The following is a 144,179-nucleotide window of genomic DNA, read 5'->3' on the forward strand; positions in this document are numbered from 1 at the left end:
AGGGGCAAAGCATCGCCCCCTGGTGGGCAGAGCAGTTGCCCCTGGTGGGTGAGCCGGGTGGATCCCGGTCGGGCGCATGCGGGAGTCTGTCTGACTGTCTCTCCCTGTTTCCAGCTTCAGAAAAATACAAAAAAAAAAAAAAATTCTGAGGAAACGCTAATAGAGCTCTGTGACAACATGAAGAGAAACAATATCTGCATAATAAAGGTTCCTGAAGGAAAAGAGAAAGAATAAGGGATAGAGAACCTGTTTGAAGAAATTATAGCTGAAAATTTCTCTAAATTGATGCAGGAGTCACACAGGTTCAAGAAGCAGAGAGAACCCTATTAAAAAAGAACCCAAAGACAATTGATGCAGGAGTCACACAGGTTCAAGAAGCAGAGAGAACCCTATTAAAAAAGAACCAAGACACATTATAAACAAAATACCAAAGCTAAGAGATAAAGAAAGAATACTAAAAGCTGCAAGAGAAAAGCAGTCAAGCACCTACCTACAAAGGAACCTTCATAAGGATGACATCTGAATTTCAACAGAAACACTTGAGGCAAGAAAAAAATGGCAAGAAATATTCAAAGTAATGCAGAACGAGAACCTACAATCAAGACTACTTTACTCAGAAAGGCTATCATTTAAGATTGAAAGAGAAATGAAAAGCTTTCCAGACAAAAAAAAAAAACCTCAAGGAATTCATCACAACATAACCAATGCTGTAGAAATGTTAAGGGACCTGCTGTAAAGAGAAAAGGGGGAATTAATCCATTGAGAGACATGTAGATTTAAAGAAAAAATGGCAATAAACAACTACATATCAATAATAACCTTAAATGTAAATGGACTAAATGCTCCAAACAAAAGACATAGGGTAGATGATATGCTGTCTACAAGAAACCCACCTCAAAACAAAATATACATATAAACTGAAATGAAAAAGAAGGAAAAAAAAGCCGAGGTAGCAATACTTATATCTGACAAAAAACACTTTAAAACAAAGGCTATTCTGAGGGATAAAGAAGGTAATTACATAATGATAGAAAGAACAATACAACAGGAAGAGATAACCATTATAAATATCTATGCACCTAATATCGGAGCACCTAAATATATAAAGCAAACTTTGATGGACATAAAGGGAGAAATCAATGGTAATACTGTAGTAGTAGGAGGAGATTTTAATACCCCAATAACATCACTGGATAGATCCTCAAGAAAAAAATTAGCGAAAGAACAGCAGAATTAAGGGACACACTAGATCAACTGGACTTAATAGATATTTTCAGAACCTTTTACCTTAAAGCAGCAGAATATAAATTCTTTTCAAGTGCTCATGGTATGTCCTCTAGGATAGACCACATATTAGGGCATAATATGAGTCTCAACAAATTTAAGAAGACTGAAATCATATCAAGCATCTTCTCTGAACACAATGGCATGGAACTAGAAATAAACTATAATAGAAAAACTGAAAAACACTCAAACACTTGGAAACTAAATAGCATGTTATTAAATGACGAATGGGTGAATAATGAGATCAAGGAAGAAATAAAAATTTTCTTGAAATAAATGAAAATGAGCATACAACAACTCAAAATCTATGTCACACAGCAAAAGTAGTCCTGAGAGAGAAGTTCATAGCATTACAGGCGTACCTTAAGAAGTTATTAAAAGTTCAAATAAACAATTTAATTCTACATCTAAGAGCACTAAAAAAGAACAGCAAGTAAAGCCCACAGGAAGTATAAGGAAGGAAATAATAAACATCAAAGTGGAAATAAATGACATAGAGGCTAAAAAATTAAAAAAAAAAACAACAGAAACGATCAATGAAACCAACAGCTGGTTCCTTGAAAAGTTAAACAAGATTGATTTAACCAGCCTCACTAATAAAAACAGTGAGAGGACTCAAATAAATAAAATTAGAAATGAGAGTGGAGAAGTAACAACTGACACAACAGAAATACAAAGGATTGTAAGAAAATACTACGAGGAATTGTATACCAAAAAATTAGACAACCTAGTTGAAATGGACAAATTCCTTGAAACATATAATCTTTCAAAAATTGACCTGGAAGAATCAGAAAGCCTAAATAGACTATATACAACAAATGAGATCAAAACAGTTATCAAAAAACTCCCAACAAACAAAAGCCCTGGCCCAGATGGCTTCACAGGCGAATTCTAACAGTCAAAGAACTAACTCCTATCCTTCTAAAGTTATTTCAAAAAATTTAAGAGGAGGGAAAACTTCCAAATTCCTTTTATGAGGCAAGCATAGTTTTGATTACAAAACCAGGCAAAGACAAAACAAAGAAAGAAAACTATAGGACAATATCCCTGATAAATTAAATGTTAAAATTCTCAACAAACATTAGCAAACAGGATACAGCAGTACATGAAAAAAATCATACATCATGATAAATTGGGATTTATTCTGGGGAGGCAAGCCTGGTACAACATTCACAAATTAATCAATGTGATTCATCACATAAACAAAAGAAAGGAGAAAAACCACATGATAATATCAATAGATGCAGAAAAAGAATTTGAAAAAATCCATCACCCATTTATGATCAAAACGCTCAGCAAAGTGAAAATACAGGGAACATACCTCAACATGATAAAGGTCATCTATGACAGAACCACAGCCAACATCATACTCAATGGACAAAAATTAAGAGCAATCCCCTTCAGATCAGGAACAAGGCAGGGGTGCCCCCTTTCAACACTCTTATTTAACATAACTCTGGAAGTCCTAGCTACAGCAATCAGGCAAGAAGGAGTAAATAAAGCTTTGAAATGAGAAAAGAAGTAATAAAACTATCATTATTTACTGATGATGTGATACTGTACATAGAAAATCCTAAAGTCACAGTCAAAAACCTACTGGACATGATAAGTGAATTCAGCACGGTGGCAGGATATAAAAGTAATACTCAGAAATCAGAGGCATTTTTACACAAGAATATGTGTCTGAAAAAAATTAATTAAACAATCCCCTTCACTACTGCAAAAATAAATAAATAAATAAATAAATAAATAAATAAATAAATAAATAAATAAATAAATAAAGTACCTAGGCATAAATTTAACCAAGGAGGTTAAAGACTTGTACTCAAAAAATTATAAAACATTAATAACAGAAATCAAGGAAGATACAAACAAGTGAAACCATATACCGTGTTCATGGTTAGAAAGAATAAAGATCATTAAAATGTCCATATTATTAAATTGTTTAAAGCAATTAGTAAATTCAATGCAATTCCTATTAAAATACCAATGACATACTTCAAAGATATAGAACACATATTCCAAAAATGTATATGGAACAAGAAAAGAACACGAATAGCCTCAGAAATCTTGAAAAAGAAGAATAAAGTGGGTGGTATCACACTTCCTGATATCATTATATTACAAGGCCATTGTACTCAAAACAGCTTGGTACTGGCAAAAGAATAGGCATATAGATCAATGAAACAGAACAGAGAACCCAGAAATAAACCCGTATCTTTATAGACAATTGATATTTGACAAAGGTGGTAAAAGCATACAATGGAGAAAAGATAGTCTCTTTAACAAATGGTGCTGGGAATATTGGACAGCACCTGAAAAAAAATGAAACTAGACCACCAACTTACACCATTCACAAAAATAAATTCAAAATGAATAAAAGACTGAAATGTAAGTCGTGAAAACATAAACATCTTAGAAGAAAACATAGGCAATAAGCTCTCCGACATTACTCACAGCAATATATTTGCTGATTTATCTCCACAGGCAAGTGAAATAAAAGACAGGATAAACAAGTGAGACTATATCAAACTAAAAAGCTTCTGCACAGCTAAAGACAATAAGAACAGAATAAAAAGACAAACTACACAATGGGAGAACATATTTGACAATACGTCTGATAAAAGGTTAATAACCAAAATTTATAAAGAACTTGTAAAACTCAACCCCAGGAAGATACATAATCCAATCAAGAATTGGGTAAAAAAAATGAATAGACACTTCTCCAAAGAGGACATACAGATGGCCAATAGGCAGATAAAAAAAAAAAAAAGTTCAACATCACTAATCATTAGAGAAATGCAAATTAAAACTACAATGAGATATCACCTCACACCAGTCAGAATGGTGCTTATTAACAAAACAACACATAATAAGTTCTGGAGAGAATGTGGAGAAAAGGGAACCCTCTTGCATAACTGGTGGCAATGCAGACTGGTGCAGCCACTGTGGAAAACAGTATGAAGATTCCTCAAAAAATTAAAAATAGAACAGCCTTTTGACCCAGCCATCCCACTTTTAGAAATAAATCCCAGGAATATCACATCAATGATTCAAAAAAAGAAATGCATCCCCATGTTTATGGCAGAATTGTTTACAATAGCCAAGATCTGGAAACAGCCCAAGTGTCCATCAGTGGATGAGTGGATTAACAGCTGTGGTACATATACACAATGGAATACTATGGGGCCATGAAAAAGAAGAAAATCTTACTTTTTGCAACAACATGTATGGAACAGGAAACTATTATGTTAAGTGAAATAAGCCAGGCAGAGAAAGAAAAATACCGTATGACTTCACTCATTTGAGGAATCCAATGAACAATATGAACTGAGGAATGGAAGAGATGGGATCAAAGGGTTCAGAGGGAAAGTGGACGGAGGAAAAGAGGAAGGTCGGATGGGATGAGAGCAGTAAAGCAAAAATAAGAAGGAGGACAGTGTGGGAAGGAGGGCTAGGGGGATATGGTGGGGAAGAAAGGAAAGGGGGGAGAACTTTGGGAAGACACTAGAATTCATGTACACCCAATAAATTAAAATAAAATAAAATAAAATTCTTGGAGCATAAAGTGGTATCTGAAAATAGTCTAGGGTAAAACACAAATACAGAGTCCTATAGAATATAACTGGATACAATGAAGCTTCTGTCTATGATCAGATTTTGCACTGTAATAGATACATTAATAAGAACAAGATTTATTTTGGGAATTCATACTTTAAAATATTTCTGTAATTAGAGTTGCAGGAAAGGGTACTTCAAGACCAAAAGAACCTCAGTGTCACCAGGAACAGCATAAGCACACATTAAAGAAGGAAAATTATACTTTATTTTCCTCAAGTTCAGATGCTAAGCTTTTCTCCCAAGTCCTTCCTGCAGCATCTCCACTGTTGACCCCTGCAACCGATGCTCCAGATCTGAGATGAGATCTCTCACCAACTGGCTCTGCTGGACCAGCTCACTCTCATCCTCTTCCAGGTCACAGAGAATCTCTTCCTCAACCTCCTCCAGCTTTTGTCAGTCAATTAGCTCTTTATTGGCCAGGATACCTCTCAATTTTATAGAACACTTCTGAACATGCTGGCTTTCACATTGTATATGACTCTTTAGAATTGAGAAAAAGAAAAATGGACTCATGCTATCAGGCAGAGATAAAGCCAATAAAAAAATTTTGGGAAGGGGGATAAAGCAGAGGAGTGATTCTTGTGGAGGCTGACATTTCCTATTATTTCTCTTTATCACATTCCAAAAACCATGGACTCAAGTTTAAATTATTAAGGCTAACCCTGAACCAAACTGAGATACCTGGGTGTAGCATAACTATCACACAGCTGCCCAGGACAGTCATGCCACTTTGCATTACTCCTTACCCTCTCACCACTCTCGTTCTAACACTAAACACCAGGGACAGCGCCGTGACCTCTGGAAGCATTAAAGACTCAAAATATTGATATAAATTAATAAAGAATTCACTATCCATCCTCACCAGATTCTCTATGAGAATAACAAACCTACAAATATTTGTGTTAATTTGTGAGATGTTTGTTTTTAGCCCACTCCTATCAGAGAAAAGATAAAGAATGCCTAATCAATGACTCTAAACATATCAGCTCAGGGAACAAAGAGGAAGGGAGCTCTTTGTGATTAACAACCAAGGTTCTACCCAGGTTCCTGTCTACTTCAGGAAGTGTCTCCTCCTACCTTCCAGGAAGTTTTCTCCTCTCTGATGTCAGCTCCGAACTTCTCAGCATTCTGCTGCTCTGTCCTCAGCTAGTCCAGAGCTGCCTGGTCCTTCCTCTGGGAGAGAGAAATCACACACCCAAGTCAAGATATGGCTTTTCTCGCATCAGTGTAGAAGATACATTGGGAAGAAATGAGTCTGATCCCTAAAGAGATTAGAGTTGACAACAACTGTGTGAATCTGTGACTTGAACGAAAGCTACATTAGTGAATGAATTCTTTAAGATAAGTGATAGAGGTCAACATCCCCATGTCAAGAGGGGTTTTAATAAGTTGTACACTTAAACCCTGTGGGTTTTGTGAAACAATGTCAACCACATAAGTTCAACTAATAAAAAATTAATTAAACATATTACTATTACTCCATATTAAAAAAAAGATATACAGAGAAGTCTGATTCTCTTTGTCTTAAAAGAAGAAGCATGAGCCTGTAATAAGGAGGAACTTTAGTTCCCACCAACCCAGCTGTGCAGTTACTCTCCTGTTTAAAGGGGAAATAACAACTTTGTTTGGGCACTGTTGGTCAAATACATTTGTATATATGATATATATCTTTGCTCTCTTATAGTTTGTATTGGGTGTGGGGGAAAGGCTATAAGCAAGCTGGGTCGTTATAGCCTAAGGTTTAGTTTTAATACTAAGCTTTTCCCCACACCTTTGACTGATTGCATGATGTGGGGTGGTGCATGCTCATGAGGAATCCCATTATGCCTCAGATATGTGACTTTGTATCACAGACTTCTTTGTTTGTATAGTGGATTAAAGATTTTGATTTTTATACTATAAAGTGGGGCAGACTGGGAGCTTGCTCTCTCGGTTCCTGCTATCACCATTGCAGGGGCCTTCCTGATCCCTTGTCCTTCATAGGAAAAGCAAGTTTTCTGCTTTTCCCTTGTCTTCTTTAGTGGTTTGCCTGTCTTGGTGAGACACCAATAAACAGAATGGCCCATCATACTCTGATTCCACCATTTATTTACCATCTGCCTGAATTCAATGGGAACCTGCATTTTAATGGCCATGGTGGTGGCTCCTGGCCATACAACTGGCATAGTTTTTAGCAGGAAATTTATATGGGACCACCACCCTGAGGGGTGCAATAAAGAACTGGTTACTGTTTTGGCTCCCTATTGCTTTTCTTTTAGGGGCCACGGGCTGCGTGTTTTTTACTCAAGAGGAATCCAGGGATTCTGTATGAGAAGCTGCCCAGCAAAGAGGCTAGAGTTGGAGCGAGCACTGGAAAAGGAATTACAGGTTCGCGAGTTGTAGTTTGCCCTGTTAGCTGAATGTTTGCACTGGCATTTATTGGAGAAACAACTGTGGATTCAAGAACTCAAATCTCAGCTTCTGGCCAAAGCCAGAAGCCACAGGAGCCTAAATGGTCACCAAAGGAGCAGCAGCATCCATGCTGGTGAATTGGCTTTGAGTCCGTGGAAGCAAACGCTTCCAACTCTTCTTCTGAAGATGAGAAGTCTCAGGCTGAAGCTACCATATGCACATGGAGAGCCGGACCAGTGGTCACCAAGAAGGTATAAATGCAGCAGTGAAAAGTCCCTCAGGGGCAGCCACAGCCTTCTGTCCAGGTAATGGAACACTCTGTGATTCAGCCCTATACCCAGGCAGAGATGATGGAGTTGGGGGCACAATTTAGGCAGAAACCTACTGAATTTCTGGTAGCCTGGTTACTACTATTATGTGACATAGGGATGAATGGCATCATGCTCTCCAGAATAGAGATGGAAAATTGGCTGCCATTACCACACAGAGATGGAGAATTGGCTGCCATTACCTCCTCCTTGAGGCAGCATCCTCAGAACTGCCATGGCAACACAGGAGACCATACTCTATCACAGGGGTTGGGAACCTATGGCTTGTGAGCCAGATGTGGCTTTTTTGATGGCTGCATCTTGCTCGCAGACAAATCTTTAATAAAAATATAATAATGTTAAAAATATAAAACATTCTCATGTATTACAATCCATTCATTTCCTACTGTTCATGTTCATGGTTGCAGATGGCTGGAGCCAATCACAGCTGTCCTTTGGGACAACACCAAATTTTTATTGGATAATGCATAATGTACATGGGTCATTGTATAACTCTCATGGAATTACATTTTAAAATATGTGGCATTCATGGCTCTCTCAGCCAGAAAGGTTCCTGACACCTGCCGTATTAGAATGGGTGATGGCTGCCATTTGTATGGTCTGGCAGAATGCTGGAGAATTTCCAGGGGCAATGAGATAATGGCAGTGCTATAGTGAGTTAGTAAAGGTCCTTTGGGAACTAGGTATGAAGAATGCTGTTTTTGTAGGCAGAAGCACAGACTCCCAACTCACACCACTGAACTGGATTACAAACTAATTTATGAACAATCAGTGTGAAAAATGAACTCTGGACAACAAGAACAGCTCTCGAAAACCAAGGAGTAAAGAAGGAGCCACAACAAACCTGGTAGAGAGCACCTGAATCTCCCCTGCTTACAGGAACAGAGGGGGGCTTCTAAAAAAAAGGGGGAGAGAGACAGACAGATGGTGAAGGGCAGAGGAAGATAGGGGATGACCTGAAAAGCTGACTTATGCAGTGCTGGAGGTGGCCAAAGCTGGGAGAGGGGCTGATCCTTACACAAAACAAAAGTCTGAAATGCTTCTGGTTCACAGATCTCCAGACATCTCTCCAGCTCCAATCAGCACAATAAGACACAGCTGAAAACAAGAAATGGAGAAGAGGAGCAGCAACTCAGGTCTCCATGAAGATCTAAGATACACTTCCTCCTACTGAAGCTGAGAAAACACCCTGCCCCCAGAGAGAGCAACTAGCAGAAGACGACTTCAGAGTCTCAGGTAACAGTCACCGCATTCCTGGATACAGTTTCAAATAAGACCCCAGCTGAGATCAGTAAACAAGACTATCACTTGTTAAGAAAACAAACAAATCAAGACTTCAAAGCAGCCCAAATTTGAAAGTAGATTACAAATAATAGCTGATACCAACCCAAGAAGACCTAGAAATAACACAATTGAAAACTGGAGGCAGATAACACCAAGCTTAGACTCAACCAGCTCTACAAACAAAAAACCAAAACACAGAGACATAATGAGAAGACACAGAAGTGCAATCCAAATGAAACCACATGAGAAATATACAAAAAATGAACTGAATAATATGGAAATAACCAAATTTCTAGATGCGGAGTTCAAAATAATAATTGTAAGGATACTTAGGGATCTTAGAACAACAATGGATGGTCATTACAAACACCTAAATAAAGAAATAGCAAGTAAAAAAAAAGAATATGGAAATATTAAAAAACAATCAGCTAACAAATACAATATCAGAAATGAAGACCACAATGGAAGAAATTAAAAACAGGATGGATGGAGCTGATAATAAAATCAGCAAGTAGGAGGACAACTGGAATGCAGGCATGAAAGCAGAGAAGAAAAAAGAAAAGAGACTCAAAAAGTCTGAGGAAACTCTTAAAGAGCTCTGTGACAACATGAAGAGAAATAATGTCCACATCATAGGTGTTCCTGAAGAGGAAGAGAAAGAACAAGGGATAGAGACTTTGTTCAATTATATCATAGCTGAAAACTTTCATAAATGAACGCAGGAGAACTCTCATAAGTTCAAGAAGCACAGAGAACTCCATTAAAGAGAAACCCAAAGAAACCTACACCAGACACATCATAATTAAAATACCAAGCTAAGTGATAAAGAGAAAATATTAAAAGCTGCTAGAAAAAAAAAGGCTATCACCTACAAAGCAGCCCCCATAAGGATGACATCAGACTTCTCAAGAAACACTTGAGGCAAGAAGGGAATGGCAAAAAATATTCAAAGTAATGCAGAACAAAATCCTACAACCAAGACTACTTTATCCAGCAAGGCTATCATTTAAAATTGAAGGAGAAATAAAAAGCTTTACAGACCAAAAAAAAACTCAAGGAATTCATTCCAACCATACCAATTCTGCAGGAAATGTTAAGGGGCTTGTTGTAAACTGATCAAAGTGAAAAAAATATATAGCAAAAGAGGAATACAGCTTTAAAGAATAAAATGGCAATATACAACTACATATCAATAATAACCTTAAATGTAAATGGATTAAATAATTCAATCAAAGACCTAGGGTAGCTGCATGGATAAGAAAACAGGACCCATACATATGCTATCTAAAAGAGACACACCTTAAAACAAAAGATGCATATAGACTGAAAGTAAAAGGATGAAAAAAAATTTTATGCTAATATTAAAAAAGAATCAGTCGGAGCTGATGAAAAAAAAAGCTGGGGTAGCAATACAAATAACAGACAAAATGGACTTTAAAACAAAGGCAATAGTAAGAGATAAAGCAGGCCACTACATAATGATAAAGGGAGCAATCCAACAGGAAGATATAACTATTATAAATATCTACACACCTAATATAGGAGCACCTAAATATATAAAGCAGACTTTGATGGATATAAGGGGTGAAATCAACAGCAATACTATAATAGTAGAGGATTTCAATACCCTACTAACATTACTAGATAAATCCTCAAGAAAAAAAATTAACAACAACAAAAAAAACAGACTTAAAGGACACACTAGATCAACTAGATTTAATAGATATCTTCAGAACTTTTCAAACTAAAGCAGCAGAATATACATTCTATTCAAGTGCTAATGGTACATTCTCTAAGATAGACCACATGTTAGGGCACAAAAGTGGTCTAAACAAATTTAAGAAGATTGAAATCATATCAAACACTTTCTCTGATCACAATGGCATGAAACTAGAAATCAACCACAACAGAAGAACTGAAAAAATACTCAAACACTTGAAAACTAAATAGCAGGTTGTTAAATAACAAATGGATTAAGAATGAGATCAAAGAAGAAATAAAATATTCCTAGAAACAAATGATAATGAGCATACATCAACTCAAAATTTATGGGACACAGCGAAAGCAGTCCTGAGAGGGAAGTTTATAGCACCACAGGCACATTTTAAGAAGCTAGAAAAAGCTTAAATAAACAACTTAACTCTCCATCTAAAAGAACTAGAAAAAGAACAGCAAGTAAAGCCCAAATATAGTAGAAGGAAGGAAATAATAAAGATCAGAACAGGAATAAATAACATAAAGGCTAAAGAAACAATACAGAGAATCATTGCAACTAGGAGCTGGTTCTTTGAAAAGGTAAACAAGATAGAAAAACCTTTAACTAGTGTCACCAAGAAAAAAAGAGAGAGGACTCAAATAAATAAAATTAGAAATGAGAGTGGAGAAATAACAACTGACACAAGAGAAATACAAAATATTGTAAGAAAACACTATGCCAACCTGTATGCCAAAAAATTAGACAACCTGGATGAAATGGACAAATTTCTTGAAACATACAATCTTCCAAAAATCAATCTGGAAGAATCAGAAAACCTAAACAGACCAATTACACCAAATGAGATTGAAGCAGTTATCAAAATACTTTCAACAAAGAGAAGTCCTGGGCCTGATGGCTTCACAAGTGAATTCTACCAAGTATTCAAAGAAAAAAATGACTCCTATTCTTCTCAAAGTATTTCAAAAAATTCAAAAGAAAGGAAGGCTTCCAAATTGTCTTTATGAGGTGAGCATAATTCTAATTCCAAAACCAGGCAAAGACAACACAAAGAAAGAAAACTGTAGGCCAATATTTCTGATGAATATAGATGCTAAAATCCTCAACACAATATTAGCAAACTGGATCTAACAATGCATAAAAAAAATCATACACCATGATCAAGTGGGATTTATTCTGGGGAGGCAAGGCTGGTACAATATTAGCAAATCAATCAATGTGATTCATCACATAAACAAAAGAAAGGAGAAAAACCACATGATAATTTCAATAGATGCAGAAAAAGCATTTGATAAAATCCAGCACTCATTCATGATCAAAACTCTCAGCAAAGTGGGAATATAGGCAACATACATCAACATGATAAAAACCATCTATGACAAACCCACAGCCAACATCAACTCAATGGGAAAAAATTAAAAGCAATCCTTTATGATCAGGAAAAAGGCAGGGGTACCCTCTTTTACTACTCTTATTCAACATAGACCTGGAAGTCCTAGCCACAGTAATCAGACAAGAAGAAGAAATAAAAGGCATTCAAGTTGAAAAAGAAGAAATAAAACTATCATTATTTGCAGATGATATGATACTGTATATAGAAAACTCTAAAGTCTCAGTCAAAAAACTACTGGACCTGATAAATGAATTCAGGAAGGAGGCAGAATATAAAATTAATACTCAGAAATCAGAGAAATTTTTATACACCAACAATAAAAAGTCAGAAAAAGAAATTAAGGAAACAATCCCCTTCACTAGTACAACCAAAAAAATTAAGTACCCAGAAGTAAATTTAACCAAGGTGACTATAGACTTGTACTTGCAAAATTATAAAAAATTGATAAAAAGAATTCAAGGAAGATACAAACAAGTAGAAGCATATACTGTGCTCATGGTTAAGAAGAATAAACATCATTAAAATGTCTATATTACCCAAAGCAATTTATAAATTCAATGCAATACTAATTAAAATACCAATGACATACTTTAAAGATATAGATCACATATTCCAAATATTTATATGGAACCAAAAAACAACATGAATAGTCTCAGCAATCTTAAAAAAGAAGAATAAAGTGGGAGGTATTACACTTTCTGATATCAAATTATACTACAAGGCCATTGTACTCAAAACAGCCTGGTACTGGCATAAGAACAGTCATATAGCCCTGGCCAGTTGGCTAGGCGGTAGAGCGTCGGCCTGGCGTGTGGGGGACCCAGGTTCGATTCCTAGCCAGGGCACACAGGAGAAGTGCCCATTTGCTTCTCCACCCCCCTCCTTCCTCTCTGTCTCTCTCTTCCCCTCCTGCAGTGAGGCTCCATTGGAGCAAAGATGGCCCGGGCGCTGGGGATGGTTCCTTGGCCTCTGCCCCAGGCGCTAGAGTGGCTCTGGTCACAAAAGAGCAACACCCCAGAGGGGCAGAGCATCGCCCCTGGTGGGCGTGCCGGGTGGATCCCGGTCGGGCGCATGCGGGAGTCTGTCTGACTATCTCTCCCCATTTCCAGCTTCAGAAAAATACAAAAAAAAAAAAAAAAGGAACAGTCATATAGATCAATGGAACAGAACAGAGAACCCAGAAATAAACCCACAGCTCTATGGACAACTGATATTTGACAAAGGAGGTAAGGGCATACAATGGAGTAAAGACATCTTAGAAAAAAACATAGGCAGTAAACTCTCCAACATCTCTCACAGCAATATATTTGCTGATTTATCTCCATGTGCAAGTGAAATAAAAGACAGAATAAACAAATGGGATTATATCAAACTAAAAAGATTTTGCACAGCTAAAGATAACAAGAACAGAATAAAAAGACAAATTACACAATGGGAGAACATATTTGACAATACGTCTGATAAGGGGTTAATAACCAAAATTTATAAAGAACTTGTAAATCTCAACACCAGGAATGCAAACAATCCAATCAAAAATGGGGAAAAGAAATGAATAGACACTTCTACAAACAGGACATACAGATGGCCAATAGGCATATGAAAAAATGCTCAACATCACTAATCATTAGAGAAATGCAAATTAAAACCACAATGAGATATCACCTCACACTAGTCAGAATGGCGCTTATCAACAAATAACACAGAATAAGTGCTGGCGAGGATGTGGAGAAAAGGGAACCCTCCTGCACTGCTGGTGGAAATGCAGACTGGTGCAGCCTCTGTGGAAAACAGTATGGAGATTCCTCAAAATATTAAAAACCAAACTGCCTTTTGACCCAGCTATACCACTTTTAGGAATATACCCTAAGATCACCATAGAACTGTTCCAAAAGGAGAAATGCACCCCCATGTTTATGGCAGCATTTTTCACAATAGCAAAGATGTAGAAACAGCCCAAGTGTCCATCAGTGGACGAGTGGATTACAAAGCTTTGGTACATATATATTATGGAATACTACTCAGCCATAAGAAATGATGACATCAGATCATTTACAATAACATGGATGGACCTTGATAACATTATACATAGTGAAATAAGTAAATTAGAAAAAACTAAGAACTATATGAATCCATACATAGATGGGACATAAAAATGAGACTCAGAGACATGGACAAGAATGTGATGGTAATGGGGAAATGGGGAGTTAGGGGGTTGTGAGGGAGTGAGAAAGGAGAGAGAAGGAGTGGGGGGAGCGGAGGGGCACAAAGAAAACCAGATAGAAGGTGACATAAGACAATTTGACTTTGGGTGAGGGGTATGCAACATAATCAAATGTCAAAATAATGTGGAGATGTTTTCTCTGAACATATGTACCCTGATTTATCAATGTCACTGCATTAAAATTAATAAAAATTAAAAAATTAAAAAAAAGAATGCTCTTTTCAATCCTGCATCCTGTGGGCCAGACAAGGAAGTGTTTACGTCAAAAATGAGGGAATTTATCCTTGCTAGCGCCCTGTCAGCCCTTTTTGGGTCACTTGTGGCTATCTTGGGCCCCTATTTGTGGCAGCCCATCAATGCAGTTACACAGTTGGTAGCAGAGTTGGGAGAGCTGGAGGCCCCTCAGGATCATAAAGCAGTGAGGGCTGCTGCCTATGTTGCCCCCCCCCAATTAACAAGGGAAAGGGGCCTATAAAGGGTACCCAAACACAGATATGGGTATATTTGATTGTGGCTGGAGAAGATAAGGGGTAATTGGATGGCCAGTCTAATAAAATTTTTTGGAGCTTTAGTAACAGCTTAAACCAGAACAGAAGTTCCAGCCACTGAGACAAAAGCCTCCAGCAGCTACCAATAAAAAGTTTGGTGCGCAGGCAGCTCAGTTATAAGATTATATGATAAAGAAGCTGAGGAACAGGAGAACTCCCAAGACCCATTGTACCAGTTTGAATAGGAAAAGGGACGAGGGACCCATCCAACTTTTCACACAGGGGACCAATTCACAGTCCCTCAGACTGTTGGAGGGCCGGACTATAATAAAAACTATAAACAAATCCCTATGCACACTGCACATATCTTATTTTAAAGTAAAAAAACAAAACGGGAACAAATACAATATTTAAAATAAAGAACAAGTAAATTTAAATCAACAAACTGACCAGTATTTCAATGGAAACTATGGGCCTGCTTTTGGCTAATGAGATAATCCATGTGCTCTTCTTACTGACCACCAATGAAAGAGGTGCCCCTTCCGGAAGTGTGGTGTGGGCCGGATAAATGGCCTCAGGGGGCCGCATGCGGCCCACAGGCCATAGTTTGGGGACCTCTGATATAGTATTTGAGAGAGCCTGAGGGTATACTGAGGCAAAAGTTCTGGTATGTCCCGAAAGCTCCTCCTTGGGGGGCTTGCCAGCTTCTTGGAATTCCTCTGTCTCAGGGGCAATAGTCCAGTAAGGGTGAGGTTTGACAGATAAGAGGAATATCAAGAGGACAGTTTGGAATTCACATATCTATCATTTCTCAACTCTGGTTACATATAAAAGAAAGACAGTTATTAATTTTATAATATATGGTGAGGGGTGATGAGGAGAAAGAGGAGAAAAAATTGAAAAATTATTGCTTCTTCTGAAGAGAACTCAAGAAAAGAACCTTGCCAAGCCAAGTCCCTCATCCAGTTAAGGAGGTCATCAATTTTCGTGCTGTGAGGTGTGATCCAGGTGATGTCCTCAAAATCCTGAGTGAGGAAGTAAAAAAATTTTGTGAGGTAATAATTGTGAATTGCTTGATGTGAGTGCTGAGTGGACAGAGTGACATGGTGATACATGGTCTCCTGGATGAGCCTCATTAGACATGCTGGTCTGGTTCCTCTCAAATGGGAGGACATGTGGAGATTTTTAGAGACAGGGAACCTGTTGGTGTAAGTTTTTAGAAGGACTGAATATGTGTGGTTTAAAAGAAAGGGGGTTTAGAAAACATTTAGGAGGAAATTTCTTGGGCTGAGGGGCAGCTTCTTCCTGCTGTCATCCCTACCTGTTTGATATTTCCCTTGTGAAGTTCTCCTTGGGGTATTGGAGAATAGGAGTGTAGCAGCATTTGATTGCAGGTAATCTTAGAGATTTCCCTCATCTGGACTTGTAGGAACTTGATAAAGAAGGGGGGCAAGTATTTTGAGATTAGGAATGCAGAGATAAGGAGGGTTGTATAGCGGGAGTGAAAGTATTTTCATGGTAAAGTTAGAGATATTCTTTCTTAGCAGCCCTGGAGAGAGCAATTAGCTTGAGCTAAAAGAAATGTTTTATGTCTATTTGTAGGCTCTTCTTCAGCCAAGAAGACCCAGCAATCTTGTCCCCTTATTATGTGAAGGGTAAAAAGACTGACAAATGTTAAGAGGTAAATGTTATTCATTCTCCTGGTTTTTCAGGGATATGGGAGAGCTTTAGGGTTAGGGGACCTGTGGTGGTTGAAAGATAGGATTTAGGAGGTTTGCTGATATAGGGTTTCAGATTTTTCTGTTTGACGAGGGCAGGTTTCAGGGTTGGTGTGTAAGGTTAGGTAGATTTTTCCAATTTTCTGATTGGTGAAGGTCTGCATGTGGTTCTGTAAGAAACTAGTGAACAAGTGTAAGAGGCAAGGTCTAAAAGTTAGAAAAATAAAGAGGAGAGTGAGTGGATTAATGAAAGGCAATGGTCAAGACACCCAGTTTGTGTGAAACCACTGATTCCATGTTTACGAATTCACTGGGCTTCAGAGAGAGAGAGAGAGAGAAGGAACAAGACAGGGAAGTGGCTAGTCCCCCTGCCCCTAGATCTATTTTTATAAAAATTCTTAAAGCAACAAGGAGAGGAATTACCTGTATAGCTCGTATGGTCCTTAGATTGACAGGTAGTGTACTAGGAACTGGAAGAGGCTCATGAGGTGGGATTAGGTTGATATTTGGGGTGAGATAGATTAGGGTACAGGTTTTTATCTAATTAGTAGAGAGACACAGATAGGTGTTGGTCCCACACGAGTAGTAAGTCCCTGATTGGATGAGGAAGGTTGAGAGGTGCAGTAGGAGTTGTCAGGATTATGGTGTGTGGACCTGTCCATGTGAAAGTTAGTCCTTGGGTGATATAATGCTGGAAGCAAGTCTTTGACAGTCTTTGAACAGTTTGCTGAGTAACCTATAAATCCTGCAAGTACTTAGGGAAAGGGTGGTTACATTTTTACACTTTGCAGTTAGAGTTTAAGTCCTAGTGATCACGGCTTCAAGCTGTAATTAGCAGCAGGTCCCAACCTACAATAGGCATGGGGCATTGAGATGAGGAATAAAGGAGATACTGTGCATTAAATAAGGTAACAAAATCAAACTGTCAATACCCAGAGTAGAGATCTTTGAGGGATAAATAAAACTCAAATATTCTGGCAAGGCATAGTAGATGGCCCTTGTGTTTATGAGAAATGAGATCAGTTTATCTGCTACTTTGAAGAAATACCTTTAGCTCACGAACGATATCCTTCAGCCTTCACTGGCAATTCCCAGCATGCTGGGCAAGGTCAGGTCACAGGTAGCTGGAGCAGGGCTGGAAGAGACTCAACCCTCCTTCCATGGAGCAAGGGGGCAGCTTACTTTCTTGTGTCCTTCTTTCCACAGCAATGATGTGTCCCTTAATGGGGCCAGAAAGCCTGGAAGGCTTCAGTTCAATGACCTTTCTTTCCACTCTGGAGCAGGGCCCTGATGGAATCCTATGAAGCCCTTTAGGGCGCTGGAGCCTTTAAGAGCATATGCCAAAAGTCGTATTTCCTGACCTCTTTGGGGCCTTATTTGCCTTTTCTGTTACTTCCTTGGCTATTACAGACCTTAAAAGCCATGCTCAGAAGATCTCACTGAGGGGCTTGACTAAGAGAGCAAAATTGAGAATCCAGGGTCTCAAGAAGCCTATTAGACCAAGGAAAGAAAGGATTTGATTTGCGGTGGTAGGTGGTTGAAGACTGCGGAGGGTCTGAGTTTAATTTAGGGTGAGACCTCAGGTGGTGGGGGTTAAGGCGATGCCTAGATAGACTACGGACTGAGAATGAAGTTGAGCCTTTGCAGAGAAGACACAATATTCCTTCACAGCAAAGAAGTTAAGAAGGGTGGTGGTGTGTCCCCTTGAGGCAGGCAGGGGCTGCAGAGGAGTAGGTTATCTACATATTGTAAGAGAGTACTAGTTTTGAGATTGCATGCCGCTAAATTCTGAGTTAGTGCCTGCCCAAACAGGGGTGGGCTGTTTTTGATCCCCCAGGGTAAGACAGTCCATGTAAAGGTAAACAGAAAGTAAGAGTCAGGGTGTAGAGGAATGGTAAAGAAGTTATTCTTGAGGTCTAGGACCTGTAGAGATTAGGGACTACTGGATGGAGGGGAATTACCACCTCATTGATTAGATGTAAGGCTTGTATGAGGCAATAAGCCCCTGAAGGTTTTCAAACAGCAAGGCTGGTGGTATTGCAGGGAGAGACTATGGGGATGAGTAAGCCTTGATTTAAAAGGTGGGTAATTAGCCTGACCAGGTGGTGGCACAGTGGATAGAGCATTGGACTGGGATGCAGAGGACCCAGGTTTGAGACCCCCAGGTCGCCAGCTTGAGCATGGGCTCATCTGGTTTGAGCAAAATTTCACCAGCTTGAGCCCAAGGTTGCTGGCTCCAGCAAGGGGCTACTTGGTCTGCTGAAGGCCTGCGGTCAAGGCACATATGAGAAAGCAATCAATGAACAACTAAGGTGTCGCAACAAAAAAACTAATGATTGATGCTTCTCATCTCTCTCTGTTCCTGTCTGTCTGTCCCTATCTATCCCTCTCTCTGACTCTCTCTCTGTCACTGTAAAAAAAAAAGGAAAAAAAATAAAAGGTGGGTAATTATTGGTTTGAAGCAGGGGTCCCCAAACTTTTTACACAGGGGGCCAGTTCTCTGTCCCTCAGACCATTGGAGGGCCACTACATATAGTGCTCCTCTCACTGACCACAAATGAAAGAGGTGCCCCTTCCGGAAGTGCAGTGGGGGGCCAGATAAATGGACTCGGGGGGCCACATTCGGCCCAAGGGCTGTAGTTTGAGGACGCCTGGTTTAAGGCCTTAGAAACAGACACAGTTACACATTAAACAAAGACTTCACATGTTATGAATTAAGAAATTTAAATGAGCGCACTTTACTTGTTTCAATTAAAATTATACTAGAGATATTTTCTGACAAAGAAGACAGATTACTTACATAGCTTAATATACAATTCTGCTTTTTTAAAGTTTTTCAAGATGACAGGGAGTTGCCGGCATAAAGGGGAGGAAGAGAGAAAGCAGACAGATGGACATTGTGAGCAGCTGGATGGAAAGAAGGAGGGTCAGAATCTGCAAGAGGAGGAGGAGGAGATTAAAGCACCACGTGGTCAGAGGAGTCAAAAAAGATTTAGAGCTCTGAGGAGAGGGGAGAGGGCAAGGAGGAAAGAGGCACAGTCACAGTTTGTAAGGAGGGAGGAGGAGTCAGAAGAAGAGACAGACAGAACTGCAGTTTGTAAGGAGGGAGGAGGAGTCAGAGAAGAGACAGGCACCACAGCCAGAGCCACAGCTTCTAAGGAGGGGGGAGGAGACAAAGAACACAGTGGAGAAGAGAGGGGGTTCTCGGAGGGAAGAGACTCGAGTGGAAAAGATTTGCAGAGGGACCAGAGAGGGGTCCCGAGAGGGGTGCCCTCGGGGGTCAGTCAGGTGGGAAAGAGTTGGGAGTCCACAGAGAAGGAAAAATTAGGAGCGGAGGTTTTAGGTGAGGTTTCTCTGGCCAAAAACGACCTGCATGTAGAACAGAAGGCACAGAAATTAAGGACAGGAGAGAAGGGAGAAGAAAAGCCTGCACGTAAGGAATTTCTGATGCCCTCCCCATCTGGTTGCAGAAATTGTAAAGATCTCTTAAGATATTGTAATCAAGGGTTCCATTCTCTGACCAGTGAAAGTCGTCATCTAATTTATATTGAGGCCAGGCTGTATTACAGAGGAAGATGAGTTTTTTTGGTTTGAGGTCAGACAAACCAAGTTTGGCGAGATTTTTGAGGACACAGCTGAGGGGAGTCTGTCCGTATGGTTTGGACTGAGAGGAGCCCATATAGAGGAGACTGGTGAGAGAAGGAGGCATCCCCACCTTCAGTCACAGTTCCAAGAGGAGAAAATCTTCGTAGAAAGAGAGTCTTAGACAAGAGGTTGTCACTCCAAGGCTGAGATCCCGGGACATAGGAGAGGTGCCTGGCTAGGTGCACCTAGACTTTCATAGAAGTCCAGTAGAGGAGTAGAGGCAGATCACCCGTAGATATGGGGTCCAAAGTCAAAACAGTCTGACCAGGAAGGGGCGTTTTGGAGAGAAATTTGGAGACCAAATAGGGAAAAGGGAGGGAGAAACTCCTTATCTTCTGGTCCAGCAGGGGTTCAGGACAGGGTTAGACAGCTGGCCAATCAACCTACAGTTGTACATCCAAACAGAATCAGGGAGTAAGCCCAGGATGAGCTGCCGCTGCCCATTGCTTCCCTGCTTGTAAGTTTGAATGGCAAAGAGGATCGTCCAGGCAGTTAGTACCCTGTCCCAGGTTTCGGCACCAAATGTTGGAATCCATGGGAGTCCAAAAGAGACCAGAGTAACAGGCATTATTGAAAGGAAGAAAGGAACCCTGCTGGGCACTTCTCTGGGGGAGAAGAGCACCCCTTACAGACTAGGGGCAAATTATATAGTGTTTGGGAGAGCCTGAGCGGATACTGAGGCAAAATTCTGGTATGTCCAGAATGCTCCCCCTTGGGGGACTTGCCAGCTTCTTGGAATTCCTCTGTCTCAGGGGCAATGGTCCAGTAAGAGTGAGGTCTGACAGTTAAGCGGAACATCAAGAGGGCAGTTTGGAATTCACGTATCAATCATTTATTGAGTATAGAGTGCATCCTGTCTGACGATGTTCCCTGGTCTCAGGGACACAGAGGCCAGGAAAGTCTCATGGAGTGACTCACATGAGAGCTATTTAAAGGGTCCCGTCTAGGGTGGTCAAGCTAATATGACGTGGTGAAATCTCACTGGCTGACGGATGGTCGCTTTTTTCCAAAGGACTCCTGGGAAGTTTCTTTTGGCACACTTGGCTGTGGACGGTCCTAGCCAAAGTTCCCGGGTCTGGGTTCCCCACGTGGCCATCCCCCATTGCCCACCTCCCTACAATGATGGGTCGGCTAAGCCATGAGTTAGGGACATATCACTTTGTGGCAGACTTGGCTAATGCTTTTTTCTCTATTGATATAGCTGCAGGGAGTCAAGACCAATTTGCCTTCAGTTGGGAAGGAAGACAATGGACCTTTACAGTATGACCCCACGGCTATTTACATAGCCCTGCCTTGTGCCATGGCCTTGTAGCTGCTGACCTGGCTAAATAGAAACAGCCAGAGGCAGTTCCCATGTACCATTATATTGATAATATTATGCTAACTAGTGATTCTCTTTCAGAATTGGAGCAATCAGTCCCTACCCTGCTATCCCTTTTGAAAGCATGTGGCTGGGCAGTCAATAGAACAAATTACAAGGACCTGGGTTATCTGTTAAAATCTCGAGAGTTGTCTGGTTGGGTAAGATGAAAGTTATCCCTGATGTAGTTATAGATGAGATCCAAGCATACCCCATGCCCACTATAGTAAAACTGTTGCCTGAGTGCTGCATATGGGCGAATGCTGGTCCTTGAAAGTGACAATGTACCCACTTCACTGGTTCAATGGTGAGGCAATGGGCTCAAGAGCTGGGGGTGGACTGGAAATACCATGTTCCCTACTGTTGGGCAGATTAAATATATTATGCTGACTTTGTTAAAGATGGTGCTGCCCACGTGGAGGCCATCACCCAGGTGATATTAATGTGTGTTGGGGGTGGGCTTGGTTTTAGGACTAAACCTCTCCCACCCTTTTTGATGTGGAGTGGTACAATCCCATCATACCCCAGATAAGTGACTTTGTATTAGAGACTTCCTTATTTTGTATATTGGATTAAAGGTTTTGATTTCTACACTATAAAATGAGGGCAGAACAGGAGCTTGCACTTAGTTCCTGAAATTAGCATTAGAGGAGACAGCAGAGAGCAGAGAGAAGCCACGTGGAGGAGGCCAGGAGAAGCAGCCAAGATGGTGGAGTGTTGAGTGAGAAACCAGTTTGTGCAGAGTTTGTGCAGGGAGAAGGAAGGAGATGGGGAACAGAGGTGAATAAGTCTGGTGAGCTAGAAACCTTTGATTCTAGGAAACTCGGATAAGTCAGTAGCTTTGTGAGCACTGAATGTGAGTGGGTTTTGGAGCCCAGTGTGTTTTTTACTTGCACGCCGGGCGCAAGCTAGAATTAAAGATGATGACCCACCAGTTTTTGGCTCCGTTGTTTCTTTACCGACTGTCCGAATCCAGTGCAAACCTGCATGGGCCAGGCTTCTGTGATGGTGGCCTTGGATCCTGGCTTTACACCTATCACCCCCCCACTGCTGGTATCATTGAGCTGTATAATGGATTCTTAAAGCTGGGACTGAGACAGCTCCCTTACTGGATGGACACGCCGCTTATAGATAGTACTCCAGATTTTGAATAAGAGACCTTGACGGGGGAGCCCAGCTCCAGTAGTGGCCCTCCTGCATCAGGCAGCTGTCCCCATTCAGTTGCAGATATGCACCAAGCACATTTTACTCAAGCCAGGTTTTGGACAGCAGGGCAATGCACTCTTGCCTGCCCCAACAGCCCTTCTTAAAGGCCAACAGCCTCAATGGACTTGGCCCTGAACCGTACAGGCCCCCCACTTGAGATGAGTGGCCTTGTTGGCACCATGGGGAAAGGGGTTAGAGGTGGACCTCCAGTTAACTCCATGGGCAACCAGCACCTGGCCACCTAAGGTAGAAGTGTATTATCCCTTGAGTGTTTAGGAAAACAGCATTATGAAGGGCACCTTTGTAATTTATTTATGGCCAATAATAAATTCTCCGATTTTACTACACATAGAACCAGCAGATGCTGGTCTATTGGCCAATAAGGTTTGGTATGCCCACTCAGGGAGGCCTCTGGTACCAGCTACGGTGCTGTCTGCAGGCAAAACTCTGGCCTGTATTCTGCCAGAGGGAAAAGATTTGCCTCTCTTGGTGCCACTGACAGCTCTCTCATTTTGCCCATAGCTTTTGATTTGTTAATCCTATTGCTGTAGTTGGTACTGTTTCTGTTTATGCAACGTATCCCACTCCTTGCACAGTGACCATTATGGAAGGTACCTGTGATTTAGATTGTGAAGCAAGCAAAAGCGGTGAGATATTGGTCAAATAAGTTTGCAAATATGATATATTGATATATGTTTGCCCATTTATACTTTGTATTGGGTGTGGGGGACAGGCTGTAAGCAGGCCTGGTCATTATAGCCTAAGGCTTAGTTTTAAGACTAAACTTTTACCCACACCCTTGACTGATTGCATGATGTGGGGTGGTGTATGCTCATGAGGAATCCCATTATGCCTCAGATAAGTGACTTTGTATCAGAGAACTCTTTGTTTGTATATTGGATTAAAGGTTTTGATTTCTATACTATAAAGTGGGACAGACCTACCTGGAGCTTGCTCTCTCAGTTTCTGCTATCACCATTGCAGGGGCCTCCCTGAGCCCTTGTCCCTGAGCAGGTTTTCTTTTCCTTTGTCTTCTCTTGTGGTTTGCCTGTCTTGGTGAGATACCAATAAACAGAATGACCTACCATCCTCCAACTCTGCCATTTCTTTACTGTCTGCCCAAATTCAATGGGAACCTGCATGTAAGTGGCCACAATGGCATCTCCTGGCCATATTGGCACCCAAAATCCACCTATCAATACAAAATATAAAAATATCTGCTTCTGGTTTAAAGTCTGCTCATCATGTCGTAATTAGGTGGAACACACAGAAATGTCCTTCAGGTATTGAAAGGTGAGCATAGAAAGAAAAGTGATCAGGCTCTGGGCTCTGGTGGCAAGGTCCTTAGAGTGAAATGCAAAGTACAGATTGCCAACAAATACCATTTTTTGCCCTGTCTTTCCCCCATCCTGGTCTGTTACCTTGTACTCCTGGGTAAACTCCTCCATGAGGAATGTGTGGTGATCACAGTGTTCTTAAGGCAGCTCACAAAGCCAACAAATGAACTTTCCATCCTCCTTACAGAAGAGCAAGAGTTTCTCTCCATGGTGCACACAGAGATCTCTCGTTTGCTCCTCTTCTGGGCTCAGCTTGACCTCCCTGAGCATCTCCACTATGTTGGCCATATGCCGATTAGGCCGCAGGCTCCCAGGGTGGTAACTGAATTGGCACACAGGGCAGCTGCTCCCTTCTTCCTGTCCATTCACGGAGTTCTTGTTTTTTACTGTGCACCCTAGGCCCCAACTTCTGAAATTTCCCACAAAACCCCAACTTTACACTTATTTCAAATGACACCAAGTTTAAGGGGCCCAATATCTTTTTCTGTGCCCAAAGCCTCACCTGACCTTAATCTGCCTCTGGATCCCACCATGTCCTGAATGAATATCTATTGCATAAAATACGCCCCTCCTATCTCATTGGAAGGAGAAGAATGGAATTTTCTTTATCCTCTTCAGAACTTTCAACTCGCTATAAATGCAGGGCTGACCTGGGCAAGAAAATGCTTACCTACACTGTTGTTAAGAAATCCCACAATTGGCCCTGGCTGGTTGGTTCAGTGGTAGAGTGTCGGCCTGGTGTGCAGGAGTGCCGGGTTCGATTCCCAGACAGGGCACACAGAAGAAGCACCCATCTGCTTCTCCACCCCTCCCCGTCTTTTTCCTCTCTGTCTTCTCCTCCTGCAGCCAAGGCTCCATTGGAACAAAGTTGATCTGGGTGCTGAGGATGGCTCCATGGCCTCTGCCTCAGGCACTAGAATGGCTCTGGTTGCAACAGAGCATTGCCCCCTGGTGGACATGCCGGGTGGATCCTGGTCAGGCGCATGCAGCAGTCTGTCTGACTGCCTCCCTGTTTCCAGCTTCAGAAAAATACAAGGAAAAAAAAAAAGAAATCCCACAATTATACTTCTGAGTCTTATTGTATCACTGTGAATAAATTTTCATAACTGAACAAACAGAGGTAATATTTAAATTCAGTTTCCATGACATAGAATTACTCCAAAAAATGGGGGGAGGACTATACAGCTAGAAATACCTATTTTACAATTAGCTAAAGTATAAAAAAAGTTGTGATTCTTTCATAAAGTTTTTTTATTTTTTAAAACAAAGGGTTATATTTTTGAAAGTAAATTAATATGCATTCTTAAAATTATTTTATTTAGTTACAATGAGAGGCAAAATAAAAATTAATACACAACAAACTTGATAATGCCTTATATGCTAGAAATTACAGAAGTTACTGAAAACATTGTTGTTCAATTTTCATAACACACATTAGGTAAATTTTATTATTGTTTCTTTTACAAAGGAGAAATTGAATGTCATAAAATATAGGTTATTTGATTAAGGCCAATATGTAGCCAACCAGAATTATGATAAATTTCCCACTGTCACAAACACACACACAGGCTGATCTATCACTGGCAGGGTGGTCCTGACAGCAGCACAGAAGTATCTGGGATTTGAATCATGAGACTCCAGTAAAACCACCCTACTGTTCCTAAAGGCACCAACCCATTTCATGAGACACAAGCACAGCTTATATTTTTCAGTAATTAGTAGAGAAAAAGTTTATTAAACTGAGACACATGTTTTATACTTGATGACACTTTCCTTCTCACAATGATTCTAACTATGCTGTGCCTTTTTATACCTGGTCTATTTTAAGTAAATTGCATTCAATTGTATTATTCAAGGTTACACTGCATGTATAGGGAGAGACTGCACTTGAATTCAGACACTATGCACAAAGAATTTCCACTCTTAGTACACATTATTGATTACTTTTCTTGTTCACTCTTTGAGGCATAACCAACATCATGGGGAAACTGATACACTCGTGAGGACTCATTCTATAGTGAATAACTCCTATACCAAGTTTTGAATAATATACAAAATTGTTAAAAACCTTTTTGTATTCTTCTCAGTGGCAGAGGAAATGAGATTATAAAATTTTGGCAGAGATGTCACTTGCACACTGGTGTTTCTTATGAGGCATTAATCATCATCCTTTAGATTATGTATAATGGTGAATTAAGATTCTCAATGAATATGATATAAACAACGTTTTGGGAAACATATAACAAAAGGTAAATTTTATGCTCTATTGATGAGTGACCGAAGATGAATTGGAAAAAAAAGGGATACAGCAAGGAAAGATTGTTGAGAATGCTGTAGGTGAGCTCAGTGCTTTTTGTGGAATATTTTTTTTATTTGAAGATCCAAGAAAGCCCGGAAGCTCTTCAAAGAAAGTGTATTTGGATAACACAGTGTCATAGGACCAGCACATGTCATAAGATTGAAAAATGGATATAGTCTCTGAGAAAATGAACATGAGGAGAATTTATAGATGAGATTCCCCTGGTTTGTGACATTCAAAAATGATACAGTGCCTGCCTCGCAGTCTACGAAAACGCCAACACAATAGGGATGAACAGGCAAGGAAAGGGTTCTTTTCCAGGGACAATTGTTGGATTCATTTTCAAAAGCATTATACTGACATTGATTCTCTAATCCTATAACCCAATAGCCATATTTAGGTTGATATCTAGAGTAAATATGTGGACGATTACCACTTGATATAACAACACTCTCTTTAGGGTATAATTTAGGCATTTCTTCACAATATACTCCCAAGACCCAGGCACTTTTCCGTGACACATCTACCTCCCAATAATGCTTTCCAGATGCGACAAATGGTGAACCAAGTACAGCATAATCATTATAATCATTTGTCTGATAAGTATAATTTGTATTCATTGTTGACACATGTCTCGCTTCTCTCTGATCCTCAGAAATGGTTACAGTTTGATGATTTATTGGACGACACAGGGTCATGTGAACTGTAGAAAAAATTACAAGATTGGTTAAGAAATATGAGGTACCTTCATTAGTGACATTTAAAGAGAATCTTGAGAATAATGTGAATGGGAACAGGGAAGAACTTAGTTCAATTCTGGGGAGAGGTAGAACACTACAGAAACATAAGGTGTATGTGTTTGTGTCTGGATAGAAAACATGGGGCTTAAAACAGGAGACCCAGTAGAAAATGTAAAATTCTGCAAGAAGATGAAGACAGAGTGGTATCATGATATTGTGATATTTGCTTACCCCAGTAGCGACGCACATCAGTTAGCCCTGAAATGATAAAAATCCATAATATTAAATATAAGCAGAGGATTCAGCATTAAAATCTATTTTCTTTCCAGATTAGAGGAAACAGTGGGGTCCATATGAGGTAGTGCATGGAAAAAGGAGAGAACACGACAACAGGATGCCCCTCTCCTTTGTCTCCTCTGTCCACACTTAGAGACTGAGCCCTCCTCCCTCTTTATCCCACCAGCACAAGAATCCCACAGACACACACTTGCCCTAGCATTCCTCACCATTCAACTCTTCCAGCACCACTCTCAGGTCAGGAACTTGGAACACTATCCTTTCTTTCTTCTTAAAAGGTTTTGGCTTCTTCAGAGTGAAGGTGTTACTCCTAGAAAAGAGAAAAATTGACCTCCACACCTCTGACACTTTATCCATCCTAAACCACTGACTTCTATCTATTGACCCCATTGAAGCACTTAAGCTAACATCCATGGGGAACCTGAGAATGGAGAGACTCTTGACTGTAGATCCAGAAGAACCATGCTCGTATCCCACTTTATATGTAAACATTTTGTGACCTTAGGAAGGCTTAACCTCTCAGAAGCACAAATTATTCCTTCAAAGATAACAATTAACTGGCCCTGGCCGGTTGGCTCAGCAGTAGAGTGTCGCCCTGGCGTGCGGGGGACCCGGGTTCGATTCCCGGCCAGGGCACATAGGAGAAGCGCCCATTTGCTTCTCCACCCCCCCTCCTTCCTCTCTGTCTCTCTCTTCCCCTCCCGCAGCCAAGGCTCCATTGGAGCAAAGATGGCCCCAGCGCTGGGGATGGCTCCTTGGCCTCTGCCCCAGGTGCTAGAGTGGCTCTGGTCACGGCACAGCGACGCCCTGGAGGGGCAGAGCATCGCCCCCTGGTGGGCAGAGCGTCACCCCTGGTGGACGTGCCGGGTGGATCCCCGTCGGGTGCATGCGGGAGTCTGTCTGACTGTCTCTCCCCGTTTCCAGCTTCAGAAAAATACAAAAAAAAAAAATAACAATTAACCTTTATGTTTACCTCCTGAAATCATATAATTTATAAGATTATTTTTTTTAAAGAAAAACTTTAGTTTCTTACATTAATGTGAGAAAAAATTACTGCATGAATGGGGAAGAATAATACATAAAAGTGAGGTGGCAGAACTGGTTCCTGGTTGTCTGAGATATTTCAAGTGTGGGAATTCTGTCCGGAGAGGACCAAGACCTTTATATTCTACTCCCCACTAGCGAGGCCTTCACAATAACATCTGAGATTTCAGGTTCTTAGGGAAAAACTGAAAAACTGGAAAAGAAGATACTGTGAACACCATACTAATAATAGTGGTCTGAGTTTCAAGTTGAAAGAGCTTAATGCAACCAAGTCAGTGTACAAATGTAGAAATAAGGGTGCTGCCCTTTCATTCTGGCTTCAAAAGTACATACTCACAGTGTATCAGTTTACACAAGGGACAAAACATTATTTGCAATTCAAGAGTGCTATTGGAAAATAAAGATAACTGTATAGAAGGACCTAGTCTCTTCTTTATAACTTAATTTAAATTATAAATATATAAATATTAAAATATAAATATATATAATTATATATAAACAAATAAAATTATTAAAAATTTAATATAATTTAAATATAAAAACGTTATCTTCAATTCTTGATACTTGGCAGGTAAAAAAGATACAATTATCCATAACAGATCGAGTAGCTATAAAATAGAGGAACCTGAGTTAAATACACGCATGCTGGGTAAATAAAATTTATGGAAGTGTTGTGGTCTGGTGATGTAACACTTTATCTCTAATTCTGCTACTGACCCAAACTCTGCAACTTCCATCACCCAAATTTCTTATCATAGAAAATGGCTCATTCTTAATAGTTATAGAACACTCAAATCATGATTTCTGAATAGAAATTTATAATAAATCTACATTTAAATTTTCCAACCCTGAGCAATATTTTATTCTAATTAGTCTCCAGTTAGCTTAAGTGGCTTTATACCTCTTTTCACAACACAAATGGACCATCTCTGGTCCCACACATACCTTTCCAGGATGCCATTTACATCCTACAGAGAAAAAAGAAAATATGAGTCAAGAAGTGTTTAGACCTCCTAACTTAGAATGCTTCAACACATCGTCTCTACCCCCTGGTTTGGTGGGAATAAAGATGTTCCCAATGTGAGAGCCAACAAGTAAAAACCCAGGTCATTGATTCCAGAAGATTCATGTGAGTTTTCAAGTTTCCCAAAAGGTAGAAACATTTTGACTCTGTGGGATATCAACTTGAGACTTATAGTACCTGGTGGTGAGACATATTTATGAAGAAAGAATGTTGTCCATAATTTTTATCCCCAAAAGTTCGTAAAGATCCTCTTGAGATGTTTTAAGGGATCCATTGTTTGATCATTCTTTCAACAAAAGTATAACATAAAGAACTATTACTGGAAATGCATTATGCTAGCTTAGGAGAATAAAAGATAAGTGAATAATCATATTCCTCAAGTTTACCTGGCTCTGCTGAGGGTCCAAGGAAACAAATGTACTAATGTAGGCTTCTTCAAGTCTCTCCTCACTCTATACACCATCTATAAATGACCTCATTCACTCTCAATTTAACACACACCTGTGCAATTTCCAAGTGTTTATTACTATTCAATTTTATCTCTTAAATGCAGGTTATTGTTTTCCTTAGTATAGATCCCACAAAACCTGATGATGAGCTTATGGGTCCCACTCCTCACCATGCCTTTCTCTCTCTGGATCCTCTTTCTACAATCAATAAATAAAATCTGCCTGACCTGTGGTGGCGCAGTGGATAAAGCATTGACCTGGAAATGCTGAGGTTGCCAGTTCGAAACCCTGGGCTTGCCTGGTCAAGGCACATATGGGAGTTGATGCTTCCAGCTCCTCCCTCCCTTCTCTCTCTCTCTGTCTCTCCTCTCTCTCTCTCTCTCTCTGTCTGTCTCTCCCTCTCCTCTCTAAAATGAATAAATAAAAAAAAAGTCTTAAAAACTGGAAGAAGGCCACAGAGTAGTTGGACGTTCCAACTGCCACCTCCCAGGAACAAATTGGATTACAAATTTATTTAAGAACAATCATCTTGAAAGACCAACATTGGACTAAAAGAAGAGGAGTCTATAACCAAGAATAACAGAACAAGACTCTCCGAAACTGGTAGGAAGGGCAGAGACACAGAAAGTGCTGCCCTGTTCCCAGGAATGAGCAATGGCTGAGGGTCTGGAGGAACACTCACTGAGAGTAGGCTCACCCTGAGAGGAAAGAGAACAAAGCCCCAGGGCCAGAGCCCCAGAGCCTAGAAGAGGCACCCACACAGCATTTGACAGTAAAAAGAGCCACGGTTTCTGTCTGTAAGAAAGAGACAGGAGCTCTTGGGGACACAGGATCCATCTTAAAGTGCCAGCACAGAAAATTTCATTCGCATCCACTTACCCTGTACTCCAGAGGGGGATGGCTGAGAGGACTCAAGTTGAGTGAGAAGAGTGTGAAGTTGGAGGCTGATGGGCAAATAAGTTGGTAAAATGTGTGTTTTAGGTTTGCTCACTTATATTTTGCATTTGCCTGTGCAGCACCATGTGTCTATAGTCTGTGGAATGCTGCAGTATTTACCCTCAGGGTGACAGATTGCAAATTACAGAAAGTACCATGTGTAGTGTTTGCTCAACCACTGGTATGAGACTTTAATAAATGGAATGACCACACTGTCTCTTAACTGTCATCCTGAATCCAGTCAGAACCTGCATGGCCACAATGGCAGTGGCCACTGGCCTTACATCTTGTGCAGCCAGCAGCATTCAGATGAGATTGGTATGGGGCTGCTACCACCCTTGAAGGGTGGTATAGAGGACTGGTTGGTATGGCTCCCCATGGCTTCCTGTTAGGGACTGTGGGCTGGCTGGAGGTTTCCGTTGAGAAGAAATCAAGAGCTGGCAGCTGCAAGAGCCTAATATGGAGCCGTCCCTGCAGAGTGGCTCTGAGTTGGATGGAGCAGACATTTCCAGCTCTTTTTCTGGGGATGAGGAGGCTCAGAGTGAAGCTGACATCCACAGACTCCAGAAGGTAAAAATCAAGCAGCAAAGAGTACCTACTAAGCCCTTGTAGGTTTGCTGTGATTGTGGGACATAGGGGTGGAAGACATCATGATCTCTGGAGCAAAGGTGGAAATGTTTGCCACCATTGACAGGTGCTCCTCCTTGGGGTAGCATCTTTAGAGCTGCCATGATGGCAGGAATGAGAGCAGAGACCCGAGGCCCCATGTGAACCTAGTTGCCTGTTATGAACCTTTAACTTGGTGATTTGTACAGATAGCAGGACTGTCTATTTTAGACTAACTCTTGGACTGCAACCAGAGGAGGGCACTGGCTCCTTAGTTGGGTGGACAATATGAGGGACCCTGGTAAGGAGGGGCAACTCTGGTGGAGGCCCTCCTGCACTGAAATGCACCAAGGACACTTGTAAGGTTTCCATGGACACAGCCCTGAGGCCCTCTCACCTACTGTTGAGTAGGGGGTTAGAGATGGGCCTCTAGTTTGTGCCTTGGGCAGAGTGCTCAGGGAAACATGGTGAAGGGCACCTTTGTTATTGTTGCAAATGTATAACTTGTGCCATTACTATAGGTTGTTTTGTTTGTGTTGTGTATCTCATTCCTTGTACAGGGATACCTGTGGTGTAAATTATGAAGCAAGAAATCCTAAAGGGGTGGAATAGTGAGCAAATAAGTCAGTAAAATGTGATTTTTAGGTTTACTTATTTATATTTTGCATTTTCCTGTGCAGAGCCATGTATTTGTAGTCTGTGGAAGTTTGCAGTGCTTGCTCTCAAGGCAAATGGCAAATTACAGATTACCTTCCTGCTTAGGAGCGGCCATTGTTTTGCTAATGTTTGCTGCAAATGGATTTTTATTTTCCCCAGCCTATTTTGCAAGGAGGGCAGAAGGAGTGAAAGTATGGAACCAGAGCTGAGGGGTTTTGCAAGCTCAGGTGAGGCTGGTGGGGTCCTTTTATTCCAGGAGAAACCAGAGAAGATTTTTCAGGTTATGGGACCAGAGAATGCATCATGGCTTTGAGAGCTCTAAATAACAGGTAAGTGGTCTTCCCTGCCTGTTTGCTCATCTGACAGTACAAGACTTTAACAAACTAAATGACCCACCATTTTCTGGCTCTATTGTTTTTTTTACCATATGCCCACATCCAATGAGAACCTGTACAGCCATGAAGGAAGCAGCCACTAGCCTTACAGAGGCCCAGGGAAAGACACTGTGTGGGACGGCCACCGAAACCCCTGTGCTGTGTCATTTTGAGTCATTCTCCAATACTGTAGTTGCCATCTTTCTTGGGTGGAGCAATCCCCTCAGAGCTGCATCAGCTTGGAGGAAAGCAACTGCCCTGCCCTGGCAATCCCCGTTGCCCTCCTCATGGACACCTGGTCATTCTGAGAACTCAGCCAGGAAGCAGGGTGTGCATCAGTAACTCACTTTTTCTGTATTGAGGCCAGAGCTTTCCCCAGCACCCTACTGGGACTAATTGGTACTTCTGCCCCATGGGAGACTTGGTAGAAACTGTCCGACTGTGGGAACATGACACCTCTGGTTCTCAGAGGCCACATCCACCAGATTCCTGAAGCCAAATCCACTGAGGTTTGTAAAAAATGTCTGAACAGACAGAAACTGGCTGACAAGCAGAGCCACACCCACCACCCTTCATAATCCCTGAATTGTCATGGGCTATAAACCCTACCAGAGGTTTCTTCAGTACTGAGTCCAACAAGCAACCAGCAGACAGAGGCTAGAGGCTGGACTCAGGAAACTATGGTGTATAGCCAGTAGCTTTGGCCACCACCACAGCCGCCTGGCCCATGAAGGTTTGCATTTGATTCTATCAGACGGCAATGGAACAATGGAGCCAAGAACTGGTGGGCCATTATTTTTAATCCTAGCTCGCACTCGGCAGATGATAAATACACACAGTGGGAAAGCACTTCCCTTTCCATTCAGGGCTCCCAAAGCCACTGACTCATCTGAGTATTCCTAGAATCAAAGGTTTCTACTTCACCAGCCTTATTCACCTCTGTTCTCCATCTCCTTCTCTCTGCACAAACTCTGGACAAACTGGCTTCTCCTTCTACAATGCTAATTTCAGGAACCAAGTGAGATAGCCCTTGGTCTCCCTTATTTTATAATGTAGAAATTAAAGCCTTTAAGCCAGTATACAAATAAGGAAGTCTCTGATACAAAGCCACTTATCTAAGGCATAAATGGGATTCCTCATAAGAGTGCACCACTCCACATCATGCAACAGTCAAGAGTGTGGGGAAAAGCTTAGTGTTGAGAAGATCTTAGTAATAAAAGGGTGGGAAAGACTTAGTCTTAAAACTAAGCCTTAGCCATAGGGACCATGCCTGCTTACAGCCTGTCTCCCATACCCAATGCAAACTATAAGCAAGCAAACATATACATCATATTTGCAAACTTGTTTGACCCACATAGAGGCAGCCACAAATTCTGGATTGCTTGTAGCTCCAAGAAGGATGCTGACGGCCAGTCACAGGCAGTTTCTCCCACTGATCTGTGCTGGTTTCCCTCCAAGGAGTCCCAGGGCTGGCACATCCAGTTGCTAGCTGTAGAGAACATCGGTTCAGGCCTTAACAACCCTTACTAGAGTAGTATCCTAAGGAATGACTCCTCACACTTGGCCAGGCTAAGGTGACTTCCACTCTCTGTGATCAGCACCAGCACAGTGGCTCATGTGCATTAGATAGGGTGGAGTTTCACAGTCAGCTGGCCTGGGTGCTGGATATCCTGCCCTGCTGGGCTAGATTCCACAAGAGGAAGGGAGAGAGGCTTGGAGTATGGACGATTAAAGTGCGGGTCCCTGTGAACCTATTGTTGAGTCTAGTCGAGGGGCTTAGCCACTTTCTGAGGGAGGGAGGGCACAGTTAGCCCCAGGAGAGGACTCTTTCAGTCTTCCTCCCTGAGACCAGGATCTCACCAGCTGGAAGAACTTCTGCAAAGGGGACAGTAAGCCCCACTCAATGTGATCCTGCTGCTCACCTAGCTGGAGAGAAATAAAATTTGAGTGTCCAGCAGTGGTTGAAGGATCAAGCTCTGGAGAAGTGGCCACATTCCCCGTACTGAGCTCCTGACCAAGAGAAACCTGAAGTACAAGGTCTCACTAACACTGTATTCCCAATCTCTGCTGTCCTAACCCACCAAGCTTGCAACCTCTAGAGGGGTTAGTTGGGTGAGGTCAGTATGAGCCTCCACTACAGGCTTACTACAGAAGACTGGGAAGACCAGGCAGCTACAAGAGGAGGTAAAGAAGATGAAAAGTGGAGGCTGATCTTTTGGAGCATGGAGCTTTTTATGGAGCTGCTGTCACCTCTAAGCAGGAGAATGCTGATCTTTATACACAGGTTTGCCCCTCCCACACCACCTAGGCACAGGAAATACAGACACAAACAGCAAACAGAGCAGTAGCTCCAGAGAAGTAGCCCACAGTAGGTTACAAACAACAGCTGATACCAACCCAAGAAGATCTAGAGAAAACACAACCAGCAGTGGGTGGCAGACAGCACCAAACCAAGACTCACCTAACTACACAAGCAGCACACACAAAGGAAGAGTCCAGCTGGCACCAGACACTGTGGAGGATAAATATGTCTAATAGGACAGACACTGCAGAGTGTCTAATACACAAGATCAAGCAAAGACAGATTAAGGTCAGTTGAGGCCCCGGGTCCAGAAGAAAGTATTAGGTCCCTTTTATTAAAAAAGTGTAAAGAAGGAGTCATGTGGGGCCTTTCATAAGTCAGGGCTGAGGGCACATGTCTGGTGCACCCACCTTTAAAATCTGTCCTTGTGATCAAGGTTGACCCTTAGACCCAGCCAGCCTGAAGAAATAACCGCACCCATGAATAGACCAACTGCACTCAATACTTACATACAACAGGAGGGAAAATAGTACCCTCAAGACGCATTCTATAAGCAAGAAAATCAGGTGGCCTGGAGGTCAGTACCACCAAACCCATCTTCCTCATAAAGATACCACAACAAATTTCAAAATCAGACAGTACTACCCAATATACAGACAAAATGGACAGACAGAGAAATAAAACCCAAATGAATCAAAAGAGAAATCCCCCCAAAAAGAACCAAATAAAATTGAAGTAACCAAAGTACCAGATGCAGAGTTTAAATAATATGCTGTATTCATCTCCTCCACACTCACGTGAAAATCATAACTAAATTACACAGTTACCTCTCTTGAGAACCACATTAAGATAGCTGAACAGAACTTCTAAAACTAATAATATAAAGAAGAAGTCACTTGGAAGACAGGTAAGAAGGGCAGAGAGAAAATTGGCTGGTCTCACACTCATGAATGGAGGTTAAGAAATGGAAAGAATATCTTCGCTACAGAAGTTTCACCTAAGGAATGTTGAGTCTTAGCCCCACAAGGAGCTCCTCTGCCAAAAGTACCAGTGTCTGAAAGAATGAAGAGCAACAAGAACTCAGTCTATGTGAGATGGAGGAGCACTGTAGCCCCAGGCATTCTGTTAAAGGACCCTACCACGGAATCACTCACTCACAGACACTTGAGCTAAGTTCCAAAAAATAGAAAAAGCTTGCAAAGAACCAGGAATATATTTGAAGAAACTGAATTGTCTGGCTTCAGATCAAGGGCTGAAGTAGTGAATTTTCCAGGGACTAATGTGCAAGCAGTTGCCATTGTTCTCTTGTTGATCACTAGCCCTATATAGTTTACAGGTGCAGGACAACACCAAATCTGAGTCTCCATTAACCAGGCTATCACCATTCTTACCCCACTCTGATGATTATCTATGACTGCACCAAATTAATGAATTTGTCCCAATCTCTTTTAGAGAGGTTAAGCCACACAAACAGCTCACTTACTAGCTTGCATTGATGGTTTTCCTCAAATCTCTCAAATATCCACAAACTACATACAAATAGTGGCTCACCTCAGGGTGCTCATTACCTGTTGCAAAGGAGCCCCCTCTTGAAGTAGTGGCAATGGATCTTGGTCACAACATAGCCTCAGCAATGCACCTACAAGCCCAACATAGACAACTAGCAACCTTAGGTCACTTTGTAACTCCTACCAGGTGGTGCTTGGCCTGACACAGTCACTGGCTGATCTTAGCCCAAACCAAAGCCCCTCCCAGGCCCAGAACCAACAAACCTGGAGGCCAGCTTCAAACCACTCCAGAGAAACTCCCAATTTGCACCATAATTGACACACACGAGGGTGAACCAAACAAGCACTAGAGCCCTGTTAAAATGAATCATTTTCCTTAAAGATAGCTCTCTGTTGGGCAGATAAAATGTATTATGCTCACTTTGTTAAAGAGGCCGTTGCCCAGGTGATATTAATGTGTGTTGAGAATTGTAGCCTGGGGCTTGGTTTTGGGATTAAGCCTTTCCCACCCTTTTTTGATGTAGGGTGGTACAATCCAATCATGCCTCAGAAAGTGACTTTGTATTAGAGACTTCCCTATTTTGTATATTGGATTAAGGGTTTTGAATCTACACTATAAAATAGGGGTAGAATGGGAGCTTGGGCTCTTGGTTCCTGAGATTAGCATGAGAGAGCAGAGAAAGTAGAGCCAGCAGCAGAAGGAGGCCACGTGGAGTAGGCCAGGAGAAGCAGCCAAGATAGTGGAGTGCTGAGTGAGATGCCAGTTTGTGTAGAGTTTGTATCTGGGATAAGGAAGGAGATGGGGAACAGAGGTGAATAAGTCTGGTGAGCTAGAAACCTTTGATTCTAGGAAACTCGGATAAGTCAGTAGCTTTGTGAGCACTGAATGTGACTGGGTTTTGGAGCCCAGTGTGTATTTTTACTTGCCGGGTGCAAAGCTAGAATTAAAGACTATGGCCCACCAGTTTTTGGCTCCGCTGTTTCTTTGCCGACTGTCCGAATCCAATGCGAACCTGCATGGGCCAGGCTGCTGTGATAGTGGCCCTGGCCGTGGCTTCTGGCTTTACACTCTCATACAATAGTTTGCTTACTGTAGTTAATGCCATTCTACAAAGCTACTCAGCTGGAGGATCCACCCCATCCACCAACATGTCAACAGCAATCAAGGCTCAACTACAACAGAAGAGTACACAATTCACACATGAACATTTCTGAAGTGCCAGGCTTGGTGAACAGGAAAACTGAACCCAAAGGCCACTCTGCATAGAATCAGAGACATAGCAGATATACTTAATACAAGCAAATAAACATAGAGAGAAAGCCAAAATGAGGAGAAAGAGAAACATGTCTCAAACGGAAGATCAGGACAAAAAAAAAAAAAATGACTAAACAAAATAGAAATAAGCCATCTACCAAATACAGAATTATAAACACTGGTTATAAGGATACCCAATAAACTTAGAGAAAGATGAGATGATCTCAGTGAGAACTTCCTCACTGCAATATAGAAAAATTTTAAAAAAAGATATAAAGTAAAAAAGACTCAGTAAGAAATGAAGAATAAAAAAGAATATTAAAAGCAGCAAGAGAAAATCAGTTAGTTACCTATAAGGGAGCTCCATCAAGACTATCAACTGGAAGATGACGTCAGAGTAATGGCGGAGTAGGAAGCGATACCGATAAATCTCCCCCAAAACTCAACAAGATCTTCAACCAGAAACAGAAAAACATATACTTGGAGCTTCCAGATTCTTCGCAATACACCCAAAGGTATGATTGAGTGAAAAATTGGCTAAATATATAACCAAACCCCGAAGGAAATAGGGAGTAAGAAATGCTCCGCCTTCCTCACTAACCTAAACAGGGCGGCTTTTTCTGGTAACTGTGAATATAGAAACTGAGGCGGGCAAAGGGGGTGAATAGATCCAGGCCGCCGCAGCAAAAACGGCCGAACCAGGCTGTGGCTCAGAGATCCAAGCCGAGGAAAATCTGATCCTGTGGCAACCCGGGCAATACAAGCTAACACTCGCGCCAAACCCAAACAAAGAAAGACAAGCGGAGCGGCCATTTTACCCGGTCTCCTGGTCGGTGCGCAGTTAGTGGAAGAGAGATTTCTTCCTAAGCCGCGGAAGTGGGTACCCGTGTTGCCCCACGGAGAGGCAGGGTCAGAGGCCTTTCTGTGGGCTGAGGGCAGAGTCTCTGGGCAGCCCCAGCGCCCTGGGAAAGCCACGCACGGGAGGGAGTGAGAACTAATCCCAACGGTGGAGATTTTCCGTGCTGGAGGCTGTTTCACTCAGAGGGAAAGGCGGCCGGCCTCATATCCTGGTTTGCGCGCGCAGATAAGGAGTGAGCGATTCCTCCGAGTGCCTCGGCAGTGCGCGCCCGTGTTATCGCACAGAGGGGCAGAGTCAGGGGCCTTTGTGTGGGCCAAAGCGGAATCTCGGGCCACCCCAGCGCCTTGCAAAAGCCGCACATGGGGACGGAGCGAGACTCAATTCCAACGCTGCAACTTTTCCATGCGGTTGGGGGTTTCACTCAGAGCGTGAGACTGCTGGCCGGATATCCTGGTTGCAGACAGTGAGTGAGAGTTTCCTCCAAGCGCCCCGGAAGTGGGCGCCCGCTTGTGTTACCGGATAGAGTGGCAGAGCCAGAGGTCTTCGAGCGGGCGGAAAGCCCGCCTGATTATGCTAGCAGCTCTGACTGACTGAGCCTTACCCAGAGCCCTGTGCTGAGTGGAAATAGAGTGGGGAGTTGCCAGCAATTTGAGCCTCTTACTATCCAGGCAGAGGCAGCAGCAACCCCATACCTGGACTATCAGGCTACTAATTGAGGAAGGAAAGACTAGGAGAAAGGCTCCAGGAACACGGACTCTCTCACTGTCGGAGCCTATAAATGCTAATGAGCCTCGACTCCCAACGAGAATAAAGCACAATACATGACATTGCCATAGAGACTTATCAACTGCAAACCTCTACCTGAGCGTGCCAAAGGGGCAGAACCCGGGGTACAGAGTCACCGACCAGGAAGAGGGAGAGAAAAGAAAAAGCAAGAAGATAACCTCTCAAAATCAAGAATAATCTGCAGACTTTATAACCTATCCCATTTTATTATATTTGTTCGTTTGTTTCTATTATCTTCATTCTTGAGACTTTTTTTTCCTCCTCCAATTTGGCCGATTAACTCTCTACCGGTCTTACTCTCTCCTCTCCCTGAACTACACTACCCATAAGTGTTACATCTCCCATTATCATTTCTCTTCTCTTCCTTTCTCTCTATGAGGGTTGCACTCCAAAACCCTTAACTCTCTCTCTCTCTCCTTTCTTTTTTCTTCTTTTAGTGGTTCCCTCTTTTTTTCTCTCTCTCTCTTTCTTTTCTCCCTCTATATTAGTTTCTTCCTTTCTCCTTTACATCTCCTCTCATTCAAACCTCAATAACAAACAAATTATCTTATCTGGGACTCAAACCTATGTTTGTGGCATTTTGGGGGGTTTTTACTTCACCTTTTTAACTCACTAGCAGTGCTCCCATCCCTGGCTCTCCATATTATCTAGTTCTTGTTCCACTAAATACAATAGTAAGTTTTTAATTTGTCCCCCCATTTTTCCATTTTCCTCTTATTCCTCTCATCATAACTCTTAGAAAACCAACACTTAAAAGCAAATCATTTTATTCTTGACCCAAATTTTTTCCTTATTTGCTTTTTGTGGGTCCATACGCTCTTTTTTTTTCTTTTTTCTTTTTTTTTCCTTTTTTCTTTTTTGCCCCTTTATTACTTTTCCCCAATTCAGGCCCTCCATCACAGGCATTGTTTGTTATAACTCACAGTCCACCACAAGATTTTCTCAAGAAAGAGGGGAGAGGAGAGGAGAGGAAAAAAGGAGGGGGGGAATAATTTCCTTTTTTGTAAAATTTTTATTTTATTTTATTTTTCTTTATTTCATTATTAATTTTTTTTAAAAAAAACAACTCTTTTCGATTTTTTATTTTTTTTATTTTTTTAACTTTTTATTCTTTATTAAATCTCATTAATACTATCAACAAAACCACCCTCAGATGCCATTAAGGAAGAGAAAATCGAATATCATGGATACAAAAGAAAGAGAGGTAACACAGCTAGATGAGGAAAAATCTATGGAGAAAAAATTTAATATATTGGAAACCTTGGAGCTAAATGACAGAGAATTCAAGATAGAAATCCTAAAAATCCTCCGAGATATACAAGAAAACACAGAAAGGCAATATAGGGAGCTCAGAAAACAACTCCATGAACACAAAGAATATATGTCCAAGGAAATTGAAACTATAAAAACAAATCAAACAGAGATGAAAAACTCAATTCACGAGCTGAAAAACGAAGTAACAAGCTTAGCTAATAGAACAGGTCAGATAGAAGAGAGGATTAGTGAAATAGAAGACAAGCAACTTGAGGCACAACAGAGAGAAGAAGAAAGAGACTCAAAAATTAAAAAAAATGAGATAGCCCTACAAGAATTATCTGACTCCATCAAAAAGAATAACATAAGAATAATAGGTATATCAGAGGGAGAAGAGAGAGAAAATGGAATGGAGAACATACTTAAACAAATAATTGATGAGAACTTCCCAAGCCTGTGGAAAGAACTAAAGCCTCAAGTTCAAGAAGCAAACAGAACTCCAAGTTTTCTTAACCCCAACAAACCTACTCCAAGGCATATCATAATGAAATTGACACAAACCAACAGCAAAGAAAAAATTCTCAAGGCAGCCAGGGAAAAGAAGAATACAACATATAAAGGAAGGCCCATTAGATTATCATCAGATTTCTCAGCAGAAACTCTACAAGCTAGAAGAGAGTGGACCCCAATATTTAAAGTCCTGAAAGAGAGGAACTTTCAGCCACGAATACTATACCCATCAAAGCTATCCTTCAAATACGAAGGAGAAATAAAAACATTCACAGATACAGAAAAGAAAAAAAAAAAAAAAAAAAAAGACTATCAACTGATTTGCAATGAAAACTCTCAAGATGAAAGGAATTAGCATGAAATATTCAAGGTGATCAAAAGCAAGTACCAGCAAGGCTATCATTTAGAATTGAAGGAGATATAAAGAGCTTCCCAGATAAGAAAAAGCTGAAAGAGTTCATCACCACCAAACCAGTATTACAAGAAATGTTAGTCTTAAGAAGAAGAAAAAAATATCAAATTTATGAATAATAAAAGGATCAAGAATGTAGAGCACATGACCGACATTATAAACCAGATCAATATAACTAGCATTTCTAGATCTTGTCACTCAATTAATGCACAATACACATTCTTTTCTTTGGTTTTTTTTTGTTGTTTTTTTTTTTGCATTTTTCTGAAGCTGGAAACAGGGAGAGACAGTCAGCAGACTCCCGCATGCGCCTGACCAGGATCCACCTGGCACGCCCACCATGAGGCGACACTCTGCCCACCAGGGAGCGATGCTCTGCCCATCCTGGGCGTCTCCATGTTGCGACCAGAGCCACTCTAGCGCCTGGGGCAGAGGCCAAGGAGCCATCCCCAGTGCCCGGGCCATCTTTGCTCCAATGGAGCCTCAGCTGCGGGAGGGGAAGAGAGAGACAGAGAGGAAGGAGGGGGGGGGGAGAGAAGCAAATGGGCGCTTCTCCTATGTGCCCTGGCCGGGAATCGAACCTGGGTCCTCCGCACACCACATTCTTTTCAAATTCATATAAAAAATTGGGCATATGCTATTTTAGGTTATAAAGCAAGTGTCAATACATATAAAAGACTAAAATAATAAAATACATGTTTTCTGATTAGGTAATTAAATTTAAAATACACAGCAAAAAAAAATGTAAAAAGTCAACTACTGTTTGTAAATTAACACAGTTTCAAATATTGTAACGGTTAACAAAAGCACAAATCACAAAGAAAATTTGAATATAAAATGAACTGATTGAAAATACAATAATCCAAAAGCACGGAATATACTAAAACAAATTATTCCTATCCTTAAAATGATAACAAAATGTTTGTATAAAAACAGTGGTCTAAATTCCACTTTAAGAAAAAAAAAACAGCAAGTTAAACAATACACACACATTCGTGTATGGATGTGCATATAGATATACTCACTCAGAGGAACCTATATAATTGAGAGCCAGAAATCAATGATATAGAAAGGTTGAAATTAGATAAATCAAAAAAATAAACTTTGTTTTTGAAAATCAACAAAAAATTAACCAATCTTACTTAAATTGACACCCCCCAAAAAACAAACCATCATTTAGAAGTAAAAGAGGGAACATTATTGTGACTACAATAAAAATGAAAGAGCTTATAGGAGATTATAATGACTAATTTCATGTTTACACATCTGACAATTTAGAATGGACCAATTTTTACAAAAATGTGCATTATCAAAAACTGACATATGAGATCCTGGCTGGTTGACTCAGTGGTAGAGCATCGGCCTGGCATGCAGGAATCCCAGGTTCAATTCCCAGCCAGGGCACACAGAAGAAGAGCCCATCTGCTTCTCCACCCCTCCCTCTCTCCTTCCTCTCTGTCTCTCTCTTCCCCTCCCGCAGCCAAGGCTCCATTGGAGCAAAGTTGGCCCGGGTGCTGAGGATGGCTCTAGGGCTTCTGCTTCAGGTGCTAGAATGGCAATGGTTGCAACAGAACGATGCCCCAGATGGGCAGAGCATTGCCCCCTGGTGGGCATGCCAGGTGGATCCTGGTCAGGGGCATGCGGGTGTCTCTCTGACTGTCTCCCTGTTTCCAGCTTCAGAAAAATACCAAAAAAAAAAAAAAACCCAAAAAACAAAAAAAACCCTGATATATGAAATGTAAAAAAAAAAAAGCTGGAAATGGGGAGGCAGTCAGACAGACTCCCGCATGCCCCTGACAGGGATCCACCCAGCACGCCCACCAGGGGGCGATGCTCTGCCCATCTGGGGCATGGCTATGTTGCGATCAGAGCCACTCTAGTGCCTGAGGCAGAGGCCATTGGAGCCACCCTCAGAGCCCGGGCCATCTTTGCTCCAATGGAAACTTGGCTGCAGGGGGTGGGGGGGAGAGGGGGGGACAGAGAAGAAGGAGAGGTGGAGGGGTGGAGAAGCAGATGGGTGGTCCTTCTGTGTGTCCTGGCCGGGGAATCGAACCCAGGACTCCCGCACTCCAGGCCGACGCTCTACCACTGAGAAACCGGCCAGGGCCAAGACAGTCATCTTGAAAGGCCGACTTTGGACTAAACAAAGAAGATTCTATAGCTGAGGACCACCAAAGAACCCACACTGAGACTGATAGGAAAGGCAGAGACGCAGAAAGGGCTCCCTTACTCCAGGGAGCAAGTGGTGGCCCGTAGGGACTCTCACGGTGGGGAGGAGAGCTGGGAGAGTTGTGGGTTGTGGGTCCTCAGCCCCAGAACTGGATTCCCAGCCTAGAGCCCTGGAGCCTGGAAGGGCTGAACGGACTGGACTTGACTGAGAAAGGAGCCTAGATACTGTTTGAGAGGAGACAGAACTCTAGAAACCAGGCTCATTAAAGGGACGGTACGGAGAGCCTTGCTCACAGCCACCTGCTCTGAGGCTCCAGGAACAGGCAGCGCTGTGAGGACTGGAGCTGCCAAGGGAGAGAATGGTCTTGGAGGCAGCATTGGAGACAATCTGAGGGATGGACACTTTAACGCCTGGGCTCAATCACGCCCCAAATCTAAAGTGAAAATTCTTCCTCGGAGCAGCAACAACAGCAAAGAGAAGAAATTACCCAGTCCACTGGAGGCTCCTCCACCCCAGTTAGAGCAAAGGGGCACTTAGAGGCAGGCAACATGTTACAGTTACAGGCAGTGAGTGCTGGCGTCAGAACTACACCCCCCCCATGCTGCTGAGTGCTCCCTGGGAGTGGGCAGCCGGCGGCAGAGAGGCGTGGCTGAATTAGCCAGTGCGGTTCCAGCAGTCACGCGTGGGCCTACTCGTGGGGTTGAGGACAGCAGCGGTCACTGCAAAGGTGGAAGTGAGCCTGCCAACCCACCCGCAGCTGTGCCCAGGAGACTATGGAGGTGGTCAGACTGCAGACTTGCACAGGCCAGCCCATGGAGCCAGGGGTCTCAGTGGCAGATGAGAAGGTCCAAGTTCACACACAATTCTGCCTGTCCTTGGATGCAAAGGGCGACCAGACGACAGCGGAAGTGGTAGGAACAGCTGCCCGCATGCCCACCTGCAGAGACAGAGGACACAGTGGCTGCTGCGGAAGTCAGAGTTCGTGCGCAATCATGTCTGAGACTTGGGCCCATCCTTGACAGCAGCTGGCAACAGCAAAAGCGGTCCAAAGGGGCACGCATGCGCTGCCCGCAGTGGCGGAAGCCATGAAAAGCGGCTGCAGATGTCTGAGCTCGCACTTGGCTCATGGCATGAGTCCACCCTTTGCAGTGGCTGGGGCCCGAGTAACCTCAGGATCAGTCCAAGCGGGTGTGTATGGGCCCACTAGGGACTGCACTGCGAAAGCCCTGGCCACAGAGGCAGGCTGGCACTGGAAACACCCAAACCCAAATGCCCAAGGTGGCAACAGCAGCGGCAGGGGGCTGGTGAACAGACCACACATTGAAAGCACAGAGGCCACACTCACTGGACCTCTGAAACCATTACACACTTTTGAGTGCTGAAAAAGAAGGGGGAAAAAAAAACAAAATATAGCAATAAAAAATCTGGATAAAAGTCATCTGAGGCTAAGGGGCAAGCCACATCCAATACTTTACCTAATCAATGAATTATACTACTGAGCCCAATAAGTAGCCAGCAATAAGAGGCAGGAGAAAGTGTAACTTAGGAGAACTTGAACTTTCAAAGGAACTTACCCCAGGCCAAGTATAGATAAAAGTTAGCCTAGAAGTGTGGCTGATATTTACAATGGCACCTGGGCCCAGTAGAGGCAGCCACAAGATCTGGATCATCTGTTGCTCCAAAAAGGTAGATAAGAGCCAGTCATAGGAAATGACCCCCACCGATCGGCTCCAGGCTCTGGCCAGGGAGGTCCAGGGCAGGCACATCTAGTGGTCAGATATGGAGAGCATTAGTTCAGAAACTAAACACCCTTGTTGGAGAGGTAGCTTAAGGAAGGGCTCCTCACACATGACCCAGCTAAGACATAAAAAAAATGCCAACAAATAGCAAAAGGGATAGTTATAGCAGATAAGCAGTCCATAGCAAATTACAAACAGCAGCTGATGCCAACCCCAAAACACCTAGAAACAACACAACTGAAAATTGGAGGTAGACAATACCAACCTTAGACTCAGCTAGCTACACAAAGAACGTACCCAAAGGAGGAGTGTATTTACAAAATGGGAAGAGAAAGAAATGCAATCCAAATGAGTCAACAAGAGAAATCCTCAGAAAAATAAAACTGAGTGAGATGGAATTAACCAATTTACCGGATGCAGAGTTTAAAATAATAATTGTTAGGATGCTCAAAGATCTTAGAGCAACAATGGATGGACATAATGAACACCTAAATAAAGAGATAACAAGCTTCAAAAAGGACATTGAAGTCATAAAAAAAACCCAGAAATGACAAACAGAATATCATAAGTGAAGACTACACTCGAAGGAATTAAAAGCAGGCTGGATCAAGCAGAGGATCGAATCAGCGACTTAGAAGACAAGATAAGCAAAAACATAAAAGTAGAAAAGCAAAAAGAGAAGAAGATCAAAAAGTTTGAGAAACTCAAGAGATCGCTGTGACAACATGAAGAGAAACAATATCTGCATAATAGGGAGTCCTAAAGGAGAAGAGAAAGAACAAGGGATAAAGAACCTGTTCAAAGAAATTATAGCTGAAAATTTTCTTAAATTGATGCAGAAAAGAGTCACACAGGTTCAAGAAGCAGAGAAAACCCCAATAAAAAACAACCCAAAGGAACCCACAACAAAACACATCATAATCAAAATACCAAAGCTAAGAGATAAAGAAATAATACTAAAAGCTGTAAGACAAAAACAGTCTATCACCTACACAGAAATCCTCATAAAGATGACATCCAACTTCTCAACAGAAACACTTGAGGCCAGAAGGAAATGGCAAGAAATATTCAAAGTAATGCAGAACAAGAACCTACTACCAAGACTTTTTTATTCAGCACGGCTATTGTTTAAGATTGAAGGAGAAATAAAAAGCTTCCCAGACAAAAACAAACCTCAAGGAATTCATCACAACCAAACCAATACTGCAAGAAATGTTAAGGAACCTGCTGTAGACAGAGCAAAGTGTGGGGAAAAAAATCTAGTAAAAGGGGAAGGTAGATTTAAAGAAAAAAATGGAAATACACAACTACATATCAATAATAACCTTAAAAGTAAATGGATTAAATGCTCCAATCAAAAGACATAGGGTAGCTAAATGGATAAGAAAACAGGAACCATATATATGCTGTATATAAGAAACCCACCTCAAAAAAAGATACATATAGACTGAAATTAAAAGGATGAAAAAAATATTTCATGGAAATAAAAAAAAAGCTAGGGTAGCAATATTTATATCTGATAAAATAGACTTTAAAACAAAGCCTATAGTAAGGGATAAAGAAGGTCACTACATAATGATAAGGGGAACAATCCAACAGGAAGAGATAACCATTATAAATTTCTATGCACCTAATATAGGAGCACCTAAATATATAAAGCAGACTTTGATGGATGTAAAGGATCAATAGCAATACTATAATAATAGGGGATTTCAGTAGCCTACTAACATCACTGGATAGATCCTCAAGAAAGAAAATTAACAAAGAAACAGCAGAATTAAGGGACACACTAGATCAACTGGATTTAATAGATATTTTCAGAACCTTTTACCCTAAAGCAGAAGAATATACATTCTTTTCAAGTGCTCATGGTACGTTCTCTAGGATAGACCATATATTAGGGCATAAAATGAGCCTCAACAAATTCAAGAAGATTGAAATCATATCAAGCATCTTCTCTGAATACAATGGTATGAAACTAAAAATCAAGTATAATAGAAAAACTAAAAAACACTCAAACACTTGGAAACTAAACAGCATGTTATTAAATAACAAATGGGAAAACAATGAGATCAAGGAAGATATAAAAAATTTTCTTGAAACAAATGAAAATGAGAATACAATAACTCAATATCTATGGGTCACAGCAAAAGCAGTTCTGAGAGAGAAGTTCATAGCATTACAGGCATAACTTAAGAAGCTATTAAAAGCTCAAATAAATAACTTAACCCTGCAAATAAAAGGACTAGAAAAAGGACAGCAAGTAAAGCCCAGAGGAAGTTTAAGAAAGGAAATAATAAAGAATAGAGCAGAAATAAATGACATAGAGACTAAAAGAAGAATACAGAGGATCAATGAAACCAGAGCTGGTTGTTTGAAAAAGTAAACAAGATCCATGAACCCTTAGCCAGACTCACCAAGAAAAAAATAGAAGAGTCAAATAAATAAAATTAGAAATGAGAGTGGAGAAGTATCAACTGACACAACAGAAATACAAAGGATTTTAAGAAAATACTACAAAGAACTGTATGCCAAAAAATTAGACAACCTAGGCGAAATAAAAAAATTTCTCAAAAAATAAAATTTTTCAAAAATCACTCTGGAAGTATCAGAAAACCTAAATAGACCAATTACAACAAATGAGATCAAAACAGTTATCAAAAAATTCCCAACAAACATAAGCCAAGGCCCAGATGGCTTTACAGGTGAATTCTACAAAACAGTCAAAGAAGAACTAACTCCTATCCTTCTCAAGCTATTTCAAAAAATTCAAAAGGAGTGTAAACTTCCAAGCTCCTTTTATGAGGCAAGCATACTTTTATTTTATTTTATTTTTTTATTTTATTTTTTATTTTTCTGTATTTTTCTGAAGCCGGAAACAGGAAGAGACAGTCAGACAGACTCCCACATGCGCCCGACCGGGATCCACCCGGCACGCCTACCAGGGGGCGACACTCTGCCCACCAGGGGTGATGCTCTGCCCCTCTGGGGTGTCGCTCTGTTGCAACCAGAGCCACTATAGTGCCTGGGGCAGAGGCCGAGGAGCCATCCCCAGCGCCCGGGCCATCTTTACTCCAATGGAGCCTTAGCTGCGGGAGGGGAAGAGAGAGACAGAGAGGAAGGAGAGGGGGAGGAGTGGAGAAGCAGATGGGCACTTCTCCTGTGTGCCCTGGCCAGGAATCGAACCCAGGACTTCTGCACGCCAGGCCGATGCTCTACCACTGAGCCAACTGGCCAGGGCCAAGGCAAGCATACTTTTGATTACAAAACCAGGCAAAGACAACACTAAGAAAGAAAGCTATAGGCCAATATCCCTGATGAATATAGATGCTAAAATTCTCAACAAACTATTAGCAAATCGGATACAGCAGTACATGAAAAAAATCATACATCACGAACAACTGGGATTTATTCTGGGGAGGCAAGTCTGGTACAACATTCACAAATCAATCAATGTGATTCATCACATAAACAAAAGGAAGGAGAAAAACCACACGATAATATCAATAGATGCAAAAAAATTTTGATAAAATCCAGCACCCATTTATGATCAAAACTCTCAGCAAAGTGGGAATACAGGGAACATACCTCAACATGATAAAGGTCATCCATGACAGAACCACAGCCAACATCATACTCAATGGGAAAAAATTAAAAGCAATCTACTTCAGATCAGGAACAAGGCAGGGGTGCCCCCTTTCACCACTCTTATTCAACAGTTTTGGAAGTCCTAGCCACAGCAATCAGACAAGAAGCAGAAAGAAAAGGCATCCAAATTAGAAAAGAAGAAGTAAAACTATCATTATTTGCTGAAGATATGATACTGTACATAAAAAACCCTAAAGTTGTGGTAAAAAAATTACTGGACTTGATAAATGAATTCAGCATGATGGGAGGATAAAAAATTTATACTCAGAAATTAGAGGCATTTTTATACACCAACAATGATCTGTCTGCAAAAGGAATTAAGAAAATAATCCCCTTCACTACTGCAACAAAAAAATAATAAAGAACCTAGGAGTAAATTGAACCAAGGAGGTTAAAGACTTGCACTCAGACATATATAAAACATTGATAAAAGAAATCAAGGAAGGTACAAACAAGTGGAAGCATGTAATGTGTTCATGGTTAGAAAGAATAAAGATCATTAGAATGTCCAAATTACCCAAAGAAATTAATAAATTCAATACAATTCCTATGAAAATACCAATGACATACTTCAAAGATATAGAACAAATATTCCAAAATTTATACGGAAGCAAAAAGAACATGAATAGTCTCAGCAATCTTGAAAAAGAAGAATAAAGTTTTGAAGTATCACACTTCCTGATATCAAGTTATACTACAAGGCCATTGTACTCAAAACAGCTTGGAACTGGCATAAGAAAGTGCATATAGATCAATGGAACAGAACAGAGAACCCAGAAATAAACCCATACCTTTATGGACAATTGATATTGAAAAAGGTGGTAAAAGCGTACAATGGAGTAAAGACAGTTTCTTTAACAAATGGTGTTGGGAAAATTGGACAGCACCTGCAAAGAAATAAAACTAGACCACCATCTTACACCATTCACAAAAACAAATTCCAAATGCATAAAAGACTTAAATGTAAGTTGTGAAACCATAAGCATCTTAGAAGAAAACATAGGCAATAAGCTCTCCAATATCTCCTGAAGCAATATATTTTCTGATTTATCTCCTGGGCAAGGGAAATAAAGAATAGGATAAACAAATGGGACTACATCAAACTAAAAAACTTTTGTACAGCTAAAGACAATATGAACAAAATAAAAAAGCAAACCACACAATGGGAGAACATATTCCACAATACGTCTGATAAGGAGTTAATAATCAAAATTTATAAGGAACTTTAAAACTCAACATCAGGAAGATACACAATCCAATCAAAAAATGGGCAAAAGAAATGAAGAGACACTTCTCCAAAGAGGACACACAGATGGCTAATAGGCAGATGAAAAAATGTTCAACATCACTAATCATTAGAGAAATGCAAATTAAATCCACAATGAGATAATACCTCACACCTGTCAGAATGGCATTCATTAACAAAACAACACAGAATAAGTTCTGGCGCAGATGTGGAGAAAAGGAAACCCTCCTGCACTGCTGGTGGGAATGCAGACTAGTTCAGCCACTATGGAAAACAGTATAGAGTTTCCTCAAAAAATTAAATTAAAAACTGCCTTAAGACCCAGCCCTCCCACTTTTAGAAATATATCCCAAGAACACCACATCAATGATTCAAAAGGAGAAATCCACCCCCATGTTTATGGCAGCATTGTTTACAATACCGAAGATCTGGAAACAGCCCAAGAATCCATCAGTGAATGAGTGGATTAAACAGCCTTGGTACATATACACAATAGAATACTATGGGGCCATGAAAAAGAAAAAATCTTGCTTTTTGTGACAACATGGATGGACCTGGAAACTATTATGTTAAATGAAATAAGCCAGGCAGAGAAAGAAAAATACCATATGACTTCCCTCATTTGAGGAATCCAATGAACAATATGAACTGAGGAACAGAAGAGACGGGATCAAAGGGTCCAAAGGGAAAGTGGACAGAGGGAAAGGGGAAGATAGGATGGGATAAGAGCAGAAAAGCCAAATGGGGAGGAGGGTGTAGTGGGGAGGAGGCTATGGGGATGTGATGGGGAAAAAGTGGGAGGGGGGAGGACTTTGGGGGACACTAGAATCTGTGTACACCCAATAAATTAAAATAAAATAAAATAAAACAAAACTCTTGGAGCATGAAATGGAATCTAAAAATACTTCTAGGCTAAAACACAAATACAAAGCCCTATAGAATATAACTGGATACAATGAAGCTTCTCTCCATGGTCAGATTTTGCACTGTAATTCATACATTATTATAAACAAGATTTTCCTTGGGAATTCATACATTTAAATATGCCTATAATTAGAGATGCAGGAAGGGTATTTTAAGACCAAAAGAACCTCAGTGTCACCAGGAAAAGCATAAGCACACAGTAGAGAAGGAAAATTAGACTTTATTTTCCTCAAGTTCAGATGCTAAGCTTTTCTCTCAAGTCCTACCTGCAGCATCTCCACTGTTGACCCCTGCAACCGATGCTCCAGATCTGAGATGAGATTTCTCACCAACTGGCTCTGCTGGACCAGCTCACTCTCATCCTGTTCCAGGTCACAGAGAATCTCTTCCTCAACCTTTTCCAGCTTTTGCAGGTCAATCTGCTCTTCATTGTCCAGGATATCTCTCAATTTTTGAAAACACTTCTGAACACGCTGGCTCTCACTTTGTAAATGACTCTTTAGGATTGAGAAAAATAAAAATGGATTTATACTATCAGGCAGAGGTAAAGCCAACAAAAGAATTATTTAATTTGGGAGTTCTCACAAGGAAAAGGAATAGAGCACAGGAGCAATTCTTGGGGAGGCTCACTTTTGCTATTATTTTCTCTTTATCATATTCCAAAAACCATGGACTCAAGTTTAAATTATAAAGGTTAACTCTGAACCAAAATTAGACACCTGGGTGTAGCATAACTATCACAAAGCTGCCCAGGACAGCCATGTCACCCTGCATTACTCCTGACCCCCCTCTTTCTAACATTAAACACCAGGGACAGCGCCATGACCTCTAGAAGCGTTAAAGACTCAAAATATTGCCTGACTAGGCGGTAACGTAGTGAGTAGAGTGTCGGACTGGGATGCGGAGGGACCCAGGTTTGAGACCCCGAGGTCGCCAGTTTCAATGCAGGCTCATCTGGTTTGAGTAAACCTCACCAGAGTGGACCCACTTGAACATGGTATTACTTGGTCTGCTGAAGGCCCATGGTCAAGGCACATATGAGAAAGCAATCAATGAACAACTAAGGTGTTGCAACAAAAAACTGATGATTGATGCTTCTCATCTCTCTCTATTCCTGTCTGTCCCTATCTATCCCTCTCTCTGACTCTCTCTGTCTCTGTAAAAAAAATAAAAAGAATCCAACTATTGACATAAATTTATAAAGAATACACTAGCCTTCCTCACCAGATTCTCTATGAATAACAATCTACAAATATTTGTGTTAATTTGTGAGATGTTTATTTTCAGCCCTACTCCTATCAGAGAAAAGATAAAGAATGCCTAATCAATGACTGGACATATCAACTCAGGGAACAAAGAGGAAGGGAGCTCTTTGTGATTAACTCCCAAGGTCCTGCCCAGGTTCCTGTCTACCTCAGGAAGCATATCCTCCTACCTTCCAGGAAGTTTTCTCCTCTCTGATGTCAGCTCCCAACTTCTCAGCATTCTGCTGCTCTGTCCTCAGCTTGTCCAGAGCTGCCTGGAGCTTCTCCTGAGAGAGAGAAAAATCACACCCAAGTCAAGATATGGGCTTTCTCAGCATCAATGTAGAGGATGCATTGGGAAGAAATCAGTCTGATCTCTAAAGAGATTAGAGTTGACAACAACTCTAAGAATCTGTGACTTGAAGGAAAGCTACAGTAGTGAATGAGTTTTTTAAGACTCAGATGATAGAGGTCAACATGCCATTGTCAAGAGGGGTTTTAATGAGTTATACACTTGAACTCTGTGTGGTTTTGTGAAACAATGTCAAGCACATAAATTCAATTAATAAAAATAAATAAATAAATTACTATCACTTCATATACAAAAGAAAAAAGATATACAGAGAAGTCTGATTCTCTTTGTCTTAAAAGAAAAAGGATGAGTAAGGGAGAACTCAGGTTTATATCTACCCAGCTGCACAGTTACCCCTCCTGTTCAAAAGGGAAATGAGAACTTTGCTTGTGCAACTAAACTCCACCTATTAAGACAAAATATAAAAATATCTGCTTCTGGTTTAAACTCTGCTCATCATGTTGTAATTAGGCAGTATGCGCAGAAATGTCCTTCAGGTACTAGAAGGTGAGCATAGGAAGAAAAGTGATCAGGCTCTGGGCTCTGGTGGCAAGGTCCTTAGAGTGAAACGCAAAGTGGAGATTTCCCATCAAGTACCATTTTCTGCATGTCTTTCCCCCATCCTGGTCTGTTACCTTGTACTCCTGGGCAACCTCCTCCATGAGGAATGTATGGTGATCACGGTGTTCTTGAGACCTCTCACAAAGCCAGCAAATGACCTTTCCATCCTCCTTACAGAAGAGCCAGAGTTTCTCTCCATGGCGCACACAGAGATCTCTCTTTTGCTCCTTTTCTGGGCTCAGCTTGACCTCCCTGAGCATCTCCACTATGTTGGCCATATGCCGATTAGGCCGCAGGCTCCCAGGGTGGTAACTGATTCGGCACACAGGGCAGCTGCCCCCTTCTTCTTGCCCATTCACGGAGTCCTTGTTGTTTGCAGTGATGCAGATTTGACAGAAGCTGTGCCCACAGTCCAGGCTCAGGGGTTCTCTCAGGAGTTCCAGGCAGATGGGGCAGGTCACCTTCTCCTTTATGTTCACCAGGATTCCTGAAGCCATCACAGCTGCTCTCCGGCTCCTATCTGTCTTGACCTGAGGCTCCTTTTGCTCACAGATTCCTGCTTCTTAATAAAGGTTAAAAGAAGGCAGAGTAAGAAAGTTAGGCATACATCAATAATAACTGTGGACAGGGCAAGAACAAATATTGAGGGACAAAAAAAAAAAGATAAAAAGATTCTGGGTCAAATAAGTTTGCAAATATGATATATATGTTTGCTTGCTTATAGTTTACATTAGGTTTGGGAGACAGGGTGTAAGCAGGCAGAATCCTTATAGCCTAAGGCTTAGTTTTAAGACTAAGCTTTTCTCCACATCTTTGACTGTATTATGGTGGGGGAGTATGCACTATAACAAGTAATCCCATTATGCCTATGGTGGGGGAGGATGCACTATAACAAGTAATCCCATTATGCCTCAGACTTTGCATCAGAGACTTCCTTATTTGTATATTGGATTGCAGGGGTCTCAAACTCGCGGCCCGCGGGCCGCATGCGGCCCGCCGAACAATTTTGTGCGGCCCGCAGACTAATCCACGAAGTTCAAAATATTTTGGATAAAATTAAGTAATCCCGTGGATTAGTCTGCGGGCCGCATGCGGCCCGCGGGCCGCGAGTTTGAGACCCCTGGAGGTTTGGATTTCTACACTATAAAGGAGAGCAGAGTAAAGCCATGTGAGGAGGTGAGAAGCAGTAAAGTTGGCAGAGTGCTGAAGAAGAAGCCAGTTTGTGCATAGTTTGTGCAAAGAGAAGGAGATGGGGAACAGAGGTGAATAAGGCTGGTGAATTAGAAACTTTTGATTCTAGGAAACTCGACTAGCATCAGTCAGTGGCTTTGGGAGCCTTGAAAGGAAAGGAAAGTGTTTTCCCAATATGTGTATTTCATGCCTGCTGGGTGCAAGCTAGGATTAAAGCTAGCCAACCAGTTCTTGGCTCCATTGTTTCATTATCATCTGTCCGAACCAAATGCAAACCTGCATGGGCCAGGCAGCTGTGATGTTGGTCCTGGCTACTGGCTTTACAAAAACAAAGAGAGACATGATTACTGATTAAAAAAAAAAAAACTTTTTATAATCATTTTAATTACTTTTAATTCATCTGACATGACAAATTTTATTTTCCTCTGCAATGTCTATTATTGTTCTTTACTCTTATTGAATAAAAGAATGATCTTAGGTCTTTCTACTAAGATCCTGTGTGACCCACCTTTTCTCTTGCTTCTTTGGCATGCGCAACACACCCTCAAAGTAAAAGCACCGAACCACTTCTGCGTCGCGGTTTTTCTACCTGCTATTCTCTCAGTATGCAATGCTGCCCTGTTATTAGTAGGACTTACTCTCATCCTTAACTTTCTCCTTACATGTTTCTTTATCAGAAAGACCTGCTCTGATTTGCATATTTACACTGTAACCATTGCCATCATTTCTTGTATGTTTGAAATGATTGCTATTATCATGACATAATCTGTGGCTATGTGTTTGTGTATGTGGCAAGAGTAAACCCTTTATCAGACCTGTACACAGAAACAGTGTGTGACTTTCAAAGATCATTTATCATTTTATATTCATATAAACCTAATATATTCAGGTCCCTCTTCAGAAGCATTTTCCTACCTCATTAAAGTTAATCATAAACAAACAGGTAATTTAGGAGGTTCTGGGGATTCCTTCATTATAAATGATGAAATTTAGCATTGGCTAGTAAATATGCCAAAGACATTGACAAGAGCCAAAAGGTGTATATGTATGTGGACGGTCAGAGGGAGACAGTACAAACATATTCATATGATCACACATCACATACCTGAAAAAATAGAAACACAGAGAAAATCAGTATCAGCTTGTGATAATAGTCTCCCAATTTTAGTCAAGATCATTAATTTTTAATGACTATGAATCACATGTGTAAAGCCAGTAACCACAGCCACCATTACAGCCACCTGGCCCATGAAGGTTCTCATTTGATTTGGACAGACAGTAATGAAACAACGGAGCCAAGAACTGGTGGGCCATTACCTTTAATCCTAGCTGCACCCGACAGGCAAAAAATACACACAGTGTGAAAACACTTCCCTCTTTATTCACGGCTCCCAAAGCCACTAACTTATCCAAGTTTCCTAGAATCAAAGGTTTCTAGCTAACCAGCCTTATTCACCTCTGTGCTCGATCTTCTTCTCTCTGCACAAACTCTGTACAAACTGGCTTTTCCTTCAGCACTCTGCCATCTTGGACACTTCTCTTCCCCTCCACATGGCCTTCTTCGGCTCTCCTCCTGCATGGGCTCCACTGCCCCATTTTATAGTGTAGAAATTAAAACCTTTAATCCAATATACAAACAAGGAAGTCTCCAATACAAAGTCACTTATTTGAGGCATAATTGGGATTCCTCATGATAGTGCACCATCCCACATCATGCAACAGTTAAGGGTGTGGGGAAAAGCTTAGTCTTAAAACTAAGCCTTAGGCTAAAACGACCCTTCCTGCTTACAGCCTATCCCCCACACTCAATGCAAACTATAAGCTAGCAAACATATATCATATTTACAAACTTATTTGACCAGCAACATGCTAACAGCTAAACTAATACACATCAACATACTAATGAGTCTAAATGGAGTATTTAAACCACTATGACCCTGACACTACCTGTAAAGTAATAGTAATATAATCAGCCATATATTAGAAACAAGCGGATGTTAAAAACACTGCTAGAGACGTTGTAAAGCCAGGAGGCACGGCCAGGGCCACCATCAGAGCAGCCTGGCCCATGCAGGTTCGCATTGGATTCGGACAGTCGGTAAAGAAACCATGGAGCCAAAAACTGGTGGGCCATAGCCTTTAATCCTAGCTTGCACCCTGCGGGCAAGTAAAAAATACACACTGGGCTCCAAAAACCCAGTCACATTCAGTGCTCACAAAGCCACTGACTTATCCGAGTTTCCTAGAATCAAAGGTTTCTAGCTCACCAGCCTTATTCTCCTCAGTTCCCCATCTCCTTCCTTATCCCAGATACAAACTCTGCATAAACTGGCATCTCACTCAGCACTCCGCCATCTTGGCTGCTTCTCCTGGCCTCCTCCACGTGGCCTTTCTCTGTTCTCCTCTGCTCTCTCTTGCTAATCTCAGGAACCAAGAGACAAGTTCCCGTTCTACCCCTATTTTATAGTGTAGCTTTACAACCTCTAATCCAATATACAAAATAGGGAAGTCTCTAATACAAAGTCACTTCTCTGAGGCATGATTGGATTGTACCACCCCTCATCAAAAAGGGTGGGAAAGGCTTAATCCCAAAACCAAGCCTCATGCTACAATTCTCAACACACATTAATATCACCTGGGCAACGGCCTCTTTAACAAAGTGAGCATAATACATTTTATCTGCCCAACAGATGTATACATGTTGTTGGGCAATCAAATAATGGTCAGATAAAAGGTCGTCCAACAATTCCTACTTGAAAATATAAAGGTAGAACAGAACCAAAAATAAAGGAAATATGGCATACGAGAGAGGAAAACTGTTTTAGGTGAAGGAAGCGGCTTGTTTGTAAAAATGCACCACCTTGTCTGAGTTTGAAAATGCCAGTGCGGCTGGGTGCACAGAAAACTACTGGGCCTTTAGTATCACATGAGCCTGCAGTGACCCTGACACATGGCACTTCTTCGATTGTCTAACACTTAGGGCTTCTTTTCCAGAAGCAAAAGAAGTTATCCATGTTTAATCATCAGAGAAGAGGGAGAAAGAGTTAGCTTTGCCTTTGCTTGGTGGTATGTTAGATGAATCCAGTGTAGAATTGGGAAAATAGCCCAGAGACCATAAGCTGTTAGCTTCTGGCTACAGAGACTGCTCCAGATTAGGTTTTGATGAACAGCAGATCACAGGTAGACATTGAATTAGGGATAGATTTTAAATGAGATCTAACTGTGTTCATAACTCCAGAATGGTCTAAACATGGGTGTAGGGCAAGCAAATATTTCTTATCCCATTCAAGATCCAGTTCATCCTGAGACCTATCAATACCTTAATTGAACAAATCAGTTTGTATATTGCGTTTTTTAGGTTTGCTTGCTTATATTTTGCATTGGCCTGGGCAGCGCCATGTGTATGTAATCTGTGAAAGGCTGTGGTGCTTGTCCTCAGGGCAGCAGATTGCAAATTGTGGATTAATTTTCTGCCTGGGAGGGGCCATTGTATTGCTAATGTTTGCTGGACAAGGCATTTTTTTCCCCAGCCTGTATTTTGTCAGGAGAGAAGGAGTGCAGGTGTGGAACCAGAGCTGAAGGGCTTTAAGAGCTCAGCTGGGGCTGGTGGGAACCTTTGATTCCACGAGTCACTGGAGAAGATTTTCTGGGTTGTGGAACCAAAGAATGCACCAGGGTTCTGGGAGCTCTGAATGAGTGGAAATCGATCTTCCCTTCAGTTTGCTTGTCCACCTGTAGGAGACTTTAATAAAGAGAATGGCCCACCATTTTTGGCACCACTGTTTCTTTACTGTCTCCCTGAATGCAATGAGAACCTGCATAGCCACAATGGCAGCAGTCTCTGGCCATACAACCCTATAGAAGAGGGAGGAGCAAAGCATGCATGTTGGAGCTGCAGAACTTTGTCACAGTGGGGTACAAGGAACTAAAGTCAAAGCAGCTGCTGCCCAGGACACAGAAGAGGGAAGTTCAGAGAAACCTGAAGCCCCACTCATGGAGGGAACCCCACCCTACCTGCCCAGTGACTCCAGTGCTCCACAGCAGGCAAGGATTGGGTGTGGGAACATGAGTGGTGTCTGCGCTGCAGGAATATCACCAATGCCCAGACCATCCTTGAGAACCTGTGGGTTTGTGCCCCGTATCAGGCTCCCTAACCCTGGTGTACTGCACCAGAGAGCTGAGCCCACAAATTGTCCTCAAAATCCAGCAAACTTATGCCCATGAGATCCTTAGGGGTTTAGGGAACAGGAAATTCCTCTTTTTTTAAATCCTTATTTAGAAAGTTAGGTTTAACACAGTGACATTGATTAGTAAGAGTACACAGGTTTTAGGTAAACATTTCTTTAGTATTTTAAATATTGATTATGTTATATACCCACCATCCAAAGTCAAATCATTTTCCATCACCTTATATTTGTCCCCCTAAGATTCCTGTCTTAAAGCCTAATTCTCAGGAGTTAAAGGACTTACAGGAAATGTCCCAGGAACCAGCACAAAAGCAAAAGTAGAGAAGTGCCTCAGACCACGTGTGAAGGAGTAGTACCCTTTTCTGGAGACAGAGATGTGGTGGTGGAGCTGGTGGGGGTGGGGAGGAGGTTCATTGGCGACCACCCCCTACCTTGCCAGCTCAGGGCTGCATCTGCCTGTAACCAGTAAGAGCCACTTGGTGTACTTCCCCATCTTGCTGCTGCAGCCCCTCTGCCAGAGCTGACTGGAGAGTGACCGCACCCAGTGCCCTCCCAGGGGCATCAGCCCTGCCACACCATGGGGACAGGAGCCACTTCTGCCACCTTGCTCAGGTCCCACAGCAGCCATTAGACTCTGGCAGCCCTCTCAGTGATCTCCCATTAATCTCCTAGCTCTGCTGACTAGGTTGAAGGAGGTGGATGATGTGTTTCGTTGCCCCATTGTCTGATCAAAAGAAGGCACAGTTCTTATCAGGCTACTACCCCTGAGAAACTGCACAGAGCACAGAGGAAACTCACCACAATCTTTCAGGGTAAAAAGCCGATTCACTTGTTCTAGAGTTCCAGCCTAAGGGGCAGACATGATCACTATTCCCTCTCCAAACCAGAGGCTTGAAGTCCACAGGAGTTCTTGAGGACAAGGGTGAAAATGAAAGTTAAAATTCTCTGGGGAACAGCAGAGAGCAGAACATCTATAGACCAATGGGAGGCCTTCACCAAAGCCCCTGAGAAATACGAAGGCTTTGTGCCTGTATCACTCAGTGAGAGCTTCCTCCCTACATGCCAAATTTGGGTTCGATCCCAGGTCAGGACACACACAACATTCAAACAATGATGGCATGAATAAATGGAACAACAAACTGATGTTTCTCCCCACATCCAATCGCCTCTGTCTCTGTTTCTCTCTCTGTCTCTTTTCCTCTTTCTCTAATATCAATAAAAGGAAGATAAATTTTTAAAAAGCGAAAAGACATGTGCTGCAAAAACACTCACCACCATTGCATTTTTCCTGCTCTTAATGAAGGAGGAACACAGGCTTACTCATTTCTGAGGATACTGCAGCCCATCAGCTCCCTGGAGAGAGTGAGGCTGACCAGGAAAGGGCAACATTGACATACATACGTCATTGCAGAGGGGGCCCATACAGACTGCTGACCCTGCCTCTATCACTGAGAGTAATGATGTGACCAATACCTGAAAATGGAGATATGTCTGGGCAGGCGGAGAAAAGACTTTCTCATGAGAGAGAATTGCTATAAAAATAAAGAAGAATGTCAAATCAACTTATATCTAGCTTATTCACTTAAAGATGATATTGCAGTACTTAAACAGATAAGTAGCTATGAAAAAATAAGAGTTTGTCTTATAATAAAAAATAATTACTACATGCACAACACAATATAGTTTACTATAGGCAGAATGTTATACTGTGAACCTCTAGGAAGTATCCATTTTGTCTTACTGAAGCTTTAACCCTGATAAACTGTAACAGCTTGAAAATTTAACTGGTTATATCTCATATGAAGTCATTTTACCATAAGAAAGACAATATGGCCCTGGCTGGTTGGCTCAGCGGTAGAGCGTCGGCCTGGCGTGTGGGGGACCTGGGTTCGATTCCCGGCCAGGGCACATAGGAGAAGCACCCATTTGCTTCTCCACCCCCACCCCCTCCTTCCTCTCTGTTTCTCTCTTCCCCTCCGCAGCCAAGGCTCCATTGGAGCAAGGATGGCCCGGGCGCTGGGGATGGCTCCTTGGCCTCTGCCCCAGGCGCTAGAGTGGCTCTGGTCGCGACAGAGCGATGCCCCGGAGGGGCAGAGCATCGCCCCTTGGTGGGCAGAGCGTCGCCCCTGGGGGGCATGCCGGGTGGATCCCGGTCGGTCGCATGCGGGAGTCTGTCTGACTGTCTCTCCCGGTTTCCAGCTTCAGAAAAATACAAAAAAAAAAAAAAAGAAAGAAAGACAATATGATTGATAACAGAAATAGAAAATTTAAAGTGAATGTTTAGAGAAAACAGATTATAACCTAGAATAGTATACTAGAAAACCATAATTAAAATATATTTGGAAATTTAAAAATAGAAATATTTATTATGCAAAAAGATAAGATAAAAATGATGTGGTTTTTAAATCAAGTTATTTTATTTGAAAGCATAAGAAAGGTACTAATATTCAAATAGACTAGCATTCATTCTTATCAATCATTATTTCAAATCACATAGAAAAGCAATCAACATCAATCTGAACCCTTGCTTATATATTAGGAAATGAAAAAGTTAATGCAAACATTCTATTTCTTAAATTTCACAATTATCATGTTATTCTCTGTATTTTTCTTTCTGATGAGAAACTTCATTCAATTTAATTTAATAAGGGCCAGTAAGTAGCAATATCAGTACGGTTATGAAATTCTATCCAATTTGAAAGTTAAGGGTCTAAGACTCTAAGCCGGTGTTTCCCAACATGGGGCCCACGCCCCACAGGGGGGCAATTCTATAGTTAAGGGGGCAATTTAAAAATGGACTCCACAGGACTTTAACTCTTTAGCCCCAGGCCATTTAAATGCAATGCTAGATATCGGTGCCAAATTTAACAAAAAATGCAATTCTTAAATAATTGCGGTAAATAATTATTAAGTATAATTTCGTTTGACGAGACCAAAATATCAACTGGGTGATTGGCGTCGTCAAGTAAACTGGTGCTGGGTTCACCGCGGAGCGTGCCGTCTGCCGCGGGGAACCCCGGATGTTTTAAAAACTCACTAAACAATGCAGTTATTCTCACCTAATTGGCCCATCGCAACTTCTGTAGTGTTTCACATCATTCAGTTGGTGTTAATTTGAAATAAGTGTCAGTCAAAACTGTTGTAAAAGCCCGTTGATTTAATAAATATACATATATATATATTGTATAGATATAATTGGTAAGTATTTGATTTTATTTTTATCAATATTAAACTCTTTCTTAAGTACTTCTTGCTTCGGGGCTAGAAAGCACTAATATTTTATAAATATTATTGGGGCTATAATAGTGCATGCACGACAATTTTAATTTTAGAAGCATAACTTTCCAGAAAATTTTGTCAAGTGGAAAAAATATAGATACCTTTTGATTTGCGGTGGTAGTGTAGTAAATGTGTTATATACATTTAAATAAATATGAATTTTTAGTATACATTTACTCTATGTCACATTGAATATATTTTAACACATATTTTAATATTAGTTTTTAAATGATCTTATTTTTATTATAGCCCATAGTAAAATGAGTGGTGCAAGCAAGAAAAAAACTCGTCAATATTCGGAGGAATATTTAAAATTTGGGTTCATACCCGCTGTTCACGATGAGCGGATTCCTTTTTGTCTTTTATGCCAGCAATGCTTGACCAACGAATCAATGAAACGAGGTCATCTTGAGGTGCATTTGAAGGCAAAACATTGTGCTCATATTAATTCAGATTTGAGTTACTTTAAAACTTTAAAGAAAAATTTTGAAAAAAGAACATTAAAGTCTCTATTTGCTGCTCATACTTCAACTAATAATCGTGTTCTTGAGGCTAGTTATCAAATTTCTTTATTCATCACTAAAACTGGAGAAAATCACACTATACGAGAGAATTTAATAAAACCGTCAATATCAGCATTTCTTAAAACGGTTCTTGAAAAAGATGACAAAGATGTAAAAGCTGTGCCACTCAGTAGCAATTCTGTTAGCGGAAGAATAGACGAAATGAGTGAGGATATTGAAAAACAACTTATTGAAAAGCTGAAAGCAAGAAAATTCTCCTTGCAAATGGATGAATCAACTTTGAGAGACAGTGAGGCAGTATTGATAACTTACTTAAGATATATTGATAAAGGACATTTTGCTGAAGAAATGTTGTTCTGTAAAAGATTAGAAAGCACCACTACCTCCAAAGATATATATAATAAGCTAAAAAACTACTTAGATGTCAATGATATACCAATGAAAAATATAACATCTTGTGCTGCAGATGGTGCTCCCAATATGATGGGCAAGAAAAATGGCTGCTTAAAATTGATGAAAGATGCGAATCCAGAAATGATTCTTGTGCATTGTGTTATTCATAGGGAAAACTTGGTAGCTAAAAACATCTCGCCTGTTCTGAATGAAGTATTACATACAGTAATAAAGTGTGTTAATGCTATTAAAGCTAGTGCCAAATGTGAGCGTCTTTTCAAGCTATTTTGTGAAGAACAAAATGAAGACCATGTGAGACTCTTACTTCATACTGAAGTAAGATGGCTATCTAAAGGAAACTGTTTGAAAAGATTTATGGAACTGTTTGATACTCTTAGTGATTTTTTAAGCAACAAACCTGAAATGAAGTATCTGTTAACAGTAGATGGTAAAGCATTTGTGAGTTATTTAGCCGATATCTTTGAAAAACTAAATATATTAAATAAGCAACTTCAGGGAACAAATAAAACTCTTGTCGATGCAAAAGCAAAGATATTTGGTTTCATTATCAATATTGAGTTATGTCAGAAATATATTAACAACAAAAACTTTAAACAGTTTTATTGGCTCCAAAAATGTGAAGTAACTGATACCGCTTTACTTGTTATTGTCAATCATTTGAATGTTCTATCGGCTGATTTAAAAGAAATATTTTCTGATTTAAAACAAATTGATTTCCCAACATGGATGATGCAGCCAATGTTAGTGGATTTGTCTGATATATCAAATATGCAGTATCAAGAAGAACTCACAGAATTGCAAAATGATGAGGCAGTTAAAGTTTTATTTAATATCAAATATCAAATTTTAATACCCAAATTCAACCAAATGTGCAAGAAAACTATTGCTATCGTTTCCATCTTCATTTTTAGCTGAATGTGGATTTAGTGCTGTAAATGATTTACTGGTAAAAAAAAGAAATCAGCTGGATATAACACAACGTGGAGACTTGAGACTAAAGCTAACCAAATTGGAACCTAATATAAAATCTCTGTGCAGCAAGCATCAAGCGCAAGGATCACACTAAATTAAAATAATAAATTAATATAGAAAAATCTGTATTAAAATTATTTGGAATTTAAATTTCTGTTTTTCATTATATGTTTTTAAATTTTACTTACTGTGTTTTGTTAACAATTTCATAGTGATTTCTTCCTAGAACCTATCATTTATGTTTATTAAGTGAACAAATCAATTTTTTAATGTTAAAAATTATGTATGTTACATAGGGGGGGACATAAAAATTTTAGAAAGGTTAAGGTGGGGCATGGCACAAAAAAGGTTGGGAAACACTGCTCTAAGCTGTGCAGTGTTCACTCTCTACAACATGTCATCTGTAAGAGCACCCTGGCCATTAAGTATTCAAAATAATTTAATTCATTATCAGGAGTAGCCTCTTCTTTATTCCTGGATACATGGATTGGACCCATCAACCAATATCTCCTAGCACCTAAAATTTTCCCATGATGCTCTAGGTCCTCCTGTAAATCAGCATTTCTTAAGTTTTCCTTCCTACGCTATATTGTAGGAAATTTAGCTTCTAACTTTTCTTGGGGGTTCAACTGCAGAAAAAACATCTAGGCTGTAGAAAAAAGGACCCATAATCCTGCCTCCTCCTCTCATTAGCTGTGGACACTAAGACATATCTCATAAATTTATAAATACTTTCAAATTCCTGATAGTAATTCTTTCTTTTCTGATATTTTTGAAATTCAACTTTGATAAAGACACCCTCTATATAATTATACATTTAATTGTATATTCATAATGATGTGGGTATGTGTATACAGAAGTATAAATGTGCATGTGTATACCTTTCTCAGGCCCTTCACATTCTATTAAGACAATTAATTACCCTTCTAGATCTTAATGTGGGCTCTGTGCACTCAATCCTAATTTATATTGTAGGTTTCTCTAAGAAAAGTTTGTCGCCTGACCAGGCGGATAGAGCGTCGGACTGGGATGCGAAGGCCTCAGGTTCGAGACCCTGAAGTCGCCAGCTTTAGTGCGGGCTCATCTGGTTTGAGCAAAAGCTCACCAGCTTGGACTTAAGGTCGCTGGCTCCTGCAAGGGGTTACTCGATCTGCTGAAGGCCCGCAGTCAAGGCACATATGAGAAAGCAATCAATGAACTACTAAGGTCTTGCAATGAAAAACTGATGATTGATGCTTCTCATCTCTCTCCATTCCTATCTGTCTGTTCCTGTCAATCCCTTTCTCTGACTCTCTCTCTCTGTCCCTGTAAAAAAAAAGAAAAAAGAAAAGTTTGTCCCTTTACTATCCTGAGTAAGTCTATTTCTTGTCAAATTTGAAATTCATTTTAAAAGTAAATAAAAGAAAAGTGAAATGTATGGTATATAGGGTGTTATACTCAGATGTTTCACCACAAAAAAAAAGGCCTGAGCACAAAGGACTGTCCATAATGAAAAAGCAGTCCCAAAATATGAATCCTTGCAGGACAGATTTGGGAATCATACATTTATGTGATTATGACAGATCCCTAATAAAGAGCTTTAAAACATTCAGTCCCAACCTGGGTGTAAAAAGTTCTATAACACAGGCTGGAATGGAATGGTCTTGACAGCATAGAATGATAACTTGACAGTTAAGACATCAGTAGAATCATTTCCTATTTTTTTGAGAGCAAACAACCTGTTGCACAGGACACTGACATAGTTTATACTTCTCAGAGATCATGAGAGTATACACTTATTATATTGGACAGGATGTTTAAATAGGTGCTTTACATTAAGTGACAGTTGTACACCATGATCGTAAGAATTAGGTTGCAGTTGTGTTTTATGAAAAGAAACAAAAATGTGTTCATCGTTACATATCTAATAAAAGAGACAGGATTTGAACTCAAGTATTCTGAACATGAAATTTATATTCTGAATACATCTACAGTATTAACTTTGTTTTTTTTTCCCTCAATCTCTGATGAACCTGCTATATGTTGGGCAACAAATAGATATACACTCAAACGTGCTTTGTTTGGTGGTGGAGGGTGGGTGACTATGGATTGGCCTAGGATCATCATTGGTGGCAGGCAGGTTTAACCACTCCCAAATTTTCCATATATAAGATGCACACTTTTAGGAAAAATTTGTGATCTAAAAACTGGATGTGCCTTTAACAGTGGTTGTGGCATGTTCAATGCCTAGATGGAACTGAGAACGAGGCAATACCATAATTCAGATAAATGATAAAGGAAAATATAGAGAAATGGGGCGGCAGAAATATTACACTGACACTGCTCTGTCTTTGGGAGGGATTAGATGCCTTTTCCTGAGGTTACAAGTAAATGTTAATAGGTAACAAAGTATTTCTTCTAAATCAAATCAAAAACAGTGCAAATCCCAAGAATGAGTAAAAGCACTAAAGAAGGAGACAGCAGGTCGGAATGGAGCAGTAAGCTCGGGTGCAGGAGATCAGCCCCAGGACAAGGGGCCCTGCACTACACAGAAGGGGGTGAGGGCAGGAGAAAGTTCAGGAACTCGGTGGGCACAGAGTCCTAGAACCTGGACAGGTCCAAGGGTTGAAGTATAGATAAGCAGTCTAAAAAGAGGTATTTAGGGAATTTGCAGATGAGTAACCCATCGTTTGTGATATTAAAAATGAAACAGTGCCTGCTTCATAGTCTAAGAATATTCTAACACAGTGTGGAAGAACAGCCATGCAAAGACTCAAGATTTTGGATCAGAGGTGGAAGAGTCCCCAAAGGCACTGTACTCAGATTTATTCTGTAACTCTACAAGACAGTAGCCATTTTTAGGTCCAAATATGAAGCAAACATTTGAATAATTTGCATTTGGGTTAAAAACAAATCCAGAGTTTTATTTTTTATTGAGGTCACTTGTTTATCATATACCCTCAGGATCCAGGCAAACTTTCACAAATCAGCTTGCAAGTAATATTGCCTTGAGGAGAAACTTTGGCAGCACAAGATATCAAATGAAGAAAAATTACATGAATATACATTTAAAAATATAAAATGGTGCCCAAATATCACTTGTGTCTGTTTTGCAGAAGCAACAATATTCAAAAAAACATTGAATGAATTCAATATCAAGTCTGAAAATTTACAATCACATGCATTACATAATCATGTGTGTCTTGTGACACTGTGAGGAGACATATTGAGAATTAAAGTGAAGGAACATGAGTTACTGGGTCAGTGATGAGTAGACCATTCAAGAACTTAGGGTAAAGAGAGTAGGGGAAAGTAAGTGAGGATAAATCATAATAAAAGAAAACTTGACTTGGGATGGTGAACACAAAATACTGTATACAGATAATGTACTATAGAATAGTACATCTAAAAACAATATAATTTTATTAATCAATATTACCACAATAAAGTAAATGGAACTGTTGCATGTATGTATTTTTAGAAGAAACACATGAAGCTAAGATCATGGGTCCAAATATAAACTATACCTTCTGAAAAGAGGTAAGAACATGGTGATTTGAAGAATCTGTGCCTTCTTACCACAGGCGCTTTGGACTTCTGTCCACTCTGAAATGAGAAATTTTTCAGTGATTCTGTTAGTAACGGAGAAAACACTGATACTTGTCTTTTCCTGTGAGTTAGGACAATAGAGGGGTGTCCTGTGACACTATCAATAGGTGAATGAGGAGACACTTGACCATTCCACCTTAGATATGTTCATATCTTCAGTACAAGGTGTCTATCTCTTCTTGTCAGGACTGTCTCATAGAAATAACACCCACTCCCTGTTTTGTTCTGAAATTACAGGAATCCCACACCAACACCAACACAAACACGCACACCTTCCCCTGACTTTTTTCACCTTCCAACCCTTCCAGTATCCCACTTAGAGCTGAACTCAAATATACTTTTCAGTTTCTTGGAAACAATTTTTGGCTTCTTCAAGGTCCAGATTTTTCTCACCCATGCTCCTAACTTTCTTTCCCTCTAAGACTACTATGTCCCTGACCTTTCCTTCCATTGATGATGCCTCCTCACTCAACCCTCTTCGCTGAAGAGCCTGATGGAATGAGAGATGGAAGCACTGACACAGCAACTAGAAAAAAATGTATCCATGCCTAGCTTTCCATTTACCCTCTGTATGACCTTGGGAAGCACTTCTCATGAAGCTCATGTTCCTCTTTAAAAGTGAAAAAAAAGAGAAATAACACCATACTGTCAACCTTTTAAAAATAATATAATAGTTAATAAAATAATGGTTTTTTAAAGTTGTTTGAGCATCCATAAAAAAGATTTCATACAAGGAGTACTAACTGCCATCAGAGGTTCCTCCAAGAAGAGGAAGAGTTGTAGGTTCAAAGATAAATGGTCATTGGAGACACTCTAGAACCTGGTTACTGAGAGTTTTAGGTCATCAAGTGTGAGAATCCTGTATTAAAAGTCCAAAGGGTCTTCTAAGCCTGTTATCCCAGTATGAATGCCGAGAATAACATATGAGGTAACATTCTCTGGAGAAAAATTACATAAATTTGGGAAAAGAAATGTTATGACATCCAGATTAACACTTGTCTGAATTTCAGGTACTAGATGCTGCCAAGTGGGTAAGCAACCTAAGACCAAGACATCAAATTTTTTATATGCGATAGTGTGTTTACAAAAACAAATTGTTTATTGACATCAAGTTTAAAGCCAATATTTCTGAGAGTTGAGTCTACTTATTTATTTATTTACTTATTGCAATCCAATGAATATCACTTAGAAAGACCTTGCAGATCTGTCCTTGTAGAAAATCTGGGATACTGGCTGGTAAAGAAGACAAGATCTCACCTGTGATACGGCAGGCACCTATGAAGTATACAAACCAGAGCTGAGGCAGAAACTAAGGGTTTTCCACAATGACTGATGTCATGTAGTTTTGATACTGAAAACTCTTCTTTCTAGTGCCTCTATTGACCCAAACTCTGTGACTTCCAACCAACTATATTTCCTACCATGTCTGCCTGTCATCATTAATTTGAAACAATGTAATACTCTAAATTTCTAAGTCCTTTTTTTTTAATATTGATTGATTCAAGATTACTCTTGTGGGTATAATTCTGTCATCATACAATAAAGTAGTATGCCTGGTCTCGCAAACCTACATTCTTATGGCGTTAATCACATCTTGGGTAGAAGAGAGACAACATAGGTCAAATGTATGGTTGCCAGATATAGAAAATTAAATTGGCTAATTAAAATTTAATTTTGTACAAATAGCAAATATGCCTTAGTAGAAGCATGACCTTTGCCATATTTAAGGTTGTCTACTGCTAAAAAATGATATGTTGTTTGTCTAAAATTCAAATTTAACCACACATTTCTTATTGTGTCTGGCAACCTTCGAAGAAGTGCCAAGCTCTCAGCTCTCTTACCTTACAATGTTTTAATCACTTTTTTCTTCATACCCTTTGATAAGATGGGAATAAATAGATGGTCAGAATAAGTAAATGTGAATACACTGTAGAGCAGGGGTCCCCAAACTACGGCCCGCGGGCCGCATGCGGCCCCCTGAGGCCATTTATCCGGCCCCTGCCGCACTTCCGGAAGGGGCACCTCTTTCATTGGTGGTCAGTGAGAGGAGCATAGTTCCCATTGAAATACTAGTCAGTTTGTTGATTTAAATTTACTTGTTCTTTATTTTAAATATTGTATTTATTCCTGTTTTGTTTTTTTACTTTAAAATAAGATATGTGCAGTGTGCATAGGGATTTGTTCATAGTTTTTTTTTATAGTCCGGCCCTCCAACGGTCTGAGGGACAGTGAACTGGCCCTCTGTGTAAAAAGTTTGGGGACCCTGCTGTAGAGATAAGACCCAAACCACCGAACTAGGGGTTAGCGCAGTAGATATAACATGGCCTGGGATATTGATGGCCCAGGTTCAAAACTTCGAGATCACTGGCTTGAGTGCAAGCTCAGCAAGTGGAGCATGCGATCATAAACATAACATCAAGGTTGCTGGTTTGAGTCCAATGTTACTAACTTGAGCAAGGGGGTCACTTGCTCAGCTAGAGTCTCCCAGTCAAGGCTCAAAGCAATCAATGGACAACTAAAATGCTGCAACTTCGAGTTGATGCTTCTTATCCTTTTCCTTTTCTGTCTGTCCTCTCTCTCGCTCACTAAAATAAATAAATTTTAAAAATTAAAAAAAAATACCCAGACTATTCATTTCAGAGGACTCCTGCAAAGATATTTAGAAAGATGCTTCAAGGATCTAGAGGTGAAATATATTTTAAAGAGAGGTCTACCATTACTTTAATATACATTCTTGAAAGGGCCCACTTTGTACATTATACCTTTATTTATTCTAGAGACCTTAAAAAGAGGGGTAAAATTTTCTATTTATCATATACCATTCTAGGTTCTGGGGAATCAAAAATAAAAAATTCAGCATTACAAACCTCAGGATGTGTATTTTATTTTTTTCTATAAGAACAAGCAAACTAACACTTCAAGCAAATGTTTTCTGGCCTCCCTCTACTCATTCTATATGCCTCCTACACACGACCCCCCAAAATCTCATCTATTTGTAAATATAAAATACGTCACTAGAACGAGCAGCAGAGAAAGTCTAAAATGTAACTGACACTTTCTCATTTACATCTGACAGTGCAGATTAATATTCATTTCCTCACTATATAAAAAGTATATCTTGTCCTCAATTCTAATGTTTTATTAAAACAGTCTATAGCATATTCTAAACTTCTTTTTTAACCATCCACTTTTCCCTGGCCAGATGAGGATAGGGACAAACTGGATTGAACCATGACACAAAATATCTGGACACTAATCTTTTATTGGACCTGATAGAGAATATATTAGACATTTTCTATTGTTGTTGAACAGAGGTGAGACACTAGGAGCCTGGGGCAGTCTTTCATTTTAACCCCAAATAAATCTTACCACGAAAGCCTCACTCCCCGTATACATGAGTCATGTGGAATGCCTTCCCTGCCACTCTGTAAAAGAACACCAACTCCATGGGAAACAGAAGTAAATCAAGTAAGTGGATGAGGAAGAAAAGGCATTTGAACAGAAGCAGAAAGAGAAGCAGAAGAAACTCGAGAAATTAAAATTGAAGCCTTCCAGAAAGGTCCCAAGGACACACTTGAGATTAATAAATCTCCAAAAAGTAAGCTTCTCCTTGAAACTGGGGCAATTAGTGGTCTTTAACTCAATTTCTGTTTTATCATCTTGATTTCTTGTCATAATGAACTGTTGTCTTGAAGCTTGTTGTACATTTAAGAATAAACTCTTGTAAAAAATGTAAACAATTTAACAAAAGAGAAAAAGAAACACCTTCCGGAAGGTCTTATCCCTGCCAGAGCCCCTAAGATTTCATTCTGTCCACGTGAATCTAGATAAAGATCTCATTTCTGCTGGCCCTCAGCAGGAGTTTGGCTTACGAAGAAGAAAAACTGGGCTTTGTCTCACAGGCTTCTGAAGAGAAGGTAGAAGGGTTTTTCTGGCTACAAAAGGAAAAAAGTATTCCAGCTCAATTTTGGCAAACTAGAACGTCAAAACTTCAGAATTAGAAGTTGAGGGTGTATGCAGGAGTCTGTCTTTCTGCCTCCCCACTTCTCACTTCAGAAAAATACAAAAATAGATCATAGGTGTAGAAATGAATCAAAGGAAGCAGAACAGAAGTTTAACAATAAAAATGTGAAGACACCATGTAGTACTTTTGGCAAAGTTAATGCTTTAGTATGTTCTAGGACCTACACCAGCTCAGCACTCAACTGCTATGGTTTTATCTTTTTTGCAGATTATTTTAGCAAGATATTTGAATAAGAATGTAAATTCCAATGATACATTCTACTGCTGGCCTGAATTCTCAGAATTTCAATTTAAGCCTATAACTATTAGTTAAGCTTATTTGTATTCAGGCCCTAAAATACTCACTAGGGATAAAATCATGATTCAGAAAGACTGGGTTCCTGCCCTTTGTAATGCAGAGTGTGATGGGGATGATAATCAGTAATAGGGCTCTGTTCATTTGCACTGACATGGTGAGTGGGTAGCAGCTGTCACTGTGAAAATTAAAATGAAAATTTAGAAATGGTTCTCCACTCCCTGGTTAGTTATCTCAGTTGGTTAGGAGTGTCATCCTGAATCAATGACGTTGCAGGTACAGTCCCTGGTTGTGCACGCATGGGAAGCAACAAACGAATGCATGACTGAATGGAACAACAAATGAGTGCTTCCCTTTAATCTCCTTTCTCCCTCCCTTCCTCTCTCTGTCTCTCTAAAAATAAAAAATTGAAAACCTGGCCAGTTGGTTTGAACGTGTTCCAGGACAGAGGTGTCCGATTTAATTTCCTGATCACAGCACATACAGCAGCAGCTCAGTGTTACTGTTCCTTTAATCCTCTCTCTCTCTGTGTCTCTCTTTCTCAATAAATAAAAGACAAAATAAATTTTAAAAATGGTTTTTCATTGTGAGCCTATTGAGAAAATTTTTCCAAACCACCATTGAATCATGAGGATCTACCAGTTAATTACTAATTTTTATTCCTAACTTAAGGAGGCCAGATGATGAATCCTTCCAAACATAATGGTAGAGGCTGTCAGTGACATGTTACCAGCAAGTAGGAGGCAGGAAGAGAATAATGAATAGTGCTCTTCAGTGATAGTCTTTTTGTGAGTAACACTCAACCTCCATAACTGTCTACCTTTCTCATTTGATACTCTAAGTATCACCAATCAAAAGCAAAACTGAAAAAAATTTAAGAGGAAGTGGAAACAAAGGGGAAAGTGATGCATAACAGAGTACTATAATATAAATAGATTAACAATAAAATAAGTTTCATTTTTTTTATAAGTTTCATTTTTAAAAAATATAATTAAAGCACTTCTATTTCCTATTATTGCGTTTACGCCCTGTTTTACAGAAGGTGCAGCTACAAGATGGCGGAAGCTCCAGACAGGGGTCCCTGACTGACAAGACTACACAGCTTGGCGTTTTTCACATGATAACTCATATGAGACATGAACTGCCACTGAATAGCAATATATTCAGATTATAGAACCAATATTTTGGTATTTTGTTTGTAACTTACAGAAAAGTAAGCTAATCTGGTCTTATAAACTCTTCCTGATTCACATATGTGTATGAGGCAGGAACTGGAATTCATACAGGCATAACTGGCTAAGCTAACTTGAAAGTTTTAGTGTTAAAGGTATAAATGAAGTAATTTCTAACAACCATTAAACTCATGATGTTTTTCTATTTCTATAATAGTCATGTAAATTTTTCACAAATTACATTCTGAAATCTGTCGTTTTTTCCTTAATCATCTTAATCATAATACAATACTCTCATTGAGTAACTTCCTTCACCCAGCATTGCACCCAACATCAATAAGATTGATGAGGCAAGAAGGTACCTTCCCTATGTTGTGTCTTACTGTCTCTGATTAATTACAACATATTGTTATGATGAGTAATTTTTAATGGAAAGACATAAAGTTATATCTCTATGGATATAATTTTAATTGCATTGAACATGCTGATGATAATCATGTGGTTATATTCACATTCTGGTATTATTAGTGTTTATATAAACTCTGCTGACAAATTTTAACCAACAATTCTCTTCCTAATCTCCTTTGTTCCTGAGATGTACTCATATACTTATCTCAATGCCTCTTCTTTATCTACACCACCATACTACCCACATTGCTTTCTGTGCCCTGTGTTTTTTCAGTCTGGAAACAATTAAAAATCAAAGTGCACTAATTGCTCTTTCATTAAATTCCTGTTCAACAGTAGATAGATCTAGAGGCTAAAAAGAACACAGAGCCCTAAGGAGCATGTGTTATGCCCCGTGTTTTACAACATAATATGCTGAAATGTGGACCACAGCAAGGTGGTTAGCTCCGGGGATGCACTTTAGGTGATGAGAGTAGGATCATGATTCATTCAGGTTTCAAGTTGGCTAATGCTTCCTTTTACTCTGAAAAGCTCTTATTTCCTCACTGGTGTCCCTCCACCTAAAATCTGATATTTCAAAAGATGTCCTCAGTACACTAGTACCCTTCATCCTGATATCTAAACTTCTCTTGAGCCTCTGACTTTCTACAATGTTTTTCAGGTTAAGGCATTCAGACAGATTCCCACATGCACTCGACCGGGATCCACCGGCATGCCCACCAGGGGGCGATGTTCTGCCCCTCTGGGGCGTCGCTCTGTTGCATCCAGAGCCATTCTAGCGCCTGAGGCAGAGACCACAGAGCCATCCCCAGCGCCTGGGCCATCTTTGCTCCAATGGAGCCTCGGCTGTGGGAGGGGAAGAGAGAGACAGAGAGGGAGGAGAGGGGGAGGGGTGGAGAAGCAGATGGGCGCTTCTCCTTTGTGCCCTGGCTGGGAATCGAACCTGAAACTCCTGCACGCCAGGCCAACACTCTACCACTGAGCCAACCGGCCAGGGCCACTTTTTTTCATACTTTCTTCACAGACAAGCTCAAAGACATTAGGTTTTCTTTGTAGCTACTATTTTTAAATACTGGACTGGTCCAAGACTTTAAAGCTATAGCTGCCTTACCTCAGCCTACTCAGCAATGTATATGCTATGTAGTGGTTTGAATTTTGATAGAAAGGGATTTCTTGTAGGTTAAAGTGCAGGACCTGATAAAGAGCCAGCTTTTACATTTCTTATTGCCAAAAAGATCTCTTTGTTCACATTCTGGAACCCTGGATCTTATACAAATATCTCATACAAAGTTTGAAGGAAACATTTTGCTCTCTGTGGCTCTGGATGTGGGCTTGTTTCAGTGATTCAAAGTGAAGGTAAGAGTAGATCTTGAATATGAGATTTGTGTAAGGCACACACCCTAGCCCAGCGTTCCCCAAACTTTTTACACAGGGTGCCAGTTCACTGTCCCTCAGACCGTTGGAGGGCCGGACTATAAAAAAAAAAAACTATGAACAAATCCCTGTGCACACTGCACATATCTTATTTTAAAGTAAAAAAACAAAGCGGGAGCAAGTACAATATTTAAAATAAAGAACAAGTAAATTTAAATCAACAAACTGACCAGTATTTCAATGGGAACTATGGGCCTGCTTTTGGCTAATGAGATGGTCAATGTCTGGTTCCATATTTATCACTGCTAGCCGTAACAAGTGATATGATGCGCTTCTGGAGCCGTGACATGTGCATCCTGTATCACCGAAGTAGTACTGTATGTGAGCGACACTGCGCTTTGGGGTGCAGTACTCCAGGAGCACCAATGAAAGAGGTGCCCCTTCCGGAAGCGCGGTGGGGGACGGATAGATGGCTTCAGGGGGCCACATGTGGCCCGCAGGCCGTAGTTTGGGGACCCCTGCCCTAGCCTGTTCCTGTGTACTCCACATAAAAACACTTCGCACATTAAGCCCTCCACTCTACTCTTATTGTCAAGAAGATAAATTGATCAAAAACAGACTATGCCAACAACCACTCTACTATTTACTTTTGCATTAACCACCAGACAATAAATCACCTATTCTCCTTTCTCAACTATGAGAATAAAAAAAATGGGACAAACACTTAAAAACAGGGCATAAAATACATCGATCTTTAAAACAATTAAATCTGTCTAGTGAATCATTCTAATTACTCACGTGCAAAGATCTGTCTGTATTTCAGAGTCTGGACAGAAGATCCCACCAAGGTTTGTGTGAATGTTTCCTGAAAAATCAACTTCCCTTCTTTCCATGGAGGGGGTGGAGAGAGGGGGTGATGAGAGTACAGACTTATCCAACTGTTGAGGATGGCATAATCTATCTTCTCACTGGAAAGAGTAAGGTCAATAAGAAGTAAACAATAAAAAACATAAGTATGTCTTCTTAGCTTAGAGCATGTGTGGTGTGAGTGTATGTTTGTCTGTGTTTATCAAAAGCAAGGAGTGAGTAGTTTTGACAGTGATGTCAAGGACCTAAAAAATATTGTACATAAAAATTAAGGTGGTTTTTTTTTCTTAAAATCATATAATTAATAATTAATTGGGGAACTGGCATTCCAGTAACTGAAAAGACATGAGACCTAGAATTCATTGTCAATATTTTAAGAGTATTGCTAATAAGTCGTACCTTCAGTCATCATAGCAATCTGGTAAATGCAATGCAGTGATCAAATTAAAAATTAAGACCAATTTCCTCCCCCCACACACACACACACAACACACACCCAAAGAAAAGTCAACCACGGATTTTTGTTTCATCAAAGATCATCCAAACTGATAAATTTGGCTATTCTTTTTTTTATTGTATTTTTATTAATTTTAATGCAGTGACATTGATAAATCAGGGTACATATGTTGAGAGAAAACATCTCCAGATTATTTTGACATTTGATTATGTTGCATACCACTCAGCCAAAGTCAAATTGTCTTCCATCACCTTCTATCTGGTTTTCTTTGTGCCCCTCCCCTCCCCCCACCCCCTCTCTCTCCTTCTTTGCCCTCTCCCCCCCCCACTCCACCCCCTGTTACCATCACATTCTTGTCCATGTCGCTGAGTCTCATTTTTATGTCCCATCTATGTCTGGGTTCATATACTTCTTACTTTTTTCTGATTTACTTAATTCACTACTTATAATGTTATCAAGGTCCATCCATGTTATTGTAAATGATCTGATGTCATCATTTCTTATGGCTGAGTAGTATTCCATAGTATATATATATGTACCAAAGCTTTGTAATCCACTAATCCTCTGACAGACACTTGGGCTGTTTTTAGATCTTCGCTATTGTGAACAATGCTGCCATAAACTTGGGGGTGCATTTCTCCTTCTGGAATAGTTCTATGGTGTTCTTGGGGTATATTCCTAAAAGTGGGATAGCTGGGTAAAAAGGCAGTTCAATTTTCAATTTTTTGAGAAATCTACATACTGTTTTCCACAGAGGCTGCACCAGTCTGCATTCACAACAGCAGTGCGGGAGGGTCCCTTTTCTCCACATCCTCGCCAGCACTTATTCTGTATTGTTTTGTTGAGGAGCACCATTCTGACTGGTGTGAGGTGATATCTCATTGTGGTTTTAATTTGCATTTCTCTAATGATTAGTGATGTTGAGCATTTTTTCATATGCCTATTGGCTATCTGTATGTCCTCTTTGGAGAAGTGTCTATTCATTTTCTTTGCCCATTTTTTGTTTGGTTTGTTTGTGTTTCTGGTGTTGAGATTTACAAGTTCTTTATAAATTTTGGTTATTAACCCCTTATCAGACGTACTGTCAAATATGTTCTCCCATTGTGTAGTTTGTCTTTTTATTCTGTTCTTATTGTCTTTGGCTGTGCAAAAGCTTTTTAGTTTGATATAGTCCCATTTGTTTTTCCTGTCCTTTATTTCACTTGCCCGTGGAGATAAATCAGCAAATATATTGCTCCGAGAGATTTCGCAGAGCTTACTGCCTATGTTTTCTTCTAAGATGCTTATGGTTTCATGACTTACATTTAAGTCTTTATTCATTTTGAGTTCACTTCTGTGAATGCTATAAGTTGGTGGTCTAATTTCATTTTTTTGCTGGTAACTGTCCAATGGTCCCAAGACCATTTATTGAAGAGGCTGTCTTTACTTCATTGTATGCCATAATTGGCTTTTATCATTTTGAGGTATGTTCCCTGTATTCTCAGTTTGTTGAGAGTTTTGATCATGAATGGATGCAGGATTTTATCAAATGATTTTTCTGCATCTATTAAACTTATCATGTGGTTTTTCTCTTTCTTTTTGTTTATGTGATGAATCACATTGATTGATTTGCAAATATAGTACCAGCCTTGCCTCCCCAAAATAAATCCCACTTGATCATGGTGTATGATTTTTTCCATGTATTGTTGGATCTGGTTTGCTAATATTTTGTTGAAGAATTTAGCATCTATATTCATCAGTTATATTGGCCTATAATTTTTTGTGTGTGTTGTCTTTGCCTGGTTTTCAAATCAGAATTATGCTCACTTAATTCTTCCTTCCTCTTGAATTTTTTGAAATAGCTTGAGAAGGATAGGAGTTGTTTCTTTTTTGAAAATTTGGTAAAATTCACTTGTGAAGTCATCTAGCCCAGGACTTTTCTTTCTTGGGAGTTTTTTGTTAACTGTTTTGAACTCATTTGGTGTAATTGGTCTGTTTAGGTTTTCTGATTTTTCCAGATTGATTTTTGGAAGATTGTAGTTTCAAAGAATTTGTCCATTTCATCTAGGTTGTCTAGTTTTTTGGCATACAGTTTTTCATAGTATTTGCTTACAATATTTTTGTATTTCTGTTATAAGTTGTCATTTCTCCACTCTCATTTCTGATTTTATTTGAGTCCTCTCTTTTTTTCTTGGTGAATCTAGTTAAAGGTTCATCGATCTTGTTTACATTTTCAAATAACCAGCTCCTAGTTTCATTAATCCTCTGTATTGTTTCTTTAGCCTCTATGTCATTTATTTCTGCTCTGATCTTTATTATTTTCTTTCTTCTACTACATTTGGGCTTTACTTGCTGTTCTTTTTCTAGTTCTTTTAGATGCATGATTAAGTTGTTTAATTGACCTTTTTCTAGCTTCTTAAAGTGTGCCTATAGTGCTATGTACTTCCCTCTCAGTACTGCTTTTGCTGTGTCCCATAAATGTTGAGTTGTTGTATGCTCATTATCATTCATTTCTAGGAATTTTTAAATTCTTCTTTGATCTCATTCTTAATCCATTTGTTATTTAACAACCTGCTATTTAGATTCCATGTGTTTGAAAATGCTTGAGCTTTTTTATTTTGGTTGATTTCTAGTTTCATGCCATTGTGATCAGAGAAAGTGCTTGATATGATTTCAATCTTCTTAAATTTGTTGCGACTACTTTAGTGCCCTAACATGTGGTCTATCCTAGAGAATGTACCATAAGCACTTGAAAAGAATGTATATTCTGCTGCTTTAGGGTGAAAGGTTCTGAAGATATCTATTAAATCCAGTTGATCTAGTGTGTCCTTTAAGTCTGCTGGGTTTTTTTGTTTTTTTTTTTAAGTCTGCTGTTTTTTTGTTAATTTTCTTTCTTGAGGATCTATCTAGTGATGTTAGTGGGGTATTAAAATTCCATACTATTATAGTATTGCTTTTGATCTTACCCTTTATATCCATCAAAGTCTGCTTTATATATTTAGGTGCTCCTATATTAGGTGCATAGATATTTATAATCGTTTTATCTTTCTGTTGGATTGCTCCCTTTATCATTATGTAGTGGCCTTCTTTATCTCTTACTATAGTCTTTGTTTTAAAGTTCATTTTGTCTGATATAAGTATTGCTACCCCAGCTTTTTTTCATTTCCATTTGCATAAAATGTTTTTTTCCATCTTTTTAACTTCAGTTTATGTGTATCTTTTGTTTTAAGGTGTGCCTCTTGTAGACAGCATACGTACAGGTCCTGTTTTCTTATCCATGCAGCTACCCTATGTCTTTTTATTGGATCATTTTATCCATTTACATTTAAGGTTATTATTGATATGTAGTTTTTATTGCCATTTTACTCTTTAAAACTGTATTCCTCTTTTGCTATATTCTTTCCCACTTTGATCTGTTTACAACAGGCCCCTTAACATTTTTGCAGCATTGGTTTGGTTGTTTTCAATTCCTTAAGATTTTTTTTGTCTGGGAAGGTTTTTATTTCTCTTTCAATTTTGAATGATAGCCTTGCTGGATAAAGTAGTCTTAGTTGTAGGTTCTTGTTCTGCATTACTTTGAATATTTCTTGCCATTCCCTTCTGGCCTCAAGTACTTTTGGTGAGAAGTCTGATGTAATCCTTATGGCAGCTCCTTTGTAGGTGATAACCTTTTCTTCTCTAGCAGCTTTTAATATTTTCTCTTTATCAGTTAGCTTTGATATTTTAATTATGATGTGTCTTGGTGTAGGTTTCTTTGGATTTCTCTTTAATAGAGTTCTATGTGCTTCTTGAACTTCTGAGAGTTTCTCTTTCATTAATTTAGGGAAGTTTTCAGCTATGATATGATTGAACAAAGTCTCTATTTCTTGTTCTTTCTCTTCTTCAGGAACCCCTATGATGCGGATGTTATTTCTCTTTATGTTGTCACAGAGCTCTCTAAGTTTCCTCAGACCTTTTGAGTCTCATCTTTTTTCTTCTCTGCATTCATGCCTTCATTCCAGTTGTCCTGCAACTCGCTGATTCGATCCTTAGCTCTATCCATCCTGTTTTTCATTCCTTCCATTGTTGTCGTCATTTCTGATATTTTATTTGTCATCTCCGACTCATTTTTTTTACTATTTCAATATCCTTTTTTATACTTGCTATTTCTTTATTTAGGTGTTCATAATGACAATCCATTGTTGTTCAAGATCCCTAAGCATCTTTATAATCATTATTTTGAACTTTGCATCTGGAAGTTTGGTTATTTCCATATCACTCAGTTCTTTTCCGGGATGTTTCTCTTGTGGTTTCATTTAGATTGCACTTCTCTATCTTCTCATTATACCTGTGTGTTTTGATGTTTTGTTTGTAGAGCTGATTGAGTCTAGGCTTGGAGTTGTCTGCCTCCAGTTTTCAATTGTGTTATTTCTAGGTCTTCTTGGGTTGGCATCAGCTATTATTCGTAATCCACATTCAGATTTGGGCTGCTTTGAAGTCTTGATTTGTTTTTTTTTTTATTTGATGATTGTCTTGTTTGCTGATCTCAGCAGGGGTTTTATTTGAAACTGTATCCAGGAATGGGGTGGGTGTAACCTGAGACTCTGAAGTCTTCTTCTGCCTGTTAATATCTCTGGGGACAAGTTGCTTTCTCAGCTTCAGTATGGGGTGGGGTGTCTCAGATCTCCATGGAGACCTGAGTTACTGCCTCTCCTCCCCATTTCTTGTTTTCAGGTGTGTCTTGTTGCACTGATTGGAGCTGGAGAGATGTCTGGAGATCTGTGACCTAAAAGCACTTTGACTTTTGTTTTGTGGAAGGATCAGCACCTCCCCCAGCTATGGTAGCCTCAGCAATGAATGAGTCAGCTTTTCAGGTTGTCCTTTACATTCCTCTGCCCCTCACCATCTGTCTTTCTCTCTCTCCTTTCTTTTTGGAGGACAAGCTGGCCTTTTCAACATACCTTGTTTCCTGGTCACCAGGCAAGTGGCTGTGAGCAGTATTTACTGCTCTGTTTCTTGGAATGAGATTCATTCTGGGCTCTCAGCCTTACCCCCCCCCTTTCTATAAGCAGGGGAGATTCTGGCACTCCCTATCAGGTTTGTTGTGGGTTCTTCTTTGCTCCTTGGTTTTTGGGAGCTGCTCTTGTAGTCCAGATTTGGATTTTCATGCTGATTGTTCATAAATTAGTTTATAATCCAGTTCGGTGGTATGAGCTGGGAATCTGTGCCTGACTATTCCTATGAACAAGCAAAAATGAGAACAGCCAATAATTGATTGAATAAACCATTTATTAATTAATTACAATTATTTATTTATTTATTCACTCATTCATTTATTTATTTAAATGCCTACTTGTTTGAGAAAAGAGTTGGGAATAAGAATGCCAGAAAACATGGTGATCCCATAAAGTTTTGAATTGGTGGAAACATACATTGCAGAAATCATGCTCCTGTTACCTTATTGGAGGAGAAAAACTCGGTTTTCTCTTTGTTCCTGAACATCTTCACCTCCTTGAAAAAGTAAGACTGACCTGGGCACAAACAATTATAGTTTTGTTAAAATGAGTCCAGCAATTCTTCTACTTATACTTACAATATTAGTGTTAATAACAGCATTTATTTATTTTTATTTTTTAAAACTTTATTCATTTTACAGAGTGAGAGAGAGAAAGCATATGGGAGAGAGAGAGAGAGAGATAAGTGGGGGAGGAACAAGAAGAATCAACTCCCATATGTGCCTTGATCAGGCAAGCACAGGGTTTCGAACCAGTGATGTCAAGAGTTCCAGATCAATGCCTTATCCACTGATGCACTGAGCCACCACAGATCAGGCATAACAGCTTTTTAAAGTAAGGCAAACAATCCAAACTGAAATTCAACTTCAGTGAAATATACTTACTGCAGCAAAATTAAAAAAATTAGACTAGGTACTTCTACAGAAACATTTAAATTTCAATTAGATAAAATTGAAAGAAAGTTATAAGTGTTTTCTCAATATTATTTTATTTCGTAAGCCTAAGCAAGAACAAAAATGTTGAAAGTGAACTGGTATGTATTATTAAAATCACTTATTTCAGTGACAGTGAGAAGTAAAGAAAAAATGAATAGACAACATCTTTGTTACTAATGACAGAAGTTATTAAAACATCATTTTTAATTTTCACAATAATACATCAGGTAAATTTTATGTATTATTTTTTATAAATGAGAAACTGAACCTGATAGACTTTAGTGTACTTAATTAGGGCCAAAGTGTAGTAACATCAGCTTTATAAAAAAATTTACTATCATACACATACACACACACACACACACACACACACACACACAGGCTTCTCTATCACCTGCAGAGTGGAGTAGTTTTGAGAACAGCAAAGAGGTATCTGGGATTTGAAACATGAGACTTCAGTAAAAGTACCCTAGTGTCCTCAGGGTATTTGTACCCTACTGTCCTCAAGGTACCTACTTGTTTTATGAGCTACTGACACAACTTATATTTTTGGTAATTAGTAATGAAAATATTTATTAAGTTGAGACATTCACATGTTTTATATTTAATAATTTTTTTCTTTTTGCAATGATTCTAACTATGGTATAATTGTTAAACAAGGATTATTTTAATAAAATAAAATGAAATCAGCATTAAGTTATCTTATTCAAGGATGCACAGCATTTATTTGAAGAAACTAGACTTTAGCTCAGACACTGTGGACATAAAACTTCCACTCTTAGTACATATTATATATACTATTTTCTCCTTCACTAATTGATGAATGAGGACCATCACTGGTAAATCAACACACCTCTGAGGACTATTCTGTAGTGAATGACTTCTATGCAAGGTCTTGAATAATATACAAAAGTTGTTGAAAAACCTTTTTTATTCTTCTCATTGGCAGAGGAAATGACATTGTAAAAACTTGGCAGAAATCACCTCCATACTGGCCTTTTTATGATGCATTAGTCATTTACCTGGGGATTATTCAGCATGGTGAATTAAGGAGTCCCTACTAATGATAAGAAGATAATGGGGAAAATATTACACAAGGCAAATTCTACACTCTATTGTTGAATAATGATGTTGTAATGAAGAATAGGGGACACAGCAAGGCAAAGTTGGTGACAATGCAGCTGATAAGTTTAGTGCATTTAGTGCACCCAATGCCAGAGGAACTTCAAAAAAGTGTCAGAGGGAGAAAGAGGTTTAAGAACTTGAGAACTCAGTGTCATGGGGCCAGTACATTCCATAGAATTGAAATATAAATAAATTTACTAAGAAAAGAAATGTAAATTTATAGATGGAAAACCCATAGTTTGTCACCTTCAAATATAAACCAGTGCCAGCATTGTAGTAAAACCCCAACACAATAGGGAGGAACATTCAGGGAGAGGGTTATGATTAAGAGATAGAGGAGGCAGAATCCACAAAAGGATTATATTCAAACAGATTCAGTAATCCTATATCCCAGTAGCCATATTTAGGTTAAAATCTAGAGTAAATATGTTGAAAAATATTAATGTTAAGTCTAACAAAATACATAATGTTTAATTCAGGACATTTTCCACCATATATATTTAAGACGCAGACACATTTTTCTTACAGATCTACCCACCAGTAATGTTTTTATAATATAATTAATAGTTATCACAGTATACCAAATTTATCATAATCACCTTTCTTTTTTTTTTTTTTTTTTTTTTTTTTTCATTTTTCTGAAGCTGGAAACAGGGAGAGACAGTCAGACTCCCGCATGCGCCCGACCGGGATCCACCCGGCACGCCCACCAGGGGCGGTGCTCTGCCCCCCAGGGGGCGATGCTCTGCCCATCCTGGGCGTCGCCATATTGCGACCAGAGCCACTCTAGCGCCTGAGGCAGAGGCCACAGAGCCATGCCCAGCGCCCGGGCCATCTCTGCTCCAATGGAGCCTTGGCTGCGGGAGGGGAAGAGAGAGACAGAGAGGAAAGCGCTGTGGAGGGGTGGAGAAGCAAATGGGTGCTTCTCCTGTGTGCCCTGGCCGGGAATCGAACCTGGGTCCTCCGCACGCTAGGCCGACGCTCTACCGCTGAGCCAACCGGCCAGGGCATAATCACCTTTCTTATGATGAAAATATACCAAATATAAGAGACATCTCACTAGTCTCTGATTTGTAGAAGTTAGTTTGGATATATCTTTGTGAAGATCTGGGTGACATAAACTAGAAAAATTACAGAGTTGGGTGTGAAATATGTTGTACCTTTATTTATGACATTATTAGAGAGATCTTGAGAATAAAATGAGTGGTAACTGGATACAACTGAGTCGTTCTTGGTGACAAGTATAACATTGCAGATATATAATATGTATACACATATGTGTGTTAAAAGGAAAAACAATGGTCTCAAGGTATAAGACTTGGTCAAATGTTAACTTCTGAAAGACGATGAGGACAGAGTAGCTTTATAATGCTGTGATTTCTGCTTACCCCAGAAGCAGCACACATCTGTCAGCCCTGAAAAGATAAAATCCATAATATTAAATATAAGCAAAGGAGTCAACACTAAAATCTATTTTCTCTCTACATCAGGGGAATGTCTGGGGTTTGTGTGAAGCAGTATACACAAGAGTGAAAGGTGAACAAGACAGCTAACTACCACACATTATATATGACCATATCTTCAGCACATAATATCCATTCTCCTTTGTCTCTTCTATCCAATAAACCTAAAAACTGAACCCTTCTCCCTCTTCAACCCCCACCAACACAGGAATCTCTCAGTCACCCACTCGTCTGGCATTCATAACCTTTAAGCACTTGCAGCATCCCATCTCAAGTGAGGAACTTGGAACCATCTCCTTTGTTACCAGCAGAGATTTGGCTTCTTTAGAATGAAGGTCTTACTCCTAGAAATGACAAAAATAGATGCCAATATCTCTGAATTTTAGTCTCTTCAAAACCACTGATTTCTTTCTATTAGCTTCCTTGAGCACTTCTGCCCCTTCCATGGAGACCCAGAGAAAGGAGAGAGTAGACTCCTGATATTGGAGCCAGAGGAAATGTGCTCATCTCTACTCTCCCAGTTGTCTCCTGGGTGAACTTGAGAAGTCACTGACCTATGAGAAGCACAGTTTATTTCTTATAATATGAAACTAACCTCTTCCTCTCTCCCTCCTAAAAATCTTATAAAATTATATGCAAAATTTGGTACTTTAAAACAAATTTATTCAAAGAAAAGTCAGAGTATGGCTTTAGAGCCTAGGCATAAGACAAGAGGGTAAGATTATAGACCATCGTTCCTGATTGTTTGAGATATATTAGGTGTGGGAATGCTTTGTAAAGAGTACCAAGACATTTAAATTTTATTGCCCAGTATAAAAGTCCCCAGAATAACATCTGAGATATAAAGTCGTAGGTAAATATATAACACTTGAAAAAGGTGACTTTATGAACTCTATACTATTAGTACTCTAAATTTCATGTGTTTAGAAAAGATTGATGTAGTCAAGTAGTTATGAAAATTTAGATACAAAAAGAATTACCTTCCATTTGGCTTCAAAATATATGAACAAGATTGTCCAGTAGTTTGCACCAGGGCCAAATTAGTCCTTGATATTCAAGTTTGCTTTTGGAAAATAAAGTGAACTATATAGAAAGATCCATTTCGTATTTTTCTAGGGAAGAAATTTAAATATAAAAGAGTAGTATCCAAATGTGAGTTATTAGCATGTAGAGTAGATACAACCTATACACAGTAGATCAAGCAGCTATAAAATATGGAAACTTGAGTTCAACACAGGTACCGTAGGAGACTAAAACTTATGAAGTCACATGGATCTGGTACTGAAACACTTTATCCCTATCTGCTACTGACCCAAACTCTGCAACTTCTCCCCATGTAAATTCCCTATTAGAGAGCTTGTTTCATTCTCAAATCTTATAGAACACTGAACAAATGATATATGAATAGAATTTTTTTTTATTAATTGAGAGACCGGAAAGCAGAGAAATGTGCACCCCAAACTAGATCCACCCATTAAACTTCCCTAACAGCAGTGCTCTGCCCATCTGGGGCCACTGCTCTATGCTCAGCAACTGACCTATTTTAGAGCATGAGGTGAGAGCATGGTGCCATCATCAGCGCCCAGGGCCAACTTGCTTGAACTATTGGAGCCATTCTATGAGAGTGGAATGGAGAGAGGGAGAGAAGGTAGAGAGGTAAGAGTGGAAAAGCAAATGGTCACCTCTACTGCATGCCCTGACCAGAAATCAAACCCTAGATTTCCACTACCAGGCAAAGACTCTATCACTGAGCCAACAAGCCAGGGCCATGAAATTAAATTAAAATAGAATTGCACTCATATTTTCCTGCCCTGAATAATTTTTCATTCTAATTAGTCACCTGATAACTTTAATACTTTTAAATCTCTTTTCACAGCACAATGGGACCATCTCTAGTCTCTCACACATAACTTTCCATGATGCCATTCACATCCTAGGGAGAAAACAGAAAAGATGCGTCAAGAAGATATGTCCTTCTCACTTACAAATCTTCATTACACTCCCACAAACTCCTCATGTTGTGGAAATAGAGAGGTTCCTAATGTAAGAATCAAAAAGGTAAAGGAAAAACCCAGGTCAGTATTTCCAGGAGACTCCTGTGAAGTTATCAGGTTTCCTAAAATATAGAAACAACTTTGACCCTCGTGGAAGAACAGCATAAGGCTTTTAGTACCTAGAAATGAAACATACTCATGAGGAAAGCATAAGGTCCATAACTTTTATCCCTAAGTACATAAAGCTCCTCATGAGATGATTTGAACGACTCATGGTATGTTCATTCATTTAACATAAGTATAAAGTAATAAACCATTACTGAAAGTGAATTATGCCAGCCAAGGGAGTGTCAAAGATGAGCAAATAATCTTAACCTTTCTCAAAAAGTGTATATTCTTTCTCCTGAGGGTCCAAGTAAGAATATGTACTAAAGTAAGTGTTTCTCAAGTCTCTCCTCATTGTATACAAAATCTATATGACCTCATGCATTCCCTAAAATTATAACACACACCCAAGCAATTGATTTCCAAATCGTTATTTTTACTCAATTTTATCTCTAAATGCAAATTAATAAATTCCCTAAAAAATTAGTCATAGGAACAAGTAACTGAGAATGTCTTATCTGTATCTTACTCTTCACCAATGAAACTGTCTCCTCTCTTACCCACTTTGTCCATGATACCAATATCCACTCAGTCACTGTTCTAGACTCAACCATATCTACCTGCATTTCAATCTCTACCAGGCTAGTTTAGTCCACATTGTTAACAGTTTTTAGTCATCTCAACTGCTTTATCATCAGAGACGTATTTGTTTGAATGGGTATGTACCAATTATTTGGTGTCTTTTAACCCAGAATAACTTCTTTCATGATACAAAGAGCTAGGCCACCCATGGAGTCTATATGTGCAAAAAGAAAGTATAAAAAAAGCAATAAGAGAAAAGAAGTTAGTTACCTATAAAGGAGCTCCCACAAGATTACTAGCTGATTTAGCAATGGAAATGTAGTCCAGAAGAGATTTTCATGACATATTCAAAGTAATAAAAATCTAGATCCTAAAACCTAGATTAGTCTACCTAGCAATCCTATCATTTAGAATTGAAGGAGATGTAAAGAGCTTCCCAGATAAGGAAAAGCTGAAAGAGTTTATCAGCAGGAAACCAGTATTACAAGAAATGTTAAAAGGAATTTAGAGAAAGGGAAAAAAATAATATTTTGAATAAGAATGTCATCAAGAGGCCTGGTCAATTGGCTTAAAGGTAGAGAGTCAACCAGGAGTGTAGAAATTACAGGTTCTATTTCCGGCCAGGGCACACAGGAGAAGCACCCTTCTACTTCTCAACCCTCCCCCTTCTCCTTTCTCTCTATCTCTCTCTACCCCTCCAGCAGCCAAGGCTCCATGAAAGGAAAGTTGACCTGGACACTGAGCAGGTTTCATGACCTCCACCTCAGGCACTAGAATGGCCTCAGTTGCAGCAGAACAACAACCCAGATTGGCAGAGCATCACCCCCTAGTGGGCATGCCTGGTGGATCCTGGTCTGACACATGCAGGAGTCTTTCTCTCTGCCTCCCAGCTTATCACTTTAGAAAAAAAAAAAAGATTCATCTATATGTCCCTTTAAGAAACTAGAAAAATAACAACAAATTAAAAACAATATACACAATGACACATACTGATGTACACATGTGCATATAGAAATACTCAAAAGAGACTATATAATTGAGAGTTGAAGTTAGTGATATGAGAAGATTAGAAACAGATAAAACAATAAAATAATAAAATTTATTTCTAAAAAACATCAATAAACTTAATAAACATAACTAAATTAACCAAACACACACACACACACACACACACACACACACAACATAAATAAGAAATAAAATGGAGGACACTGCTGTGAATGCTGTAGAAATGAAAGATTATAAGGGATTATATAGACTAAATTTAGTACAAACCTGACCATTTAGAGTGGAAAAGTTTCTAAAAAGATATGCTTTATCAAAAACTGACTCACACAATGTACAAAAAGAAAACAACTAAGTAAACCTAATATAAGCAAAACAATATTTTAAACCTTTCAAAAAGAAAGACCCAGAATAAAGTGGTTTCACTGGTGAATCTATTAAATAATTAAAAAATAATGCCAATCTTTCACAATTATTTATTTAGAAAAAATAACAGAAAGAAAAAAATTTAAACTCATTCTTTAAGAAAAAAAAACAAATTTTTTGTTCATAAAGAGGTGTATAAAATGTTCTAGTCTAAATCACAGATACAGGAGCCTATACATATAATTGAACACAACAGATCATCGCTCAACAAACTTTAGACTGAAATACATACTTTATAAAAACAATAAAATTCCTTGTAATTTCTGCATTCAATTATTTCAATAACCGATAACATAAATTCAAAGAAGGATTTCCGCAAGAACAAAGGAACCTCGAAGTCACAACCAGAAACACCACAACCACACAGCAAAAAAACCCAAAACTTAGTCTACATTTTTCTCAAGTTCAGATGCTGGAGCTTCTTCCCAAGTACTACCTGCAGGATCTCACTTTTCACCCTGCAACTGATGCTCCATATCTGAGATGAGATCTCTCATCAACAAGGTTCTGCTGGACCAGCTCTTGCTCATCTTTTTCCAGTTAACAGAGACTATCTCCCTCCTTCTTTCCAGATTTTGCAGCTCTTTCTGCTCCTCACTGTTCAGGATACCTCTCTGCTTTTTAAAACAATCCTGACAAATTGTCTTTGCGGTTGTACTTGATTCTTCAAGAATGAGAAAGAGTGTGAGGAACTCAGGCTGGAAGAAATTGAGAGACAGAAAAACAAGTATTTGATTTGGAAGTTCTCCCAGTGAAGGGAGATACAACAGAAGAGCAGTTCTTGGAGAGCTGACTTTTCCTATTATTTTTTCTTCATCACATTCCAAAATAATGACCTCAAGTCTGCAATATTGTGGCCAACCATTAACCAAAAAAGGATACTTGGATATTGCTCAGCTCTCACACAGATGCCTTTACAGTCACACTTCACTTTATTACACCTGATCCCCCTCTTATACACACACTCTTTCTAACATTGAAAGCCAGGGACATATCCATGAGCCATTGGCAACAGGCTTCCCTTGAAAGAATTAAAGGCTCAAAATAACGAGAGAAATGAACACAGAATTCACTAGCCATTTTCACCAGAGTCTCTTGATGAGAATATCTAAGCTGCAAATATCTGTGTTAATTTGTGATATGTTAATTTTCAGCCTCAATCCTATGAAGGAGAGAATAAAGAATGACTAATTAATAACTTGGGACATAGGGACTATCAGGGAACAAGGTTGAAGGGAGTTTCATGTGACTAAAACCCATGGTGCCTGACCTGCGGTGGCACAGTGGATAAAGCGTCAACCTGGAATGCTGAGGTCGCTGGTGCAAAACCCTGGGCTTGCCTAGTGAAGGCACATATGGGAGTTGATGCTTCCTGCTTCTCTCCCCTCTCTCTCTCTCTCTCTCTCTCTCTCTCCTCTAAAATGAATAAATAAATAAAAATTAAAAAAATAAAACCCATGGTCCTGCCCAGACTCTTTCAGAAAGAGTCTTCTCCTGCCTTCCAGAAAGTTCTCTCCTCTCTGATTTCAAATCTTAATATCTCATCTTTCTGCTGGTCTGCCCTCAGCCTGTCCAGACCTGCCTGGAGCTTCTCCTATGACAGAAAAATCACACCAGGATCTATACAAATCTGAGTCTTAAAGGAAATCTGATGTGGTTAATGTGTTCTTTAAAATTCAGAATATAGAGGTGATCATTCCACGTCAACAGAAGACTGATTGTTTGTGTCTTACATGAAAAAACATGATCAGCCCTTCTCCCTGGAGAAGTGCCAGGCAGGGTTCCTTCTTTCCTTTCAATAAAGCCTGTTATTCTGGTCTTTTCGGACTCCCATGGACTCCAACATTTGGTGCTGAAACCCGGGACACAGTACTAACTGCCTGGACGATACCTCTTTGCTGTCCAAACTTACAACCAGGGAATCAATGGGCAGTGGCAGCCCCTCCCAGGCTTACTCCCTGATTCTACTTGGACATTTAATTGTAGGTTGATTAGCTGGTGATCTGTACCTGTCTCAAACCCCTGTTGGACCAGAAGTTCCTGCAGGCTCAAATGAGAGAAATTTCCAGGATTACCTACAATCAAATGCTTTAACAACCCCTACCCCAACATCCCCAGAGAGAGATTCACAAAGGAGGCTCCCTATAGGGATAACAGCAGGAAGTAGCTTCAGAAGGTGGCCTGTCTGAGACAAACATCCTTCCTGAAGCCCATACCCTCTCCTTCCCCCCACCTCTTTTCCTTTTTTATCATACCAAAGAGTTGAGAAACAATAGATATATGGAACTCCAACTACACTTTTCTTTCCCACCTGGCTGCCTGACCTCACCATTACTTCCTGGATAATCGCCCCTGAGGCAGATCAGTTTCAGAAAGCTGATCAACCACCTAAGAAGGAGCATTCCAGAAAGCTGAAATCATAAAACCATAAAAGGGAACATACTAGAACTTTTGACTCAGTGTCCCCTCAGGCTCTCCCAAAACACTATAAAATTCGCCCCTAGTCTGTAACCGGTGCCCTTCTCCCTGGAGAAGTAACCAGCAGGGTTCCTTTCTTCCTTTTAATAAAGCCTTTTACTCTGGTCAAAAAAAAAAGAAAAAAAAGAAACATGATCCTGTTGTAAGGAAATAACTTAGGTCTCGATCCACCCAGCTGCCCAGTTACCCTTCCTGTCCAAAAGGGAAATGACCACTTGCTTGGACACCAAACCTACATCTATTAGCACAAGGCATAAAAATACCTACTTCTGCTTTAGAGTCTTCTCATCATTTTATAATTGAATGAAATGCACAGAAATGTCATTCAGGCCTTGAAGGTGAGCATGGGAAGAAAAGTGATCACAGGCCTCAGGGATATGGTGTCAAGATACCTGATGTCATATGCAAAGTGGAGATTCCCCAACAAGTTCCATTTTCTGCCCTGTCTTTCCCCCATCCTGGTCTGTTACCTTGTACTCCTGGGCAACCTCCTCCATGAGGAATTTGTGGTGAACATGTTGCTGTTGAGACCACTCACAAAGCCAGCAAATTTACTTCCCATTGTCCTTACAGAAGAGCAGAAATTTCTCTCCATGGTGCATACAGGGATCTCTCTTTTGCTTCTCCTCTGGGCTCAACTTGATCTCCATAAACTCCTCTACTATGTTGGCCACATGCCGGTTAGGTCACAGGTTTTCAATCTGGTACGTAATTCAGCACACAGGGCAGCTGCTCTCTCCTTCTTAGCCAACTGTGAACTCCTTGTAGTTTGCAGTGATGCAAGCTTGACAGAAGCTGTGCCCACAGTCCAGGCTCAGGGCTTCTGTCAGGACCTCCAGGCAGATGAGGCAGGTCACCTCATCCATTATGTTGTTCAGGGTTATTGAATCCATCACAGTGGCTACCCCACTTTTATCTGTCCTGGTTTGAGGTTCCTCGTGCTTACAAATTCCTGCTTGATTTGAAAGGTAAAAGGGAGGCCGCACAGAAAGAGAGGCATAAAATGATATTAATTATGTAGAAATCAGGAACAAGGCAAGAACCAATATTGAAGGACAAGAAAAGAAATGGTAGAGAAATAAGTAAAGTAGTTCAGTGGCTGGTAGAGAAACTTTTCATAACAATTTTAAATACTTTTTATTCATGTGACATGACAAATTTAATTTTTCTTTGTGTAACACTTGTTACAGTCCTTCACTTTTACTGAGGAGAAAGATGAGCTGAGGCCTTTCTACCAAGACTCTGTGTGGCCAACCATGGTACCAGCTTCTGCATTCCCATGCCAAGAACACATCCTCAGTTCAAAAAGCACCAAGCCACTTATGCGTCTGGGTTGTTATACCTGCACTTCTCTCAGTATGCAATGCTGCCCTTCAGATAACTCTCTCCTTCAGATGACTCTCTTCTTACATTTTCATTTATTAGAAAGACCTTCTCTGATTTGCATATTTGCATTGTAAGCATTGCTATTATGTCCTGCATATTTGAAATTATTTCTATTATTATAACATAATATGTGAAATGTGTTCGTGTACATGTTAAGAGCAAACCCTCTCAGAATGTACATAGAAATAGTACATACAAAGGTCATTTATCTTCAATACACAGGGTAAAAATTAACCCAATGCATACAGGGACAACCTACAATGTTCTGTTACTACCCTACAGAGTTAATCAAAGACAATTCAAGTAACTTAAAAAGGTTTAGAATTTCTGTGATGAGAAATAATAAAATTTCACATTGGTCTTTATAATGCAAAACACATTGATAGGAGCCTAAATGTGTGTATATGTATGTGGGTGATGAGAGGAGAGATAGTAGGAATACATCACAGGATCACACAAATCACATACATTAAAAAAAAAACACACAGTTGAAAAAGTATCACAATTTTATACAAGATCATTCAATAAAATTTTACTAACTATACAATTCATACTAACTAAACTAATATACATAAACACAATGATGAGTCTAAAGAGAGAGTTTAAACACTCTAACTCTGGCACTTAACTTGGAAAGCAAATTAAATAATCAGCCATATACATGTTACAAACAAGAAGATGTGAAAAAAACTACTAGAGAGGCATGCATGTTTTGGGAATTCAGATAATGGGGTCAGATAAAGGGTTGTCCAGCAATTATAACTTGAAAACCAAAGAGATGAAAATATGGCATATGGGAGAGAAGAACACGTACTACATAATGGAAATGACCTGTTCATTAAAGACACACCAACTTGTCTGAGTTTGAAAATGCTGGTGTGGCTGGGTGCAGAAAACTGCTAGGCTCTTTGGTCTCACATGAGCCTGCAGTGACCCTGACACATGGTACCTCCCCAATCATGTAACATTTAAGGCCTCTTTTCCAAGAGCAGAAGAAATTATCTCTTTAGGTGGTGGTATGTTTGATGGATCCAGTGGGGAATTGGGAAGATGAGTAGGATGGATACACAGGTGACCAGGATAGAGATAATGAAGCTCTCGGGGCAAGGAGATGAAGGAAATGGAGAGCAGGGGATGGGAGTGAGACACAGGGTGAGGCTAATTGTAAAGACTGGTGGTTAGATTAGCTATCTGAGAACAAAGTGTTATCATTAAACATGGTCTCCTTCTTCTTATTAATATAGGGTAGACTCACTTTTCTCTTACTTTATTTTTTATTTAATTTTTTTAGAGAATCCTATAATAGTATATAAATGACCTGAAGTAAAAAGTGCATTTGGACTAGGAGGGCTTTATAAGAAACACAGATGCTAGTAAATAACTTTACACTTCAATTTTTACAAGGTGGTTGAGACTTTTACAAAAAGCTGTGTCTTGTTTAGGCCCTGAAGCTCTGTTCATGGGCTTTCACAAAGTAATCAGTTGTTTGTAGCTCTAGGCTTACATAATCTATGATGTTTCATACACATATACTGGGTCAGGCTTCTTCAAAAGCAGAGATGATATTGATAACAGAATTCAAGTACCAGTGTAAATGTCATCACTGAGAGCTCACTTGAGGCAGCCAATGTTGAAGTGCTGAGTCCCAAGTCTCCTGTCCTGTACACCCAGATAAACCAAGTGACCTGGAAACTTATGTCTTTTTGAGTCAAATAAATGTTAATGACCAGTCAAACCGGAAATGATGGTGGTGTTCAGTCAAAGATGGTGGCACATAGTGGTAACACAGTGATGCTCACTCTCCCACCTGGACTCCATATGGCACTTTGGCCAAAGCCTAGGCACAGGAGCTCTCCTAGATTTTCCAGGTAAGTGGGGCTCTGAAGCCATAAACAAAGAAGGAAGGAAGAGCAGATATTAGTCTAGAAGGTTGCCAAAGTTTAATTGTAGAAGAAGGATCTCCTGTATGATATAAATATTTTCACTTTACTCTGTGATCAGGAGGAACACTTAGTGTCTGTGAGAATTAATTCTATATGTGGAATTGTCTAAGCCACAGAATGTAGATTTTTATTCAAGTACTTGTCTCAATGTTGCTATTAAATTATATTTTAGATGAGATTAGTACTTAAACCAGTACACTAAATTAAATAGATCACTCTCCAATACGGGGGTGGAACTCATTCAATCAATTAATTGCCTTAAGAAAAAAAAGACATAGGAACCCCAAAAAAGGGAATTCTTCCTCCAGATATAGGCTTTAACAAGTTCTTCTTTGGATCTCCAGTCTCACAACCTGCCCTAAAGGTTTTGAACTTGTCAACTTTTACAATTCTGTAAATTTAATCCTTAAGATCTGTCATCTATTTTATCTATCTATCTATCTATCTATCTATCATCTATCTATCCATCCATTCACCTATCTACATGCACACACTCTTATTAATTATATTTCTATCACAGGGTCTAGAAATGATTCTGTACAGTGTTAGTGAATAAACAGCACTAAGAAAAATGATCGTCCACAGTTCATCCTAAGGAGACAATGAGTTAGCAGAACTTGGAGGGTATGTAACACAGCAGAGGGAAGTCCAGGCTGTGGGTGTTGAGATGTAGAACAGACATATGTTTGGGGAGCATACAGAGATTAGCAGTCAGGATAAAGACTACATAGAATCCTTAAGCAAAATGAAAGGTCACTGAGATCCTGTATTGATGACTGTAAGGTATTTCCCCACCTAGGAAGAAAGAAGGGTATATTCACCAAGTGTGGAATAGCAAAAACTTTATTCAGAACACATCTGGGGCCAAGTTCTCTGGTCCATGAGACAGGCCAGAGAAGTCATGCAGCCTCACCTGCTGGAGGGATAAGGAATAATTTATAGCGTTGTGAGTATGGTGGTGGTGGGTTGATATGACATAGTGAAATTTTATTGGCTGACACATAGTCGTTCTTTTTCAAAGTGCTCCTGGTAAGTTTCTTTTGGTGGGCATGAGTGTGGCAGTTCCAGGCAAAGTTTCCAGACCTGGTTTTTTATGTGACCTTTCCCCACTGACAAACAACCTCACAATGACTATAGGCCATATATTTATTCTAATGAAGATCTCAAGTCCCCAAATAAAGAAACTTATAATCACCATTGAGTGATGGCTCTACATACCCACATATTGACTTTGGTTGGTTCTACCATTTGAAATTTCCTAATATCTTGAGCCCAACCAAACCTCCCCCTGTGGATACACATCTGTTTTACTGTAGCTCAACACAGTCTAGGGGCCCCAATAATACAAGAAGGCTTTATTGCTACTTAGGGGATCAGAGGTCATGTGGAAGAAAAAGCCCTGGAATGGATTTGTGGAGAGTAAATTTAAACCTCGTACACATCAGACTTTTTTTTTTCTCCCATCTCATAAGTTATGAAAAACAAACAAAAAAAAAACACACACAAAAAAATCAAAAACAACTTTCATATGTCTTCTTTGTCCAGCGTACATGGTTTCACACATTTCAACTCTGGACCAAATTTTATAAACCAACTGTTTCTTTGTTCTAGAAAATTCAAAAATATACAAGTAAACAACTTTATAGAAAATTTAGAAAAATTTTCAAGCAGTTCCTTGTTTTAGACCAGGACTTCTCAACCTCTTCACTACTGATATTTTGATCTAGACCAGTGGTAATCAACCTGGTCCCCATCGCCCACTAGGGGGCGTTCCAGCCTTCATGGTGGGTGGTAGCAGAGCAACCAAAGTATAAGTAAAAAGATAGATTTAACTATAGTAAGTTGTTATTTTTTTGTTTTATTTTGTTTTTTATTAATTATACTAGGGTGACATAAATAAATCAGGGTACATACGTTCAAAGAAAACATGTCCAGGTTATCTTGTCGATCAATTATGTTGCATACCCATCACCCAAAGTTAGATTGTCCTCTGTCACCCTCTATCTAGTTTTCTTTGTGCCCCTCCCCCTCCCCTTCCCCTCTCCCTCCTTCCCTCCCCCCTCCCATAACCACCACACTCTTGTAAATGTCTCTTAGTCTCGTTTTTATGTCCCACCTACATATGGAATAATTCAATTCTTGGTTTTTTCTGATTTACTTATTTCACTCTGTATAATGTTATCAAGATCCTGCCATTTTGTTGTAAATGATCCGATGTCATCATTTCTTATGGCTGAGTAGTATTCCATAGTGTATATGTGCCACATCTTCTTTATCCAGTCATCCATTGAAGGGCTTTTTGGTTGTTTCCATGTCTTGGCCACTGTGAACAACGCTGCAATGAACATGGGACTGCATGTGTCTTTATGTATCAATGTTTCTGAGTTTTGGGGGTATATACCCAGTAGAGGGATTGCTAGGTCATAAAGTAGTTCTATTTTCAGTTTTTTGAGGAACCACCATACTTTCTTCAATAATGGTTGTACTACTTTACATTCTCACCAACAGTGAGTGAGGGTTCCTTTTCCTCCACAGCCTTTCCAACATCTGCTATTACCTGTCTTGTTAATAATAGCTAATCTAACAGGTGTGAGGTGGTATCTCATTGCAGTTTTGATTTGCATTTCTCTAATAGCTAAAGAAGATGAGCATCTTTTCATATATCTATTGGCCATTTGTATTTCTTCCTGGGAGAAGTGTCTGTTCATGTCCTCTTCCCATTTTTTTATTGGTTTGTTTGTTTGTTGTTGAGTTTTATGAGTTCTTTGTATATTTTGGATATTGGGCCTTTATCTGAGCTGTTGTTTAAAAATATCATTTAGTTGGCTGTCTGTTTATTTTGTTGTCAGTTTTTCTTGCTGAGTAAAAACTTCTTAGTCTGATGTAGTGTCCTTGATTTATTTTTGCCTTCACTTCCCTTGCCTTGGAGTCAAATTCATAAAATGCTCTTTAAAACCAAGGTCCATGAATTTAGAACCTATGTCTTCTTCTATGTACTTTATTGTTTCAGGTCTTATATTTAGGTCTTTGATCCATTTTGAATTAATTTTAGTACAAGGGGACAAACTGTAGTCAAGTTTCATTCTTTTGCATGTAGCTTTCCAGTTTTCCCAGTACCATTTGTTGAAGAGGCTTTCTTTTCTCCATTGTGTGTTGTTGGCCCCTTTATCAAAAATTATTTAACCATATATATATGTGGTTTGATTACTGGACTTTCTATTCTGTTCCAGTGGTCTGAGTGTTTATTTTTCTGCCAATACCTTGCTGTTTTGATTGTCATGGCTTTATAATATAGTTTGAAGTCAGGTATTATAATGCACCCAGATCCATTCTTTTTCTTTAGGATTGTTTTGGCTATTCAGGGTATTTTATAGTTCCATATAAATCTGATGATTTTTTTGTTCCATTTCTTTAAAAAATGTCATTGGAATTTTGATGGAAATTGCATTAAATTTGTATATTGCTTTGGGTAATATGGCCATCTTGATTATATTTATTCTGCCTATCCAAGAACAAGGAATATTCTACCATCTCATTATATCTTTTTCAATTTCCCTTAACAATGCTTTGTAGTTTTCATTATATAGGTCCTTTACATTCTTTGTTATGCACATCAGACTTTTTTACCCAGGAAACTATCTCTGTCAATTTAATGAGAAGAGAAAACATAACTCATAGCAACTTAAAAGTTTCATATTCTTTTCAGGAGAGGGCTCCATTTAAGGGGCCCACAGCCTCTGCTAATAAGTAGATGTCCCTCAATACAAAGATTTTTTTGTTGTATGTAAAAGTTCAGGTCTTTCCTTGTAATTACATACTTCATCCTTAGTTGGGTGTTTCAGTAAATGAAAGACATGAATGTCCTTGGAGAGTCATTTTTCACTCATATAATAGTGCAGCTAATTCCTAGTGAATCAGAGATTCAGTCACAGTAGCAACATGGTGACAGAAAGGCAGAGGTAAAAGAACAATTTAGAGATGAATTTCCCCATCTCTATGGATGAGTGCTAAGATACAATTGTGTGCACCCACACAGAGATACTGGAAATTACCACCTTAAAATTCTTTCTCTCAGTCTTCCGAAAAAGGGATTGTAGGAATTCCTGGGGACAATCAAGAATGAGAGAAGTCAATATTTGACCAAACTGTAATTTTTTCTTTATAGCACTGAAAGTGATTGGGGAAAAATGGGAAATTAAAATGGAAAAATATATGGGAATAGTACCAGAAACAAATTTAACGGCGGGTGCACTGGGCGTGCAGCCTGGGCCCCAACTTCTCAAGTGTCCCGCAACCCCAACTTTACATATTTTCTAATCACACCAAGTTTAAAGGGCCTAATATTTTTTCTGTGCCCGAAGCCCGATCTGATCTTAATCTGCCTCTGGATCCCACCAAGTCCTGAATGAACATCCATTGCAGATAATACACCCCTCCTATTTCATTGGAAGAAGAATGGCACTTACTTTATCTTCTTCAGAACTTTCAGATCGCTGTAAATATAAGGCTGACTTGGGCAAGAAAATGCTTACCTACACTGTTGTTAAGAAATTCCACAATTGTACTTCTGAGTCTTATTGTATCACTGTGAATAAGTTTTCAAATCTGAACAAACAGAGCTAATATTTAAATTCACTTTTCATTAACTAGAATTACTCCAAAAAATGGGGGGGAGGGATATTATGCAGCTAGAAATACTTACTTTACAATTAGCTAAAGTTTAAAGAAAGTTTGATATTTTTCATCAAGTCTTTTATTTCATAAAACAAAACAAGGGTTATATTTTTGAAAGTATATAAATATGCATTCTTAAAATTATTTTTTCAGTTACACTGAGAGGCAAAATAAAAATTGATAGACAGTAAACTTGATAATGCCTTATATGCTAGAAATTGCAGAAGTTACTGAAAATATTGTTGTTTAATTTTCATAATACTACATAAGGCAACATTTATTATTACTTTTTTACAAATGAGAAATAGAATCCCATAAAATGTAGATTATTTGATTAAGGCCAATATGTAGCCAACCAGAATTATAATAAATTTATCACTGTCACAAACACACACAAATACACACACAGGCTTTTCTATCACTGGCAGGGTGGTCTTGACAGCAGCACAGAGGTATCTGGGATCTGGATCATGAGAGTCCAGTAAAACCATCATAGTGTCACTAAAGGCACAAACCTATTTCATGAGACACATACACAGCTTATATTTTTCAGTAATTAGCAGAGGAAAAGTTTACTATATGAGACATGTGTTTTATACTTAATGACACTCTCCTTCTCACAATGATACACAGCTATGCTGTACTTTTTCACACCTGGACTATTTTAAGTAAATTGTATTCAAGTGTATTATTCAAGGTTACATTGCACGTATAGGGAGAGACTGCACTTGAATTCAGACACTCTGGACACAAAACTCCCACTCTTAGCACATATCATTGATGATATTTTCTCGTTCACTCCTTGAGGCATAACCAACATCGTGGGGAAACTGACATATCCATGGAGATTCATTCTACAGTGAACGACTCCTATACCAAGTCTTGAATAGTATATAAAAGTAGTTTAAAAGCTTTCCTTATTCTTCTCAGTGGCAGAGGAAATGAGATTATAAAATTTTGGCAGAGATGTCACTTGCATACTGGTGTTTCTTATGAGGCATTAGTCATCATCCTTTATATTATATATAATGATGAATTAAGATAGTCTATTAATACAAACAAGGTGTTGAGAAAAATATGACACGAGACAAATTTTCTGCTCTATTGATGAATGAAGGAAGCAGAAATGGAAAAAAAGGGACGCGGCAAGGAAAGGTTGGTGAGAATGCTGTAGGTAATTACGCTCAGTGCTTTATGTGCACCTAAGACTGGAGGCTCTTAAAAGAACGTGGATCTTGCTAACACAGTGTCATAGGACCAGGACATGTCATAAGATTGAAAAATGGATACATTCTCTGACAAAATGAACATGAGGAGAATTTATAGATGAGACTCCCCTGGTTTGTGATATTCAAAAATGATACAGTGCCCGCCTCACAGTCTACGAAAACACCAACACGACAGGGGCAAACAGGCAAGGAAAGGGTTCTTTTCCAGGGACAATTGCTGGATTTATTTTCAAAAGCTTTATATTGACATCGATTCTCTAACCCTATGACCCAAACACCATATTTTGGTTGATATCTAGAGTACATCAGTGGAGGAAAAACAATTGGTAAAAAAACACTCGCTCTAGGGTATAATTTTGGGATTTGTCCACAATATACTCCCAAGACCCAGGTACTTTTCTGTGACACATCTACCTCCCAATAATGTTTTCCTGATGGGATAATGGGTGAGCCAAGTACAGCATAATTATGATAATCATTGGTCTGATTATTATAATTTGTATTCAATGTTGACACACGTCTTGCTTCTCGCTGATCCTCAGAAATGGTAACAGTTTGAGGATTTATTGGATGACACAGGGTCACGTGAACTGTAGAAAAAATTACAAGGTTGGTTAAGAAATTTGAGGTACTTTTATTTGTGACATTTTAAGAGTAATCTTGAGAATAATGTGAATGGGAACAGGGAAGAACTTAGTTCGATTCTGGGGAGAGGTAGAACACTACAGAAATTTAAGATGTATGTGTTTGTGTCTGGAAAGAAAACATGGGGGCTTAAGACAGGAGACCCAGCAGAAAATGTAAAATTCTGAAAGAAGATTAAGACAGAGTGATATCACGATATTGTGATATATGCTTACCCCAGTAGTGATGCATATCTGTCAGCCCTGAAATGATAAAAAATCCATAATATTAAATATAAGCAGAGGATTCAGCATTAAAATCTTTTTTCTTTTTCAGATTAGAGGAAACAGTGGGGTCCATGTGAAGTAGTGCATGAAAGAAAGAGAAAACAAGACAGCAGGCTACCCCCCATTAAATATGACCATATCCTCTGCACATAATATCCATCCTTCTTTGTCTCCTCTGTCCACACTTAGAGACTGAGCCCTCCTCCCTCTTTATCCCACCAGCACAGGAATCCCGCAGTCACCCTCTTGCCCTAGCATTCCTCACCATTAAACTCTTCCAGCACCACTCCCAGGTCAGGAACATGGAACACTATCTTTTCTTTCTTCTTAAAAGGTTTTGGCTTCTTCAGAGTGAAGGTATTACTCCTAGAAGAGAGAAAAATTGACCTCCAGACCTCTGACTTTTTACCCCTCTTAAACCATTGACTTCTATTTATTCACCCCATTGAAGCACTAGCCTGAGAAAGGAGAGACTTGATTGTGAGCAAGCAGAACCATGCTCATGTCCCACTTTATATGTCAACATTTTGTAAGTTTAGAAAGGTCTTAGCCTCTCAAAAGAACAGATTATTCCTTCTAAAATAACAACTAATCTTTTCATCTACCTCCTGAAATTATATAAAATTATAAGATATCATTTAAAAAAAATTGGTCTCTTACATTAATGTGCGGATAGTTGCTGCATGAATGGGGAAGGATAATACATAAAAGTGAGGTGGCAGAACCTGTTTCCTGGTTTTCTGTGATATTTCAAGTGTGAGAATTCTGTCTGGAGAGGACCAAGACTTTTATATTCTACTCCCCAACAGCGAGACCCACAGAATAACAGCTGAGATTTTATGTTCTCAGGGAAAAACTGGTGACTTGGAAAAGAAGATACTGTGAACACCATACTAATAATAGAGGTCTGAATTTCAAGTTGAAAGAGCTTGATGCAGCGAAGTCGGTGTACAGATGTAGAAACAAGGGTGCTGCCCTTTCATTCTGGCTTCAAAAGTACATACAGTGTATCAATTGTTTACACCAGGGCCAAAACATTATTTGCAACTGAAGACTGTTATTTGAAAATAAAAAGAACTGTATAGAATGAGCTGGTTTCTTCTTTTTAATTTAATTTAAATTATAAATATTAATATAATATAAATTTATAAATTATTAATATAAACAATCATATTTTTATAAATTATTAATATAAATATATTAATATCAAAATATAAATATATATAACTATATATAAATATAAAATTATATAAAATTTTAACATAATTTAAATATAAAAATGTTGTCTTCAATTCTGGATACTTGGCAGGTAAAGAAGACACAATTACCCATAACACATGAAGTAGCTATGAAATAGGTTTCCTGAGTTATATACAGGCATGCTGAGTAAATAAAATTTATGAAAATACAGGATTCTGATGATACAACATTTTAGTCCTAATTCTGCTACTGACCCAAACTCTGCAACTTCCATCACCCATATTTCCTATCATAGAAAATGACCCATTCTTAATAGTTATAGAACACTCAAACCATGATATATGAACAGAAATTTGAGATAAAACTACACCCAAATTTTCCAACCCTGAGTAATACTTTTTTCTCATTAACTTCCAGTTAGTTTAAATGGCTTTAAGCCTCTTTTCATAGCACAGATCGACCATCTCTGGTCTCCCACATGTACCTTTCCATGATGCCATTCACATCCTATGGAGAAAAGAGAAAATATGAGTCAAAAATTGTTAAGGCCTCCTAACTTAGAACGCTTCATCATGTCCCCTCAATCCCCTGGTTTGGTGGGAATAGAGATGTTCCCAATGTGAGAGTCAACATGTAAAGACTCAGGTCAATCATTCCAGAAGATTCATGTGAGTTGTCAAGTTTCCAAAAAGGTAGAAACATTCTGACTCTCTGTGATGTTGGAATAAGGCTTATAGTGCCTTGAAGTAAGACATATTTATGAGGAAAGAATGTTGCTCATAATATTTATCCCCTAAAGTTTATAAAGATCCTCATGAGATGTTTTAAGATATCCTTTATTTGTTCATTCTTTCACCATAAATATAATGTGATGAACTATTACTGAAAATATATTATGCCAGCTTGGGAGAATCAAGGATGAATAAATAAGCATATTCCTCAAGAAGTTTACAGGACTCTGCTGAGGAGACAAGAAACAAACGTGCTAATATAGGCTTGTCTTAAGTCTTCCCTCACTCTATACACCATTAATAAATGACCTCACTCACTCTCTAAATTTAACACATACCTGTGCAAATTCTGAGTTCTTATTTTTACTCAAATTTGTTTCTTAAATACAGGCTAATATATTCCCTAGTAAGAAACCCACAAGATCCAATAACTTGGGATGTCTTACATGTACCTTCACCAACCAGACTCTTTCTTCCCTTATTCCCATTTGTCCATGTTACCAATACCACTCAGTCACTGTCCTATATTTATCTGCATTTCAATCTCCACCAAGCTGGTTTAATTCACATCACTAACAATTTTTAGCGATATTAAATTTCTCATCCTCACTAATTTTTTGTTTGAACACATACATACCAGTATATTTAGCCTCCTTTATCTCAGACTAACTTCTTCTATGACAACAAAAAGGAGACCAATCACTGGATCTACACATGCAAAAAAATTGCTTTGGTCTCTGTATTAGGGCCTTTCTGTGTATATGACAAAAAAATTAAAAGTTGATGAAGTAAAGAAAGAAAATTTGCAAACCATTGTAACTTTAATCAAAATGTAAGTTTGAAGCTCACACATTGTCATCAGGATCTGGTATCTGGTCATGTCATTCTCCAAATATTATTTATTTCTTCTATATTGCCTATATGCTCAGTTCATAATGAAAATATGAATATCCTCATATAAGTTGCAAAAAAAAGGAGAACTTGTCTTCCTTATTGTATCAAATAATATGTGGCCTGCAAAGCATTGGTCTCCATTGAATCAGGTGCCCTTATTAAAATATCATTGTGATATTGCTAGAATAATATAAAGCAATGTTAGTGTCAGGCATACATTTTTATTGCAATTAGTTTAGTATTAATCTGAAGTAGATCATGATATAATAGCATGCATATTGTAAGGCAAAGAGCAACCACCACCAAAATAAATGAATAGTAGAACTTAAAACTTTTCCTGGAAATTTTTGTTTAACTCAAAAAAAAGCTAGACAATAAGAAATAGAATAATAAAAATTGCAGGCAAAATATAGAAACAATGAACACAACACAAATTAGTAGAGCTACATTGACAATTATATTAAATGTTATGATCTTATTCCATCAATTAAAATGCAGAGATCTTACAATTAAATAAAAAGCAATTTCAATTAATGCCAAATATAAAAGAAACATTTTGGATTTAAAGACACAAATACGGCCAAAGTAAAAAGAGTTCTGGTGAAAATGATCAAATAAGTAAATGAATGCTGTGTTCATCTCCTCCTACACTCATGTGAAAATCATAACTAAATTACAGAGTAACCCCTCTTGAGAACAACATTGGGATGAGCTGAACAGAACTCCTAAAACTAATATAAAGAAGAAGTCACCTGAAAGATGGGTAAGAAGAAAAGAAACAAAATTGGCTGGTCTCACACTCATGAGTGGAGTTTAAGAAATGGAGAAAATATCTTGGCTGCAGAAGTTCCATCTAAAGAATGATGAGTCCTACCCCCACAATAAGCTCCTCTGCCAAAAGTACCCATGCCTGGAAGAATGAAAAGCAACTAGAACTCAGTCCAGGTAAGCTGGAGGATTACTATAGACCCAGGCAATCTCTTAAAGTACCCTACCACAGAATCACTCACTCACAAAGACTTGTGCTAAGTTCCAAAAAAACGCACAAAGCTTGCAAAGCATCAGGAACATATTTGAAGAAAATGAATTGTCTGGCTTCGAATCACAGGCTGAAGGAGTGAATCTTTCAGGGACTCATGTACCAGCAGTTGCCACTGTTCCCTTGTTGATCCCTAGACATACATAGCTTACAGAGGTAGAACAACACCAAATCTGAGTCTCCACTAACCTGGCTAACACCATTCACCATTCCTACCCCATACTGGTGATTCTCTAAGACCCCACAGCAACCAATTCAAGCCTCTGTCCCAATCTCTTTCAGAGGTTAAGCCACATAAGCAGCTCACTTAATACCCTGCATTGATGTCTTGAGTCTCTCAAATATCCACAAATGATACACAAACAGCGGCTGACCTCAGGGTGCAATTTACCTGTTGCAAAAGAGCCCTATCTTGCACTAATGGCAGCAGATCTTGGACACAAGATAGCCTCTGCAATGCACCTTCAAGCCCAACATGGGCAACCAGCAACCTCAGATCACTTTGTAGCTTCTAACAAGTGGTGCTAGGCCAGACACAGGCAGTGTCTGACCTTAGCACACACCAAGAGGCCCCAGGACCAACAAACTTGGTGACCAGGTTCAAAACACTCCAGAGCACCTTCCAATTTGCACCACAAATGACAAACACAGAGGGTGGACCCAGCAAGCACTAGAGCCCTGTTAAAATGAATCATTTTTCATAAAGAAAGCCATCATATAATAGCTTGTTTACTGTATTTAATGACATTCTAAACAGCTACTCAGCCAGAAGATCAATCCCATCCACCAACATGTCAACAGCAATCAAGGCTCAACTACAACAGCAGAGAACACATAATCCACACTTGAACATTTCTGAACTGCTTGGTTTGGTGAACAGGGAAATTGCACCCAAAAGCCACTCTGTTTAGATTGGGAAACATGGCAAATATATTAATATAAACATAACAACATAGGGAGAAAACCAAAATGAGGAGAAAAAGAAACATGTCGCAGATGGAAGATCAGGACAAATTTTTTTTAAAAAATGACTTAACAAAAAGAAAGAAGCAACCTACTAGATACAGAATTCTAAACACTGGTTATCAGGATGCCCATTGAACTTAGAGAAAACTGAGATGATCTCAGCAAGAACCTTCTCACTGAGATATAGCAAACATAATAAGAAAAGATATAAAGCATAAAAAAGACCTAGTAAGAAATGAAGAATAATAAAGAATATTAATAGGAGCAAGAGAAAAGCAATTAGTTACCTACAAGGGAGCTCCAACAAACTATTAACTGATTTGCAATAAAAACTCTGAAGATGGAAGGAATTAGCATGAAATATTCAAGGTGATAAAAAGCAAGTATCTACAACCTAGCTACTCTACCCAGCAAAACAATTATTTAGAATTGAAGGAGACATAAAGAGCTTCACAGATAAGAAAAAGCTGAATGAGTTCACCATTGCCAAACCAGTATTACAAGAAATGTTAAAAGGCCTTAAGAAAAGAAGAGAGCCCTGGCTGGTTGGCTCAGTGGTAGAGCGTCGGCCTGGCGTGCAGGAGTCCCAGGTTCGATTCCCAGCCAGGGCACACAGGAGAAGCACCCATCTGCTTCTCCACCCTTCCACCTCTCCTTCCTCTCTGTCTCTCTCTTCCTCTCCCGCAGCTGAGGCTCCATTGGAGCAAAAATGGCCCGGGCGCTGAGGATGGCTCCATGGCCTCTGCCTGAGGTGCTAGAATGGCTCTGGTCGTAACAGAGCAATGCCCCAGATGGGCAGAGCATCGCTCCCTCTTGGGCATGCTAGGTGGATCCCGGTCGGGCTCATGTGGGAGCCTGTCTGACTGCCTCCCTGTTTCCAACTTCAGAAAAAAAAAAAAAAATTAATTAATTAAATAAATAAATAAATAAAAATTAAAAAAAGGATTTGATTTAAAAAAAAGAAGATATGTAACAAAAATATGAATAATAAAATGATCAAGAATATAGAACACATGACCAATATTATAAATCAGATCAATCTAACTGGCATTTCTAGACCTTGTCATTCAATTAATGCACAATACACATTCTTTTCAAATTCATAAAAAAATGGGCATAGACTATTTTAGGGTATAAATTAAGTGTCAATACATATAAAAGACTAAAATAATAAAATACATGCTTTCTGATTGAGTAATTAAATTTAAAATATACAGTAGATGGAAATGTAAAATGTCACCAACTATTTGTAAATTTACATAGTTTCAAATGTTCTAGGGGTTAACAAAAGCACAGATCACAAAGTAAATTTCAATATAAATAGAACTGATTGAAAATACAATAAAAAGCATAGAATATACTAAAACTAATTTTTTATATCATTAAAATGATAACAAAATTAATTGTATAAAATCAGTGGTCTAAATTCCACTGAAGGAAAAGTAATAGCAAGCTGAACAATACACACACATTCGTGTGTGCTTGTGCATATATATATATATATATATATATACACACCCAGAGAAAACTATAAAATTGACACCAGAAATTAATGCTATAGAAAGGTGGAAAATAAATAAATTTTTTAAAAAACCTTGTTTTAGAAAAACAACAGAAAATTTAACCAATCATACCTAAATTGACCCCCAATAAAGTAAATCATCATTCATAAAAAAAAGAGAGAACATTACTGTGACTACAATAGAAATCAAAGACTTTAAAGGGGATTATAATGCCTTTCATGTTTACATATCTGACAACTAAGAATGGACAAATATTTTTAAAATGTGCATTATCAAAAAGTGACATATAAAATAAAAAAAAGAAAAACTAAGAAAATCTAATACAAGAAAGAAAGTATTTTAAATCTTTCCAAAAGGAGCTCCCAGAGTGAAATTGGTTTGATTGGTTAATATATTGAATAGTTAAACTAAGAAAATACCAATCCTGCACAGTTGTTTATTAAAAAAAAATAGAAACAGTAAAAAAAATCTCAATTCATTCTATGATAAAAAAAAAAACTCTCTTGGGGTATGAAATGGTATCTGAAAACAGTTCTAGACTAAAACACAAATATGGAGCCCTATATAATATAATATAACTGGATAAAATGAAGCTTCTCTCAGATTTTGCACTGTAATTTATATGTTAATAAAAACAAGATTTTCGCCTGACCTGTGGTGGCGCAGTGGATAGAGCGTCGACCTGGAATGCTGAGGTCTTCGGTTCAAAACCCTGGGATTACCTGGTCAAGGCATATATGGGAGTTGATGCTTCCTGCTTCTCCCCTCCTCTCTCTCTCTCTCTGTCTCTCTGTCTCTCTCTCTCTCTCTCCCCCCTCCTTCTCTCCTCTCTAAAATGAATAAATAAAGTCTTAAAAAAAAAAAAAGAAGCCTCAAAAAAAAACCCCACAAGATTTTCCATGGGAATTCATTCATTCAAATACTCTGTAATTAGAGATGCAGGGAAGGGTACTTCAAGATCAAAAGAACCTCAGTGTCACCAGGAACAGCATAAATGAACAGTAGAGAAAAAAACATTAGTCTTTATATTTCTCAAGTTCAGATGCTAAGTCTTCTTCCCAAGTCCTACCTGCAACAGCTCCACTGTTGACCCCTGCAACCGATGCTCCAGATCTGAGATGAGATCTCTCACCAACTGGCTCTGCTGGGCCAGCTCACTCTCCTCCTCTTCCAGGTCACAGAGAATCTCTTCTTCCTCCTTCTTCAACTTTTGCAACTCAATCTGCTCTTCATTGTCTAGGATACCTCTCAATTTTTGAAAACACTTCTGAACACACTGGCTCTCACTTTGTATGTGATGCTTTAGAATAGAGAAAAAAGAGAAAGGGCCTCATGCTATCAGGCAGAGATGAAGCCAATAAAACAATTATTTAATTTGGAAGTTCTCACAAGGCAGGGGGATGGAGCAGAAGAGCAATTCTTGGGGAGGCTGACTTTTCTTATTATTTTCTCTTGATTACATTACAAAAAACATGGTCTAAAATCCAGAATATTGAGGCTAACCCTGAAACAAAATGAGACACCTGGGTGGAGCATGACTATCATACAGCTGCCCAGGACAGTCATGCCACCCTGCATTACTCCTGACTCCCTCATCACCCTCTTTCTAACATTAACACCAGGGATAGTGCTATGACCTCTGGAAGTGTTAAAGACTTGAAATATTCACAGAAATGAACAAAGAATTTGTTAGCCAAGCCATCCTCACCAGATTCTCTATGAGAATAACATAACTACAAATATTTGTGTTAATTTGTGGCATGTTTATATTCAGCCCCACTCCTATCACAGAAAAGATAAAGAATGCCTAATCAATGACTCTGGACATATCAGCCTAGGGAACAAAGAGGAAGGGAGCTCTTTGTGAGTAACAACCAAGGTCCTGCCCAGATTCTTGTCTAACTACCTCAGGAAGTGTCTCCTCCTACCTTCCAGGAAGTTTTCTCCTCTCTGATGTCAGCTCCCAACTTCTCAGCATTCTGCTGCTCTGTCCTCAGCTTGTCCAGAGCTGCTCGGAGCTTCTCCTGAGAGAGAGAAAAATCACACCCGAGTCCAGATATGGGCTTTCTCGCATCAGTGTAGAGGATGCATTGGGAAAAAATCAATCTGATCTCCAAAGAAATTAGAGATGACAACAACTATGAGAATCTGTAACTTGAAGGAAAGCTACAGTAGTGAATGAGTGTTTTAAAGACTCAGATGACAGAGGTCAACATTCCATTGTCAAGAGGAGTTTTAACGAGTTGTACACTTGAACTCTGTGTAGTTGGGTGAAACAATATCACCTACATAAATTTAATTAATAAAAATAAATAAATAAATTACTATCACAACATATACAAAAAAAAAAGATATATTGAGAAGTCTGATTCTCTTTGTCTTAAAAGAAGAAGCATGATCCTGTAATGAGAACATAGGTCCCAATCCATCCAGCTGCCCAGTTACCCCTCCTGTTCAAAGAGAAACTGACAACTATGCTTGGGCACCAAAACTCCACCTATCAACACAAAATATAAAAATATCTGCTTCTGGTTTAAACTCTGCTCATCATGTTGTAATTAAGTGGAATGCAGAGAAATGTTCTTCAGGTATTAGAAGGTGAGCATAGGAAGAATACTGATCAGGCTCTGGGCTCTGGTGGCAGGGTATTTAGAATGAAAAGCAAAGTGGAGATTTCCCAACAAGTACCATTTTCTTCCTTGTCTTTCCCCCATCCTGATCTGTTACCTTGTACTCCTGGGCAACCTCCTCCATGAGGAATGTATGGTGATCACGGTGTTCTTGAGACCGCTCACAAAGCCAGCAAATGAACTTTCCATCCTCCTTACAGAAGAGCAAGAGCTTCTCTCCATGGCGCACACAGAGATCTCTCTTTTGCTCCTCTTCTGGGCTCACCTTGACCTCCCTGAGCATCTCCACTATGTTGGCCATATTCCGATTAGGCCGCAGGCTCCCAGGGTGGTAACGGATTCGGCACACAGGGCAGCTGTCCCCTTCTTCCTGTCCATTCACAGAGTCCTTGTTGTTTGCAGTGATGCAGGTTTGGCAGAAGCTGTGCCCACAGTCCAGGCTCAGGGGTTCTGTCATTAGCTCCAGGCAGATGGGGCAGGTCACCTCCTCCTTTATGGTCACCAGGATTCCTGAAGCCATCACAGCTGCTCTCCGGCTTCTATCTGTCTTGATCTGAGGCTCCTTTTGCTCACAGATTCCTGCTTCATAAGAAAAGGTTAATAGAAGGCAGAGTAAGAAAGATATGCATACATCAATACTAACTGTGGGCAGGAATATTGTCCAACAAATATTGAAGGACAAAAAGAAAAGATAGAAAGACAAAAAGAGACATGATTACTTGATAGAAAATAAGACTTTTTATAATCATTTTAATTACTTTTAGTTCATCTGACATGACAAATTTCATTTTCCTCTGTGCAAGGGTTGTTATTGTCCTTTACTCTTATTGAACAAAAGAATGATCTTAGGCCTTTCTACTAAGATCCTGTGTGACCCACCATCTTCTCTTGCTTCTTTCGCATGCGCAACACATCCTCAAAGGTAAAAGCACCGAACCACTTCTGCATGATGGTTTTCCTACCTGCTATTCTCTCAGTATGCAATGCTGCCCTGTTATTAGTAGGACTTGCTCTCACCCATAACCTTCTCCTTACAGGTTTCTTTATCAGAAAGACCTGCTCTGATTTGCAAGTTTACTCTGTAACCATTGCTTTCATTTCTAGTATGTTTGAAATGATTGCTATTATCATGACATAATCTGTGGCAATGTGCTTGTGTATGTGGGAAGAGGAAATCCTTTATCAGATGTGTACACAAAAACAATGTGTCACTTTCAAAGATCATTTATTTTCAAACAAGGAGTCTGGATAAACCTAATAATTCAGGTCCCTCTTCAGAAGCATTTTCCTACCTCATTAAAGTTAATCAAAAACTAACAGGTAACTTAGGAGGCTCTGGGGATACCTTTGTTTATAAATGATAAAATTTAGCATTGGCTCATAAATATGCCAAAGACATTGACAAGAGCCGAAAGATGTTGTTGGGCAGATAAAATATATTATGCTCACTTTGTTAAAGATGGCGCTGCCCACGAGTAGGCCGTCACCCAAGTGATATAAATGTGTGTTGGGGGCGGGCTGTGGGCAGGCAGGATCCTTGTAACCTGGGGCTTGGTTTTAGGACTAAGCCTTTTACATCCTCTTTGATGTGGAATGATACAATCCTATCATGCCTCAGAAAGTGACTTTGTATTAGAGACTTATCTATTTTGTGTATTGGATTAAAGGTTTGGATTTCTACACTATAAAATAGGGGCAGAACGGGAGCTTGCTCTTAGTTCCTGAGATTAGCATTAGAGAAGAGAGAGCAGAGAGGAGAGCAGAGAAAGGCCACGTGGAGGAGGCCAGAAGCAGCCAAGATGGTGGAGTGCTGAGTGAGAAGCCAGTTTGTGCAGAGTTTGTGCAGAGAGAAGGAAGGAGATGGGGAACAGAGGTGAATAAGTCTGGTGAGCTAGAAACCTTTGATTCTAGAAAACTCGGATAAGTCAGTAGCTTTGTGAGCACTGAATGTGAGTAGGTTTTGGAGCCCAGTGTGTGTTTTTACTTGCCCGCTGGGTGCAAGCTTGGATTAAAGATGTTTTTGGCTCTGTTGTTTCTTTACCGACTGTCCGAATCCAATGCGAACCTGCATGGGCCAGGCAACTGTGATGGCAGCCCTGGCTACTGGCTTGACAGATGTATATGTATGTGGATGGTGGAAGGGAGACAGTACAAACATATTCCTATGATCACACGTAACATACCTGAAAAAATAGAAACACAGAGGAAATCAATATCAGCTTGTGAAAATAGTCTCCCAACTTTTGTCAAGATCATTAATTTTTAATGACTATGAATCACATGTGTAAAGCCAGTAGCCACGGCCAGCATTACAGTTGCCTGGCCTATGCAGGTCCGAATTATAGACGGTAATGAAACAACGGAGCCAAGAACTGGTGGGCTATTAGCTTAAATCCTAGCTTGAACTGGCGGGGAAAAAATACACACTGTGGGAAAACACTTCCCTTTCCATTCACTGCTCCCAAAGCCACTGACTTATCTGAGTTTTCTAGAATCAAAGGTTTCTAGCTCAATAGCCTTATTCAACTTTGTGCCCAATCTCCTTCTCTCTGCACAAACTCTGCACAAACTGGCTTTTCCTTCAGCACCTCACCATCTTGGCTGCTTCTCTTCTCCTCCACATGGCCTTTCTCTGCTCTCCCCCAGCATGGGGTCCTCTGCCCCATCTTATAGTGTAGAAATCAAAAGCTTTAATCCAATATACAAACAAGGAAGTCTCAGATACAAAGTCACTTATCTGAGGCATAATTGGGATTCCTCATGGGAGTGCACCAACCTACATCATGCAACAGTTAAGGGTGTGGGGAAAAGCTTAGTCTTAAAACTGAGCTTTAGGCTATAACAACCCTCCATGCTTACAGCCTATCCCCCACACCCAATTCAAACTATAAGCTAGCAAACATATCTATCATAATTACAAACTTTTTTGACCAACAACATGCTAACAGCTAAACTAATATACATCAATATACTAATGAGTCTAAATGGAGCATTTAATCCACTATGACCCTAACACCCCTGTAAAGTAACAGTAACATAATCAGCCATATATTAGAAACAAGCTGATGTTAAAAACACTGCTAGAGACTTATACATGTTGTTGGGAAATCAAAGAATGGTCAGATAAAAGGTTGTCCAACAATTCCAACTTAAAAATATAAAGGTTGCACGGAACCAAAGATAAAAGAAATATGGCATACGAGAGAGGAAAAACTGTTTTGGGTGAAGGAAGTGGCTTGTTTGTAAAAATGCACCACCTTGTCTGAGTTTGAACATGCCGGTGCGGCTGGGTGCACAGAAAACTGCTGGGCCTTTAGTATCACATGAGCCTGCAGTGACCCTGACACATGGCACTTCCTCAATTGTCTAACACCTAGGGCTTCTTTTCCAGAAGCAAAGAAAGTTAGCCATGTTTAATCATCAGAGAAGAGGGAGAAAGAGTTAGCTTTGCCTTTCTTGGTGGTATGTTAGATGAATCCAGTGTGGAATTGGGAAAATAGCCCAGAGACCATAAGCTATTACCTCCTGGCTACAGAGACTGCTCCTGATCAGGTTTTGATGAACAGCAAGATCAGAGTTAGTCATTGTATCAGGGGTAGATGTTAAATGAGGTCTACCTGTGTTCATAACTCCAGAATGGTCTAAACATGGGTGTAAGTCCACCAATTATTTCTCATCCCATTCAAGATCCAGTTCATCCTGAGACCAATCAATACCCTACTTGGGAAATCAGTTTGTAAAATGTGTTTTTTAGGTTTACTGGCTTATATTTTGCATTGTCCTACGCTGTGCCATGTGTATGTAATCTGTGAAAGGCTGTGGTGCTTGTCCTTAGGGCAGCAGATTGCAAATTGTGGATTAACTTTCTGCCTGGGAGGGGCCATTATATTGCTAATGTTTTCTGGAGAAGGCATATTTTCTCCTGCCTGGGTTTTGCCAGGAGAGAAGGAGTGCAGATGTGGAACCAGAGCTGAGGGACTTTAAGAGCTCAGCTGAGCCTGGTGGGAAACTTTCATTCCAGGAGTCACTGGAGAAGATTTTCCTTGTTGTGGAACCGAAGAATGCGCCAGGGCTCTGGGAGCTCTGAATGAGAGGAATCGATCTTTCCTGCAGTTTGCTAGTCCACCGGTATGAGAATTTAATATACAGAATGGCCTATCATTTTTTGGCACCACTGTCTCTTTACTGTCTGCCTGAATGCAATGAGAATCTGCATGGCCACAATGGCAGCAGCCTCTGGCCATACAACCCTATAGAAGAGGGAGGAGCAGAGCATGCATTCTTGAAGCTGCAGAACTTTGTCACAATGGGGGTTCAAGGAACTAAGGTCAAAGCAGCTGCTGCCCAGGACACAGAAGAGGAAAGTGCAGAGAAACCTGAGCCCCCACTCATGGAGGGAACTCCACCCTACCTGCCCAGTGACTCCAGTGTCCACAGCAGGCAGGGAGATTGGGGTGGGAACATGAGTAGTGTCTGCACTGCAGAGATATCACAAATGCCCAGACCATCCTTGAGGACCTGTTTGGTTGTGCTCCATATCAGGCTCCCAAACCCTGATGTACTGCCCATGAGATCCTTAGGGGTTTAGGGAACAGGAGATTCCTCTTTTTTTAAATCCTTATTTAGAAAGTTAGGTTTAACATGGTGACATTGATTAGTAAGAGTACAGAGGTTTTAGGTAAACATTTCTATAGTATTTAAACTATTGATTACGTTATATACCCACCATCCAAAGTCAAATCATTTTTTGTCACCTTCTATTTGTCCCCCTATGATTCCTGTCTTAAAGCCTAATGCCCAGGAATTAAAGGACTTATAGGAAATGCCCTAGGAACCAGCACAAAAGCAAAAGTTAGAGAAGTGCCTCAGACCATCTGTGAAGGAGTAATACCCTTTTCTGGAGACAGAGATGTGGTGGTGGAGCTGGTGGGGGTGGGAGGTTCATTGGCCTACCACCCCCTACCTTGCCAGCTCAGGGCTGCATCTGCCTGTAACCAGTCAGAGCCACTTGGTGTACTTCCCCATCTTGCTGCTGCAGCCCCACTGCCAGAGCTGACAGGAGAGTGCCCACACCCAGCGCCCTCCCAGGGGCATCACCCTGGCCCTACCATGGGGACAGGAGCCACTTCTGCCACCTAGCTCAGGCCCCGCAGCAGCCATTAGATCTAGCAGCCCTCTCAGTGATCTCACATTAATCTCCTAGATCTGCTGACTAGGTTGAAGGGGTGAAGGATGTGTTTCGTTGCCCCAGCGTCTGATCAAAAGAAGGCAGAGTTCTTATCAGGCTACTACCCCTGAGAAACTGCACAGAGCACAGAGGAAACTCACCACAATCTTTCACGGTAAAAAGCTGATTCACTTGTTCTGAAGTTTCAGCCTGAGGGGCAGACATGATCACGATTCCCTCTCCAAACCAGAGGCTTAAAGTCCACAGGAGATCTTGAGGACAAGGGTGAAAATGAAAGTTAAAATTCTCTGGGGAAGAGCAGAGAGCAGAACATCTATAGACCAATGGGAGGCCTTCACCAGAGCCCCTGGGAAATATGAAGGCTTTGTGCCTAGGTCAGTCAGTGAGAGTTTCCTCCTTACATGCCAAATTTGGGTTAGATCCCAGGTCAGGGCACACACAACATTCAAACAATGATGGCATGAATAAATGGAACAACAAACTGATGTTTCTCTCCCCACCCAACTCCCTCTGTGACAGGTACTGCAGAAACACTCACCACCATAATAGCATTTTTCCTGCTCTTAATGAAGGAGGAACACAGGCTTACTCATTTCTGAGGATAACTGCAGCCCATCAGCTCCCTGGAGAGAGTGAGGCTGACCAGGAAAGGGAAACATTGACATGCATATGTCATTGCAGAGGGAGCCCATACAGACTGCTGACCCTGCCTCTATCACTGAGAGTAATGATGTGACCAATACCTGAAAATGGAGATATGTCTGGGCAGGCGGAGAAAAGGCTTTCTCATGAGAGAGAATTGCTATAAAAATAAAGAAGAATGTCAAATCAACTTATATTTAGCATATTCACTTACATTAAAGATGATATTGCAGTACTTAAAACAGGGGTCCCCAAACTACGACCCGCGGGCCGCATGCGGCCCCCTGAGGCCATTTATCCGGCCCTGCCGCACTTCTGGAAGGGGCACTTCTTTCATTGGTGGTCAGTGATAAGAGCATAGTTCCCATTGAAATACTGGTCAGTTTGTTGATTTAAATTTAATTGTTCTTTATTTTCAATATTGTATTTATTTCAGTTTTGTTTTTTTACTTTAAAATAAGATATGTGCAGTGTGCATAGGGATTTGTTCATAGTTTTTTTTTATAGTCCGGCCCTCCAACGGTCTGAGGCACAGTGAACTGGCCCCCTGTGAAAAAAGTTTGGGGACCCCTGACTTAAAAGATAGGTAACTATAAAAAAATAAGAGTTTCTCTCATAATAAAAAATAATTACTACGTGCACAACACAGTATAGTTTACTATAGCAGAATGTTATACTATGAGCCTCTAGGAAGTATCCATTTTGTCTTACTGAAGCTTTAACCCTGATAAACTGTAACGGCTTGAAAATTTAACTGGTTATATCCCATATGAAGTCCTTTTATATAACAAAGACAATATGATAGCTGAAATAGAAAATTTAAAGTGAACATTTAGAGAAAACAAATTATAACCTAGAATAGTATACTTGAAAAATATAAGATAAAATATATTTGGAAATTTAAAAAGAGAAATATTTATTATACAAAAAGATAAGATACAAATGATGTGGTTTCTCAATGAAGTTATTTTATTTGAAAGCGTAAGAAAGGTACTAATATTCAAAGTAGACTAGCATTCATTCTTATCAATCATTATTTCAAATCACATAGAAAAGCAATCAACATCAATCTGGACCCTTGCTTTTATATGTTAGGAAATGAAAAAGTTACTGCAAATATTCTATTCCTTTTTATTTTATTTTTATTTTTTTGGATTTTTCTGAAATTGGAAACGGATAGGCAGTCAGACAGACTCCTGCATGGGCCCAACCAGGATCCACCCAGCATGACCACCAGGGGGCGATGCTCTGCCCATCTGGGGCAATGCTCTGTTGCGACCAGAGCCATTCTAGCACCTGAGGCAGAGGCCATGGAGCCATCCTCAGCGCCTGGGCCTACTTTGCTCCAATGGAGCCTCAGCTGCCGGAGGGGAAGAGAGAAACAGAGAAGACGGAGAGGAAGAGGGATGGAGAAGCAGATGGGTGCTTCTTCTGTGTGCCCTGGCCAGGAATCGAACCCGGGACTCCTGCACGCCAGGCTGATGCTCTACCACTGAGCCATCCGGCCAGGACAAACATTCTTTTTCTTAAATTTCACAATTATCATGTTATTCTCTGTATTTTTCTTTCTGATGAGAAACTTCATTCAATTTAATTTAATAATGACCAGTAAGTAGCAATATCAGTATGGTTATGAAATTCTATCCGATTTCAAAGTCAAGGCTCTAAGCTGTGCAGTGTTCATTCTCTATAACATGTCATCTGTAACAGCACCCTGGCCATTAAGTATTCAAAATAATTTAATTCATTATCAGGAGTAGCCTCTTCTTTATTAATGGATACTGGATTGAGCCCATCCATCAATATATCCTGGCATCTAAAATTTTTCCATGATGCTCTAGGTTCCTCCTATAAATCAGCATGTCTTAAGTTTTCCTTCTGATGCTACATCGTAGGAAATTTAGCTCCTAACTTTTCTTGGAGGTTCAACTGCAGAAAAGGCATCTAGGCTGGAGAAAAAAGGACCCATAATCCTGCCTCCTCCTCTCATTAGCTGTGGACACTAAAACATACTTCATAAATTTATAAATTTTTTCAAATTCCTGATAAGAATTCCTTCTTTTCTGATATTTTTGGAAGTAAACTTTGATAAAGATACCTTCCATATAATTATGCATATAATTGTATATTCATAATGATGTGGGTATGTGTATACAGAAGTATAAATGTGCATGTGCATACCTTTCTCAGGCCAAGTATATTACTTCACATTCTATTAAGACAATTAATTACCCTTCTAGATCTTAATGTGGACTCTGTGCTCTCAACCCTAATTTATATTGTAGGCTTCTCTAAGAAAATTTGTCCCTTTACTATCCTGAGTAAGTCTATTTCTTATCAAATTTGAAATTCATTTTAAAAGTAAGAAAAGAAAAGTGAAATGCATGGTATACAGGGTGTTATACTCAGATGTTTCACCACAAGGAAAAGGCCTGAACACAAAAGACTGTCCCTAATGAAAATAGCAGTCCCAAAATATGAATCCCTGAAGGACAGATTTGGGAAACATACATTTATGGGATTATGACAGATCCCCAATAGAGAGTTTTAAAACATTCAGTCCCAACCTGGGTGTAAAAGGTTCTATAACACAGGCTGGAATAGAATGGCCTTGACAGCAGTGTATGATAACTTGACAAATGAGACATAAGTACAATCATTTCCTGGTTTTTTGAGAGCAAACAACCTGTTGCACAGGACACTTACATAGTTTATATTTCTCAGAGATCATAAGAGCAAACACTTATTATATTGGGCAGGATGTTTAAATAGGTGTTTTACATTAAGTGACAGATCTACACCATGATCATAAGAGTTAGGTGCACTTTAAAATTACAATTTGTGTGTTATGAAAAGAAACAAAAATGTTTTCATTGTTACCTATCTAATAAAAGAGACAGGATTTGAACTCAAGCACTCTAAAACATAAAATTTCCATTCCGAATGCATATACGGTATTACTTTTGTTTTTTTCCCTCAGTCTCTGATGACGCTGTGTTCTATATCTTTGAAGTAAGTCATTGGTATTTAATTAAATTGCATTCAATTTATAAATTGCTTTGGGTAATATAGACATTTTAATGATGTTTATTCTTCCTAACCATGAGCATGGTATATGCTTCCACTTGTTTGTATCTTCCCTGATTTCTTTTATCAATATTTTATAATTTTCCAAGTACAAGTCTTTAATATCCCTGGTAAAATTTATTCCTAGGTACTTTATATTTTTGGTTGGAATGATAAAGGGAATTGCTTCCTTAATTTCTCTTTCTGACAGTTTATTGTTATGGTATAAAAATGCCTCTGATTTCTGAGTATTAACTTTATATCCTGCCACCTTGCTGAATTCATTTAACAGGTCTAGTAGTTTTTTGACTGAGACTTTCAGGTTTTCTATATACAATATCATATCATCTGCAAACAATGATAGTTTTACTTCTTCTTTTCCAATTTGGATGCCTTTTATTTCTTTTTCTTCTCTGATTGCTGTGGCTAGGACTTCCAAAACTATGTTGAATAAGAGTGGTGAAAGGGGGGCACCCCTCCCTTGTTCCTGATCTTAAGGGAATTGTTTTAATTTTTACCCATTGATTATGATATTGGCTGTGGGTTTGTCATAGATGGCCTTCATCATGTTGAGGTATGTTTCCTGAATTCCCACTTTGCTGAGAGTTTTGATCATGAATGGGTGCTGGATTTTATCAAATGCTTTTTCTGCATCTATTGAAATTATCATGTGGGTTTTCTCCTTCCTTTTGTTTATGGATAAATCACATTGATTGGTTTGCAAATATTGTACTAGCCTTGCCTCTTCAGAATAAATCCCACTTGATCATGGTATATGATTTTTTTCATATATTGCTGGATCTGGTTTGCTAATATTTTGTTGAGGATTTTAAGCATCTAAATTCATCAGGGATATTGGCCTATAATTTTCTTTCTTTGTGTTGTCTTTGCCTGGTTTTGGAATTAGAATTACACTCACCTCATAAAAAGAGCTTGGAAGTCTTCTTTCCTCTTGAATTTTTTGAAATAGTTTGAGAAAGATAGGAGTTAATTGTTCTTTGAATATTTGGTAGAATTCACTTGTGAAAACATCAGGCCCAGGACTTTTATTTTTGGGGAGTTTTTTGATTACTGTTTCAATCTCATTTGTTGTAATTGGTTAGTTTAGATTTTCTGATTCTTCCAGATTAATTTTTGGAAGATTATATGTTTCAAGGAATTTGTCCATTTCATCTAGGTTGTCTAGTTTTTTCTTCATAGTATTTTCTTACAATATTTTGTATTTCTGTTGTGTCAGTTGTTATTTTTCCACTCTCATTTCTAATTTTATTTATTTGAGTCCTCTCTCTCTCTTTTATTCTTGGTGAGTCTGGTTAAATGTTCATCGATCTTGTTTAACTTTCCAAAGAACCAGCTTCTGGTTTCATTGATCCTCTGTATTGTTTCTTTAGCCTCTATGTCATTTATTTCTGCTCTGATCTTTATTACTTCCTTCCTTCTACTAGCTGTGGCTTTACTTGCTGTTCTTTTCTTAGTTCTTTTAAATGCAGAATCAAGTTGTTTATTTGAGCTTTTTCTAGCTTCTTGAGGTATGCCTGTAATGCTATGAACTTCCTTTTCAGGACTGCTTTTGCTGTGTCCCATAAACTTTGAGTTGTTGTACACTCATTGTCATTCGTTTCTAGGAATTTTTTATTTCTTCTTTGATCTCATTGTTAACCCATTCATTATTTAACAACATGCTATTTATTTTCCAAGTGTTTGCATATTTTTCATTTTTTCTTTTGTGGTTGATTTCTAGTTTCATGCCATTGTGATCAGAGAAAGTGCTCGATATAATTTCAATATTCTTCAATTGGTTGTGAGCACTTTTGTGCCCTAACATGTGGTCTTTTCTAGAGAATCTACCTTGAGGACTTCAAAAGAATGTTTATTCTGCTGCTATAGGGTGAAAGGTTCTGAAGATATCTATTAAATCGAGTTGATCTAGTATGTCCTTTAAGTCTGCTGTTTCTTTGTTAATTTTCTTTCTTGAATATCCATCTAGTGATGTTAGTGGGGTATTGAAATCTCCTACTACTATATAGTATTGCTGTTGATCTCGCCCTTTCAATCCATCAAAGTCTGCTTTATATATTTAGGTGCTCCTATATTAGGTGCGTAGGTATTTATAACGGTTATATCATCCTGTTGGATTGCTCCCTTTATCATTATGGAGTGACCTCCTTTATCTCTTACTATAGCCTTTGTTTTAAATTTCATTTTGTCAGATATAAGTATTGCTACCCCAGCTTTTTTTTATTTCCATTTGCGTGAAATGTTTTTTTCCATCCTTTTACCTTCAATCTATGTGTATCTTTTGTTCTAAGGTGTGTCTCTTGTAGACAGCATATGTATGGGTCCTGTTTTCTTATCCACGCAGCTACTCTTTTTGCTATATTCTTTTCCCACTTTGATCTGTTTACAACAGGCCCCTTAGCATTTATTGCAGCCTTGGTTGGGTTGTAATGATTCCTTGAATTTTTTTTTTTTTTGGTCTGGAAAGCTTTTTATTTTTCCTTTGATTTTAAATGACAGCCTTGCTGGATAAAGTAGTCTTGGTTGTAGGCTCTTGTTCTGCATTACTTTGAAAATTTTTTCCATTCCCTTCTGGCCTCAAGTATTTCTGTTGAAACTTGAAAGTCATATTTATGGGGTTTCCTTTATAGGTGATAGCCTTTTTTTTTCTAGCAGCTTTTAATATTTTCTCTTTATCACTTAGCTTTGATATTTTAATTATTATGTGTCTTGGTTTAGATTTCTTTGGGTTTCTCTTTAATGGAGTTCTCTGTGCTTCTTGAACTTGTGAGATGTTTTCCAGCCTTAATTGAGGGACGTTTTCAGCTATGATATGTTTGAAGAAAGTCTCTATCCCTTGTTATTTCTCTTCTTCTTCAGGAACCACTATAATGTGGATGTTATTTCTCCTCATGTTGTTACAGAGCTCTCTTAGAGTTTCCTCAGGCTTTTTGAGTCTCTTTTCTTTTCTCTGCTCTGCTTCCATGCCTTTACTTATCTTGTCTTCTAACTCGCAGATTCGATTCTCAGCTTCATCCATCCTGTTTTTAATTCTTTTCATTGTGATCTTCATTTCTGATATTGTATTTTTCATTTGTGACTGATTCTTTTTTATTATTTCAATGTCCTTTTTTATATTTGTTATCTCTTTATTTAGGTGTTTGTAATGACCATGTATTGTTTTTCTAATATCTTTGAGCATCCTAACAAATGTTATTTGAAACTCTGCATCTGGCAATTTGGTTATATCTGACTCATTCAAGTCCTTTTCTAGGGATTTCTCTTGATTCATTTGTGTCGCATTTCTCTGCCATCTCATTCTGTCTATGTTAAAGAAGGTTTTGGCCACTGGAGTCCACTGAGTGTGGCCTCTGTGTGCCCTAGGTGAGGTCTTTCTGAAGACTCACCACCCCCTCTCAGGACTATCTCTTATAGAAATAACACCCACTCCCTATTTTGTTCTGAAATTACAAGAATCCCACACCAACACAAACACGCACACCTTCCCCTGACTTTCCTCACCTTCCAACCCTTACAGAATCCCACTTAGAGCTGAATGCAAATGAACGTTTCAGTTTCCTGGAAACAATTTTTGGATTCTTCAAGGTCCATATTTTTCTCCACCATGCTCCTAACTTTGTTTTCCTCTAAGGCTACTGTGTCATGACCTTTCCCTCCAATGACGATGCCTCCTCACTCAACCATCTTCACTGAAATGCCTGAAGGAATGATAGATGGAAGCCTGACACAGAAACCAGTAGAAATGTATTCATGCTTAGCTTTCATTTACCCTCTGTGTGACCTTGTGGAGGACTTCTCACGAACCTCATGTTCCTCTGTTAAAGTAAAAAACAAATAATACCATGCTATCTACCTTTAAAAATAATATAATAAAATGTAATAATATAATAATTGTTAAAATAATGCTTTTTTAAAGTTGTTTGTTATATCTATAAAAAGGATTTCATACAAGGAGTACTAACTGCCATCCAAGGTTCCTCCAGGAAGATGCAGAGTTGTAGGTTCACAGACAGACTGTCAGTGAAGACACTCTAGAACCTGGTTACTGAGAGTTATAGGTCATCAATTGTGAGAATCCTGTATTAAAAGTCTAAAGGGTCCAGTAAGCCTGTTATCCCAGTTCAAATGCCGAGAATAACATATGAGGTAACATTCTCTGGAGAAACATTACATAAATTTGGGAAAAGAAACATTATAACATCTAGATTAACACATGCCTGAATTTCAGGTGATAGATGCTGCCAAGTGAGTAAGAAACTTTAAACAAAGATATCATATTTTTTATATGTGAAAGTGTGTAAACAAATACATATTGTTTATAGGCATCACGTTTAAAGTCAATATTCTCAAGAGTTGAGTCTACTTATTTACTTATTGCAATCCAAGAAAATCATGTAGAAAGACCTTGTAGAACTGTCCTCGTAAAAAATCTGAGATACTGACTGGTAAAGAGGACAAAATTTTACCTGTGACACAGCAGGCTCCTATGAAGTATACAAACCAGAGCTGAGGCTGAAACTAAGGGTTGACCACAATGACTAAATCATGGAGTTTTGACACTAAAAGCCCTTATTTCTAATGACTCTATTGACGCAAAGTCTGTGACTTTCCACCAACTAAATTTCCTACCATGTCTGCCTGTCATCACTAATTTCAAACAATGTAATACCAAAATTTTCTAAGTCATTTTTTTAGTATTGATTGATTCAGGATTACTCTTATGGATATAATTCTGTAATCATGCAATAAAGGAGTATGCCTTGTTTCACCAACCTCTTTCTTATGACATTAATCACATCTTGGGTAGAAGAGAGACAACATAGGTCAAATGTATGGTTGCCAGATTTAGAAAATTACATTAGCTTGTTAAAATTTAATTTTGGAAAAATAGCAAATATGCCTTAGTATAAGCATGACCTTTGCCATATTTATGATAGTCTACTACTAGAAAATAATGTGTTGTTTGTCTAAAATTCAAATTTAACCACACATCCTTTATTGTGTCTGGTAACCCTCGAAGAAGTGCCACACTCTCAGCTCTCTTAACTTACAATGTTTTAATCACTTTTTTCTTCATATCCTTTGATAAGATGGGAATAATTAGATGGTCAGAATAAGTAAATAGGGAACACAGTGTAGTGATAAGACCCAGATGACCTAGTCAGATGTTGGCACAGTGGATAGAACATGGCCTGGGATATTGATGGCCCAGGTTCAAACCTCCAAGGTTACTGGATATAGAGGTAAAATATATTTTAAAGAGAGGTCTACTATTTTTTTAATACACATTCTTGAAAAGACACACTTAATACATTATACTTTTATTTATTCTACAGACAAAAAGTGGGGGGTAAAATTTTCTATTTATCACCTGACCTGTGGTGGCGCAGTGGATAAAGCATCGACCTGGAAATGCTGAGGTCACTGGTTCAAAACCCTGTGCTTGCCTGGTCAAGGCACATATGGGAGTTGATGCTTCCAGCTTCTCTCCCCTTCTCTCTCTCTCCATCTCTCTTTCTCCCTCTCTCTCTCTCCTCTCTAAAAAAAAATGAATAAAAAAATTTTCTATTTATCATATACCATTCTAGGCTCTGGGGAATCAAAAATGAAAAGTTCAGCATTACATTACTCCAGACATGTATTTTATTTTTTCTATACTAATAAGCAAACTAACATTTCAAGCAAATCTTTCTCTCATCTCTCTCTCTATTCACTCTGTATGCCTCCTACACACAACCTGCAGAAATCTCATCTATTTGTAAATATAAAATAAGTCACTAGAAACAGCAACAGAGTAAGTCTAAAATGTAATTGACAGTTTCTCAATTATTTACAACTAATTGTGCAGATCAATATCTATTTCCTCATTATCTGAAAAGTACATCTTGTCCTGAATTCTAATATTGTACTAAACTAGTCCAAAAAGGGGAAAAGAAACAGCTTCCAAAGAGTTTTATCCCTGGCAGAGCCCCTAAGATTTTATTCTGTCCTTGTGCATCTAGATAAGAGATCTCATTTCTGATGGCCCTCAGCCAAAGTTTAGCCTATGAGGAGGGAAAACTTGGCTTTGTCTCACAGGCTTCACTAAAGAGAAGGCAAAAGAACCCTGGCCGGTTGGTTCAGTGGTAGAGCATCAGCCTGGCATGCAGGAGTCCTGAGTTTGATTCCAGGACAGGGCACACAGGAGAAGCGCCCAACTGCTTCTCCACCCCTCCCCCTCTCTTTCCTCTCTGTCTCTCTCTTCCCCTCCTGCAGCCCAGGCTCCATTTGAGCAAAGTTGGTCTGGGCACTGAGGATGGCTCCATGGCCTCTGCCTCAGGAGCTAGAATGGCTCTGGTCACAACAGAGCAACACCCCAGATGGGAAAAGCATCACCCCCTGGTGGGCATGCCACGTGCATCATGCAGGATGTCTGTCTGACTGCCTCCCTGTTTCCAACTTCAGAAAAATACAAAAAGAGAGAGAGAGAAGGCAAAAGGGATTTTCTGTCTTAAAAAAAAAAGTAATCCAGCTCACCTTTGGCAAACTAGAAGGTCAAAACTTCAGGATAAGAAGATGAGGGTTCATGCAGGAGTCTGTCTCTCTGCTGCCTGCTTCTCACTTCAGAAAAATACAAAAAAAATCATAGGAGTGGAAATGAATCAAAAGAAGTAGAACAGAAGCTTAACAATAAAAATGGGAAGACATCATGTAGTACTTTTGGCAAAGTTAATGCTTTAGTATGTTCTAGGACCTACGCCATCTCAGCACTCAACTGCTATATTTTTATCTTTTTTTCAGATTACTCTAGCATGAATATTTGAATAAGAATGTCAATTCCAATGAAACATGTTACAGCTTCCCTGAATTCTCAGAATTTCAATTTAATCATATAACTATTGTTAAGCTTATCCTGTATTCAGGCCCAAAAATACTCACTAAGGATAAAATCATGACTCAGAAAGTCTGGGTTCCTGCCCTTTGTAATGTAGAGTGTGATGGGGAAGATAATCCATTATAGGGCTCTGTTTATTTGCACTGACTTGGTAAGTTGGTAGCAGCTGTCACAGTGAACCTTAAAATAAAATTTTAGAAATAACTCTACACTCCCTGACTAGTTAGTTCAGTTGGTTAGAAGTGTCATCCTGAATCAACTAGGAGGCAGGTAGAGTCCCCAGTTCAGGCACGCATGAGAAGCAACAAACGAATGCATGACTGAGTGGAACAACAAATGGATGCTTCCCTTTAACCTCCTCTCTCTCTCCCTTCCTCTCTCTGTCTCTCTAAAAATCAAAAATTAAACCCTGGTCTGTTGGTTGAAATGTCGTCCTGGGACAGAACTGGCTTATTTGATTTCCTGGTCACGGCACATACAGGAGCAGCTCAGTGTTACTGTTCCTCTCATCATCTCTCTCTCTAAATAAATAAATAAATAATAAAATAAATAAAAATAAATGGTTTTTTACTGTGAGCCTATTGAGTAAATTTTCCCAAATCAACCTTGAATCATAAAGGTCTACCAGTGAGTTATCAATTTTTATTCCTAACATAAGGATGCCAGATGACAAATCCTTCCAATTATAATGGTAGAGGCTGTCAGTGACATGTTACCAGCAAGTAGGAGGCAGGAAGAGAATAATGGATAGTGCTCTTCAGTGATAGTCTTTTTGTGAGTAACACTCAACCTCCATAACTATTTTTCTCATTTGATACTTTATATACCACCAATCAAAATCAAAACTGAAAAAATTTTAAGAGGAAGTGGAAAAGAGGGGGAATGTGATGCATAACAGAGTAGTATAATATAAATAGAATAACAATAAAATAAGTTTCATTTTCAAAAAAATGTAATTGAAACACTTCTATTTCCTATTATTACATTTACGCCCTATTATGAAACATTTGGTTCCTCTATGTGTTTCAGATGGTGCAGCTACAAAATGGCAGAAGCTCCAGATAGGGGTCCCTGACTGAAAAGACTGCACAGCTTGGCTTTCTTCAAATGATAACTCATATGAGACACGAACTTCCTCTGTATGGCAATATATTCAGATTATAGCATTGATATTTTGGTATTTTGTTTGTAACTTACAGAAAAGTAAGCTTATCTGGTCTTCTTAACTGTTCCTGATTCACATATGTGTATGAGGCAGGAACTGGAATTCATAAAGGCATTATTGGCTAAGCTACCTTGAATGTTTTAGTGTTAAAGGTATGAATAAAGTGATTTCTAACAACAATTAAACTCATGACGTTTTTTCTATAATAATCATGTAAATTTTTCAAAAATTACATTTTGAGATTTGTCATTTTTTTCTTAATCATCTTAATCCCAATATAATAGTCTCATTGAGTAACTTTCTTCACCCAGCCTTGCACTCAACAACATAAGATTGATGAGTGAACTGAAGATGGCAGTGGAGTAGGCAGACGCACAGATGCACAGCTCTCACCACCAAACTGGAATACAAATCAATTTAGGAAAAATCAGCATGAAAAACCAACTCTGGACTACAAGAACAGCTCTCAAAAACCAAGGAGCAAAGAAGAAGCCACAAAAAACCTGGTAGGGAGCACCTGAATCTCCCCCTGCTTACAGGAATGGAGGGGGGGTGAGGCTGAGAGCCCAGAGGGGATCTCACTTCAGAGAAAAGAGCAGAAAATACTGCTCATAGCCACTTGCCTGGCGACCAGGGAGCAAGGTGTGTTGAAAAGACAAGCTTATCTCCCAAGTGGAAAGGAGAAAGAGAGGGACAGACTGTAGACTGTGAGGGGCTAAGAAATGCAGGAGATGACCTAAAAAAGCTGACTCATCCATGCTAGAGGTGGCCATAGCTGGGAGAGATACTGATCCTTTCACAAAACAGTACTGAATTGCTTCCAGATCAGAGATCTCCAGACATCACTCCAGCTCCAATCAGAGCAACAAGACACAGCTAAAAACAAGAAGTGGGGAGGAAGGTCAGTAAGTCAGGTCTCCATGGAGATCTGAGATACACCTCCCCCTACTGAAGCTGAGAAAACACCCTGCCCTCAGAGAGATTAGTTGGTTGAAGAGGCTTTCAGTGTCTCAGGATACACCCATGTCTTTCCTGATACAGATTAAAGGAAGCCCCCTGCTGAGATCAGGAAACAAGACTATCACCTGTTAAAAAAAAAAACAAAAACAAATCAAGACTTCAAAGCTGCCCAATTCCGAAAGTGGATTACAAATAATAGCTGATACCAACCCAAGAAGAACTAGATATAACAAAACTGAAAACTGGAGGCAGACAACACCAAGCCTAGACTCAACCAACTCTACAAACAAAACACCCAAACACAGACAATGAGAAGACAAAAAAGTGCAATCCAAATGAAACCACAAGAGAAACCTTCAGGAGATGAACTGAGTGATATGGAAATAATCGAACTTTCAGATGCGGAGTTCAAAATAATGATTATAAAATTGCTTAGGGATCTTAGAACAACAATGGATGGTCATTATGAACACCTAAATAAAGAAATAGCAAGTATAAAAAGAATCAGTCAGAGATGACAAATACAATATCAGAAATAAAGACCACAATGGAAGGAATTAAAAATAGGATAGACAGAGCTGAGGATTGAATCAGCAAGTTGAAGGACAACTGGAATGAAGGTATGAAAGCAGAGAAGAAAAAAGAAAAGAGACTGAAAAAGACTGAGGAAACTCTTAGAGAGCTCGGTGACAACATGAAGAGAAATAACATCCACATCATAGGGGTTCCTGAAGAAAAAGAAAAAGAACAAGAGATAGTAACTTTGTTCAATCATATCATAGCTGAAAACTTTCTAAAATTAATGCAGGAGAAACTCTCACAAGTTCAAGAAGCACAGAGGACTACATTAAAGAGAAACCCAAAGAAACCTACACCAAGACTCATCATAATTAAAATATCAAAGCTAAGCGATAAAGAGAAAATATTAAAAGCTGCAAGAGAAGAAAAAGCTATCACCTACAAAGGAGCCCCCATAAGGATGACATCTGACTTCTCAACAGAAACACTTAAGGCCAGAAGGGAATGGCAAGAAATATTCAAAGTAATGCAGAACAAGAACCAACAACCAAAAATACTTTATCTAGCAAGGCTATCATTTAAAATCGAAGGAGAAATAAAAAGCTTCCCAGACAAAAAACAACTCAAGAAAATCATTACAACCAAACCAATGCTGCAGGAAATGTTAAGGGGCCTGTTGTAAACAGATCAAAGTAGAAAAAAAATATAGCAAAAAAGGAATACAGCTTTAAAGAATAAAATGGCAATAAACAACTACATATCAATAATAAACATAAATGTAAATGGATTAAATGATCCACTCAAAAGACATAGGGTAGCTGCGTGGATAAGAAAACAGGACCCATACATATGCTCTTTACAAGAGACACACCTTAGAATAAAAGATACACATAGATTGAAGGTAAAAGGATGGAAAAAAACATTTCATGCAAATGGAAATGAAAAAAAAAAGCTGGGGTAGCAATACTTATATAAGACAAATTGGACTTTAAAACAAAGGATATAGTAAGAGATAAAGAAGGCCACTCCATAATGATAAAGGGAGTAATCCAACAGGAAGATATAAGTTTTATAAATATCTATGCACCTAATATAGGAGCACCAAAATATATAAAGCAGTCTTTGATGAATTTTTTTTTAATAATTTTATTTTTTTAATGGGGTGACATCAATAAATCAGGATAAATATATTCAAAGATAACATGTCCAGGTTATATTGTCATTCAATTATGTTGCATACCCATTACCCAAAGTCAGATTGTCCTCTGTCACCTTCTATCTAGTTTTCTTTGTGCCCCTACCCCTCCCCCTTTCCCTCTAACTCTCCCACCTCCCCGCGTAACCACCACACTCTTATCAATGCCTCTTAGTCTCACTTTTATGTCCCACCTACGTATGGAATAATGCAGTTCCTGGTTTATTCTGATTTACTTATTTCACTTCGTATGTTATCAAGATCCCACCATTTTGCTGTAAATGATCTGATGTAATAATTTCTTATGGCTGAGTAGTATTCTATAGTGTATATGTGCCACATCTTCTTTATCCAGTCATCTATTGATGGGCTTTTTGGTTGTTTCCATGTCCTGGCCACTGTGAACAATGCTGCAATGAACATGGGGCTGCATGTGACTTTACGTATCAATGTTTCTCAGTTTTGGGGGTATATACCCAGTAGAGGGATTGCTGGGTCATAAGGTAGTTCTATTTTCAGTTTTTTGAGGAACCACCATACTTTCTTCCATAATGGTTGTACTACTTTACATTCCCACCAACAGTGTATGAGGGTTCCTTTTTCTCCACAGCCTCTCCAACATTTGCTATTACCTGTCTTGCTAATAATAGCTAATCGAACAGGTGTGAGGTGGTATCTCATTGCAGTTTTGATTTGCATTTCTCTAATAACTAATGAAGATGAGCATCCTTTCATATATCTGTTGGCTATTTGTATTTCTTCCTGGGAGAAGTGTGGGTTCATGTCCTCTTCCCATTTTTTTATGGGATTGTTTGTTTGTTTGTTGTTGAGTTTTATGAGTTCTTTGTATATTTTGAATATTAGGCCCTTATTTGAGTTGTTGTATGAAAATACCATTTCCCATTTAGTTGGCTGTCTGTTTATTTTGTTATCAGTTTCTCTTGCTGAGCAAAAACTTCTTAGTCCGATGTAGTCCCCTTCATTAATTTTTGCCTTCACTTATCTTGCCTTTGGAGTCAAATTCATAAGATGCTCTTTAAAATCCAGGTCCATGAGTTTAGTACCTATGTCTTCTTCTATGTACTTAATTGTTTCAGGTCTTATGTTTAGATCTTTGATACATTTTGAGTTAATTTTAGTACAGGGGGACAAACTATAGTCCAGTTTCATTCTTTTGCATGTGGCTTTCCAGTTTTCCCAGCACCATTTATTGAAGAGGCTTTCTTTTCTCCATTGTGTTGTTGGCCACTTTATCAAAAATTATTTGACTATATATATGTGGTTTTATTTCTGGGTTTTCTATTCTGTTCCATTGGTCTGAGTGTCTATTTTTCTGCCAATACCATGCAGTTTTGATTGTCATGGCCCTATAATATAGTTTGAAGTCAGGTATTGTAATGCCTCCAGCTTCATTCCTTTTCTTTAGGATTGCTTTGGCTATTCGGGTTTTTTTTTATAGTTCCATATAAATCTGATGATTTTTTACTCCATTTCTTTAAAAAATGTAATTGGAATTTTGATGGGAATTGCATTAAATTTGTATATTGCTTTGGGTAATATGGCCATCTTGATTATATTTATTCTTCCTAACCAAGAACAAGGAATATTCTTTCATCTCATTATATCTTTTTCGATTTCCCTTAACAATGGCTTATAGTTTTCATTATATAAGTCCTTTGCATTCTTTGTTATGTTTATTCCTAGGTATTTTAATTTTTTAATTTTTTTAATTTTTTAATTTTAATTTTTTTGTAGCAATCGTGAAAAGGATTATTTTTTTGAGTTCGTTCTCAAATGTTTCATTGTTGGCATATAGAAAGGCTATTGACTTCTGTATGTTAATTTTGTATCCTGCGACCTTACTGTATTGGCTTATTGTTTCTAGTAGTCTTTTTGTAGATTCTTTGGGGTTTTCGATATATAGGATCATATCATCTGCAAAACGTGATACCTTTACTTCTTCTTTTCCAATATGGATGCCTTTTATTTCTTTGTCTTGTCTGATTGCTCTGGCTAGAACCTCTAGTACCACATTAAATAAGAGTGGAGAGAGTGGACAACTCCGTCTTGTGCCTGATTTAAGGGAGAAAGCCTTCAGTTTTGTGCCATTTAATATGATGTTAGCTGATGGTTTATCGTATATGGCCTTTACCATGTTGAGATATTTTCCTTCTATACCCATTTTGTTGAGTGTCTTAAACATAAAATTGTATTGTATTTTATCGAAAGCCTTTTCTGTGTCTATTGATAAGATCATGTGGTTTTTGTTCTTTGTTTTGTTGATATGGTGTATTACGTTAACTGTTTTACGTATGTTGAACCATCCTTGAGATTCTGGGTTGAATCCCACTTGATCATGATGTATTATCTTTTTAATATGTTGTTGTATTCGATTTGCCAGTATTTTGTTTAGTATTTTAGCATCTGTATTCATTAGAGATACTGGTCTGTAGTTTTCTTTTTTTGTGCCATCCTTGCCTGGTTTTGGTATGAGGGTTATGTTGGCCTCATAAAATGTGTTTGGTAGTATTGCTTCTTCTTCAATTTTTTTGAAGACTTTCAGTAGAATAGGAACCAAGTCTTCTTTGAATGTTTGATAAAATTCACTGGTATAGCCGTCTGGGCTTGGACTTTTATTTTTGGGGAGGTTTTTAATGGTTTTTAATATTTCTTCTCTACTAATAGGTCTGTTTAGGCTTTCTGCTTCTTCTTGACACAGTCTAAGAAGGTTGTATTATTTTAAGAATTTATCCATTTCTTCTAGGTTGTTGAATTTAGTTGCATAAAGTTTTTCATAGTATTCTACAATAATTCTTTGTATATCTACAGTGTCCGTGGTGATTTCTCCTCTTTCATTTTGGATTTTGTTTATATGAGTTCTTTCTCTTTTTTCCTTGGTAAGTCTTGCCAAGGGTTTGTCAATTTTGTTGATCTTTTCAAAGAACCAGCTCCTTGTTCTATTAATTTTTTCTATAGTTTTTCTGTTCTCTAATTCATTTATTTCTGCTCTGATTTTTATTATCTCCTTTCTTCGGCTGGTTTTGGGTTGTTTTTGTTCTTCTTTTTCTAGTTCCTTAAGGTGTGAAGTTAAGTGGTTCACTTGGGCTCTCTCTTGTTTGTTCATATATGCCTGAAGTGATATGAACTTCCCTCTCATTACTGCATCCCATTGATCCTGATATGTCGTATTGTCATTTTCATTTGTCTGTATATATCTTTTGATCTCTGCACTTATTTCTTTGACCCATTCTTTTTGTAAAAGTGTGTTGTTTAGTTTCCACATTTTTGTGGGATTTTTTTTCTCTTTTTTGCAGTTGAATTCTAGTTTCAAGACTTTATGATCAGAAAATATGCTTGGTACAACTTCGATTTTTCTGAATTTGCAGATGTTTTTCTGTGGCCCAATATATGGTCAATTCTTGAGAATGATCCATGTACACTGGAGAAAAATGTATACTCAGTCACTTTGGGATGAAATGTCCTGTAGATGTCTATCATATCCAGGTGCTCTAGTGTTTTGTTTAAGGCCACTATATCTTTGTTGATTCTCTGTTTGGATGACCGATCTAGAGCTGTCAGCAGTGTATTGAGGTCTCCAAGTATAATTGTATTTTTGTCAGTTTTTGTTTTAAGGTCAATAAGTAGCTGTCTTATATATTTTGGTGCTCCTTGGTTTGGTGCATATATATTAAGAATTGTTATGTCTTCTTTATTCAGTGTCCCCTTAATCATTATGAAGTGGCTATTTTTGTCCCTGAGTACTTTTGCTGTCTTGTAGTCAGCATTATCAGATATGAGTATTGCTACACCTGCTTTTTTTTGGATGTTATTTGCTTGAAGTATTGTTTTCCAGCCTTTCACTTTGAATTTGTTTTTATTCTTGTTACTTAGATGAGTTTCTTGTAGGCAGCATACAGTTGGATTTTCTTTTTTAATCTATTCTGCTACTCTGTGCCTTTTTATTTGTGAGTTTAATCCGTTTACATTTAGTGTAATTATTGACACTTGTGAGTTTCCTATTGTCATTTTATAGATTGCTTTCTGTTAGTTTTGTGTCTTGTTTGATCCTTCTCTTTCATCTTTTTATCTTATGTTTTTATTTGTTTGTATTCCATACATGTTTCCTCTGTTGCTATCTTTTTTAAATCATGTGCTTCTGTGGTGGTTTTTTCAATGGTGGTTACCTTTAAGTAATGAAAAGGGTTCCTACCCTGTTCATTGTAGTGTACTCTTTTGTGAGTACTTTTGCACTCTTTTGTCCTTTGCTACTGTTAATCTCCATCCTCTTCTCCCCCTTTCTTTTTGTTGTTGTCACAGTTTAAATTTGGTTTTATTATGTTCTTCTTGGAGCTTTTACTTGTGGCTTTGTTTTTTTTTGTTGTTGTTGTTCTTTGTATCTGATTGGAGAACCCTCTTTAGTAATTCCTGGAGTGGGGGTTTTCTGATGATAAATTCCCTCATCTTTTCTGTATCTGTGAATGTTTTTATTTCTCCTTCATATTTGAGGTATAGCTTTGATGGGTATAGTATTCGTGGCTGAAAGTTTCTCTCTTTCAGGACTTTAAATATTGGGGTCCACTCTCTTCTAGCTTGTAGAGTTTCTGTTGAGAAATCGCATGATAATCTAATGGGTCTTCCTTTATATGTTGTATTCTTCTTTTCCCTGGCTGCCTTGAGAATTTTTTCTTTGCCATTGGTTTGTTCCAATTTCATTATGATGTACTTGGGTTAGGTTTGTTGGGGTTAAGAAAACTCGAAGTTCTGTTTGCTTCTTGAATTTGAGGCTTTAGTTCTTTCCACAGGCTTGAGAAGTTCTCATCTATTATTTGTTTGAGTATGTTCTCCATTCCACTTTCTCTCTCTTCTCCTTCTGATATACCTATTATTCTTATGTTATTCTTTTTGATGGAGTCATATAATTCCTGTAGGGCTATCTCATTTTTTTTAATTTTTGAGTCTCTTTCTTCTTCTCTCTGATGTGCCTCAAGTTGCTTGTCTTCTATTTCACTAATCCTACCTTCTATTTGGCCTATTCTATTAGCTAAGCTTGTTACCTTGTTTTTCAGCTCGTGTATTGAGTTTTTCATCTCTGTTTGATTTATTTTTATAGTTTCAATTTCCTTGGAAATATATTCTTTGTGTTCATTGAGTTGTTTTCTTAGCTCCCTAAATTGCCTTTCTCTGTTTTCTTGTATATCTCTGAGTATTTTTTGGATTTCTATTTTAAATTCTCTGTCATTTAACTCCAAGGTTTCCAATATATTAAATTTTTTCTCCATAGATTTTTTCTCATCTATCTGTGTTACCTCTCTTTCTTTTGTATCCATGATATTCGATTTTCTCTTCCTTAAAGGCATCTGAGGGTGGTTTTGCTGATAGTATTAATGAGATTTAATAAAAAATAAAAAGTTAAAAAATAAAAATAAAAATTCAAAAAGAGGTTTTTTAAAAAAAATAATTAAATAAAGAAAAATAAAATAAAAAATAATAAAAAAGGAAATTATTCCCCCCCTCCTTTTTTCCTCTCCTCTCCTCTCCTCTCCTCTCCTCTCTTTTTTGAAAAAATCTTGTGGCAGACTGTGAATTATATTGTACTAAATAGAACAAACAATGCCTGTACTGGAGGGCCTGAATGGGGAGAAGTAAAAAAGGGGCAAAAAAAAAATACAAAAACAAAAACAGAAAAAAAAGGGGTATGGACCCACAAAAAGCAAATAAGGAAAAAATTTGGGTCAAGAATAAAATAATTTGCTTTTAGGTGTTGATTGACTAAGAATTATGATGAGAGTAATAATAAGGAAACAGGAAAATGGGGGGACAAATTAAAAAATTACTATTGTATTGAGTGGAACAAGAACTAGATAAAATGAAGAGCCAGGGATGGGAGCACTGCTAGTGAGTTCAAAAGGTGAAGTAAAAAAACCCCAAAATGCCACAAACATAAGTTCAAGTCCCAGATAAGATAATTTGTTCGTTATTGAGGTTTGAATGAGAGGAGACGTAAAGGATAAAGGAAGAAACTAATATAGAGCAAGAAAAGAAAGAGAGAGAGAGAGAAAAAAAGGAACCAATAAAAGGAGAAAAAAGAGGAGAGAGAGAGAGAGTGAGTTAAGGGTTTTGGAGTGCAACCCTCATAGAGAGAAAGGAAGAGAAAGAAATGATAATGGGAGATGTAACACTTATGGGTAGTGTAGTTCAAGGAGAAGAGAGAGTAAGACCGGCAGAGAGTTAAACAACCAAATTGGAGGAGGAAAAAATAAAAATCAAGAATGAAGATAAGAGAAAGAAACGAACAAATATAATAAAATGGGATAGGTTATAAAGTCTGCGGATTATTCTTGATTTTGAGAGGTTATCTTCTTGCTTTTCTTTTCTCTCCCTCTTCCTGGTCGGTGACTCTGTACCCTGGGTTCTGCCCCTTTGGCATGCTCAGGTAGAGGTTTGCAGTTGATAAATCTCTATGGCAATGTCATGTATTGTGCTTCAGTCTCGTTGGCAGTCGAGGCTCATTAGCATTTATAGGCTCTGATAGTGAGAGAGTCCGTGTTCCTGGAGCCTCTCTCCTAGTCCTTCCTTCCTCAATTAGTAGCCTGATAATCCAGCTATGGGGTTGCTGCCACCTCTGCCTGGATCGTTAGAGGCTCAAAGAGCTGGCCACTCCCCACTTTATTCCCACTCAGCACAGGGCTCTGGGTAAGACTCAGTCAGTCAGAGCTGCTAGCATAATCAGGTCGGGCTTCCGCCCACTCAAAGACTTCTGGCTCTGCCACTCTGTCCGGTAACACAGGTGGGCACCCACTCCTGGGGCGCTTGGAGGAAACTCTCGCTCACTATCTATGCGCAGACCAGGATATCAGGCCGGAAGTCTCACACTCTGAGTGAAACCCCTGCGCACACGGAAAAGTTCCAGCATTAGAATTGGCTCTCGCTCCCTCCCCGTGCGCGGCTTTTTTAGGGTGTTGGGGTGGTCTGGAGATTCTGCTTTTGGCCCACACAAAGGCCCCTGGCTCTGCCCCTCTGTGGGATAACACGGGCGTGCACTGCCAAGGCACTCGGAGGAAACTGTCGCTCACTATCTGCGAGTGCAGACCAGGATATCAGGCTGGAAGTCTCACCCTCTGAGTGAAACCCCCTCCTGCATGGAAAAGTTGCAGCGTTGGAATTGGCTCTCTCTCCCTCCCTGTGTGCGACTCCCTCAGGGTGCTGGTGCGGCCTGAGATTCCGCTTTTGGCCCACACAAAAGCCCCTGACTCTGCCCCTCTGTGGGATAACACGGGTTCCCACTCCTGAGGTGCTGGGAGGAATCTCTTGCCCTCTTTCTGTGCGTGCCCACCAGGATATCAGGCCAGCTGGCTCACCCTCTGAGTGAAATCCCTCCCGCACAGAAAAGTTGCAGCGTTGGAATTGGCTCTCGCTCCCTCCTTGTGTGCGGCTCCTTCAGGGAGCTGGGGCGGCCCGGAGATTCCGCTTTTGGCCCACACAAAGGCCTCTGACTCTGCCTCTCTGTGGGGTAACACAAGTGCCCACTGCTGAGGCAGTCGGAGGAATCTCTCGCCCACTATCTGCACGTGCCGACCCAGAGATTGGGGAAAACGGCTGCCCCGCTTGTCTTTCTTTGTCTGGGTTTGGCGCGAGTCTTAGCTTGTATTGACTGAGTTGTCACAGGCACAGTTTTTCCTTGGCTTGGATCTTTGTGCCACAGCCTGGTTCAGCCGTTTGTGCTGCGGCCTGGATCTAGTCATCCCCTTTGCCCACCTCAGTTTCTATATTCTCAGTTCCCAGTGAAAGCCACCCTGTTTAGGTTAGTGAAAAAAGCGGAGCATTTCTTACTCTCAATTTCCTTCGGGGTTTGATTATATATTTAGCCAATTTTTCACTCAACCATACCTTCATGTGTATTGCGAAACATCTGGAGGTTCCAAGGATAGGTTTTTCTGTTTCTGGTTGAAGATCTTGTTGAGTTTTTGGGGCGATTTATCGGTATTGCTTCCTACTGCGTCATTATGCTGCCGTCATCTCGGCTTTGATGGATTTAAAGGGCGAGATCAACAGCAATACTATAATAGTAGGATATTTCAATACCCCACTAACATCACTAGATAGATCCTCAAGAAAGAAAATTAACAAAGAAAGAGCAGACTTATTGGACACACTAGATAAACTAGATTTAATAGATATCCCCAGAACCTTTCACCCTATAGCAGCAGAATAAACATTCTTTTCAAGTGCTTATGGGTACATTCTCTAGGATAGACCACATGTTAGGGCACAAAAGTGGTCTCAACATATTTAAGAAGATTGAAATCATATTAAGCACTTTCTTTAATCACAACAGCATAAAACTAGAAATAAACCACAACAGAAAAGTTCAAAAACTCTCAAACACACGGAAACAAAAAAGCAGGTTGTTAAATAATGAATAGATTAAGAATGAGATCAAAGAAGAAATTTAAAAATTCCTAGAAACTAATGATAATGAGCATACAACAACTCAACATTTATGGGACACAGCAAAAGCAGTACAGAGAGGGAAATTCATAGCTCTACAGGCACACTTTAAGAAGCTAGAAAAAGCTCAAATAAACAACTTAATCCTGCATCTAAAAGAACTAGAAAAAGAACAACAAGTAAAGCCCAAATGTAGTAGAAGGAAGGAAATAATAAAGATCAGAGCAGAAATAAATGACATAGAGGCTAAAGAAACAATACAGAGGATCAAAGAAACTAGGAGCTGGTTCTTTAAAAAGGTTAACAAGATTTATGAACCTTTAACTAGATTGACCAAGAAAAACAAAAAGAGGACTCAAATAAATAAAATTAGAAATGAGAATGGAGAAATAAGAACTGACACTACAGAAATAAAAAATATTGTAAGAAAATACTATATGTAAGATACTGTATGCCAAATACTATATTGTAAGAACTGTATGCCAAAAAAGTAGACAACCTAGATGAAATGGACAAATTTTTATAACATACAATCTTCCAAAAATCAATCTGGAAGAATCATAAAACCTAAACAGACTGATTACAACAAATGAGATTGAAACAGTTACCAAAAAACTTCCAACAAAGAAAAGTCCAGGGCCTGATGGCTTCACAACTGAATTCTACTAAATATTCAAAGATGAACTAACTCCTATACTTCACAAACTATTTCAAAAAATTCAAGAGGAAGGAAGACTTCCAAGCTCCTTTTATGAGGCAAGTGTAATTCTAATTTCAAAACCAGGCAAAGACAACACAAAGAAAGAAAATTATAGGCCAATATCTCTGATGAATATAGATGCTAAAATCCTCAACAAAATATTAGCAAACTGGACCCAACAATATATGGAAAAATTCATACACCATGATCAAGTGGGATTTATTCTAGGGAGGCAAAGCTGGTACAATATTTGTAAATCAATCAATGTGATTCATCACATAAACAAAAAGAAGGAGAAAAACCATATGATAATTTCAATAGATGCAGAAAAAGCATTTGATAAAATCCAGCACCCATTCATAATCAAAACTCTCAGCAAAGTGGGAGTACAGGGAACATACCTCAACATGATAAAATCCATCTATGAAGAATCCACAGCCAACATCATACTCAATGGGCAAATATTAAAAGAAATAGCCTTAAGATCAGGAACAAGGAAAGGGTGCTCTCTCTCACTACTCTTATTTAACATAGTCCTGGAATTCCTAGCCACAGCAATCAGACAGGAAGAAGAAATAAAAGGCATTCAGTTGGAAAAGAAAAAGTAAAACTATCATTATTTGCAGATAATATGATATTGTATATAGAAAACCCTAAAGTCTCAGTCAAAAAACTACTGGACCTGATAAATGAATTCAGCAAAGTGGCAAGAGATAAAATCAATACTCAGAAATCAGAGGCATTTTTATATGCCAACAATGAACAGTCAGAAAGAGAAATTAAGGAAACAATCCCCTTAACTATTACAACCAAAAAAAAAATAAAGTACTAGGAGTAACTTAACCAAAGATACTAAAGATTTGCACTCGGAAAATTACAAAGCATTGATAAAAGAAGTCAAGGAAGATACAAACAAGTAAAAGCATATACTGTGCTCATGGTTAGGAAGAATAAACATCATTAAAATGTCTATATTACCCAAAGCAATCTATAAATTCAATACAATACCAATTAAAATACCAATGACATACTTCAAAGATATAGACCACATATTCCAAAAATTTATATGGAACCAAAAAAGAACACGAATAGCCTCAGCAATCTTAAAAAAGAAGAATAAAGTGGGAGGTATTACACTTCCTGATATCAAGTTATACTACAAGGCCATTGTACTCAAAACAGCCTGGTACTGGCATAAGAACAGGCATATAGATCAATGGAACAGAACGGAGAACCCAGAAATAAACCCGCAGCTCTATGGACAACTGATATTTGACAAAGGAGGTAAGGAAATACAATGGAGTAAAAACAGTCTCTTTAACAAATGTGTTGGAATCCATGGGAGTCCGAAAGACCAGAGTAACAGGCTTTATTGAAAGGAAGAAAGGAACCCTGCTGGGCACTTCTCCTGGGGGAGAAGAGCACCAGTTACAGACTAGGGGCAAGTTATATAGTGTTTGGGAGAGCCTGAGGGGATACTGAGGCAAAAGTCCTGGTATGTCCGGAATGCTCCTCCTTGGCGGGCTTCGAGCATGTGGGTGTTGAACCAAAAGTCCTGGTATGTCCGGAGCCCCTCCTTGGGGCAGGTTGTCAACTTTTTGGAATTCCTTTGTCTCAGGGGCGATAGTCCAGTAAGGGTGAGGTCTGACAGATAAGTGGAACAGCAAGAGGGCAGTTTGGAATTCACGTATCTATCAAAATGGTGTTGGGAAAATTGGACAGCTACCTGCAAAAAAATGAAACTGGATAACCAGCTTACACCACTCACAAAAATAAACTCAAAATGGATAAAAGACTTAAATGTAGGCTGTGAAACCATAAGCATCTTAGAAGAAAACATAGGCAGTAAGCTCTCCGACATCTCTAGGAGCAATATATTTGCTGATTTATCTCCACAAGGAAGTGAAATAAAAGACAGAATAAACAAATGGGACTATATCAAACTAAGAAGCTTTTGCACAACTAAAGGCAATAAGAACATAATAAGAAGACAAACTACACAATGGGAGAACATATTTGACAATGCCTCTGATAAAGGGTTAATAAAGTTTATAAAGAACTTGTAAATCTCAACACCAGGAAGACAAACAATCCAATCAAAAAATGGGAAAAAGAAATGAATAGACACTTCTCCGAAGAGGACATACAGATGGCCAATAGGCATATGAAAAAATGCTCAACATCACTAATCATTAGAGAAATGCAAATTAAAACCACAATGAGATATCACCTCACACCAGCCAGAATGGCGCTCATCAACAAAACAACACAGACTAAGTGCTGGCGAGGATGTGGAGAAAAGGGAACCCTCCTGCAATGCTGGTGGGAATGCAGACCAGTGCAGCCACTGTGGAAAACAGTATGGAGATTCCTCAAAAAACTGAAAATCGAACTGCCTTTTGACCCAGCTATCCCATTTTTAGAAATATACCCCAAGAACACCATAGAACGTCTCCAAAAGGAGAAATCCACCCCCATGTTTGTGGCAGCATTGTTCACAATAGCGAAGATCTGGAAACAGCCCAAGTGTCCGTCAGAGGATGAGTGGATTAAAGAGCTTTGGTACATATATACCATGGAATACTACTCAGCCATAAGAAATGATGACATCGGATCATTTACAATAACATGGATGGACCTTGATAACATACGGAGTGAGATAAGTAAATCAGAAAAAACTAAGAACTATATGAATCCATACATAGATGGGACATAAAATGAGACTCAGAGACATGAACAAGAATGTGATGGCAATGGGGGTGGAGAGTGGGGGGAGGGGGGATAGGGTGAGAAAGGAGAGAGGGGGTGGGGGAGGTGAGGGGCACAAAGAAAATCAGATAGAAGGTGACAGAAGACAATTTGACTTTGGGGTAGGGGTATACAGCACAATCAAATGTCAAAATAATTTGGAGATGTTTTCTCTCAACATATGTACCCTGATTTATCAATGTCACTGCATTAAATTTAATAATAAAATAATAAGATTGATGAGGCAGGAAGGTACCTTCCCTATGTGTGTCTTACTGTCTCTGATTAATTACAACATATTGTTATGGGAGTAATTTTAAATAAAAAAAACATAAAGTTATATCTCTATAGATATCATTTTAATTGCATTGAACATGCTGATGATAATCATGTGGTCATAATCACATTCTGGTATTATTAGTGTTTATATAAACTCTGCTGACAAATTTTAATGAACAATTCTCTTTCTAATCTCCTTTGTTCCTGAGATGTACTCATATACTTATCTCAATGCCTCTTCTTTATCTACAGCACCATACTAACCACATTGCTTTCTGTGCCCTGTGTTTTTTCAGTCTGGAAACAATTAAAAATCAAAGTGCACTAATTGCTCTTTCATTAAATTCCTGTTCAACAGTAGATAGATCTAGAGGCTAAAGAGAACACAGAGCCCTAAGGAGCATGTATTATGCCCCGTGTTTTATAACATAATATGCTGAAATGTGGACCACTACAAAGTGGTTAGCTCCAGGGATTCACTTTAGGTGATGGGAGTAGGATCATGGTTCATTCAGGTATCATGCTGGCTAATGCTTCCTTTTACCCTGAAAAGCTCTTATTTCCTCACTGGTGTCTCTCTACCTAAAATCTGATATTTCAAAAGATGTCCTCAGTACACCAGTACTGTTCATCCTGATAACTAAACATCTCTTGAGCCTCTGACTTTCTCCAATATTTTTCAGGTTAATTTTTTTATACTTTCTTCACAGACAAGCTCAAAGACATTAGGTTTCATTATGGCTGCTATTTTCAAACAGTTGATTGGTCCAGGACTTTAAAGCAATAGATGCCTTACCTCAACTTGCTCAGCAGTGTATATGCTATGCTGTGGTTTGACTTTGAAAGAGTGTAAGACCTGATAAAGTGCCAGCTTTTACACACTTTATTGCCAAACAGATCTCTTTATTCACATTCTGGAACCCTGCAGATTATACAAATATCTCATACAAAGTCTGAAGGGAACGTTTTGTTCTCTGGAGCTCTGGATGTGGGCTTGTTTCACTGATTCAAGGTGAAGGCAAGAGTAAATCTTGAATATGAGATTTGTGGGAGGCACATACCCTAGTCTGTTCCTGTGTACTCCACATAAAAACACTTACCACACTGAGCCCTCCACTCTACTTTTATTGTCAAGAAGATAAATAAATCAAAAACAGACTATGCCAACAACCACTCTACTATTTATTTTTGCATTAACCACCAGACAATAAATCATCTATTCTTTTTTCTCAACTATGAGTATAAAAGAATGGGACAAACATTTGAAAACAAATGGGGCATAAAATACATCAATCCTTAAAACAAGTAAATCTGTCTAGTGAATCATTCTAATTACTCAATTGCAAGGATCCGTCTGTATTTTAGAATCTGGACATAAGATCCCACCAAGGCTTGCATGAATGTTTCCTGAAGAATCAACTCTCCTTCTTTCCTTTGGGAGGAGGGGTGATGAGAGAACAGACTTGTCCAACTGTTGAGGATGGCATAGTCTGTCTGCCCACTGGGAAGAGTGATGTCAACAAGAAGTAAACAATAAAAAACCTAAGTATGTCTTAGAGCATGTGTGGTGTGAGTGTACGTTTGTCTATGTTTATCAAAAGCAAAAAATGAATAGTTTTGACAGTGATGTCAAGGTTCTAAAAAACGTATATAAAAATTAAGGGTTTTTTTTTTTCTAGAAACCATATACTTCATTTTTAATTGGGGGACTGGCATTCCAGTAACTGAAAAGACATGAAAATTCCTAGAGTTCAGTGTCAATATTTGAAGATCATTGCTGATAAGTCATACTTTCAGTCAACACAGCAATGTGGTGAATGCAATAAAATGATCAAATTAAAAATTAAGACTAATTTCACACACACACACACACACACACACACACACGGAAAACTCAACCATTGAATTCCTTGTTTTATCAAAGAAAATCCAAACTCATGAATTTGGCTATTTTTATGAACAAGCAAAGATGAGAGAAGATAATAATTGATTGAATAACACATTTATGAATTAATTACATCTATTTATTTATTTATTTAAATATCAACTTGTTTGAGAAAAGAGTTGGGAATAAAAATGCCAGAAAACATGGGAATCCCATTAAGTCCTGATTGGTGGGAACATACATTGCAGAAACAATGATCCTGTCATCTTATTGGAGGAGAAAATCTGGCTTTTCTCTTTGTTCCTGAAAACCTTCACCTCACTGAAAAAGTAAGATGAACCT

At 39.1% G+C, this 144,179-nt stretch overlaps 1 protein-coding gene and 3 pseudogenes across 8 annotated transcripts; all 4 read right to left on the minus strand.

Moving 5' to 3' along the window:
* Positions 1 to 5,130: 5,130 nt before the first annotated feature.
* On the minus strand, positions 5,131 to 24,524 carry LOC136319621 (tripartite motif-containing protein 5-like; annotated as a pseudogene).
* Positions 24,525 to 25,265: 741 nt separating this feature from the next.
* LOC136318453 (tripartite motif-containing protein 5-like) lies at positions 25,266 to 115,595 on the minus strand. 8 transcript variants are annotated; one of them, XM_066250773.1, is made up of 8 exons: positions 115,479 to 115,595; positions 110,248 to 110,729; positions 109,449 to 109,544; positions 108,590 to 108,820; positions 102,852 to 102,874; positions 27,537 to 27,637; positions 27,262 to 27,288; positions 25,266 to 26,993 (listed from the first exon to the last, which is right to left on the minus strand). In XM_066250773.1, exons 1-8 carry the CDS (start codon positions 115,540 to 115,542, stop codon positions 26,335 to 26,337), a joined length of 1,683 nt encoding a protein of 560 aa, XP_066106870.1. In that variant the 5' UTR covers positions 115,543 to 115,595; the 3' UTR covers positions 25,266 to 26,334. The 8 variants fall into 8 exon arrangements, with proteins under 8 accessions (XP_066106870.1, XP_066106869.1, XP_066106872.1 ...); XM_066250772.1 differs by having other exon boundaries at positions 110,248 to 110,732; positions 115,479 to 115,581; XM_066250775.1 differs by lacking the exons at positions 102,852 to 102,874; positions 108,590 to 108,820; positions 109,449 to 109,544; positions 110,248 to 110,729; positions 115,479 to 115,595 and adding exons at positions 29,317 to 29,339; positions 51,297 to 51,527; positions 52,466 to 52,561; positions 53,262 to 53,749; positions 59,364 to 59,486.
* Positions 66,310 to 76,573, minus strand: LOC136323633 (E3 ubiquitin-protein ligase TRIM22-like; annotated as a pseudogene).
* LOC136323843 (tripartite motif-containing protein 5-like) lies at positions 88,993 to 91,917 on the minus strand (annotated as a pseudogene).
* Positions 115,596 to 144,179: the final 28,584 nt, after the last annotated feature.

This window comes from Saccopteryx bilineata, chromosome 1 (genome assembly GCF_036850765.1).
Source record: "Saccopteryx bilineata isolate mSacBil1 chromosome 1, mSacBil1_pri_phased_curated, whole genome shotgun sequence".
Taxonomy (NCBI): Eukaryota; Metazoa; Chordata; class Mammalia; order Chiroptera; family Emballonuridae; genus Saccopteryx; species Saccopteryx bilineata.

Excerpts from the sequence above, each read along its gene's own strand:
- LOC136318453 (XM_066250772.1), bottom strand. The coding sequence starts at position 115,542 with ATGTCTGCCCCTCAGGCTGAAACTTCAGAACAAGTGAATCAGCTTTTT. Across the intron at positions 108,821-109,448 it reads AGGAGAAAACTTCCTGGAAG|CATCACATACAAAGTGAGAG; the intron begins GTAGGAGGAGAC and ends TCTATTCTAAAG. Across the intron at positions 27,289-27,536 it reads GGTGCTGGAAGAGTTGAATG|GGCTAACTGATGTGCGTCGC; the intron begins GTGAGGAATGCT and ends TTATCATTTCAG.